This window comes from Podarcis tiliguerta, assembly GCF_965153285.1.
Source record: "Podarcis tiliguerta genome assembly, chromosome: 16".
Classification (NCBI taxonomy): Eukaryota; Metazoa; Chordata; class Lepidosauria; order Squamata; family Lacertidae; genus Podarcis; species Podarcis tiliguerta.
Genome location: NC_139549.1, coordinates 2,661,887 through 2,805,355, shown reverse-complemented (window position 1 = coordinate 2,805,355; position 143,469 = coordinate 2,661,887). Strand labels below are relative to the sequence as shown.

At 48.2% G+C, this 143,469-nt stretch overlaps 2 protein-coding genes across 5 annotated transcripts; both read right to left on the bottom strand.

Annotated features, from left to right (window-relative positions):
- Positions 1-4,585: 4,585 nt before the first annotated feature.
- LINGO4 (leucine rich repeat and Ig domain containing 4) lies at positions 4,586-23,108 on the bottom strand. Its single transcript, XM_083416603.1, has 4 exons — positions 23,023-23,108; positions 21,331-21,501; positions 10,570-10,677; positions 4,586-7,113 (listed from the first exon to the last, which is right to left on the bottom strand). Coding segments are annotated over exons 3-4 (1,803 nt in total). The 5' UTR covers positions 10,572-10,677; positions 21,331-21,501; positions 23,023-23,108; the 3' UTR covers positions 4,586-5,312.
- A 3,455-nt stretch (positions 23,109-26,563) lies between these two features.
- Positions 26,564-121,054, bottom strand: RORC (RAR related orphan receptor C). Of its 4 annotated transcripts, none has more exons than XM_083416645.1 (11): positions 121,000-121,054; positions 78,995-79,024; positions 44,094-44,179; positions 41,490-41,631; positions 39,569-40,084; positions 37,357-37,478; positions 34,505-34,637; positions 31,260-31,367; positions 30,019-30,129; positions 28,844-28,953; positions 26,564-28,435 (listed from the first exon to the last, which is right to left on the bottom strand). In XM_083416645.1, exons 2-11 carry the CDS (start codon positions 79,011-79,013, stop codon positions 28,271-28,273), a joined length of 1,512 nt encoding a protein of 503 aa, XP_083272771.1. In that variant the 5' UTR covers positions 79,014-79,024; positions 121,000-121,054; the 3' UTR covers positions 26,564-28,270. The 4 variants fall into 4 exon arrangements, with proteins under 4 accessions (XP_083272771.1, XP_083272769.1, XP_083272770.1 ...); XM_083416643.1 differs by lacking the exon at positions 121,000-121,054 and adding an exon at positions 119,609-119,816; XM_083416644.1 differs by lacking the exon at positions 121,000-121,054 and adding an exon at positions 119,609-119,806 and having other exon boundaries at positions 78,995-79,018.
- Positions 121,055-143,469: the final 22,415 nt, after the last annotated feature.

Below are 143,469 nucleotides of genomic sequence, written 5' to 3'. Positions count from 1 at the left end.
ATTTTCCAGGCACAGGTATGTTTGACTTCTGAGCCCCTCCGAGCCAAAGGCAGAAAGCCCAGCCAGCAGCCGAATGAAGCCTCAAGCAGTGGTTCCCACAGCGCAGCAACCCGGCAAAGGGGATGCAGCAAAGGAAACCACCGTCACCTCTCCGCAGGGAAGTGCTGAGCAAAGGCGAGTCCCCAGGCAACGCGGCCGATTTGATCGGCACAAGGCATGCAAGCTCCACCCCCCAGTCGTTCTTAGACTCCTTACTGGGTGAGCAACGCAGCCAAGCAACACAGTTGGAGCCTCCCTCCTCCCTGGCCGGCAGGGAGGGAGGGAGAGGAGCTGCTTCCTTTGAAACCCGGGAAATTTAAGGGACATCATCAATAAGGGACAGCAGCGGGACATGGCGCTGGGATAAGGGAGTTTCCCGCCAAATAAGGAACGGTTGACAGCTATGGATATAACGCTTGCGACTTCCTGAACCAGGTGTGCCTTCGTCGGTCACCCATGTTGCAATGAGGTTTTCCTTTCAATAAACTTTTGCTACTTTGCCAATTTTGCCCAGAACTTATTTAAAGGATCCTGGGGCTTTTAAGTCTTAGGAACCAGTGGTTTTGTGTTTCTTTGTTTTATCTCTTACAACAACCCAGCAGGGATCATTTCTGTCCAGAGAGAAAAGGCACCAGAGACGGAGAGTTTCATGTGCAAAAAAAAAAAAAAAAGAATCATATTTATTTATAAATGTACAGGCTGATTCGAAATCATTGAGCACCAAGCGTAGGCAGAAAGGATCTCCAGGCAGGGTTCAGATCCCAAGGAGAACATTATTATTATTATCATGCCTCGTCTTCCTCTGCACCTGTCACTGCAGGGAGCTCAGCTGTCAGAATTCGAACCCAGCACTGCTGCTGACATTCGTCTGCGAGGAGCGCTCTAAGAAACTTGCTTATGGAATTGAAGGCAACACCATTGCTGTGTACTGTACTGAAGTCATTTTCCTCGTGGACCCTGTTCTTCGGCACAGCTCCCAAATCTGACGCCGTCCCCTGAGGTGGATTTATGACATCCCGTCTCACTTCCAGGGAGCAGAAGGCGCCGTGTGTGGCAAAGATGATCCCTCAACAAGAAACCCACAGACATGACCTTGAGAGCAACAGCAACTGGGATTCAAAGACATCTCGCCTCCGGCAGCTGATAAACCTATCCGTTGTGGCTCGAAGCCATTGATGGTCGCAAGAAGAATTACCGACGAAAGAAGAATGGAGGATGAAGTTGACGGACTATGCAGAATTAGATAAATTAACAGGAAGGATTCGAAACCTGCGGGACCAGAGATTCTTAGAGGACTGGAGTAAATATATGAACTATCTGAAAAGTAATTGTGATGAACAGATTACGCTAGCAGGACTGCAAGAAGTTGTGTAAGGTGGGTTATCTGAAATGTTACAACAAAGACTATGAAAAGAATTTTTAGTTAAGGATAATTAAATGTAATATAGAAATCAAGAAATGCAGAATAAGTGATAAAGAACGGAAAATCATCAGGGGTGTTGACGGAAGTCTAAAACATGGTATAAGATGAGAAGATATGTTGTATGACTGTTGGAACTGATATGTTAAGAAATCAATAAAAATGTGTATATATATATATATATATATATATGAAGCCATTGATGGTCTTCTCATCTGTGAATTTGTCCAATCCAGGCCAGCCAGGTTGGTGGCGGTCTCCTGTGGCAGGGAGTTCCCCAGTTTAACCCTTCACTCTGGGAATAAATCCTTCCTTTTCTCCGTCCCGAATCTTCCAACGTTCAGATTCCAGTGTTACGAGAGAGGAACAGAGAGCTCTCTCTCTGGTCGCCTCCGGACAACTCTTTTACAGAGCATTCACCCCGATTTGTTTGCAATGAGTCTGATGCTGCTATCGAGCACTTATTCTGAATTTTTGGGTGCCATTCTATCAAGTATCACCTCAGGGCATTTCACCGTCACTTTCCTGAAAGCAAAAAATGGCGATGTTCGTGGCGAAACCAGCGTTAATCGCACAACTTTGAATTTACTGGCATGGAATCGAATCCCACCAGAAAACAGCTTCCTCCACAAAGGTTGCCATAAGTCCAGAATTTCCCGGACGTACCCGGAATACTCTGGTCGAAAGCAGTGTCTGGGCGGAAATAGGCAAGATGTCCGCATTTTCACTTTTGAAAAATATGGCAACCCACCACCCGCTTTGCCCACAGTCGTTGGGGCCCTGATCCATTGGCCCCCAATAAGCCGGCTTCCAATGGATGCGACGAGAGAGTCCATATAGTCCGCCATTTTGCTTCTCTCAGCGGCCAACCAGACGCTTGCGAGGTGAGGGGTGAAGGTGGCGGTCCCTCAGCCACTAACATTCGCCTCCGAAACAGCCCCTGGGCACACGGCGGGGCTTACCCCCAGGGAAACATGCATAGTAGTGCAGAATTACACCCCCCCAGGCGCTCAGGTCCTGGAAGCGACAGAGGAGGAGCCCTTTTTCGTTGTTATCCATTTGCAACCTGGTATAACTCTTACATTATACCAAGTTGGGTATAATGTGGGACGCGGGTGGCTCTGTGGTCTAAACCACAGAGCCTAGGACTTGCCGATCAGAAGGTTGGCGGTTCGAATCCCCGCAACGGGTGAGCTCCCGTTGCTCGGTCCCTGCTCCTGCCAACCTAGCAGATCGAAAGCACATCAAAGTGCAAGTAGATAAATAGGTACCACTCCGGTGGGAAGGTAAACGGCGTTTCCGTGCGCTGCTCTGGTTCGCTAGAAGCAGCTTAGTCCTGCTGGCCACATGACCCAGAAGCTGTACACCGGCTCCCTCGGCCAATAAAGCAAGATGAGCACCGCAACCCCAGAGTCGGACACAACTGGACCTAACGGTCAGGGGTCCCTTTACCTTTACCTATAACTCTTACATCCCTGGGGAGACACCTGAGCCTGGAGAAAACATGGCCTTGTTTGGGGTGGCTCCATTTCACTTCGAAAAAATGAAAGGCACTCGGTTTGGCATTAAAAGTGAGTGGTGGCTGATTCAGGTACAAGAGAAGAAGGAGAGTGGATTTGATTTCGTGGAACCCGTTGCAGCGTTGATCGGGGGCCTTGGCACTGCCCTCTGAGGGACCCCCCCCCCCAACACCGGCAGCCAAACTTTGATGGGAGGTAGCAGCAGATAAAAAGCCCTAGGACACCCCCCTCCCAGGAGAGACCTTATGCATGCAAGGCAGATGCTCAACCACTGAGCTATCGGGTTTGGCGACAGATATAGTCTTTGTTTGCTTTTAATCGGAATATGCAACGTACGGGAATGGGACCGTTTATGGCCAGAGGCTTGAGTCAAATAGGGAGCAAGCCCTCTGCAACCAGGGCCACTTTGATAGGTGAATGCCCACCTGTCAATCACTGGGCACCCTGTGACGTCAGGCACACCACGTGACCCCAAGTGTTTCCTCTCAGGTGAGGGAAAGTTCAAGGCACAGGAGCGAGGGGAGAACCGGAAGCCCGCTCTGAGCCTGAGGGGGGGGGGGGCTCCCAGTTCTTCATTTCCACCTGCTGCTTAAACTTCCCTCTTTGAGGTGCCGTATTCTTATTACTCAGGCCTAATTCACGACCCTTTAGTGTTTGAAGGGCTCTACCTCTCTTTAAAATCAGAACCAGTGAAGGCGGTGAAGGTCCTGTGTGAGTGTCTGGAGGCGGTTGGAGGATGGATGGCAGCTAACAGATTAAGGCTGAATCCTGACAAGACAGAAGTACTGTTTTGGGGGGACAGGGGGCAGGCTGGTGTGGGGATTCCCTGGTCTTGAATGGGGTAACTGTGCCCCTGAAGGACCAGGTGTGCAGCCTGGGAGTCATTTTGGACTCACAGCTATCCATGGAGGCGCAGGTCAAATCTGTGTCCAGGGTAGCTCCATCTGGTACGCAGGATGAGACCCTCCCTGCCTGCAGAATGTCTCGCCAGAGTGGTGCATGCTCTAGTTATCTCCCGCTTGGACTACTGCAATGCGCTCTACGTGGGGCTACCTTTGAAGGTGACTCGGAAACTACAACTAATCCAGAATGCGGCAGCTAGACTGGTGACTGGGAGCGGCCACCGAGACCACATAACACCGGTCTTGAAAGACCTACATTGGCTCCCAATACGTTTCCGAGCACAATTCAAAGTGTTGGTGCTGACCTTGAAAGCCCTAAATGGCCTCAAAGGCCTGAAGGAGCGTCTCCACCCCCATCGTTCAGCCCGGACACTGAGGTTCAGCTCTGAGGGCCTTCTGGAGGTTCCCTCCCTGCGAGAAATGAGGTTACAGGGAACCAGGCAGAGGGCCTTCTCGGTGGTGGCACCCGCCCTGTGGAACGCCCTCCCTTCAGTTGTCAAGGAAATAAACAACTATCTGACGTTTAGAAGACATCTGAAGGCAGCCCTGTGCAGGGAAGTTTTTAATGACTGAGGTTTTATTGTATTTTTACTATTTTGTTGGAAGCCGCCCAGAGTGGCTGGGTAAGTAATAATAATAAAATATTATTATTATTATTATTATTATTATTATTATTATTAGCCCTAAATGCCTTAGGCCCACTGCCTTCCCTACAAAGCCCCTTAGGTGCCAGCTTGCCAGAGGAGGCCCCCTTCGTTTTTACTCCCCCCTCAGAGGTTCAGGGGTGGCAGCCTGGGGGAGGGTCTTCTCTGTGGTGGCCCCTCAGCTATGAAGCTCCGTCCCCACAGAGATGCATGCCTGGTACCTTCACTAGACAGTTTTCGCCGTATGCGGAAGGCTTACCCTCCTTCCCTTTGACACCTGATACATCTGTAGATAATGTTACGACTCACGCTAGCCTCGTGATTATAATTTGTTGTCATTTGTTTCTGATATCGCAGTTCAAATTGTCGCGACCACCCTGGGTTCTTATGGTCATAGGCGGTTAAGAAAAGTAATAATAATTCTCATATGATAATAAGAGCCTCCTGGATCAGACCATTGGCCCATCTAGTCCGGCATCCTATTCTCTCAGGGGCCAACCGGATACCCGGATTCAAACACAAGACCAACTCTCCCCTCCTGTGGTTTCCAGCCACTGGGATTCAGAATTATCACTGCCTCTGACTAAAAAGCACCCATCTTGGTTCTAAAATTATCTGGGAGCAAGGAATCGACACCTTCCTTTGGCAAACTTTACACTGCCTGGGGCCCAAGAAGCAGGAGAAATTCTGTGTAAACTATGAAAATCAAAATGGCTTCCTTTGGTTCGTAAAGCACTGGCATTCCAAGAGAACCAACATGGTGTCCTTCAGACGTTGAGCTGGTATCTCATCTAGGTTTCTGGGCCACCCTTTTGTGCCTGTTCGTTACGGCCTTGTAGCCCCGGGAATATCGGGGTACGGCGTTGATGATGTGGTGCTTGGCGGTCCCCCTGCCCTTGTTCCACAGGGAGATGAAGACGAAGCAGACGGCCACTGAGCAGAGGAAGGGAACGATCCCAATGGCCAGGATCCCCGCCAAGGTGCCGACGTCAAGGAGGAATGGGAGGGCAGCGCTCGAGGCGTTGAGCGCGCTGGCGTTGACCCTGACGGAGAAGTTGCTGAAGACGCGGAGGTGGGCCCACATGGTGTCGTTCCCGGCGGCATTGCGGGCCACGCAGAGGTAGGCCCCGCCATCTTGAGGGAAGGCATGGTGGATCCTCAGCGTGCCGTTGGGAAGGACGGCGAGCCGGCCTCTGCGGCTGGCGTCCAGGGAGACGTTGTGAGGAGACACCCAGGAGATGGTGGGGGGCGGGTCGCCGTCGCCTTTGCAGGTCAGCATCGCCCGGCCGCCCTCTTCCACGCTCAGTCTCTGAGGAGGGGTCTCCTTCTCGATGGTGGGCTTCCTGCAGGTGATGTGCCCGGGAAGGATGTCGGAGAATTTGCGGAAGACCTTCCCCTCGCCCGTCGAGTTGGTGGAGCAGACGGGTTGCCGGGCCTCGAAGTTCAGCCTCCGCTGCCTGCGAATAATCCAGAGGAGGCGGCAATCGCAAGCCAGGGGGTTTTCGTCCAGCCGTAGGACCTCTAGGTTCCCCACCGAGTGGAAGGCGCCCTCCTCGAGCGTCCGCAAGCCGTTGCCCGAGAGGTTGAGGACGCGGAAGTGGACGAGGCCGTGGAAGGCGTGGGCCTGGACGGTGGCCAACCGCCCGTCCGTGAGGTGGAACTCCTGAAGGCGGGAGAGTTCGGCCAGCTTCTTCCCGCGGAGGACCAAGATCGGGTTGTGTGAGAGGTCGAGGAACCGGAGATGGACCAAGTGATGGATAGCTTTGTAAGGCACCTCGCGGAGACTGCACCGGGTGATGGACAAGGCGGTGAGGTTCAGGCCCGCGAGGCTGTGAGGCCTCAGCGCTGTCAAGGAAGGCCACCGGTGGATCTCAAGGACCTTGAGACGATGCAGTTTTTGGAAGGCGTTTTCCGGGACGGAGCCGATGCTCAGGACCTTGAGCCGCAGCTCCACAAGATGGCGGAGATGCGAGAGGGCTTCTGTCGGGACGCCGGTCAAGTTGCACTTCTCCAGAGTGAGTTGCCGCAAGCTCTGGAGGCCGCTGAAGGCCTGGGATGAGACGAAGATCAAGTGGTTGTCTCCGGCCTCCAGCTTCCGTAGGCTAGAGAGGTCCTTGAAGCTGTGGTCTTGGAAGAGGACTATCTCGTTCTCGCTGATGTCCAGGACAGCGAGGCTGGGAAGCCCCGTGAAGACGCCAGAGGGGACCATCTTCAGCTTGTTGCCCGTCAGACGGAGGGTCATCAGCCTCTTCAGGCTGTTGAAAGCGCCCGGCTCGATGTTGGAGAGGGCATTGTAGCTCAGGTCCAGCTCTTTCAGAGCCTGCAAGCGGGAGAACATGCCTTGCTGAAGGGTGCGGAGGGCGTTCTGGCTCAGGTCCAGGAGCTCAGAATCCGGAGGGATCCGGCCCGGTACCGCCGTCAGGTTGCGGCCGTTGCAGAAGACAACCTTGTCCTGGGACAAGCACCTGCACCGCGAAGGGCAGGTGTGCCTGGATCCCGTCAAGAAGGTGGCTGGGATGGCGGCGAGGAGCAGCAGCAGCAGGGGCCGCCATTTTGTCCCGGGGGAAGCCTCCATCTTGCTTGTTTTCCTGAAGATAGTAATGACAGCAAGAGAGCCTTGCGGTTAGAGGGAGAGGGTTGGAAAGAGAGAAAGCACAGCTCCCTGATCATGTGGAGACATGTCCTCCTCCAAGGGCCTTCTGGCAGTTCCCTCACTGCGAAAAGTGAGGTTACAGGGAACCAGGCAGAGGGCCTTGTCAGTGGTGGCACCTGCCCTGTGGAACACCCTCCCATCACATGTTAAGGAAATAAAGAACTACACAATTTTTAGAAGACATCTGCAGGCAGCCCTGTATCTGGAAGATTTTTTAAAAAGAAATTTAATGTGATATTATGTAGTTATATATGTTGGTAGCTGTTGGCAACCCAGCCAGATGGGTGAGGTATAATAATACAGTGGTACCTCGGATTAAGTACTTAATTTGTTCCGGAGGTCTGTTCTTAACCTGAAACTGTTCTTAACCTGAAGCACCACTTTAGCTAATGGGGCCTCCTGCTGCTGCCGGGCCGCCAGAGCACGATTTCGGTTCTCATCCTGAAGCAAAGTTCTTAACCTGAAGCATTATTTCTGGGTTAGCGGAGTTTGTAACCTGAAGCGTATGTAACCCGAGGTACCACTGTAATAATAATAATAATAATTTGAGGTGTGTGTGTGAAACAGGGAGAACATGTGAGAGAAGCTCTGTGTTATGTGTGACACAGAAAGAAAAAAGTGTGTGTGTGTGTGTGTGTGTGTGTGTGTGTGAGGGGGGGGATTTTCCTGCATTGGAGGGGGCTGGACTAGATGACTAGATCTGAAAACTCCCTCCTGAAGAGCCTTGTGGTGGTGCCATGCAGTGGCGTAGCGTGGCTTGTCAGGACCCGGGGCAAGGCAAGTAATTTGCGCCCCCCCCCCCGCTGCACTGTCCCTCCCCCAGACAGTCCCTCGCTCTCTCTCCGCACTGCACCGCACGCCTGGCACCCTCCCCTCCACAGTGGGCGGCGACCCGGCGGCTCGGATTGGATTCGCACAGCCAGCACTGCATTGAGAGAGAGTGAGTGAGCCAGGTAGGGGCAGAGAGCTGCGAGTGCGAGCGCCCCCCCCAGATGTTGCGGCCGGTGCGGCCGGCCCCCCCTGCACCCCCCACGCTACGCCACTGGTGCCATGCTTGCAAAGTCGGACTTAAGACTAGGCAGATTTGATTTCAAATCCCCTCCTGGCCTCAAAACTCTCCCTGGGTGACTTTGGTCTCTCAGCCTAACTTTCCTGGCAGGATTGCTGTGAAAACTAGACCAGGACGGGGGAAAGATAGAGCGCTGCCTTGCGCCACTCCTGGAGCTTTGCGCAAAGAGCAAAATGCAAATGTTAAGTACTTTCTCTTCCCCCCTCTTTTTTTTTTTAATTGCAAGAAAAGCAAAAAGAGAAAACACACATACCAAATTTCACACAGGCATAACCATAGACCCATAATTTTCTTAACAAACGATAAAACATAACTTGGTCTTCACACTAAAGACCCAACTTCCCGTCAATTTCATATAACACTGCCAGTACACACTTTATCATCATTAAACTTTTCCTTAATATATCTTAATTCTTATATCTGCCTTTCAACTACTACTGAAGTTCCTAGAATGCCGCAACCAAATTTAAACTACAATATTTATATTTCAAATATCCTTTGAAAACCTCCCATTTTGAAACAAATTCCTGTTTTGATTTATTCTTTATTTTTTCTGATGGACCGTCTAATTCTGCATATTCTGTCGGCTTTGGGATCCAATCTTCTATATGAGAAGAGAGCAAATGTTAAGTACTTTCAGGTACAGTGGTACCTCGGGTTAAGACCTTAATTCGTTCCGGAGGTCCGTTCTTAACCTGAAACTGTTCTTAACCTGAAGCACCACTTTAGCTAATGGGGCCTCCTGCTGCCACCGCACGATTTCTGTTCTCATCCTGAAGCAAAGCTCTTAACCTGAAGCACTATTTCTGGGTTAGTGGAGTCTGTAACCTGAAGCGTCTGTAACCTGAAGCGTCTGTAACCCAAGGTACCACTGTACATCTTGGGTCTCACAACCGAAGAAAGATATTACATGAATAGAGGAAAATAAATGAAATGGTTTGGTGTCTGGAGTCCTGGCAGAGGGAGGGTTTGCCTTCCCTTCTCCACCACCCTGCAGATCAGGGACCGACTTCTCAATTTTCCCCAGTCTTCACCTCCATTCACCACATTTCCACGTCAGTTTGTGTGCTTAAAACGAACAACTTCAAACTTGCACAGTGGCGCATCTAGTCCACCATTCTGTTCTCGCAGTGGGCAGCTAGGGAAACCCACAAACAGAAGAGCCCACCCATTTGTTGTTTTTTTGGAAATTTTATTTACAACATAACATAACCCCCCCCCCCAATACAGAAATCCACCCTCACATACACCCTAACATACACTAAGCATAACATACAACAATACAAACAACCAAATAAAATACTTCCTTTATCCTCTATCTGGCCTCCTTATTTACTTCTTATAAGCTGTTTCCTTTAGGAATAATTATTAAGATTTTTCTAATTATCACTTAAATATCCACAAAGTCTCCTGCAGATATAGTTCCTGTGGCAACAGAGCGACTTCTTTGGATATGTTAAATCGTGGCACTTAACTAGCCGGAAAAAGCCGGAACTACTCAAAGGAACTACTTCGGCTGGCTTCCTCTTATAGATCCTACCTGACGCACATCGGATCACAGGTTTGGAAGGGGAACCAGGGGATCATCCAAACGGACCACCAAACGCTTAACTATGTACAGTCATACCTCTGGTTGCGTTCGCTTCCTGTTGCAGATTTTCAGGTTGCGAACGCGCTTTGCACATGCACAGTAGCGACGCTCTACTTAGGGACTTTTCAGGGTGTGAACTGTACCCCAAAACGGATCACGTTTGTAAGTAGAGGTACCACTGTGTGTGTTTGTGTGTGTGTCTGTGTGTGTGTATACAGTGGTACCTCGGGTTACATACGCTTCAGGTTACAGACTCTGCTAACCCAGAAATAGCACCTCGGGTTAAGAACTTTGCTTCAGGATGAGAACAGAAATCGTGCTCTGGTGGCGCGGTGGCAGCAGGAGGCCCCATTAGCTAAAGTGGTGCCTCAGGTTAAGAAGTTTCAGGTTAAGAACGGACCTCTGGAACGAATTAAGTACTTAAGCCGAGGTACCACTGTGTGTGTGTATATATATATATATATATATATGTATATATATATGCATTTTAATGCACACTAACCCTTAAAATGTGTATTGTTGCACACCTATTTTCACTGAAGAACTGCCCTGGTGTGAGTTTCAAAGGATATCGGTTTCTCAGATTATCTCAGGAACGGCGTACGAGGAAAGGTTTGCGTTAAAATGCGAACTGCATAGAATTTCTTTCTCTCCCCTCCCCCCAGCCCTAAACCATACTCACGCCCACTTTGCAATCTCTTTTTATAAAGAATCTGTGCGATTTTACTTACATATAGTTGTGCGAGGAAGAACTGTCCTCCAAAGGCACCCGACTCTTTTCTTAAGTTCCCCCGAATGCGCCCGATTTCCGTTTATATGCTTTTTATCTGCGCCCGCCCCTTTTGGAAACAAACAGAAAAAGTACTGTACTGCAGGCGGAACCTAATTTGAGGTGAATCATCGTTTCATATAGTTAGATCCTCATTAAACGTGGCATTTAGCTCAAAGGACTCGCATAACCCGCCGAGGCCGAAATTAGCCACGGCCCGCAGTTGCAAATTCCCCTGTGCCTTTCGAAAAAGACAACAAATCTTTGAAGCTGGCGATGAGGAACATGTGCCGCTACAGATGTGGAGAAAATTGATGGGGAATAAGATCCTTCCTCCCATTTCTCGCTGTGACACATGAACTCACGTTTAGCTGCCTCTGGAGACAGTTCAGAAACTTCAGCCAGAGGCACACCAACAACAAACGTGTTTACATTAGGGGATTTCCTGAAGTAGAGGACCTTATGCATTATATCTTGCGCTGCCCCTTATATAATGAAGCAAGAATTATGGAAAGAAGGTTTAAAATTTACTGCATGTAATGCGCTAAAAGAAAATGTGATGAAAATGATGTATAGATGGTACATTACACCAGTAAAGTTAGCAAAGATGTATAAAGTAAGTAACAAATGTTGGAAATGTAAGGAAAAAGAGGGAACATTATATCACATGTGGTGGGAATGTAAAAAGGTGAAAAGCTTCTGGGAGATGATATATAATGAATTGAAAAAAATGTTGAAATATACATTGATAAAGAAACCAGAAGCATTTCTCTTGGGTATTGTTGGAAACAATATAAATAAAAAGGAATGTAAGCTTTTTCTATATGCAGTAACAGCAGCAAGAATACTATTGGCCCAAAAATGGAAGCAAGAAGAATTAGCAACGATGGAAGAATGGAGGATGAAATTAATGGAATATGCGGAACTTGATAAACTAACGGGAAGGATCCGAAACCAGCGGGACCAGAAGTTTTCCAAGGACTGGAGTAAATTTACGGATTATTTGAAAAGTATTTGCGATGACCAGACAACGTTTGTAGGTTTGCAAGAAGCTCTGTGAGGAATAATATTAGAAATATTGCAAAAATGAAGGAGATGGGATATGTTAAAAATGGAAAGGCAATATTAAGTTAGGAAATGCGTAAGAAGTGAATAAGACGGAGGATTATCAGAGGTGCTGATGGAAGTCCAATAAGAATGTATTTGTGATAATTCATGTGGTATGTTTTATAATTTTGTATTTTAAAATCTATATCTATCTTTATATATATAATGAAGCAAGAGAAAGATTTTTAGCACCTAGGTCCCCTGGCCAGAACCCCTCTGACATGATTTTATATCTCCTTGCAGACACAGATAAGTATGTGACCTGGCGGGTAGCACTTTTTGCAACTGCTGCTAGGAAAATTAGAGCAAATTATATAGCCAAGGTAGCCACCAACTGTAAAGGAGATGAATTTATTTGACCCTACCTGCATCAAACTATATTCTATCTTTATCACCAAACTCTGAATATAATTGCACATTGCCTGAATTAACATTTTTTAAATATATTAGTGGCCATGTGATAATTTTAGCTTATAAGTTTTATTGTTTAATGTCTTAATTTGTATATTAAAGGTACTTTTATAGCTCTGTTTGGAGTAGGTAATGTCTTGATAATATAAATGTTTAAGTTTTTTGGATCAATCCAGTATATTTTCTTTTAATTGTTGAATGATTTTGTGTGCAGTGGTACCCCGAAAGACGAATGCCTCGGAAGACGAAAAACTCGCTAGACGAAAGGGTTTTTCGTTTTCTGAGGTGCTTCGCAAGACGGATTTTCCTAAGGGCTTGCTTCGCTAGACGAAACGGCCCTGCCTCTCCTGTCATGGTGACGGTCACTGCACGCACGCACGCTCGCTTCCCCGCTTCTCTGGCTCCCTCCCACCTTCCGGCTGCCGACTCCTCTGGCTCCCTCCCACCTTCCGGCTGATGGCCGACCTTCCGGCTGCCTCGCGCCGCTGCCCACCGCCCTCGCGCGCTCCTCTGAGAGAGCCGTTGCCGCCAGCAGCCAGCGTTGCAGCCGGAGTCGCGCTCCTGAGCCCCGCCGCCCTCCAGCAGCTGCGTCGCGCGGTGGCCACAACGCGCGGGTGAGTCTGAGGTACCAGCTGCAGCAGCTGCCCTGCTTCTCCCCCCCCTCCCCGCTGTTGTTAGTGTTTAACTGCAGTGGTGCTTCGCAAGATGAAAAAACTCACGGAACGAATTAATTTCGTCTTGCGAGGCACCACTGTACATTGCGGCAGCCTTTGGCTATGTGCAAGAAAAGTGACTGACCAGAAACTTCAGCTGGTGCAGAATTCAATGGCCAGGTTGCTCAGTGGGGCAAGATGGTTTGAGCATATGACACCAATCCTGGTCTGACCGCACCGGCTGCCAAACAGTTTCCGGGCCCAATTGAAAGCGCTGGTTTCGAAGCCTTAAATGGCCCAGAACCACAACTCCTCAAGGACGGCCTCTCTCCATATGAACCTTACCCGGACCCTGAGATCACCATCTAAGTCCCTTTTTCATGTGCCCCCCCAAGAGAGGTCCAGGGTGTGGCAACACTCAGGTCCTGCGTTCGGGCTTCCCCATTGACCACGGAGGATGAGTCCGTGGCCTGATTCAGCAAGGTCGCTGTCAGGGAACTGCCATCAGTCTCCGAGGGAGAGAGCAAGCTCCAAAGGGATCCCAGAGAGCGTCCCGGGAGTGGGAGAGGCAGCCCATCTTCTGGGGGAGAGAATCAGCGTAGCTCCAGTGGAGAAGGGGGGCAGATGGCGGAATTGGCGAGGCGGTCCCATGATTCCTTGCCGGGGACCAGCGGGGAGAGGAAGGGTCCTCCGCTGCCTACGCCCTCCTTGCGCAGAAGGCTTTCGCGCAGGGAGAGTAGGCGAAGACTTGGCGTCAAAGAGCTTCTTTGCTGGAAGAAGTTTAAGAAACACCCACTGATGGATTCTGCCAGCGATTGAGACAGTCACGGGCGAGTGGCTGCCCGGACAGGAAAGGTTCACTCAGGCAACCCAACCAGAGGTTGGGACAAGCTTACATACGAGCAACCCCTAGAACCATTACAGTCGCCTTACGTCCTTAGGACAGGGCCGCCGCTCCCAGAATGCCCTGGGGCACGGGCAAATCCGATCTACTGTATTTTTTGCTCTATAGGACGCACCTGACCATAGGATGCACCTTGTTTTAGAGGGGGAGAACAAGAAAAAAAAATTCTCACCCTCTCTGCTCAGTGCCCCTTCAGCGAAGCAGCAGGAGAAATGGAGTCCCTTCCATTTCTCCTGCCACTTCGCTGAAGGGGCGCTGCGCAGAGAGGGGAAGATTCCCCCCCCTTGTTCTCCCCCTCTAAAACAAGATGCGTTCAGTGAAGGCAACCCGAAGCCTCTGGGGTGCAGTGAGAGTTCCTGCTGCGCTCCGGAGGCTTCAGGCGGCTACCTTGGAAGCACCGAATCCTCTTGCTCCCCAGGCTTCAGTGAAGGCAACCCGAAGCCTCAGGAGCGTGGCGGGAGTTCCCGCTGCGCTCCGGAGGCTTCGGGTTCCTTTTGCTGAAGCCAGGAGAGTCTTGCTTTCCCGGCTTCAGCAAAAGGAACCTGAAGCCTCCGGAACGCGGCAGGAACTCACACTGGGCTCCGAAGGCTTCAGGCGGCTATCCCTGAACCCTGGAGCACGACAGGGGTTGGTATGCACCGACCCCTCTCGCTCTCCAGGCTTCAGCGAAAGCAACGCGAAGCCTCCAGAGCGCGGAGGGAGCGCTCCCTCTGCGCTTTGGAGGCTTCGTGTTGCTTTCGCTGAAGCCAAGGAGCCTGCATTTGCTCCATAGGACGCACACACATTCCCCCTTAATTTTTAGAGGGGAAAAAGTGCATCCTATAGAGCGAAGACAGCATCTTAAAAAGTAGAGACATCACCTTGCCAACAAAGGTCCGTATAGTAAAAGCTATGGTTTTCCCAGTAGTGATGTATGGAAGTGAGAGCTGGACCATCAAGAAGGCTGATCGCCAGAGAATGGATGCTTTTGAATTCTGGTGCTGGAGGAAACTCTTGAGAGTCCCAAGGACTGCAAGAAGATCCAACCTCTCCATTCTTAAGGAAATCAGCCCTGTGTGCTCACTGGAAGGACAGATCCTGAAGCTGAGGCTCCAAGACTTTGGCCACCTCATGAGAAGAGAAGACTCCCTGGAAAAGACCCTGATGTTGGGAAAGATGGAGGGCACAAGGAGAAGGGGACGTCAGAGGACGGGATGGTGGGACAGGGTTCTCGAAGCTACCAGCATGAGTTTGACCAAACTGTGAGAGGCCGTGGAAGACAGGAGTACCTGGCGTGCTCTGGTCCATGGAGTCATGAAGAGGCGGACACGACTAAACAACTAAACAACAACAATAGAGCGAAAAATACTGTAAATCTCTATTGTTAATGGGATCCACAGAGCATCTTGCAGCCATCCCTTCTTCACTCTGGAAGGCCTTCCACGTCCCTGACTGGCGGAGCACAACACAGCCTCGCCGTCTCTGCCAGGGAACCAGAACTCAATTTATTCTAAGTGTCCCCTTGGCACGACTCCAGAAGATGCATTAAAAGGGAGGGATCAAAGATGATTTATAAGCAAAAAAAAAGGCCGAGAGAGAGAAAGGCATAAGGTGCAGGCCGAGGTGGGTTTGGAAAAGGACGCGGACATTTTGGGACAGGCGACAGCGCTTCCTGCAAGGCTGCTCAAAATCCTGTCCTTCCCCTCTGAGACCAGAGGATGGCGGAAGGCGAAATCATCTCCTGTTTTCTTCAGCCTGTGGCTATAAGGTTTGAGTCGGTTCAGGGCGATTGGCGAAAATTTGTGGAATGCTGTATCTGAATAAAAAAAATTGTACACAGTATTTTTGTAGTATTTTTGTACTGTGTACAATTTTTTTTTTAATTCAAATACAGTATTCCACAAATTTTGGAAGATCCTAAGGGATCTAAAGGGCTGGAAGTGAAGAACAGAGATAAAGGAGAATTAAATAACAAAAGAAGTGTGGTTTAGGCGGTGGAAGTCTTTTAAGATATTTTAATTAAGATTTTTATTTTATAATGTATGTAAGTGTAATTCTGGAATTACTGTTTATGGAAAACAGCATTTTCCTTTTTTTCTTCTCCCCCCCCCCCCCGTTTTTTCTTCTTTTCTATCTTCTTTATGTTTGGCAAATATGTAAATAATTGTGTTTTTGCAGATATATCTGGAAATTTGTATTATTCAATAAAGTTATATTTTTTTAAAAAAATGTACACAATTAGGTTCGTTAGCAGGATTAAGGTAAAAACCAGGGGAGTAACTAATAAATGGAATAATGTATGGAATGCAGTGTTAAAAATTAGCATTAGAAGAAACCTCAAAGGGGGTGAATGGAATGGCCTCTTTCTCTCTGTGTATATATGTGTGTGTTTATTGGGAAGTTATTCGATTTGTATGTCTGTAAAAAAAAAAATCTAAAACTGGGAAAAAAATGTATAGAGATGAATGAATGAATGAATGAATGAGTAAAATGAAACCTTTGTCTTTCTCCTGGGGGGGGGGGGGGAACCCGTCAGAACTTGCAGGCATCTCAGGAAGCTGAAAGTTGGAAGAGTCAGGACAGGTGGGGGGGAAACAGGTTTCAGCATGCAGCTCAGAGTTAAAGACTGTGGAACTCCTTCCCACAAGACGCAGTGATGACCAACAAGCTGGATGGCTTTAAAGGACAAATTCACGGAGAGGGAAAGGGCTATTCATGGCTACCATTCATATGTGGTGGGATTGTCCGTTAGTTAATGAATTTTGGAAACAGATTGGTATAGAAATATCGGGAATTGTGGGTAGGAAGATAGAAATATCTCAATTAATGGTTTTTATTCGCCCGAGTAGCACTGAGTTAAAAACAAAAGAGGAATGTAAATGGGTAAAACTGATGGTAATTGCAGCCAGACAGGTTATAGCGAGTAACTGGAAAAATGCTGAAGAACCCCAATGGAGGGCTGAACCAATGGAGGGGAAAACTGGAAAATATTATAGTTTTAGAATATCTAACTGTGAAGATACACAGAATGAAAGGGTTTAAGGTCAGTGAGAAAGAGGAGGATTGGCTTGAGAAGATGTTGAATTATTTGGGTAGGGTTGAACAATTTGGGGCAATTAAAATGTTAAAAGTTAAATAATTGAGGAGCGAGGAGTGTTAATGTATATGGAATTGTACATACGGTCGATTTGAATATGTTATTATTGATTATGTATACTCAATGTATCAAGTGCCTTGGGGGTTTCACTGTTGGGTTTTGGTTGTTAGTAAAAAATAATGAATAATAATAATAATAATAATAATAATAATAATAATAATAATATGACTACCATTCGTGATGGCTGTGCTCTAGCTCCACAGTTTCTGCATCCTGGTTGCTAGAAACTGCAGGAGAGGAGAGTTGATCTTGAGTTCGAATCCTGATTGCGGGTTTCCCTGAGGGCATCTGGTTGGGCCCCTGGGAGAACAGCAGGTTATTCCCACGTTTTTAGGAAAGAACGAGAAACCTCTGGGGCAGATCCTGAACCCCAAAGGATACGTCGGCCCCAGATGAGCCGCTTCCAGCCCCTCTCCTTGTTTGCTGCTTAAAATGTAGGAAAAGCTCTGCCGGATCAGGCCAAAGGGCGGCGTCCGACTCTCCCAGTGGCCAACCAGATGGCTGTTGAAAGCACCCAACGCAGGAGCTGAGTTGACCAGGCTCCTCTCCCCACTTGGGTTTCTGAGCAATTGGTATCCAGTATCACCTTGCCAAGAAAGGTCCGTATAGTTAAAGCTCTGGTTTTCCCAGTAGTGATGTATGGAAGTGAGAGCTGGACCATAAAGTAGGCTGATCGCCGAAGAATGGATGCTTTTGAATTCTGGTGCTGGAGGAGACTCTTGAGAGTCCCATGGACTGCAAGAAGATCAAACCTCTCCATTCTTAAGGAAATCAGCCCTGAGTGCTCCCTGGAAGGCCAGATCCTGAAGCTGAGGCTCCAAAACTTTGGCCACCTCAGGAGAAGAGAAGACTCCCTGGAAAAGACCCTGATGTTGGGAAAGATGGAGGGCACAAGGAGAAGGGGACGACAGAGGACGAGATGGTGGGACAGTGTTCTCGAAGCTACCAGCATAAGTTTGACCAAACTGCGGGAGGCAGTGGAAGACAGGAGTGCCTGGCATGCTCTGGTCCAGGGGGTCACGAAGAGGCCAACACGACTAAACAACTAAACAACAACAACAACAACGTCTTCTTGCTCCTGATCCTGAAGGCAGGAGACAGCGCTGATGGCTAGCAGCCATAGAAAGTCACCCACTCCACGAATTTCTCTAACCCTTTCTAAGGTTGTTCAGGCTGCTGAGCATCAATTTTGGGAGTGGATCCCATGGTTTAACTCATGGGTAGGCAAACTAAGGCCCGGCGCCCGGATCCGGCCCAATCGCCTTCTAAATCTGGCCCATGGACGGTCTGGGAATCAGCGTGTTTTTACATGAGTAGAATGTGTCCTTTTATTTAAAATGCATCTCTGGATTATTTGTGGGGCATAGGAATTCGCTCATTTATTTTCAAAATATAGTCTGGCCCCCCACAAGGTCTGATGGACAGTGGACCGGCCCCCTGCTGAAAAAGTTTGCTGACCTCTGGTTTAACTGTTCCCCCAGTACTTCATTTTGCCTGTCCCGAATCTCCCAAACATTTCGCTTCATTAGATTTGCAAAAACGGCACTTTGCAGCAGTGGCTGTCAAACTTCTTTTCTCTTTCAGAACAAAAGTTTGCTGGCGCCAAATTGATTTTTTAATTATTATTATTATTATTATTGATAAGAAAAACCTTGGAAAACAAAAAGAAACAACTCGCAACATGGCTTGATTTATAACGCAGAACACAACAACTTAATAATATGATCGTGGGGCATGCAGAAAGTATAAAACAGCACAGCTACATAAAAGCATGAATCATTTGCAAAACGTAGTTATAAATGAGCCTCTTCAGCATGTATTGCAAGCTCAATGAGAGGTGTGAGCTTGCTTTGGCCGAGTAATCTCATTTGCATGAGGTCTAATTTGAGAGAGAAACTCTCATCTCCTCGTCAACACAAAGAAGCCTTTGTCTTTTCTGACCTTTTGTATTTGTCAGAGTTGAAAATCCCTGCTCACAACAATATGTCGTGGAGAACTCTAGGAGAATAGCCAATGCTTTTGAATATCCAGTGCTTTTTTTGGGAGGACAGGACACACGTTGTTGTTGTTTAGTCATGTCCGCCTCTTGGTGACCCCATGGACCAGAGCACGCCAGGCCCTCCTGTCTTCCACTGCCTCCCGCAGTTTGGTCAAACTCATGCTGGTAGCCTCAAGAACACTGTCCCACCATCTCGTCTTCCGTCGTCCCCTTCTCCTTGTGCCCTCCATCTTTCCCAACATCAGGGTCTCTTCCAGGGAGTCTTCTCTTCTCATGAGGTGGCCAAAGTCTTGGAGCCTCAGCTTCAGGATCTGTCCTTCCAGTGAGCACTCAGGGCTGGTTTCCTTCAGAATGGAGAGGTTTGATCTTCTTGCAGTCCATGGGACTCTCAAGAGTCTCCTCCAGCACCAGAATTCAAAAGCAGCTACCAGCATGAGTTTGACTGAACTGCGGGAGGCAGTGGAAGACAGGAGTGCCTGGCGTGCTCTGGTCCAGGGGGTCATGAAGAGGTGGACACGACTAAATGACTAAATAACAACAACAGCGCCGTGCTGTGAACGGACGCAAGAGAGGCAAAGCGGTTGTGCAAAGGGCCTCGTTCCCTGAATGGCAGGAGGCGGGGGAAATAACCTATCTGACGGCGACGAATAGCTGCCAGCAAGTGTCCTCAGCCTAGCGGAGAAACTTAATCAGGCTAATGCGATCACATACAGGCCAGAGACTGAAGGAACAAGGTGTCTGGAGCTTCGCGCGGGGGAAATATGAGATGCTTTCTGCCAAAACCAATCTCCTGATGGCCCCACTTTGGCCAGGGTCCCTGCCCTCTCCCAGCAAAGCAGAGAGAGCCTGCAAAAGTGCGAGACTTAAATGGGACTGAGGAGAGATGCACAGATCTGCATTGAGCCCACCAAAGTAATAGGACGGCTTCTGAAATTCTCCTCATCTGAAGCTCTCTCCAGATTTGGGGCTTCCAAATTCCTTGGTCTCCTTTCCAAAACAGAATCTGGAATGTTTGGGTTCTAGGCTTCCAGGCCTCATTGAGGAAAAAGGGGATTTTAAAGCTGTCTCAAGTTGAGCAAGAGCTTGCAAGGTTCTAGACCTCATGGAGGAAAAAGAGTTTTCAACTGTGCTGAGCTGAAGCCCAGCTTCTCAGAGCTAATTCTTCGCCGGCCTTGCATCGAGCATGGGAATTTCCGCATGTTTCCAGGTGCCAAGGTTCCCTTTGGCTGCGAGTGTTTTCCATTGCTCTGTATCGTTTAAGAAATCTCCCTCATTCTGTGGTGCCAGTGGCGTAGCGTGGGTTGTCAGCACCCGGGGCAAGGCAAGTAATTTGCGCCCCCTAACCTGGGGCAAGGCAAGTAATTTGCGCCCCACCCCCGCTGCACTGTCCCTCCCCCAGATAGTCCCTCGCTCTCTCTCCGCACTGCACCGCACGCCTGGCACCCTCCCCTCCACAGTGGGCTGCTCGGATCGGATTCGCACAGCCAGCACTGCAGTGAGAGAGAGTGAGTGAGCCAGGTAGGGGCAGAGAGCTGCGAGCGCGAGCGCGCCCCCCCAGATGTTGCGCCCGGTGCGGCCAGCCCCCCCTGCACCCCCCACACTACGCCACTGTGTGCTGCCCATTGCCCATTGCAGACCAGTAGCAGGGGTTTGTCACGATGACCCTGGAGTCTTCCTGGACTACAACTCCCATCACCTGTGACCCTTGGGCCACGCCTGTCAGCTGGGACTGCTGGGAGTTGTAGTCCAACATAATCTGGAGGTTGGAGAAGGCTGGAGTGTACCAGTGTAGAGAGGCAGCGGTGGTGTAGTGGTTAGAGTGTCGCACTAAGACCTGGGAGACCAGGCTCTGAATCCCCCACTCAGCTACGAAGCTTGCTGGGTGACCTTGGGCCAGTCTCTGGGAATTAACTGAGGAGGCACAGAACCACATGCCCCACTTTGAGCTCCTGGGAGCAATAAAAATATTTATTTGCAAATAGTCCAAAAGGACATGGGGATCTGAGGCTGAACAACATTGCCACAGAGTTGGGTAGGCAAAGTGGGGATTTGAGCCCAAGACTCCCAGGGCTCTAACCACTACACCACACTGCCTCTCCAGAAGGATGGAGTCTCTCTCCCACCAGTAGCCATTGCTTCTCGAGTCTGGGCCCAGGAGACCCCAATGGCTGGCCCGCCAACGCGATTTGAGACTGAGAAGCGGTGGGCGGCGAAGGGTCAAGCCTCCCTCCCCGCAGAGCTTTCCCATTCCAGATCCTCCTCCCCAAAGCTGCTTTTGCTACTCATTACGCATGTGACACCTCATCCCACCCGCTAAGCTCAGCCTATTCCGACGAGGGGGCGGATGAATTCCCCAAATGTGTGCAAGCCTCCCTTCCGAAGTCATCGTTTATTTCTCCGATCTGGCAGGAAACATCCATTTAAGTACGCGGGAGTTTGCGCGGGGGGTTTTGCGTGTGTGTGTGTTTCTGCAGGGAGAGGGGCGTGGGGTGGTGAAGTCGGAGTTAACTTACCATTGTCTGCTGTGGGTCTCGCCGTGCTTTTAAAAAAAGCCGGTTAGCATTTGCAGCTGAAGCGCAAACTCACCCCCTCTTCTCCCAAATGTCGCGAAAAGCTTCCCACGAAGACTGGAAGCCACCTGGATCTTGGCAGACGGAGCCGGCAGCATCATATTAGCTGTCCGCCTTTTAAAAATAAAAATGAATGAATGAACAACTGGGGAAACGGAAGAGAACTGTGGTGCTTTCAGGCTGGAAAATCCCTTCAGACGTGCGGGTCTGGGGAGCCATATTCCGGCAATGGAGTCTGGTCCATGGGGGCAAACGGGGCACAGACTCACTAGCCCCCCCCATGGCCAGCCCCCTTACAACCAGTCCAAGGGGTGCCCCTCCCTGCCAGTTAACCTCCTCTTTTTCCTTCGTCTCAGTGGTGCCCCTTGCAAAAGGATGGGGACAAAGCTAAAATCATTTGGCTCCGCCTCTTGTCGGCTCTGGCTCCGCCTACTGTTTTGGGCCCCCTTTGCCAGCCCCACAGCTGCACCGAAAGAGATTTAGTGGATCTCTGCCGTAAGCCAACAGCTGCAGGGACCCGGAGCCACAATCGTGTTTATAATGAAAATAATGATCGCTTCTAAACTCTGCTCAGAGCAGACCCAGCGAAATTCAGAAATCGAGGTGAGCCGCGCCCATTAACTTCAACAAGTCTACTCTGAGTAGGGCCGGCACTGGGTACAACCCAAAGCATCCCGCCTCCTAATTTTCCAAAAAATCAACCCAGCTAATCTTTATATCTGCAACACAGATTCTTTCACAGCTGTAAATGACGAGGTATGTATAAATGAAAGGCAGCAAAAAGCAAAAGTGAGTTGTAACTGAAACAGGAGTGTGTGTAAATAAATGCAGATCTCCCCACCCCCCCGCTCAAATTTATCTCTTTCCTCTGGAGTCTCTGTTGTGTTGACTTTCTGATTGGAAGCTCTTTGCGGGCAGGGGCCTTTCAAGTTGGAGCAGAGCTGGTTTGTTTCAAAGCACCCCCATTCCCAAACCTCACGCGGACGGATGTTGCCGGCAAGTAAGCCTGGGATTTCCGCAGCACATAGAAACCTAGAGCTGGAAGAGACCCCAAGGATCATCTAGTCCAGCCCCTGAAGTGCAGGAATCATGACACGCTTTCATCCTGAATTTAGGAACCCTGCCTTTATACTGGAGCAGACCATTGGTCCATCCAGCCCAAGATGCTCGACTTGGACTGGCAGCAGCTGTTCGCCACGATTCCTTCCTTCCCTCGCCACGGACGGAGGCAGCAAGGACTCGCCAGTGGAGACCAGAGTCCTGCTGTTGCGCTCCTCCCACGGGGCATTTGAGAAACCATGACTCCGGACCAGATGGATCCAGAAGGGCTCATACGCCCAGGTCACCTTCTGCCCCCAATCCTGCCCCCCCCCCCAAACCGGTTCCAAACCGGGAATCCCAGGACAGGACCGTGAGAGCGCTCTTCGCGCAAAGGAGATGCGCAAACCAGGTTCATGGTTTTGCAAACCTCTCTCACCCTCTTCCTTCCTCCTTGAGCTTTCCGAAAGGTCCAAAAAGCACACAAGGCGCTTTCTCCCGTGGCAAAAAGGACCGAGCCGCTTGCTGATATCCCCACCCCACCCCTTTTAAAAATCTGCTCCGGTCTCTCCAAAGGGAGCGAGCCGGGCGGCTTACCTGGAACGTGCTTCGGGGAGACACAACAAGGAGGCTTCTCTCTGCCCAATGATGTCTCATGTGTGTCTCTTTCCCTGCCTGTCTCTCTCTCTCTCCCGCCCCCCCCCGCTTCGCCACCTCCCTCTCTCCCCCCCCCTCCCTCCGCCAGCCACGTGGATGTCATTTTGCCAAGGGAATGTTCCATCCCAGAGTTTCTTCTCTGTGCTGAACAACTCAGCGCAGACGGCGGCGTCGAAACAGCCAAAGCCACCATCGTTCCAAGACAAGGTGGCCTGACAAAAGAGGAGAAGGGAAAGAGAGTTAATTGCTGGCACCCATCTGTCTCGGGAGACAATGCAGAAGGGCGCCTTGGGGGGCGAAATCAGACTGTTGGAGAGTTACAGCGCCTGCTGTGGCCGTAGAGAACAATAGGGTAGGGAGATGTTTTGTTGCAGCTGGAGTAGGTGAAGGCATCTGGCACCTGTTAACTGCTGCAGGTGCCCCATGGCGTTTCTTCTCTCTGCCCTCCTCCCAGCGGTCATTCCTCCTGTGGTCACTGCTATGGATGCACAACCTGACTGTCTGTCTCCAGGCACTGCGGTCGGTCATCTGCAAGGGATTCCCACACGGTGGGGTTTATGTTGCTGCAGTGGCGTAGCATGGGTTGTCAGCACCCGGGGCAAGGCAAGTAATTTGCGCCTCCTAACCCGGGGCAAGGCAAGTAATTTGCGCCCCCCCGCTGCACTGTCCCTCCCCCAGATAGTCCCTCGCTCTCTCTCCGCAGCGCACCACACCGCACGCCCGGCACCCTCCCCTCCACAGTGGGCGGCGACCCGGAGGCTCGGATCGGATTCGCACAGCCAGCACTGCAGTGAGAGAGAGTGAGTGAGCCAGGTAGGGCAGAGAGCTGCAAGTGCGAGCGCCCCCCCAGATGTTGCGCCCGGTGCGGCCGGCCCCCCCCTGCACCCCCCACGCTACACCACTGTGTTGCTGAAGTCTTTGTAGGGCAGATTTGGTCCGACAACCAGTCTGGTGCCTGAAGCCAGCTCCCAGTAGAGCACGTCAATTATTATTATTATTATTATTATTATTATTATTATTATTATTATTATTATTATTTATACCCCGCCCATCTGGCTGAGTTTCCCCAGCCACTCTGGGCGGCTTGCAATTGAGTGTTAAAAACAATACAGCATTAAATACTAAAAACCTCCCTAAACAGGGCTGCCTTCAGATGTCTTTTAAAGAGAAGATAGCTGCTTATTTCCTTCACATCTGAAGGGAGGGCGTTCCACAGGGTGGGTGCCACTACCGAGAAGGCCCTCTGTCTGGTTCCCTGTAACCTCACTTCTCGCAATTAGATAAATAGATACTGCTTTGGCGGGAAGGTAAATGGCGTTTCCATGTGCTGCTCTGGTTCGCCAAAAGCGGCTTAGTCCTGCTGGCCACATGGCCCGGAAGCTGTACGCCGGCTCCCTCGGCCAATGAAGTGAGATGAGCACCGCAACCCCAGAGTCGGCCACGACTGGACCTAATGGTCAGGGGTCCCTTTACCTTTACCTTTAAGGGGAAAATACCAGAACAGTTATTATAGAGGCTTTAGCGAGCCTGAGCAAACACATCCACTGTGAGTTTAAAAAGGGGAATGTCACTGCTAAATTGTGAACTTGTTCACACAAGTTGGAAAGGCTATAATCAAACAATATATCCTCTCCTGGATCCTTGAACATTCCCACAGACATCGCTGAGACAGCAGTGTGAACGTGTTGGGGATGTGGGCATGACAGAGAGCATCTTTCTTTGAGACTCTGTCCTGCCGTGGGATGCCCAAAATCTTCCTGACACAGTGAATGTGGAAGCTGTTGAAGTGTTGCTCTTGGAGGGTTCAAGTTCGCCATGTCTCATGACCACAAAGCAGCGTGCTCAACATGCAAGCCTGCTAGACCTTCACCTTGGTATGGGCCGCTAAGTATCACATTCTACCAGACCCTTTCGGAGAGGCGAGCCATTGCTGTATCTGCCTTGCCAATACACCTGTCCAGCTCAGCATCGATGGAGAGGTTGCTGGTTATGGTGGAACCCAGGTAGACAAAACCACCTACGTGCATGGTCACCCATTCTGAGTGCATTGCCATTCACATGATGTGTGTATGCGCCATGTCAGGGGTGCGTGGCAGGGCTTACCTGGTCCCTCCCCCTGGTGTTTTATTTTATTCAAGTTGGTGGCCCTCTGGAAAGCCATACAGATGTTTCCCCATTATGGTTGCCAGGCCAGGTACACCCCACTCGCTGAGACTTCAGGACCCAAACCTGAGACCTAGGCGATGTGCCCCTCTCAGCACTGAGCTCAGGAGACGGAGGTTAATTGGGAAAGTGGAGGCGGTGGTTGTGGTGGAGGGCACACCCCGCAGAAAGCAATGCAATGATTTGCAGAGATGGAGGTTAATTGGGAGCAGAGGAGGGCTGACCCCCCCCCCCCCAGACAGTCTTATGCAATAATTTTCATTCGGCTCCTGCCAGCCTGAAGCTTAGAATCATGGTGAAATAAATAAACTCCATCGGGTTCTGGGGGACTTAGGCCACAACCCCACTTTAAAAAGCCATGGTGTCCCCCAAAGAACCCTGCGGGCTGTAGGGTTTTTTTTAAGGGCGCTGAGAGTTGCGAGGTAAAAGGTAAAGGTACCCCTGCCCGTACGGGCCAGTCGTGTCCGACTCTAGGGTTGCGCGCTCATGTTGCTCAAGAGGCCGGGAGCCAGCGCTGTCCGGAGACACTTCCGGGTCACGTAGCCAGCGTGACATCGCTGCTCTGGCAAGCCAGAGCCGCACACGGAAACGCCATTTACCTTCCCGCTATAAAGCGGTCCCTATTTATCTACTTGCACCCGGGGGTGCTTTCAAACTGCTAGGTGGGCAGGAGCTGGGACCGAACGACGGGAGCTCACCCCGCCGTGGGGATTCGAACCGCCGACCATGCGATCGGCAAGCCCTAGGCGCTGAGGCTTTTACCCACAGCGCCACCCGCGACCTGAGAGTTGCGAGGAGACTCCCTTATTCCCGACAGAGAGGTACAATATCCATTTTACAGGGGACTCTGGGAAATGTAGCGCTAGCACCTCTCGGCACCCTGAACAAACTACAGCTCCCAGAATTCTTTAGGGGAAGCCGCTTCAAATGTGTGGTGTAAATGTGACCCTTCTCACTCTCTTGCACATTCTGAATTTATTATTATTCATGTTTAATACTGTATTTTATGCTGTTTTTTGTTGCATCAATTAAGTGTTTTAAATTTGTTGTTAGCCTCCCTGAGCCCGGTTTTTTGAACTGAGAAGGGCGGGATATAAATAAAAATAATTTATTATTATTATTGTATGGAAATACACCCTTTTCAGAAATAAGCCTTAGCATCCCTGTGATGTTTGTCACCAGCAGAACTTTTTAAAAATAAAATTCAGAGAGGTTTTGGGACACCCCCCCCAAGAGTCCAACAACATTTGGAGGGCCGTAGATCAGATGAAGGGAACGCATCAAACAAGGGAACATGAGGCCAAAAAAGGGAGGCTGGTGCTTTCATTTTGCTTTTATTTTTGCTTTCTGACCTCTCACATAATTCATAGGCGGATTTAATCCGCCGATCCAAACCCATACAACAAACTGACTAAGCGTACTTTAACTGAGAGACAGTCCTAACAAAAGATACAAGGAAAAGGTAGGTTTGCATCACCCAGTGGTAACAGTCTCCCCCTTCTCAACCCCGTTCCGGAAGAAGAGACAAGGAATTTTCCACACGCCCACCCCCACCCCCCATTTCTGTGCAAATTACAATTCCCAGAATTTGTTCCGTGCAAATTACAATTCCCAGAATTTGTTGAGGCAAATGTTAAACTGGTACAAGACTGATAAAAGTTTTTAAGTGCAGATGTGGTTTGGGGTGAAGGAAAGCTGTGAGGGCTGGCTAAGCAAGACTGGAAGTTGCTGGCGGGGGTGGGGGGTGGGGGTGGAAGCTACAGAAAAATGTGACTTGGTTAATTCAAGTCAAGTTTTGCAGCTATTCCCCTCCTTCCTGGGCTATCCAGTCCCGATCCAGCCTCAGTTTCCATTTATGTTGCTATCCTACAAACACGACGACCCCTTCTGTGCTTAAGCCACACGGGAGGTTTCTCCCCAGCCAGCCTGACCTCCTCACTTCCCTCACAGAAACCGCACAACCTGTCAACATCCTTCCGTCAACCGTTTTGTGCCCAATCTTGTTTTAAGCACAGAAGGAGCGTGGCAGAAGGCGGCATGGGCTCCGCGAGACATTTGACGTGAGGTAACCCCAGGCAACTACTCCGGTTCATCGGGAAACCGCTTGGGCAAAAGTTACCCCAAAGCATTTGGGTTTGGTGCATATGTGCCAATATTTCCACCCCTCCCGTTTTAAAAGAAAGCGAAAGCAGCAGGATATGAGGTTTGCGGGGGGTTGTTGGTTTTTGGAAGTTGCTGGTGAGTTAGAATCTAAACCGAGAGGTCAGTCTGTGTGTGAGAGAGACACACACACACACACAGTGAGAGAAAAAGACAAGAGACTCTTTCGTTATCAAATACAGAAGCGGACAGACACTGAAAAATAGAGATCTATCTTATAGAACCACATTTGTCCACAATATATATATATTATATTATTTCTTAAAAACTTGGTTTCAAGAAAAAACACAAACAGAACAGCTTGGTTGAGTCTTGTGCCATTAGGCAGCAAAAATGAGGTATTTCTTGGCTACCTAAGTTGGCCATTTTGGCCACGGCGTTACAACGTGGGCAGCTAATTGGACTTTGCCCCTCCAGGGAGACTTCGTCACGGCGAGAGCTTCCTCACGCTAGGAGTGCTGCTTGTCCACAAGACCCTCCCCTTACTTAATACTTTTAAGCTTCCACAGCGGTAGGCTTCCGAATGCTTTCCAAAGCGGTTCGCACACACGTTGCCTAGTCCCTCAGCCCCGCGGTGTCCTGCGAGGGGTTAGTGTGGGCTCGCTCCGTGCTTATCCAGGGACGAAGAGATGCGGTCAAGGTTGCGTACCAAAGCTGATGTCAGAAGTGGGGATCTTTCGAACACAAAACCCAGGCATTCCACTCCAGCTGCTCCGCTCCGCTTTGGGCAGGCAAACATGGCAGCGGGATTGTTTTGGTCTTGGTTATCATCTCCTGCCCCTTCCCGCTCTGGTGCCGGTTGCAGAGGAGAAGCTGGAGAAAGGCAGAGAGAGAGAGGGTCCTCGCCCTGCTGGGAGCGGGGGGATTATTCCCCTGCTGTTCCCTGTAGAGGGTCGCAGTCTGCGCTGAAGAGCTCTTTGTACAGGGGCGGGAAGACGGCGTGGACAATGATGGGGTACATCTGGCGGAAGGAACGCAGCTTCTCCACATGCTGGCAGCAGAGGCTTCGAAGCTTCCCTTTGGGGGGCAACTGTCGGAAGCGAGAAGAGAGAGAGATTACATATATCTTCCTATATACATAACAATGTAAGGCTGTCGTCATGCTGCAGTCTGCGCAGCTGGCAAAAGGTGGCCACATCAACTCCAGCATGACGACAGAATGGCAGGCAGGCAGGCAAGCGGACAAGGAGGGAGAGGTTGATATATCTTCCTATAGACATAAAAACGTAAGGTTGCCGTCATGCTGCAGTCTGTGCAGCTGCCAATAGGTGGCAGCATCAACTCCAGCGTGATAATAGAATAGCCGGCAAGCAGGCAGGCAAGCAGTACAGGTAGCCGGTGATTTAGGTGAGGTGTTTAATGGAGGGAGGGGAGGTGCTTAAGACAGGGGGAGGGTCTCTCTCACTTGCACCCAGCAAAGTCCCCAGCAGATACGCACCTTGGCCAGGATGCCTTCCCGGTGGTTTTTCCGCAACATGTGCCTGAAGGCCAACTCCAGATTGTTCTGCAGACGCTCCACCTTGCTCTTCTCTTGCAACCAGGGACGATCTGCAAGGAAGGACAAAAACTTGGAAAGAGTCCGTTGCGGCTGTTGGGAAAGTTGGCCGGCTTACAATTCGCCTGGGGTGAGCAGTGAACCGTCTGCAAGCGACACCTGACCTCTTTTGAACATGCAGATCAACCAGCTCTTCAAAGTAAACATCAACATTTGTGGTGAGGAACTTCAGTCCTGGAGGTTGGATGAGGCCCTTCAGGGCTCTTTACCCGGCCCTCAGGACTCTCCCAGACCACCCCCACCACTGGATTTTCTCAGTGCCCCTCTCCATTGTAGATAAGTATAATCACTGGGTTGAGATCAAACCACTTGGTCTGACCTCTCTGGTGTATTTAAGGGGGGGGGGCAAGTTTCTTCGCTCTGCTGGAAGCCTAGGATCCCCACTCTTCTGTGGGGGGTTTCTCGGGGGTGCGCCGAGCCCTGGAGACACCCTCAAGCCCTACTTTGCTGGGACCGTCACTGCGGTTCCCTCACTGTGAGAGGCCAAGTTACAGGGAACCAGGCAGATGGCCTTCTCAGTAGTGGCGCCTGCCCTGTGGAACACCCTCCCATCAGATGTCAAAGCGATAAACAACTACCTGACATTCAGAAGACATCTGAAGGCAGCCCTGTTCAGGGAAGTTTTTAATATGTGACATTTTAGTGTATTTTTCATCTTTGTTGGAAGCCGCCCAGAGTGGGCGGGGTACAAATAATAAATTATTATTATTATTATTATTATTATTATTATTATTATTATTATCTTTTAAACGGACGACACGTAGCTCGCCGCCATTAGCCTCCCGCAGCAGACCGGAAGTGACCTCTCTGGTATATTTAAGGCAGCTACGTAGAGCAGTCTAGGAAGGATTGTAAGTAAACTACAACCCCCAGAATTCTCTGGGGGCAAAGTAGGGGAAGAAAGTGCAAGTGTAGCAAAAAGATGATAGCACAGACTTCTCCACCGGGGCATGATGGGAGCTGAAGTCAGGTGGCCCCTCCCAGCCACAAGGACCCTGCCCTCTGCCACCTCCAGCGACTTCCTCAAACAGGCGCAAGATGAATCGGTAGCCTCTTACTTGAGTTAATAAGCACCAGCGCCGTGAAGAGGGCCATTTCGTTCTCGGAGAAGTGCAGAGCGCAGAGACTGTGAGCGAAGTCGAAGATGGAGTTGATCAACTCGTTGCATCCTGGAGGTAGAGGAAGGGGAAACATGGGTCAGTGACAACAGCAAAAAGGTAATCAACCTATTTATTAGTGAGTTCCTATCTCTATTTCTAGGGATGCGGGTGGCACTGTGGGTTAAACCACAGAGCCTAGGACTTGCCGATCAGAAGGTTGGCGGTTCGAATCCCTGCAACGGAGTGAGCTCCCGTTGCTCGGTCCCTGCTCCTGCCAACCTAGCAGTTCAAAAGCACGTCAAAGTGCAAGTAGATAAATAGGTACCACTCTGGCGGGAAGGTAAACGGCGTTTCCGTGTGCTGCTCTGGTTCGCCAGAAGCGGCTTAGTCATGCTGGCCACATGACCCGGAAGCTGTATGCCGGCTCCCTCGGCCAGTAAAGCGAGATGAGCGCTGCAACCCCAGAGTCAGCCACGACTGGACCTAAAGGTCAGGGGTACTTTTACCTTTACTTTATCTCTATTTATTTGGGTTCCAAAGCTTTAATAAAGCAGAACTTTCTTCAAAACAGACTTACAACAATAGCGATACATTCAAATAGTTGCCCCAAATCATGTGCTTGTCCGAGCACAGGCACATCTTCATAGAAATGTAAAATTACTCCAAACAGAACTGAAACCAAAGTTCTTTCTCTCCATGCAGCCTGCATCTCCACAGAGAGAAGGATCAGGGCAAGGTGGCTTGAGAACAAAGACAACTCCCGCAAAATGGAGATTTGCAGCTGAATACCCTCCCATGTAATCTAAGTTAAACACCACATGAGAGAGCAGCAGAGATACATTCTCAGTTAATTATCGGCCTGTTTGGTGCTCAGAAAGCTTCACTTAGCTTTAATGGACATTTCCTTTTCTAAAATTATTTTTTTGGGAGGGGGCGTTCATATCTCACCTTTTCCTGCCTGGAGCTCAAGGTGGCAAATATGTGGGTCAGCCCACTCCCTCATTAAATCCCCGCAACAAACCTGCAAGGTAGGCCAAGCTGAGAGCTCAAAGCCTCCTCTACCCTGGCAGCCCTCGCCTCCAAAGACTTATCTCCCTCTCCCCAACTTCTTTTCGATGGCCCAACTATCGGACTTGGGAGCCATTGTGGGCTCGTTCTTTTTTTAGTCCATCGTCCTGAGATGATGGTCGCCGTCATACCGAGGGATTTGAAGAGCTCTGGGCCGGCGTATTTCCCTTCAAAGAAGACCGTCCGGTTCTCGGAATTGAAGGCACGACACATCCTCACCAGAACTACTTCCATGGCACCTGGCGGGGCGGAAGCAAAACGAAAATGAAGACTTAAAAGGCAAGGATGAAGCAAAAATAGGAAGGTGCAGACTTTTCTCTCAAAACCTGCCTCACCTTTGGAAGGAGGTGGGAATGTGGGGGGCAGCCAAGCTGGGCACCCCTTTTCAGGGTGGGTGGGGAGATAGTGGGGACTCCAACACCTCATTCTCAGGACTAGACTGGGAAGAGACCCCCCCCCAAAGCAAGTATCATCTAAGGGTGGCCCTAGCGGACACCCAGTTTTTCATTCCTCCAAACTCGTTCACCAGTTTGAGATTTTAAAAAATATATTCACTGAATCAGCTTCCCTAAGCTGTAAAAAAGCTATTGCAGATTGTGATTCTTCCCGTAGTCTTTCTAAATCTGTAATTTGATCATTTTCAATCTCTAATGCCCCCTTTTTTTGCAAACCTCCAACTTCTGTTTTAACCTCTCGGAGGTCTTTGAGCAAAATTCCAAAGTCTTTTTTAAATTCCTGGAGACAGTGCTCTGACCTCAATTGCAAGACTCTGCAAACCTTGCTTATTATCTTTCATAAATTCCAAAATTTGCTCTTGGAAAGTCTGATCTTTGGAGGCTTTTCTAGTCTGTAGTTTAAGATTTAAAAAAATATCTTCACCGAATCAGGTCAGCATATTAATGTTTGCCTTTCTCATGGCCCAACATAATATGTTTTCAAGCAATTTAATACTACAATACACTGCACTGTATTATTTTTGCAAATATACCCATTTTTAATCCAAACTTCCCCCCCGATACACTGGGTTTGCACCCACCGCTTGTCGTCTTCAGAGGGGGCTCGTTGAACGTGGTTCCAATCATTTCGGTGGGTCTACTCTCGAGTAAAACTGTGCTGTAGACCACCAATTTGCAGGGCATGCAGATGTGTGTTGTTTAACTACGCTGCAAAATTCAGAGAGCTGTGAATTTCCGAGAGCGGCTGTAAAAGTGCTATTTTCTTGGGAGTTGGGTAGGAATGAATGGAATATTTCTCCCACCCTGGGTCCCAGCAGTTAAAAAGGCAGATAAGAGAAGCCTGGAGAAGAGGAGGTTAAGGGGTGATATGATAGCCATGTTCAAATATATAAAAGGATGTCACATAGAGGAGGGAGAAAGGTTGTTTTCTGCTGCTCCAGAGAAGCGGACACGGAGCAACGGATCCAAACTACAAGAAAGAAGATTCCACCTAAACATTGGGAAGAACTTCCTGACAGTAAGAGCTGTTTGACAGTGGAATTTGCTGCCAAGGAGTGTGGTGGAGTCTCCTTCTTTGGAGGTCTTTAAGCAGAGGCTTGACAACCATATGTCAGGAATGCTCTGATGGTGTTTCCTGCTTGGCAGGGGGTTGGACTCGATGGCCCTGGTGGTCTCTTCCAACTCTATGATTCTATGATTCTATAAAGAGAGTTGGGAAAGTGGAGACTTGGAAGAAGCACAAATGCCACCTCCTTAGCCCTCAGACGTGAGCTGGGATGTCTCAGTCAGTACAGCAGGAGACTCTTAATCTTAGGGTTGCGGATTCAAATCCCAGGTTGGGAAAAAGATTCCTGCATTGCTCGGGGTTGGACTAGATGACCCTCGTGGTCCCTTCCTAATCTACAATTCTAGGATTCTATGACCATTGCCATAGCAGGAACTCAAAACTCATCTCAGACTTGGGCCTAAATCCTCAGCTCTCTCCCCAAACGAAAACAAATTTTCCCTGCCTCTCGCTGCTTCCTTCTCGTTTCCCAAAGGTCTGTCTCCGGGTTTTAGCCAGAAGGCAGAAATATAACCAAAAAGGAGCCAGTCTAGATTCTCTTGGGAGGGAAAAGCTTCTGGGAAATGATTTACAATGAGATGAAAAAAAAGTTGAAATATACATTTATTAAGAAACCAGAAGCATTTTTACTTGGCATTGTAGGAGATGATATATATAGAGAGGATTGGAAGTTGTTCTTATATGCAAAGCCTGCAGCGAGAATACTATTGGCACAAAATAGGAAGAAAGAAGAATTGGAGGATGAAAATGACGGACTATGCAGAATTAGATAAACTAACAGGAAGGATTCAAAACCTGCGGGACCAGAGATTCTCATAAGACTGGAGTAAATTTACGGACTATTTGAAAAGTAATTGTGATGAACAGATTATGCTAGTAGGTTTGCAAGAAGTTTTGTAAGGTGAATTATTAGAAATATTGCAAAAAAAAAAAAAAAGACAACGAGGAGAATTATTAGTTAAAGATATTTAAAGGTAATATGAAATTAAGAAATGCATAGTAAGTACGTAAAATCATCAGAGGTGTTGACAGAAGTCCAAAAAATATTGTATAAGATGAGAAGTTCTGTTGTATGAATGTTAATTAATATTTTAAAAATGAAAAAAAATGTATTAAAAAATAAAGATTCTCTTGGAAGGGGATTCCACAATCTGGGAGCAGCCACAGAAAAGGCTCTCTCTCCTGTGTCAGCCTGTGATATTGATGGGAACGAGAGATGAGGATTTTAAGTTCCTGGGCAGGTATGTATCAGGAGGTGCGACCTTGCAGATAGCCTGGGCCAAAGCCACATCCACTCTCCTCTTTCTTTCTCAGCTGATTTTGCTCCATAAAATGTCCGGCAACTACAGAAGCCTAACTGCGACCCGCCCAAAGGAGGGCAACCAAAATGGTCAAAGGCCTGGAAACAATGCCTTATGAGGAACAGCTAAGGGAGCTGGGCATGTTTAGCCTGGAGAAGAGGAGGTTAAGGGGTGATATGATAGCCATGTTCAAATATATAAAAGGATGTCACATAGAGGAGGGAGAAAGGTTGTTTTCTGCTGCTCCAGAGAAGCGGACACGGAGCAATGGATCCAAACTACAAGAAAGAAGATTCCACCTAAACATTAGGAAGAACTTCCTGACAGTAAGAGCTGTTCGACTGTGGAATTTGCTGCCAAGGAGTGTGGTGGAGTCTCCTTCTTTGGAGGTCTTTAAGCAGAGGCTTGACAACCATATGTCAGGAGTGGTCTAATGGTGGTTCCTGCTTGGCAGGGGGTTGGACTCCATGGCCCTTGTGGTCTCTTCCAACTCTTCCAATGATTCTATGATTCTATTCTATGATTCTATGATTCAAAGAAGCTCCGTTCCTCACCCGCTTTGAGGAGCACGATCTGGTCGTTTTGGCACAGGTCCATGAAGCTGTCCATGCGCTTGGCGAACTCCACCACGTACTGGATGGCCTCGGTGATGCGGCAGGCGCAGCGCTCCCACATCTCTTCCATGGACTGGAAGGAGAGAGAGAGAGAGAGAGAGATTGGGATGGGAGGGAAAACCCACTATAGGGACAGGAACGAGCCAGCAGTAAATCACAGTGAGCAAGCAAAAGAGAGGGATTCATCGCAAGGCTCTCTGAGGCTGGCGCTGAGAGGTGACTTTGCCCGCCTCCCTGGCCCATCTGCCAGGCTGAGTCACTGGTTCAGTCATCCAAGGCATACACAGAGCAAAGGATCACTCCTTACTCAACGGGAGCGGCTGAAATCAAAGGGAGCTTTCTCGCTCGCCCCAAACCGCCCCATTCCGCACCGGCTTAGGCATTCCACCAAATTAAGCTTACGCACAGTGGCGTTGGCAGCGAGGGAGAGGATTCGCGCCAAGTCTGGGGTGTTACCATTAGTATATAAATAATAGCCCTTAAGGGCTTGGGACTAGTTCACCTGTGAGATCGCCTCGTCCCCCAATTTGCCCACTCGGCTGGTTCAATTTGCAGAACTGGCACAGTCACAGAAGCCTTGATTTAATTCTGCAAACCGCCCTGAGACCCCCCCAAGTATGTTGTTGTTGTTGTTTAGTCGTTCAGTCGTGTCCGACTCTTCGTGACCCCATGGACCAGAGCACGCCAGGCACTCCTGTCTTCCACTGCCACCCGCAGTTTGGCCAGATTCATGTTTGTAGCTTCGAGAACACTGTCTAACCATCTCGTCCTCTGTCGTCCCCTTCTCCTTGTGCCCTCCATCTTTCCCAACATCAGGGTCTTTTCCAGTGAGTCTTCTCTTCTCATGAGGTGGCCAAAGTATTGGAGCCTCAATTTCACGATCTGTCCTTCCAATGAGCACTCAGGGCTGATTTCCTTAAGAATGGATGCGTTTGATCTTCTTGCAGTCCATGGGACTCTCAAGAGTCTCCTCCAGCACCATAATTCAAAAGCGTCAATTCTTCGGCGATCGGCCTTCTTTATGGTCCAGCTCTCACTATCATACATCACTAAATTCAATAGAGCCACTTCCGAGCTGGGGAGGAGATGGGGTTGCGGGCCCACCCCCTCCCCAAGCATGCGGGGGCTGGCTCACAGCCCCGCGAGAGTAGGGGAATCCTCGGGCACCTCACCGCCCCAGCCAGCCAATCAACAGGCCGGGGAGGCATGGCCTAACACATTTAAGGCTGGCGCGCCCGTGGACTGCCCTCTTTTCCCCGTTCCAGCTGCTGCGGCTTCCCATCCCACCCTCCCTTACGTTTAGCCAGCGTTGACCTTGCTATGGACTCCGGTTGGTCGCCGCAAGGGGCCTGGTAGGAATTTTTCCACGTGGCAAATTTCCAGCCTACCTCGTAGCAAACGGCACAACTTTCCCGGTATTGGTGGTTAGGCATTGGCAGGGGTAATTGTTATGCAAATGAAGGGGGAAAGGAAGCGCCATCACCTTCCCCCAAGGCGAAGGGTAGTCCGGTAGAGGACTCCGGGGGGCGTTGCCCTGTCCGAAGCCTATGGAGGTGTGGGCCTAAGGCACGCCCCCGAGCGGTGACACCTGGGGGATCCTAGTTGGTGTTCTTCAGCAGGACTCTCCCAGCTGGTGGTTAACCCTTCCCAGTCTCCATGCCGGGTAGTCGATAGGAACCAATGCCTAAGGCCAATACCTCTCAATTCCTGTAATCAATAAAGTTGTGGCCTTTTACGGCCATTAACCTTAAATAATGTCTCCTGTGTCTTCATTTCATAAGGGGGGAGGGGACTCGCCACGCAACAGGCTTGCCGGCTGAGTTTATGTTGGCAGAGACCACACCCTGCTAGGACTCAATGAGATTTCCGTAAGCTTATTAATCTGTTGATAAATTGTTAATCATAACTGGTCTTAACTGCAGTTTGTGAATTCCATCTCTTCTCAGCTGCAATTGCGATCTCAGGTGTCCATTTTTTTCTGCGCAATGCTGGATCATTTGTTTATCTATTTCCTCGTGTTCTACCTAAGAGCGCTGAATTGAGTTTTGGCCAGTAGTGGAGATGATTAGAGGTAGGTGGTCCCTTTCAGTCCTAATATCGATGTTGAATTTTTTAATTGATTCGAAAGCCTCGAAGAGCGTGCAACCCCAAAGTCATCCGTGACTGGACCGAATGGTCAGGGGTACCTTTACCATTAACGGAAACTGTGGAATTTACGCCATGTGCTCTCGATCTGTGTTTGCACTGGATATGGTGGGATATAAGCTGAAACAAGAATGATACTCTTGGATTCCAGATGCAAAGTGATCCCCAGTGCTAGCTGCTCGAAAACTGAGCGCTCAGTAGTAGTAGTAGTAGAAGAAGAAGAAGAAGAAGAAGAAGAAGAGTTTGGATTTGATATCCCGCTTTATCACTACCCGAAGGAGTCTCAAAGCGGCTAACAATCTCCTTTCCCTTCCTCCCCCACAACAAACACTCTGTGAGGTGAGTGAGGCTGAGAGACCTCAAAGAAGTGTGACTGGCCCAAGGTCACCCAGCAGCTGCATGTGGAGGAGCGGGGAAGCGAACCCAGTTCACCAGATTACGAGTCTACCGCTCTTAACCACTACACCACACTTGTGACACCAATTGAGTGGAAACCAGAGTTACTAGGTCGCCCCTCGGTCGTCCCCTTCCACCGTAATAAAGATTGATTGATAAATTCAATAAATAATAAGAAGAAGGCAGCTTACAGACAATACCCCACACGGTAAAGAGGCGGAGCCTTTCGGCACTGAGCAGAGCCCCCTCACCTTTTTCTGGTAGCTCCCCACTTCCTCCCGGGTAAAGGTCTCCCATCTCAGCAGCTGGAGGTCCTCTAGGCGCAGCTGGCACGTCTCTCGGTAGGACTTGATGACGTTCTGTGTGAGGTGCTCTGGGGAACGGCGGGGAAGAGGTGAACAGGTCAGGGTTCGCGCGGACTCACCTAGCCACTCCCCCTCCTCCTCTGGCTCCTCCCCCTGCCCCACTGGAAAAGAGGGGAAGTGGCGGGTGTCTCTGTGTGTGCTTCCGACCCAAATCACAGCCTGCGCATTCCCTGTTCTTCCATCCACCCACCAATTCTCTCCGTTTCCCGTTTTCTTCCATGCTCCGCGGTTCGGTTTTTGGAACGGTTGGAAGATTCGGGGCAGATAAAAGAGGGCGACTTATTTGCGCTGTGAACTCTCTCTCTCTCTCTCTCTCTCTCTCTCTCTCTCTCTCGCAGTGAATGGGCACCAGAACTTTGGATGGCTCTCCAAAGAAGACTGGGCACGCTGAGAAATGTTGGAGGGTATGTAGATAGAAGGATTTGAACAGAAACGTCATGGAAGTCAGGGTGGAAGTAAGTCAAAACGCTAAGGGAATTTTGCAAGGAAACGGAATTTAATTTGTTAAATTGTACAGTGGTCCAATTTAACAAATTTAAGTGGTACAGTGGTACAGTGGGACGCAGGTGGCGCTGTGGGTTAAAGCCTCAGCACCTAGGGCTTGCCGATCGAAAGGTCGGTGGTTCGAATCCCCGTGGTGGGGTGCGCTCCCGTTGTTCGGTCCCAGCGTCTGCCAACCTAGCAGTTCGAAAGCACTCTCAGGTGCAAGTAGATAAATAGGGACCGCTTACTAGCAGGAAGGTAAACGGCGTTTCCGTGTGCGGCTCTGGCTCGCCAGAGCAGCGATGTCACGCTGGCCACGTGACCCGGAAGTGTCTGCAGACAGCGCTGGCTCCCGGCCTCTTTGAGTGAGATGGGCGCACAACCCTAGAGTCTGTCAAGACTGGCAGGGGTACCTTTACCTTTACCTTTTACCTCTGGTTGCGAACGGGATCCGTTCCAGAGCCCCGTTCGCAAACTGAGAGGACGCAACCTGAAAAGACGTAACCTGAACCGAACGTAGCAAGAAGTATGACTGTATGGAAAGAAAGATGTATGAGCTTTGGAGTATATGAAGAACCTCTCCTTCCTGCTACAGAGAGACCCCAGGAGCCTATTCTCAGTGGCCAACTCGCCTCCTTTCCCTATGACTGGCACCGATCAGCCCCAAAGGGTGAGAGGAAGCTCCCCTCGCTTGCTGGCCAGGGGGCTCCATGTGTCAGGAGTGCGCGCAGGAGCCAGGCCCTGTGACCAGTAGGGCTTCGCAGGACTGGGGCCTTCCTGAGTTTGGCCTGGAGAGGCAAGGCACGGCCGCACAGGTGAGGCCGCTTGGTAACTGGTGGCAAGAGCTGGGAAGGGATATAAGGTCAGCATTTTCCCTTCGGCTCTTTGCCACAGTAACACGTTCCCTGCCTTGCTGTGTTTGGCTTCTTGCTTCCTGATCCTTGAACCTAGGCTTCTTGACTCCTTGCTCCTCAACCCTCAGACCCTTGACTTTGTGACTCCTTGCTTCTTGACCCTCAAACCCCTGTCTTCTTGACTCCTTGCTTCTTGATCCTCGGACCCCTGACTTCGTGACTCCTTGCTTCCTGACCCTCGGACCCTTGACTTCGTGACTCCCTGCTTCTTGACCCTTGGATCCCTGTCTTCTTGACTCCTTGCTTCTTGATCCTCAGACCCCTGACTTCGTGACTCCTTGCTTCCTGACCCTTGGACCCCTGAATTCTTGACTCCCTGCTTCTTGACCCTTGGATCCCTGTCTTCTTGACTCCTTGCTTCTTGATCCTCGGACCCCTGACTTTGTGACCCCTTGCTTCCTGACCCTCAGACCCTTGGCTTCTTGACTCCCGGCTCTCTGACCCTCGGACTCCTGGCTTCTGGATCCCTGTCCCTGCTCCCACCCCGCCATCTTGCCCTCGGTCCTGACGTCCCCTGCCAGGACTTCGATCGCCCGTGAACCGGACCGTGACACCATGGCGTTGGAGAAAGGGACCTTGTTGCCGAACCAGCAACAAGCCTTTGACCTGCCTGGCCACCACAACGCCATACTGCTTCACCCCTCGGTGCCGTGGCTCAAAATTGCCGAGCTAGAAAAGCCCACCCTCTTCCTTCCACTCACCAATCTCCGTCAGGGACGAGTTTGGGGACTCCAAGAGGCTGGTGAAGCTGGGGGCGGTGTAGAAGTCGAGGCTCTCCCCCTCGCTGCATACCGGCCGCTTCGCCCCGTGGGCGTCCGGGTGCGAGAGCTCCGGTGATGCCTGCGTCCCCAGGGCGTAATAGACGCTGCCCCGGCTCTCCATCTTGATGCGCTCAGGGCTGTACTCCTTGGTGAAGGGCGCACGGAGGTCCTCTCCCAGAATGCTCTGGGCCTTGGCAAGTCCGTTGGAGTAAGCCAAGGCGGCCGTCTCGTCCGGGCACTGGCTGAGGCGCGCCTGGCCGTTCAGGAGGGCGGTGGTGGAGCAGGCCGAGGCCTCCAGGAGGTCCGGCGGGGGAGCCAACTTCAGCTGCCCGTTGGCGACACCCAGGGAGTAAGGCGAAGCCTCTCCGTCCTGCTGCTGCTGCTGCTGCAGCTGCTTCTGGACTTCAGCGTGGAGGCTGTCCCGCTGCTTCTTGGACATCCGGCCAAATTTGACGGCTGGGGAGGAAAAATGAGATTTGTTATTCGTCGGTCGGATGTGCCTACCTGAACCAGGTAGAGGGCCTTCTCGGTGGTGGCTCCCATCTTGCGGAACGCCCTCCCATCAGATGTCAAGGGGATAAACAACTACAGTGGACGCTTGGGTTGCAAACGTGATCCTTGCGGGATGCACGTTCGCAACCTGCAGCGTTCGCAACCCGCAACAGTGTGTCTGTACACTTGCGGGTTACGATTCGGTGCTTCTGCGCATGCATGACCCCAAAACCCGGAAGTAACCCGTTCCGGTACTTCCAGGTTTTGGCGGGTCCGTTCCGTAACCTGAAAAAACATAACCTGAAGCATCTGTAACCCGAGGTATGACTGTATCTGACTTTCAGAACATGTTAGAACACCTGTTTAGGGAAGTTTTTAATGTTTGATGTTTTATCGTGTTTTTAATATTCTGTTGGGAGCTGCCCAGAGTGGCTGGAGAAACCCAGACAGATGGGTGGGGTATAAATATTTTTTATTATTACAGTGGTACCTTGGGGTACATATGCTTCAGGTTACAGAAATAGTACCTCAGGTTAAGAATTTTGCTTCAGGATGAGAACAGAAATCGTGCTCTGGTGGTGTGGCGGCAGAAGGAGCCATTAGCTAAAGTGGGGCTTCAGGTTAAGAACAGTTTCAGGTTAAGAACGGATCTCTGGAACGAATTAAGTACTTAACTCAAGGTACCACTGTATTATTATTATTATTGATATGATATTATTGATATGATTAAGGCCACATTCACACCAGTCAGTAAGACTTTATTTATTTATTATTATTTTTTTTACAGAAATACTCATTCTTGCTGGTACAATCTTAAGTTTTTACAACCAGATGAAGGTTTCATTTTTGGAATAATAAATTTCCAGAGTAGTTTTTACAGTTATATCAAAAACCACTGATTTTGTTTTACTATTAGAAATACATTGGCAGATAATCATGAAATAATTGTGTGGTTTAATAGTTAACTGTTTATGTTTGGACAGCTTTTCTGCTGTACTTTATTGGGAGGAGAAAAATAATCATTTCCTTAATAAAAATTTAAGCAATTTATTTAACTAAAGCAGTAACATTATAGCATATGTATCCACGTTTGTTAACTGATGCGGTTAAACGGTTTGTTTGTTTTTAAACACCTTAGACTGAGTTTTAGCACACATGAAAAACTTAAAACTTAAAAGAAATCCTTAAAACTTAAAAGAAATCCTTAAAACTTAAAAGAAATCCTTATTTCCTGATGAATAGCCTTTGGAAATAGAAAACTATCCTTAGAAAGATTTTTCCTCCAAAAGCATTTTATTTTAAAAATCTAATTTAAATTTTTTAAAAAATCATTGATTTTTATCCACCCTGCCACCACCCCGTCTCTTACCGTCCCGAGACATGCCGAGGCTGAGACATTTCTGCAAGCGGCAGTGCTGGCACCGGTTTCGGCTGGTGCGGTCGATTTGGCAGTTCTGCTGTCGGGTGCAAGAGTAGGTTACATTCCCTTGCTGGCTCCGCCGGAAGAAACCCTGAGAGCAGAAGGCCGAAAAAGAGAGAGAGAGAGAGAGAGAGAGAGAGAGAGAGAGTTGGACTGTTAAGTTGTGGATGAACATATCAGACGACACAGCGATTCTTCAAACAGCTCTTGTTTATTCACAGGCCAGAACAGAACTGAACTGAAGGGCTCAGCCAGCCTGTTTATATAGAGCTCCAGTACAACGCAACTGTAATAACTTTCTGTAACTATCCAATCACTGAACGCCACTTTCAATCCCTTATTTGCATATGTGGACCTGAGTGAAAACTATCTACAGTATCCCCCTGCTGGCCCAGGGTGAGAACTTCAGTACATAACATGGACCCCCTCAGAATACGGGCATCATCCGCACTACTCATTTAAAGCACTATCACCCCACATTAAACCATTGCGGCATCCTCCAAAGCAGCCTTTCTCAACCTGTGGGTCCCCAGATGTTGTTGGACTACAACTCCCATCACCCCTACCTAGCAAGGCCAGAGCTCAGGGATGATGGGAGTTATAGTCCAACAACATCTGGGGACCCACAGGTTGAGAGCCGCTGATCCAAAGAATCTCGGAAACTGCACTTTGTTACGGATCAGGGCCAGATTTAGGTTTGATGAGGCCCTGAGCTACTGAAGGTAATGAGGCCCTTTATAGGTCCAGCTGTCCTTAAAAAGGTAAAGGTAAAGGGACCCCTGACCATTAGGTCCAGTCGTGGCCGACTCTGGGGTTGTGGCGCTCATTTCACTTTACTGGCCGAGGGAGGCGGCGTACAGCTTCCGGGTCATGTGGCCAGCATGATTAAGCCGCTTCTAGCGAACCAGAGCAGCGCATGGAAACGCCGTTTACCTTCCCGCTGGAGCGGTACCTATTTATCTACTTGCACTTTGACGTGCTTTCGAACTGCTAGGTTGGCAGGAGCAGGGACCGAGCAACGGGAGCTCACCCCGTCGCGGGGATTTGAACCGCTGACCTTCTGACTGGCAAGTCCTAGGCTCTGTGGTTTAACCCACAGCGCCACCCACGTCCCTTCAGCTGTCCTTAGGCAATATCAAATTGTCACTGGTTTTTTGTTGTTGAATATATGCTATATGCTAATTTATGTACCTAATAAGTATCTCAAGCCATTTTTACATGTGGCCCTTCAACCAGTCCATGCAGAATATAGGCACCCGATATATAGAAAGGAGCAAACCAGGGATATTTTAGGGAGCAGGCTAGCAGGTGGGGCCCATGACTTACATCCTAGGAGCCTACACAACACAAAACACTGTTGCTGTATGTAGGTTTTATTTTATTTGTTCTTTATCTTATATTTTGGAAATGTACATCCAGTTGCTTTTTCCCTTTACATTTTATTGGGGTGCCCAAGAGAGTGAAGCCCTAAACTATAGCTTATTTAATTTGTAAGTAAATCTGGCACTGTTAAAAATGCTGAGGGATGTTTCCTTCTTGGAGCGACAATCCCCAGAGTTCCCCTGGGAAGAGGGATCGATTGTTAAACCACCCTGGGGAAATTGCTGCTCTCTGAAAGAGGAACTCCTAACAACACTAACAAATAGAATTAAGAATATTGTATTGAACGTAACATTCCATAATACATAACACTATCCCCCCCCCCTTTATAGCAGTCATGGTTTTCTTTCATAACCTACAATCAAAAACAACACCCACAATTAAATCCACATTTCAGTTTTCATAATTTGCCCCAAACTCCTATTTTCCCTTAAGAAGACCAAAAAATGTTTTATACGGAGCTGGAACGGGACTACAAGACTCCTAGTTTATTTATAAAATCAAATGTTTTGGGGCCACAACTCCCACTGAATTGTTGTAGTTCGGCCTTTGCAGGATGACACCTTAGCTGATTTGGGTTTCTATGGCACCGATGAGCTCCATGGAACCCATAGCCATAGCTGTCAACTTACAGATTTGAAAATAAGGGACCAGCAGCCTCGAAAATAAAAGACCAGCAGCCAAAATAAGGGATTTTCCGGGCACAGGTATGTTCGACTTCTTAGCCCTTCCGAGCCAAAGGCAGAAAGCCCAGCCAGCAGCCGAACGAAGCCTCAAGCGATGGTTCCCACAGCGCAGCAACCCAGCAAAGGGGATGCAGCAAGGGAAACCACCATCACCTCTCCACTGGGAAGCGCTGAGCAAAGGCGAGTCCCCAGGCAAGGCGGCCGATTTGATCGGCACGAGGCATGCAAGCTCCACCCCCCAGCCGTTCTCAGACTCCTTATTGGGTGAGCAACGCAGCCAAGCAACACAGCTGGAGCCTCCCTCCTCCCTGACCGGCAGGGAGGGAGGGAGAGGAGCTGCTTCCTTTGAAACCCGTGAAATTTAAGGGACATCATCAATAAGGGACAGCAGCGGGACACAGCACTGGGATAAGGGAGTTTCCTGCCAAATAAGGGACAGTTGACAGCTATGCCCATAGCAGGATTGTGGCTGCCTTTTCTGACTCACTTTGCACCCTTCACAAGTGATGACACCGTAGTGGATCCCGGAGGACTTGTCTCCACAGATCTTGCAGGGGATCACCTCGATCTGGGCTGTAGTAAGGGAGGAGGGAGAAACAAAGAAGGCAAAATCTGGTTAAAATAAAGAGGGCATTTCCATTTTAGGCTTGGGTTCATTAGGATTGTTTCTGTAATTGCAACTGATTTGTTAATCGCTTTCCAAACCAGCGCCTCAAGCCCAATCACATGTGGTGGGAATGTAAGAAAGCGAAAAACCTTTGGGAAATGATATATAATAAGATGAAAAAGATGTTGAAATATACATTTACTAAGAAACCAGAAGCATTTTTACTTGGTATTGTTGGGGAGGATATTAACAGACAGGATTGTAAGTTGTTTTTATACGCAACAATGGCAGCAAGAATATTATTGCCACAAAAATGGAAACAAGAAGACTTACCAATGAAAGAAGAATGGCAAATGAAATTAATGGACTATGAAGAATTAGATAAATTAACAGGAAGGATTCAAAACCTGCGCGATCAGAGATTCTTAGAGGACTGGAGTAAATATTTGAATTACCGTATTTTTTGCTCTATAAGACTCACTTTTTCCCTCCTAAAAAGTAAGGAGAAATGTGTGCGCGTCTTATGGAGCGAATGCAGGCTGCACAGCTATCCCAGAGGCCAGAACAGCAAGAGGCATTGCTGCTTTCACCTCTTGCTGTTCTGGCTTCTGAGATTTAGAATATTTTTTTTCTTGTTTTCCTCCTCCAAAACTAGGTGCGTCTTGTGGTCTGGTGCATCATATAGAGTGAAAAATACGGTATTTGAAAAGCAATTGTAATAAACAGATTACGCTAGTAGGATTGCAATAAGTTATGTAAGGAGGATTATGGGAAATATTGCAAGGAAGACTTTGAAAAGAATGATTAAAACGTAAAGGTAAAGGTACCCCTGCCCGTACGGGCCAGTCTTGACAGACTCTAGGGTTGTGCGCCCATCTCACTCAAGAGGCCGAGGGCCAGCGCTGTCCGCAGACACTTCCGGGTCACGTGGCCAGCATGACAAAGCTGCATCTGGCGAGCCAGAGCCGCACACAGAAACGTTGTTTACCTTCCCGCTAGTAAGCGGTCCCTATTTATCTACTTGCACCCGAGAGTGCTTTCGAACTGCTAGGTTGGCAGGCGCTGGGACCGAACAACGGGAGCGCACCCCGCCACGGGGATTCGAACCGCCGACCTTTCGATCGGCAAGCCCTAGGCGCTGAGGCTTTTACCCACAGCGCCACCTGCGTCCCGAAAAGAATGATTAGTTAATGATAATTAAAAGTAATAGAGAAATCAAGAAATGCAGAGCAAGTGATAAAGAACAGAAAATCTTAAGAGGTTGTTGATGGAAGTCTAAAATATTGTATAACATAAGAAGTTATGTTAAATGACTGTTGGAAATGATATGTTAAAAAATTAACAAATATACGTATATAAAATAAAAAGAAAGATGCTACCCGGCTTTTGCTACTGCCAGGAAATAAGGCAAAAAAGTTAGAGAGGAAATGGACGTCTCTGGAGCCCAACATCCCAGTGAGTGACATTATGGCACTTGTCAGGAAAGAGTTATTCTTCTGTTGTTCTCCAGGCTGTTTAGGAAAGATAGGTGCATTTTGTCCCCTTTTGGCAAAATAACACCAGATGCAATACAGATCTTGGTCCACTAGGGGGCACGCTTGCACTACATTCTTCATCGCTGACTTTCAGAACACCACCCAGCAAGAGAGCCTCTGAGCATATGAGAAGTGTCCGTCCCTTTCTGCTTTCAAAATCCTTACCAGCTCACATGTTTCCGGTAGGGGTTTGAGGTGGTAAGGGAAAGGGCTTCCTGCTCATACTTTCTAGGAACCAAACGAAACCTCCCCACCTTTCACAGGGACCTGAGTTCGAATCCTGCCTGAACCAGTCACCACGGAGAAGTCATTACCTCTCAGTTTTGCAGGAAAGTGGGCCTAGGTCCCCAGAGCTGCTGTTAGGACCAATGAAATAGCTCATTGCTCTTGCAAACTGAAAAGGATGGCGTGAAGACAGATTTTTAGCAGAGCCCTTAGTCTTGGGCTGCCTGCCTGCCTTACGTAAGTTACACAATGCCGCTGCCTGGATATTTCCCAAAAAATCCCCTACACAGGTTTGGGGCAGAGCTAAAAGGATCTGTGTTGTGTGTGAGAATATAAAAGGAATACACCCAATATCTCCAAATCTCACCCCCTGGGAACCAAAATGTTGGTTCCTCTCTTGTTGCTTTCAACCCTTCCCCAAGTCTCTCAACCGCAGAACCTTCTTTTTCAAAGCCACCGCGCAGCCCCGGGAACACGAGCCGCGAGCTGCAAATCGTCGTCGACAACAGTGCCCCAAGGCACGTGCAGAGACCATTTCCCTGCCGACCCCCCTGAATAACCGCAGCTCAGCTGTGTCGAGCGATGGCAGTGGGAGCAACGCGGCAGCTGCTTCGAGACAGAACGACCCCCTCGCTTCTCGCACCAGAAATGTTTAACCACCCTGGGGTGGCACCAGGGAGACCCCACCGTGCGAAGGCAGAGATGTCGGCGCAGCAAACCACATGAAAGGGGGGGGCTGCATCATACCTCTGCAGGTGGCTGTGGGAAGGGGAGACGAAAGACCCTCGAGATGTGAAACAGAAGCACAAGAAAATCTATTTTCCCACCCTTTGTCACGGCATTTTATACGATGTTAAGAAGAGCTTGGCTGCTGGATCGGACCCCGAGGACCCGTCTGGTCCAGCATCCTGCACTCTTTCACACGACCCCTTGCCCATGTGCAGAGAGGCGGCTTGCACCCGTGTCCAGAGTAATGTGAGCACAAGCCTTGCCTCTCAGCTCAAGCGTGTGGGTAGAAATTAGATGTGGAGTGGGTGTGTTTTGCTGCAGGGCTAAGTCTTACGAGCTGCACCTCATCTCAATCCTACTCAAACAGATCCACTGAAATTAATAATAATAATAATAATAATAATAATAATAATAATTTATTTATACTCTACCCATCTGGCTGGGTTTCCCCAGCCACTCTGGGCGGCTACCAACAGAACACTAAAATACAATAACCTATTAAACATTAAAAGCTTCCCTAAACAGGGCTGCCTTTAGATGTCTTCTAAAAGTTTGGTAGTTATTTTTCTCTTTGACATCTGGTGGGAGGGCAGCAGGTGCCACCACCGAGAAGGCCCTCTGCCTGGTTCCCTGTAGCTTTGCTTCTCGCAGCAAGGGAACCACCAGAAGGCCCTCGGAGCTGGACCTCAGTATCCAGGTAGAACGATGGAGGTGGAGACACTCCTTCAGGTATACTGGACCGAGGCCGTTTAGGGCTTTACAGGTTAGCACCAACACTTTGAATTGTGTTCAGAAACGTACTGGGAGCCAATGTAGGTCTTTCAGGAGTGGTGTTATGTGGTCTCGGCGGCCGCTCCCAGTCACCAGTCTAGCTGCTCCATTATGGATTAGTTGCAGTTTGTGGGTCACCTTCAACGGTAGCCCCACGTAGAGCACATTGCAGTAGTCCAAGCGAGAGATAACCAGAGCATGCACCACATGGCACACGCTCATTAATTTCAACGGGTCTACGCTGAGTAGGGAATTATACTGCTGGCTACAAACCTAAGTCGTTTGCGCCTGACTCAAGTTGCCATCCTGTGGAAGTCTAGTTTAAAAAATAATAATGAAGTCAATCTGGAAAAGTTTACATCTGTCCATTCCTGCCTTACTCCATCTTTCAGCGCTGTCGCAAGGAGACCCTCAGGGCACTCTCTCTGCTTTGTGAGAGTCCCTGGGTCTTTACAGGCAGGGAAAACGACACTGTTTTTTTTGCATTGCATCACCTGCAGCTACCTAAGTGTAATGTCATATTAATAATAGAAAGGGGAGGAAAATTAAACCACGGAGGCCAGTGGTTTCTTCCCTGAACCACAAGAAGCCGCGTGAGTCAGCCCCTAAATTAGTCAGCCCGTCCACCTTGAAGATTCTGCCAGTAAAGAACAACTCTCACTTTTATACAGAGATTGATGCCAGTAAATCCATCCTCCTGACGTGAGGTCAACAGAGCTCTGGGTGCACACGATTGGGTCGATTGCAAAATGAAGAGGAGAGCAAAAACACACAAACCAAATAAGCAAAAAATAAAATAAAAAATCATACATGTATCTGTATTTTATATACGTGCTGATGCGGTTCGGAAACGGGGAGTTAATTCCCGTCTAGGCTCCGCGTCAGAGCTTCCATTGCCTCATCGGAAACGGCGCTTGCGTCAGCAGAAAAAGGAAGAAGGGCGGACCCCGTCTGCTCCGGCGAGGAGCTGTGCTAAAAATCCGCTCTTTCAAGACAAACGGAGCCCCCTCCCCAATTCTCTGTTGTCCTTCAGGATGGGGAAGAGATTCGGTTCAGTTTGCAGCGAAAAGCAATTTTCACTTCAGCTGCGTTCGCATTTAAAGCACTATAATACCATTTTAAATGATCATGGCTCCCCCCACAAAGGATTCTGGGAGCTGTGGTTGGTTAAGGGCGCTGAGAGCTGTCAGGTGGTGCCTCAATTTCTCCCACAGAGCTAAAATTCCCCGAGAAGAGGGACTGATTGTTAAACTACTCTGAGAATTGCAGCTCTGTCGGGCTGTCCTAACGACTCCCAGCACCCTTAACAAATTTAAGAATTCTGGGGGCAGCCATGGCTGTTTAAAACGGTATAACAGGGCTTTAAAAGTATGGGGTGAATGTGGCTCTAATCTGCACTTTTAGAGAAGTATCCTTTGAAATTTGCACTGCTCTGAATTTTGCAATCTAATTCTCAAGTCCAGTAATGTACACAAAAATACTATACTAGTGTAAAGCGTGCGTTGAAATGCATGCTTTTCACTGAAAATAACACACTTAAAATGCACCGGGGAAACCGTTTTGCAAAGAAATGTGCGCATTAAAAAAACTGCATATGGAAATGTGTGCAACAGGGGAAATTTTGGACCAAAACGTCGATGAATTTTCACGAAAAATACATATCACAAATTGATGAGGAAACACGGAGGACTGAACTCAAACTGAAAGAATGAGAAACCAAAGTGGGCACGTTCGCCCATCCCTAGTTGCCACCATCTTGAACGTAATGCCAGTGGGAATCAAAGAGCAGGGTGGAGAGAAAACAACAAACAGATTTTTTGGGTGCCAAATGGTGTTACAGAAATGAGAAAGGATGACAAATGTCGCTGGGTTGGACTCCAGGCTCAGAAACTGCAGGAAAACTCCCTGCCCTCTTGTGAAACTGCCGACTATCAAGAACGCAAGGCAAATTGGAGAAGATGGCAACCCCAGGCTGCGTTACTATAGCAACCAGACAGGGCCCGACACCATCTTGCCTTCGTTTCTTAAGAACACCACACTAGGGTGCCTTTGAAAGGCCTAGCATGGGCTCCCTTGGGCATGAGTGAATTGTGTATGTGTCGGGTGTCATCTGAACCGACAAACACAACAAGGACACAATCTGGGCATCACATGGAGTCACAGCAGGTTCTTTGTTCGTGTGGCGTCCTCCCAATGTGTTCACGCACTCTCGTGCATCAGGAAAAGCAAAGCATAGGAACAAACAATGCAACCTATGAGGGCACTGAGATCATTCTCTCTTTCTATTTTTGGCCACATTTCTTATCCCTTTCCATTTGCAAATCCATGACCCAAGGGGTGGAGTTCATGGCCTGATGCATCAAAGCGTGCCGGACGCATAGCTCTCTGGAGAAAACGGGGAAATCGAAATGAGGTTGCAGCAGAAGATTTCTAGATCGGCATCACTCCAGGAGCAACTCTCTTAAGGAGGAAAGGTTTTCATGTTTGGGAGTTTTTAGTGCAGAGAAAAAGGAAAAGGTGATGTGATAGAAGTCTGTAAGATTATGCCTGGCCGAGAGAAAATGGGTGGAACTTGTGGACATTCAGTGAAAGCCGAATGTTGGAAGATTCAAAACAGAGAAAAGAAAGTCCTCCTTCATGCAGAACAGAAACTGTAGACTGTGATTCCATAGCATGGCCACCAACTACGATAACTTCAAAAAGAGAATTAGACAAATTCATGGAGCAGAGGAGCATCGACGGCTACAATGCTTCTGAAAAGCATTTGCAGGAGGGGAGAGTTGCTCTTGAGCTCAGTGTCAGGAGTGTGTGCAGGAGCCAGGTCCTGTGACCAGTAAGGCTTCGCAGGACTGGGGCCGTCCTAAGTTTCTTCTGGAGAGGCAAGGTGCGGCCGCACAGGTGAGGCCGCTTGGTAACTCACAGCACCTGGTGGCAAGAGCCGGGAGGGGATATAAGGGCAGCATTTCCCTTCGGCTCTTTGCCACAGCAACGCATTCCCTGCCTTGCTGCGTTTGGCTCCTTGCTTCCTGATCCTCGGACCTCAGCTCATTGCTTCTTGATCCTCGGACCCCTGACTTTGTGACTCGTTTCTCGACCCTCGAACCCTTGACTTTGTGACTCCTTGCTTCTCAAACCTCGGACCCTCGACTTTGTGACTCCTTGCTTCTTGATCCTCGGACCCTTGACTTCATGACTCCCTGCTCCTCGACCCTCGGACCCTTGACTTCATGACCTTGCTCCTCGACCCTCGGACCCCTGACTTCGTGACTCCTTGCTTCTCGACCCTCGGACCCTTGACTTCATGACTCCCTGCTCCTTGACCCTCGGACCCCTGATTTTGTGACTCCTTGCTTCCTGATCCTCGGACCCTTGACTTTGTGGCTCCTTGCTTCTCGAACCTCGGACCCCTGATTTTGTGACTCCTTGCTTCCTGATCCTCGGACCCTTGACTTTGTGGCTCCTTGCTTCTCGAACCTCGGACCCCTGATTTCGTGACTCCTTGCTTCCTGACCCTCGGACCCCTGACTTCCTGACTCCCTGCTCCCTGATCTCGGACCCCTGGCTTCTTGACTCTCGTTCCTGCTCCCACCCCGCCATCTTGCCCCGGTCCCGACGTCCCCAGCCAGGACTTCGATTGCCCGTAGACCGGACCATGACACTCAGATCCTGCTTGCAACTTTCCCACAGGCAACTTGGTTGGCCATTGTGAGACCAGGATGCTGCCCCCGGTGGGCTCCTTTGGCCTGACTCAGCAGGGTCTCCTTTTGTTATTAAAAGGGGGAAAGTAACCCTGGTTTTTTCCAAATCCCGAAGGGACCTGGTTTGGGGAGGCAGCCAAATGAGCATTCCTAGCTGCACATGGGAGAAGAGGACGGTTGTCTGCTGGCTAGCGCATGCGCCACAATGCTCTGCGCCAAGGAACGCATCAGCAGCCACCCTAAGGGCTTGGGCGCGGGGCTCAAAGCAAACCATTGCTTGCAACTCTCCCCGCACAGCGTTTCCCAAACCGGTCGAGATTACAATCTGTTTGTAAACTCTTTCCCCCCTCCCTGATTGGGGTCGTGGGGAAGAGGCGCTGAGGGGTATGCGAACTAGGCAAGAGGGGCGGCAGCGGGTGAGTGGGGCAGAAAGTGCCTGGTGGCTTTTCAGAGACCCAGGCTGGGGTGTGTGTGGGTTTGGTTTCCAGGAAACCCTAAACCTTCTATTTCTTTCTTTTGGTGTGTTTTCTAAGGGGGGCTGAAGATGTCAGTAGACCCAGGAGTGGTATAGCTGTTTGTGAACTGCCAAGGGTCCTGATAACATCAGAGGATGCCGTGGCGAGGAGAACGTAATCGGTAAGGGGGCTCATTTCTCATTTCTACTCCCAGCTGTGGTATTTGGGGTCACAAAGGCACAGGCATCAGCTGTGACAGACTGTGGGTAGGAGATTATAAAAAAGAAAACTCACCTAGTTCTTCTATACAAAACAGAGAGAGCTGAATAAACCATCAGGCACCCAACACGCTACAGAGCGCCACTCTGGACCAATCTGAGCCCCCTGCTGCCCTCATTTCCCGAGGCATCCAGAACAGCCCTGAGCTTGGGGTCCCTGGGAAACCATCCTTTTCCTGATTTTCCCTTTGGGGGCAAGTGTTTTTTTTTTTTAATGTTCATGTGTAGAGTTGAATAATAAGTGGCATTCTGACGTTCCACAACTCTAGCCTGGACTTTTGAAAATGTAATCACTTGAATCTGTGACGGCCCATCTGCGTGTGCAAGATGTTCCTTGCAGTTTAGAACCATCCAGCGGCTCGCCTGAATGTGAGGATGTTAACGGCACTTTCCGTTCTCTGACACTCTGATCCTAAAAGGTACAGGGAACCCTGACCATTAGGTCCAGTCGTGACCAACTCTGGGGTTGTGGTGCTCATCTCACTTTACTGGCCGAGGGAGCCGGCGTACAGCTTCCGGGTCATGTGGCCAGCATGACTAAGCCGCTTCTGGCGAACCAGAGCAGCGCACGGAAACGCCGTTTACCTTCCTGCCGGAGTGGTACCTATTTATCTACTTGCACTTTGACATGCTTTCGAACTGCTAGGTGGGCAGGAGCAGGGACAGAGCAACGGGAGCTCACCCCGTCGTGGGGATTCGAACCACCGACCTTCTGATCAGCAAGTCCTAGGCTCTGTGGTTTAACCCACAGCGCCACCCGCTCTGATCCTAGACACCTATACTTGCAAGCAGCCAAATTGTTTCGGGAAAAACAATGGACATGTGTTCCCGAACTACGGCACCATTACCCTTGACTGTTGCTCGTGTTCGTGGCAGCTGATGGGAGTCTGAGTCCTAGCACCTGGAAAACATCACCGATGCTCCCCGCCCCTGTGTTAAACTCTTACTGATGGTGGGGTTATGGTCATGGCTGAGTCACTGGCTCCCACTGGGTTCGCCCCTTCCCGCTCAGAGCCCTCCCTTTCCCAGAGAGGGGATCCCACTTCTGACACCACTTCCTGACCTCCCGGGAAGATGAAGAGCACACCTTTCCAACCACAGCCTGCCTTCCCGTCCCTGCTGCTCCCCTTGGTATCTGGGAAGTCCACAACATGCCAGGAAAGTGTTTTGAACCTGGCCAGCTCTAGGTCTGAAAGGCTACCACCAGCACGTTCGACACGGCATCGAAATCTGCTCTCGCTCAAAAATTGCACCTGTTACAAAAGAGAGAGCAAAACAAAGCCCAGCCACAACGCAGGATGAAAGGCATTCGAGATGACTGTGTGTTTATTGCTGCCGATTCATGGCCCCCCTCCCCTTCCTTCCCCCTCTCGCAGCGTAGGGGCAGCCGCAGCAGCAGCAGCGTGGAGGAGGGCTGAGTCGTTGACACCCTCGCCACATGAATCAAAGCAGGAAAGACGCACAACACAGCAGGCGCCCCCGGGAGAGATGGAAACCCAACTCCCACCCGCTCTGCGTGTCTTACTCAGTTCGCCCGGGCGCCCTGGCAAGAGCGAAGGTGCAAGGGAAACAACCCCAAACTCCCTTTGCCGTGGCCGAGAGCGGCACGACCCCAGGGGTCCCGGGACGCAAAGAGCCCTGCGAGGCTTGGGGACGGAGATCCTCAAGGGGAGCCAGGGTGGCGTAGCGGGTCGAGTGCGGACCTTGGGGAGACCACGGTTCAAATCATTCCCCTAGGAAGTGGATTTCCACGGGTCAATCCCTGCCTCTCAGCCTAACCTACCTCACAGGGCTGTTGCAGGGATTAAATGGGGGGGGGACCATGTACAGTGGTACCTCGGGTTAAGTACTTAATTTGTTCCGGAGGTCCGTACTTAACCCGAAACTGTTCTTAACCTGAAGCACCACTTTAGCTAATGGGGCCTCCCACTGCTGTTGCGCTGCCGGAGCACGGTTTTTGTTCTCATCCTGCAACAAAGTTTTTAACCTGAAGCAATATTTCTGGGTTAGCAGAGTCTGTAACCTGAAGCATTTTTAACCTGAAGCGTATGTAACCTGAAGTACCACTGTATGTGGTCTCTCTCGCCCTGATCTGGCCACTGTGATCCATGCGACGGTCACCTCCAGACTGGATTATTGTAACTCACTCCCTGCCCTTGAGACTGACCCAGAAACTCCAGCGGGTGCAGAATGCCGCAGCGAGACTCCTTACGGGGTCTTCGCCGTGGGATCACATTCACCCGGTGCTATACCAGCTGCACTGGCTCCCGGTGGAGTACAGGGTCAGGTTTAAGGTGCTGGTTTTAACCTTGAAAGCCCTATACGGCCTAGGACCCTCGTATCTATGGGACCGCCTCTCCTGGTATGCCCCACGGAGGACCTTACAGTCTTCAAATAAAAACATATTGGAAATCCTGGGCCACAGGGAGGTTAGACTGGCCTCAACCAGAGCCAGGGCTTTTTCGATTGACTGGACCTAATGGTCAGGGGTCCCTTTACCCTTTACTATTAGATCGCAGTCTCTTGGGAGCTGGACATGTCTCGTGTAGGCCATACTGAGGTAGACGGATCGAGGGTTTGGTTCACTGTGGTTTCAGATAGTACATGGGTAAAGGTAAAGGTAAAGGGACCCCTGACCATTGGGTCCAGTCGTGGCCGACTCTGGGGTTGCGGCGCTCATCTCGCTTTATTGGCCGAGGGAGCTGGCATTTGTCCGCAGACAGCTTCCGGGTCATATGGCCAGCATGACTAAGCCGCTTCTGGCGAAGCAGAGCAGCGCACGAAAACGCCGTTTACCGTCCCGCTGGAAAGTATCTACTTGCACTTTTGACGTGCTTTCAAACTGCTTGGTAGGCAGGAGCAGGGACCGAGCAACGGGAGCTCACCCCATCGCGGGGATTCGAACCGCCAACCTTCTGATCGGCAAGTCCTAGGCTCTGTGGTTTAAGCCACAGTGCCACCCGCATCCCTTGACTCAGAGTAGACCCACTGAAATTGCCTCCTCCTTATTGCCCCATTGATGACCGTGCCCCACTGAGCCAAGGATGTGTACACCAACTGCCCGAAACTTCAGCCGCTCTCGTAAAGAGCAGGGTTGCTATCACAGCAGAACATCACCTGCAGGGCAAAGCTCACCTGCCTCTGCTCCCACTGCCAGAGAAAGGATGCTTCTGGGTACCAGTTGCTGGGAACTTCAGGTTGACAACGGAGAAACTTTCCCATTTCTCACAATTTCTCCTGTTTTCCACCCAAGTTTGCAATTTTATCTTAAACTTCTCACAAAAACAATATTTCACACACCATTTTTCCTAAAATACACTTTGGGGGGGGGGTGTGATTGTTGCATAAAACATTTTTAGAAATATTATTTTTTATTAGATTTTTTCAAAGGTTTTTAACAGGTTTACCTCAAATACAATATATCATTCACTTATATTTCCCTTTTTGACTTCCCACCTCTCCTGCCGTGGTGTTTTTATTCTTATTTTATCTTTATTCTAATCTTATTAATTGCTGCATTATACTTATTGCTCACCCCCCCAACACTCCATCTTGTCATTTTTAAAAAATGTGATTTTCACCAACATTCCCCTCATAATAGAGGAAATGAAGATCATTGGAAGAGCTGTGCTGGATGAGCCCAAAGCAGTCCTCATTGAGCCCAGAACCCTGTTCTCATAATTTATTTGGCAGGGGGGGGAAACAAGAATTACGGTAAGTATAAGCTGCTTATGGACATAAAAGAAAGAGGAGGTTTTTCCCTGCCTGATTTGAAGATATATTTTGAAGCAGCGGCCTTCTGCTGGATTAAAGACTGGATTAAATTAGAAAATGAGGATATTTTGGACTTGGAGGTACTGGATAATAGGTTTGGATGGCATTCATATCTTTGGTATGATAAAGTAAAGGCCCACAGTGGTTTTAAGAACCATATAATCAGGAAGGCGCTTTATAATGTATGGATCAGATATCAGGATCTTTTGGTAAGAAAAACACCCAAATGGATTTCACCAATGGAAGCTCAGGCACAAAAAAAGTTAAATATGGAGAATAAGCGGTTGAGATATTCTGACTTACTGATGGGTGATGCTGAGAACCCTGTTTTCACAGTGGCCAAATGCCCTAAGAACCTAAGAATCGAGATAGACTATTCTGGACCAGGAGGTTCCATAAGGACCGAAGAAGACCCCAGTTGAATCAGCCTGTTCTCACAGTGGCCACCCAGATGGGAAACCCGAAAACTGAAGATGAACCCGATTTGAACACAGGCTTCAAAAAGGCAGGGGGGATTATTTTGGAAAATATGTGTGTCTTCATATTTCCTTGCTTCTCGCCTCGCAACCTGTCTCTGACCCGAGACTGTCTTCCCACAGCTCTATGATTCAGCCTCGCTGCCTCGCCCCTTACCGACGGCGATTTGCCCCCAAGTTCCTCTGCCGTCAGTCGTTTATCCCTTTGATCGTGACTCACAAAACAGGAACATGACTGCAGTGATCTCGGCACCCAAAGTGGCCACGGTTGCAGCAACCAAGTCTAGATCAGCCCTTCGCCCACCTGTGGAAGCCCAGCCAACATGGCGACCAGACACGGATGGCCTTTGAATTTATCAAATACTACTACTACTAATAAAATAATAATAAAATTTTATTTATATCCCCTCCCCCAGCCGAAGCCGGGCTCAGAGCGGCTAACATCAATAAAAGCAACACAGTTTACATAAAATCACAATCAATTAATCCTCTTTTAAAGACGCCCGTGCTGGTTTGAGGATGTAAGATTAAGGTTCATTTATAGAAAGTTGCTTTGTGAGGTGTCATATGTCGGATTGGACGAAGCGAATTTTGTTTCTGCATAGCGGATGGAGGAAGAATCGGAAGTTCTTTAGTTTCTGAATCTTATTTTTCTACCTTTCTCTTTCTTTCTTTCTTTCTTTCTTTCTTTCTTTCTTTCTTTCTTTCTCCTTCTCTATTTCTTTCTCCCCATCCTGCCCCTTTCTGTTTTTATTGCACCTAGATAAAAGTCTTGGTTCGGTTTGGCAAGAGATTTTACGTTTTGCATTTCCCCTCTGCAGACCTTAATAAAATTTATTAAAAGATAAATACAGTCACCCAAGATGGCGGCCATCTCTGCCTGCTGTGGGAGGGAGTTCCGCAGTTTAACCATGTACTGGATTAAGGACTCCCCCCCCCCATCTCTCCTGAATCTCCCAACACTCAGCTTCCTTGGAAGTCAACAAGTTCTAGTGTTGCGACAGGGAGGAAAACATTTTCTTTATCCACTTTCACAGAATCATAGAATTGGAAGGGACCCAATGGTCATCTAGTCCAACCCCCTGGAATGCAGGAATCTCAGCCAAAGCATCCATGAGAGATGACCATCCAACCTCGGCTTAAACACCTCCAAGGAAGGAGAGCCCACCACTTCTAGTGGGTGTCTGTTCCACTGTCGAACAGCTCTTACCGTCAGAAAGTTCCTCCCAAATGTTTAGTGGGAATCTCCTTACTTGTAACATGAAGCCACGGGTTCGAGTCTTACCCTTAAGAGAAACATCATTTCATAATCCTCTATCAAGTTACTTCCTTCTTGACTTTTCTCTAAACCAAGAAGTCCCAAACGCTGCCCCCTTATCTTACAGATGAGTTGCTCCACCCCTTTGATCATTTTGGCTGCCCCTCCTTTCCCCCCCACACTAAAGGGGTCTGAACAGAAGGCCTTAGGGCCATAGCACATAATACAACAACAACAACAACAACAACAATTTGTTATTTATATCCCGCCCATCTGGCTGGGTTTCCCCAGCCACTCTGGGCAGCTTCCAAAAGAACACTAAAATACAATAAGAGGGCTGCCTTCAGATGTCTTCTGAAAGTCTGGTAGTTGTTGGGGAAACCCAGCCAGATGGGTGGGGTATAAATAATAAATTATTATTATTATAAGAACACCAGAAGAGATCAGTTTGTTAGAGGGTGGTCCTGATAACGCCGAGGTTGCAGGTTCAATTCCTGTATGGGACACCTGCATATTCCTGCATTGCAGAGGGTTGGGACTAGATGATCTGCAGGGTCCCTTCCAATTCTATACTTCCATGGTTCTATAGCTCTGTAGCTGGATCAGGCCCAACGCCCTTCAAAGTCCACCATCCTGTTTTCACCGGGGCCAACCAGGTAAGATGACGACATCAAACTCCCAAACTCCATTAGATCAGCATTTTTGAATTGATTTGTTTCGGACTCAATCAAAAGCTCAGTCCTCTCCCACACAACTACAGGTATTAATTCGGCAGAGTAGGAAGTTAGGAAGTTAGCATCATTACCAAACGCTAGAAAGGTCATGGTTTTCTTTGTGTGTGTGTATCTGCGATATCTGCTGTCGTTATTTTTCTCGTTCTTCATTTGCTGTGTTTTGACGGCTGTCTTTTTAAAGTATCCGTTTCCTCGAATTTCGGTGCATTGCTTTAATTCCCTGTGCTTTTTAACGGAGAAATTGCTTTGAGGTATTTCACCGGAGGCGATTCGTAAATGGAATCGAATCAAACACGCAAAACGATATAGTGGTATTAAATTGCAAGCAGCCAACCTGAAATTATTCAAGGCAGAGGACATCTCTATAGAAATCTTATTCGGCGGCATTTCTAGCCAGTGAATGGGGACACAGGCTTTAGAAACACATTTGAAGAAAAGTAAAAAAGAGACCACAAGACAGAAGGTTATAAAATTAGGTGTGGCACGGAAAAGGTGGATGGAGAAAGTGGATGGAGAATAGCTTTCCTCTCTTTCTATCTTAACACTAGAATTTGTGGACGGCCAATGAAGCCGAATTTTGGAAGATTCAGGACAGAGAAAACAAAGTATTTCTTTAGTTAAACTATGGATCTCCCTCCTGCAGGGGCCAGAGTGGTTTAACAGCCAACCCCTCTTCTCAGGGGAACTCTGGGAATTGCAGTTCTCAGAGAGAAATCGTGGCTCTCGGCCCCCGTCACAAACTACAGCTCCCAGAATCCTCCGGGGAAAGCTGCTTAAAGTGGCACCATAGTGCTTTACATGGAGGAATGTGGCCTGTGTTTGTGTGTGTGGAAACTAGAGTACCGTACAAAGGAGAAAATGCATGTGTCACCCCACTCACTTAAACCTCTGGCCCTGTCCATCACAGGCATGCAGCTCCCAGGAAGCCTGCCAAGAAGGGAGTGTGGCCCTCGGTCTCAATAATAATAATAATAATCCACATACACACATCTGACCGGGCTGCCCCAGCCACTCTGGGCAGCTCTCAACAGAATATTAAAACACAAAGAATATCAAATATTAAAACCCTCCCTGAATAGGACTGCAATCGGAAGTCTTCCAAAAGTCAGATCCTTGACATCTGATGGGATGGCCTTCCCCAGGGGAAGTGCCACCACCAAGAAGGCCCTCTGCCTGGTTCCCTGTAACCTCACTTGTCGCAATGAGGGAACCGCCAGAAGGTTCTTGGAGCTGGACCTCCGTGTCCAGGCTGGACGATGGGGGCCAAAGACATTTAGGGTTGAAGCTTCCTGCCCCCTGATCTATCTGCTTAACATTTCTCAAGGGGAATAAATAATAAAAAATAATAATATAATATTTCTACCCTGCCCATCTGGCTGGGTTTCCCCAGTGACTCTGGGCGGCTTCCAACAGAAGGTTAAAAATACATTAAAACATCAGTCATTATTAGCCAAAAACTGGAAATCGCAAGAAATACCAACAATAGAAGAATGGCAGATGAAGATGTTGGAATTTTTGGAGCTGGCCGACCTGACTGGAAGAATCTGCGACCAGAAAGAAGAGGATACACAAGAGGACTGGAATAATATTTAGCTAAATATTGTAAAATAAGATAAACAGAAAATCCTTGGAAGTAACAAATAGGCCTGGGGTAGAATAAGGATATGTGGTAGTAAACATTAAGGATTGGAATATTAATAAAGGAGAAGAGATTAGTAAATGAAAGGAGTTAATATTAGAGAGGATTCGAGGAAGTCAGTTAGCAATGTTAAGAGAATTAGGTATTAGAAGAAATAATTCCTTTTTGCGTTTAATTTTATTGTGTTGTAGTGTGTTTTTCTTTGTTGTGTGTTTCGTCATGTCATTTTGTGATAAATGTGGAAAACCAATAATTTTTTTTGAAACCCCCCCCCCCCAAAAAAAACCAGTTGTTAAAAACTTCCCTAAACAGGGCTGCCTGCAAAACCTACAGAGGTGCTTGTGGCCACGACAAACCCACCGGACTCTAGAGGTGCTGCAAAACTCTCCGCAGGCAGGTGCGTGCTTTAAAAGGGGGGTGCCGGCGGCAACTTGAGGGGGTCTCCGACGGGTGCTACAAGCGGCGGCAGTGCAGTGCAGTGGGGGGCAAAACTGCCAAGAGGAACGAAGGAGTAGGGTTTGCACGCGAAGCTTAAGCCACAGAGCTGTCGCTTCAAAGAGGAGCTCGCTGGTTCCTCCGGCAGGCCTTGAAAACAAGCCTCCCCCCTCAATTTCCTCCGGCTGCTCTAACATTTCGGTCTGCTGGCGCATGGCGTCAACCCACATCCGAGTTCCATCAACCCCCTCAAGGCTTTTTCCCCACATCCCTTCTTTTCAGCCCCCTGAGGACGGGAAAAACCTTCTCTGAATGGAGCCCATGGGCTGCTCCCGGACCGGTTCCGGGTGCAACCCCCAGGGCAGGTTATTCCATCTCCCCAACATTTCCCTAACCAGTGGTTTCTGCATTATATTTGAGCTTCCACACTGCACAGAAACTAATGCTAGGAAACTAATGGACTACAACACATGCCTAAACATCAGGGGGGAATTTCTGACAGTAAGGGCTGTTCGACTGTGGAATGGACTCCCTTGGGAAGTTGTGGTCTCTCCTTCCTTGGAGGTTTTTAAGCAGAGGTTGGGTGGCCATCTGTCATGGATGCTTCCAGTTGAGATGGCTGCATTGGGGGGGTTGCACTAGATGACCCTGGGGTCCCTTATGACTCTACTATTATACGATTCAGTTTTTTCGACTCCAGAAAGAATGTGTTTCCCTGTTTTAATTCTGCATGATATTTGAGCTTTCACATGCCACAAAAGCCACTTCCACAAACGTAATGGAATATAACGTAGGTTTAGCACTTACTCGCATGTTATCTGATTCGGGGGGGGGGAGTTTGCAGCCCCCGGAACCTGGAAAACTGCAGGCATAAAGTGACAAACTTTGGGGCGCTATACAGTGGTACCTCTGGTTGCGAACGGGATGCGTTCTGGAGGCCCGTTCACAACATGAAAAGAGCGCAACCCACAGTGGCGCATCTGTGCGCCTGCGCGGGTTGCGATCCGCTGCTTCTGCGCATGCGTGTGATGTCATTTTGTGCCTCTGTGCATGCGGTGAAACCCAGAAGTAACCCTTTCCGTGAGACGTAACCTGAAAGAAGCGGACGTAACATGAGGTATGACTGTATCAGCAAAACATTCTCTCCTGCCAACTTTATGGGGGAATTTGCAGGTGAACCGAAGACAGCATGCGCAGAAAAGATGCGGGAAGAGCCACATTGTTTGATGATGTCTGTTGTTGCCCCAACCACACCCATTGCCACAAATGAAATTTAGTGTGACGTGTGGATCTATCGGCCGAAAAGCCACAGTTCCATAGCACAACAGGTGCCGCCGTTGTGAGAAAGGAGTGTTTTTAAACGGCGCAGAAGCTCTGGGCATTCTAACGGGGAAAATTAACACAATATAAACCCAGAATCCAGCCTCAGTTTTTCCTTGAGAGATGCAGTCAGACCAAGCAGCCCCCAAAACATTTATCCAACCAGGTGTGTGTTGTGGCTATCAATCTCAATCCAGAATCGGGGAGATTCCCAATTGAACCTGAAACTTTCTGTATGCCCCGCAGTGGACCTTAAGGTCCACAAATGACAACACTTTGGAGGTCCCGAGCCTCAAGGAGGTTAGATTGGTCTCAACTAGGGCCAGGGCCTTTTCAGTACTGGCCCCGACTTTGTGGAACGCTCTATCACAAGAGACCAGGGCCCTGCGGGACTTGACATCTTTCCGCAGGGCCTGCAAGACAGAGCTGTTCCGCCCGGCCTTTGGTTTCGACTCAGTCTGACCCTTATGTCTTCCTTCTCCTTTTGGTCTTGATTTATCAGCTACTTTAAAATGAGGCTGTATTTTAACCTGTATTTATTTTAAATTGCCCCCCCCCTTTTTCGCTTATTATGTTTTGACTGTGATTTTATTGGTGTTAGCCGCCCTGAGCCTGGCTCTGGCTAGGGAGGGCGGGGTATAAATAAAATTTTTATTATTATTATCATTACGTGCTGCAAGTGCTCTGCTCTCTGAGCTACCTGCCCTTTCCCCCCATTAAGATTCCAGTCCTCATGGCTCTGAATGGAAGACAGATTTAAACAGGGGCATAAGAAAGCTGCCCTACTGAACCGGAAGCATCCAGGTTCCCACGCACCCACGGAAGACCTTCTCCCTTGCCCATAGCTGTCAACTTACAGATTTGAAAATAAGGGACCAGCCGCCTCGAAAATAAAGGATCAGCAGCCCAAATAAGGGATTTTAGTCAACCACCTGAAATACAAAGTTAAAAGGGACCAGATAATTTTGGAGAGCAGCACCGGTTTTTAGCCCTTCGTTTCCAGAGGTTGCTGCTCAAGCTGATGAAACATTGCAATTAAATAACTACAATCAGCAACCACGATTCGTGCAAAACGAAGTCCAAGCTACAAAGACGCTACCCCAAGCAGAGATGCTCAGTTCGGCGGCAGCAAGGAGGATGGCGGCGGAAGGGCCTGAGGCTCCCACCAGTCCCGGTGGGGAGGGGCTCCCGGGGGCCGAGGCTGGTGAGAGGAGGTCGGAGGGGGTGGGCCGGGCAGCCAAGCAACACAGTTGGAGCTTCCCTCCTCCCTGGGCGGCAGGGAGGGAGTAGGAGGAGGTGCTTCCTTTGAAACCCGGGAAATTTAAGGAACATCATCAATAAGGGACAGCAGCGGGACACGGCACTGGGATAAGAGAGTTTCCTGCCAAATAAGGGACAGTTGACAGCTATGCCCTCGCCCCTGCCTCGTCCAAATGCAAAGCGGAAGATCCTGGGATCAGGGCCACCCGTTGTGAAGAACCTTTCGGCCACCAGGGGTCACTGTGCTCTCACCAGTCCCAGCTAGCAATTGTAAATTGCGCAGGAAGGTAAAGGGAATAACGAAGGGAACAACTAATTTTATATTGCAATCAGCAATATAAAATTAAAACCACACACACTGAAATTAAATTTGGCCATGACCTTTTGCAAACCTTGGGATCCCCTACCTCCCATCAGATAGACTGTGACAGATCAGCCTAGCAGATTTTTATCTGACACAGACGAAAGGCATATATTTCTCAGAACAGAGAGTGGGAAGGAAGGTGTGGGTAGGGGAGGGGGTGAGAAGGAAAGCAAGAGGAGGGGGAGCCTTAAAAAAACCGGTGCCCATTTCACCACACGCAGAAAAACGGAAGGTGGCAACTAATTTTGTAGTCTTCACACCCTTTTCAAAACCCCGGAGAGAGGCGTTTTGCGCAAGGAAAAGATTTTAAGCAGAGCGAGCAGTGATCTCCCTTCGGGGAGATTGCCAGAGGAACGGCTTTTCTGGCTTCTGGGCGCCTGCCGAAAATTTAAGTTGTGGGGAGCGGGAAAGAAGCTGTTAAGTCGAGCGCAAAGTGTTTCCTTGAGAAACCTCTGGGGCAAGTTGAGTGCGGAAGGGACCCTCTTTGTTGCTTAAACTGACAGGGTTAAAAAAAAGCGCAACAAACATGCGGACAAGGCAAGAGAAAGAGGGTACCGCTGAGTCGAAGCGAAGGTTTTGGAAGTCCCAGCGGAGATTTAAATGTGGGCTTAGACAAGTGTTGGTGGGGACAGATGTTGTTGGACTCTAAGACCCATCAGCCAGGGATTATGAAAGCTTAGCAATGTATCGATTCCTCATCCATGGCCTAGGTGAATTTCTATGACGTACAATGATGCAATCTTCTGTATCATCATCATCATACACAAATTTATCAGTGTTGTGTCCAACTGCTCAGCATATAACTACTGAAATTAACGAACCTACAGTAGTTGTGCTCATTAACTCTCAGTAAAAGGTAAAGGTAAAGGGACCCCTGACCATTAGGTCCAGTCGTGACCGACTCTGGGGTTGCGGCGCTCATCTCGCTTTACTGGCCGGGGGAGCCGGCGTACAGCTTCCAGGTCGTGTGGCCAGCATGAATAAGCTGCTTCTGGCGAACCAGAGCAGCGCACGGAAACGCCGTTTACCTTCCCACTGGAGCAGTACCTATTTATCTACTTGCACTCTGGCGTGCTTTCAAACTGCTAGGTTGGCAGGAGCTGGGACTGAGCAACAGGAGCTCATTCCGTCGCAGGGATTCGAACTGCCGACCTTCTGATCGGCAAGTCCTAGGCTCTGTGGTTTAATCACAGCGCCACCCGCATCCCTTAGCAATGTATAGAGACCCCCAGATTCTTCATCCCTGGCCTAGGTGAATTCCTATGGCGTACAATGATGCAATTTTTGGTAGCATCATCATCATTATACACAAATTTATCAGTGTTGTGTCCAATTGCTCAGCATTTAACTTCTGAAATTAACGAACCTACGGTATGTGCGCTCATTAAGTCTCGGTAGGACCCCCATTTAATGCAACCCTGCACCGCTAAATCCCGAAAGCAAAACACTCTCAAAGAGGTGTCTGCAAGAGCAAAGGTAGGAATAATATAAAAAGGCAAAGATCAGAATGACGTAAAACTTGGGTCATGTTGTATGTAGGAGCGAGGGGAGAAATGCAATCTATTTCACGCCTAAAAGTGGACCGGCCTATGCTGAACTTTGCAAAATGATGCAGAAATTGAAAATAAATCCATCCTTCAAAATCCGCCCTTCTCAGAATTTTGTAAAGCAGATCTTTTTGTATACAAAAAGGAAGTTGCCAGAATAAAATGTGCATAGATAGCCATATGAATGTGAAAGTGCCACACAAATTTGTGGATATTAGAAAAAACTTTCGCAAAAACGCTGATGAATATTCAGTGGGACCTTTTCTTTTTGAAAAATAACGATCACAGACTGATGTGGGAATGTGCAGAACTGAACTTTGCAGTGGAAAAATGAAGAAGGAAAAAAAGAGAAACTGAAATTGACACTTTTGCCCAACCACAGTCGCCCCAGCAACAAAAAAAATTAGAAGCTGCTTTTAAAGCAGAGGCCATAATGGGCTGCCCATATTCATGCTTGTGATATTAAGGGACTTATCCTTCCAGATGTTATATATGGGAAAGTTAGCAATGCTTCCCTAACAGATCTCAAAGAACCTGGAGGAATTTGTGGAGAAAGATAGTTCTTCAGGCGGGGGAGGAAACATACACTCCCATTCTGTTTTTCCAAATCTCTGTGTTTTTTAAAAAATAATGCAACCCAAAATGTTGCAGCAAAAATAAAAACAACCATAATCAACACCCAATAATATTCTCCCGCTGACCCAATTTATTTTTATTTATTTAATGCATTTATATCCTGCTTTCCCCCCAAACTATTTGGGTTATTGTTCTCTTTTTGCAATGTCCCTGGACTTTGATTCGCTTTTTAGCCTCCTAAGCAAAGGAAGTTTTCAGACTTCCGTCAATGGATTAAAGAGAGATAGAAAATATTCTCCTCTCTCCAGATGTGTTGGGAAATCATGGTTTCAAGACGGGGCCCAATACTCTCAGCCTGTGAAAGTTAGAAAACTTACAATCTGCAGCATCACTGAAGCCGAGGAATCCCTGAATTATGGGATCAGTAGAGCTTCATAGTGGCATACATTAACCGCCTCCAAAACACAGGAGTGCGCCTGTGCTCACTCGTCACAATGCGCTGCCTTCTGAAATTGATAATTTAAGGGTTGTAGTTGAGTGAACATCTGCTCTGCACGCAGAAGTTTCCCACTTCAGTCCCTAGCATCTTCTGGTAGGGCTGGGAGAAATCTCCTGCCTGAAATCTTGGGAGAGTCGTTGCCAGTCAGTGTAGACAATACTGAGGTAGATAGACCAGTGGTCTAACCCAGTGTTCCCCAACCTTGGGCCTCCAGCTGTTTTTGGACTACAATTCCCATCATCCTTGACCACTGGTCTTGCTAGCGAGGGATGATGGGAGTTGTAGTCCAAAAACAGCTGGTTGGGGAACACTGGTCTAACCCACTAGAACACAGCTTCCTGTATAAATGGACGATTTGAGAAGACCCGAGTTAAGAGATGCTTTTGTCTGAGTGGAGCTGGAGCAATAAGCTGCCGATCAAGTCCTTTTGCATCATAACTTGTATAGGGAGTGCAGAGAGAGAGGTTGATTCTCCCTCTATTTAAGGCAGGCACCCCCAAACTCGTCCCTCCAGATGTTTTGGGACTACAGTTCCCATCATCCCTGACCACTGGTCCTGCTAGCTAGGGATGATGGGAGTTGTAGTCCCAAAACATCTGGAGGGCCGAGTTTGGGGATGCCTGATTTAAGAGCTCCTTTCTATAGATTAGGTATATTTTTTTGGTTAAAGGACACTTCTTCCCGTATTACTGAGACGGCTGCAAAATACATTCAGTGATGATCCGGACAATTTTTGGGGTCAGTTCCTAGTGGGGTGGAATGTAGAGGTGGTATTTGATGCTAGTCCTACGCTGAGTAGACCCACTGAAGTTCATATACACGACTAAGTTAGGCTTCTTAATTTCAATGGGTGCAACTGTGAGTGGGACTTCGCTGGATGAAACCATCGTTATTTTGCTGAAACGCGGTTCCTGGTGCTGCTGATTTGGGAAGATTCACAATGCTGATTTGTGTGATTTCATGTTTAAAAACAACATTGCTCATTTTTAAGGCTGAAATAGGTGCTGAGGACTACCTCATTTTTTTTTTTTTTTGTCTTGAGTTCAGTTCCCAACACTTATGCATCAGTTAGGGATTGTTTTCTTTTCTCTTCTTTCCCCGAGTCCTCATGAAGATACATCACCATTATATTTGCGTCTTGTTCTAACCAGCTGCATACTTTAATTGTGTATTCACTTCTATCGCTCAGCGACCACAACAAATAACCCATTCATTCAAGTGTATCAGAGCTCCTTACTGACTGCTATTACTAAGTATGACAAACTGAAACAACCCAGCTTTCTTCTGAATAATTTGTCACTTCTCAATGAGGACTAGCGGCAACCAGTTTCAAGATTCAAGTTTCAGTTCCTGTCTGCAGATACTTGCCTGGACATTTGCTAAACACCACAAAATCATCCAGACCGCTTTATATTGAATCTGAGCCCCCCCCCCCCGCTAAAACACCTTGAGGACTAGCGCCAAATATTTTAATTTTAGATTTTTTTTTTAATTGCCTAAACATAGAACTGTTTCATAAGAGCCCTTTTGAAGAGGCCAACAATAATAAAAATAGTTTAAGAATGACTTTCAGAGCGCAGAGAAACACGTCGAATTAGTAGTTAATTCAAACAATTAGCTTTAAAGATGACACATTTTTTTAAAAAAAAACAACAACACAGAAATATTTGCGGTCCAGATGCTGGAAGATTAAAGCATGTGGGAGTGTGGCAGAGCTAAGAAAATATGAATAGCTTCAGTTACATAAGACAGTGCTGGATATCAGAAATACATCTTCTACTGAAATTCAGAAAAGTGAGGCTACAAATTAAGTGGATGGGCACGATCCTGACCTTTGGGAAAGACGTTATATACTGATTTTAAGAGTATTGCAAGCTCTGCATGGATCGAACAACAATTTTGTAAGGTAGGGGAGTTCTTACGAAGACATACTCAAAACTGGGGATGAGCAAATCTGTCCATTTTGGCTCCTCTCGGTTTCTCATTTCCCCCCAGTCTCAAGTTCATTTTCCTGCATTTCCATATCAGTTTGACAATTTTTGAAAGAAGCCCTCAATTAAAGCCGTCTGCAGATTTCGCCTCGTATACACCGTTGCAATTTTGTCCAATATGCAAATGCTTGCAAAGCGATTTCCCCTAATTTTAATGCGTTTTTGTACGCTGCTGTCGCAGAAGTGCATTTTTGCACACTCGTAACCCCAGTTATGTGCATCTTTGGAGACATTACTTGGAAGGAAGACTGCACTGCAAAATTCAGAGAAAAGCAAATGGCAAAGGACGGCCAAGTTTCAGTTTGCCTACCGTTTTCGAAAGGGCAAATTATAACGGCAGGCGCCCTCCTATTGACCCTAACCTTAAGTCCATGTTAATCAGACACAGAAGCTTGTTCTGTTCACCTTTGCCTCTTTCTGCCGTCTCCCTGGTCTCCATTTTTTACAGGTCCTTGGAGGGCAGAGGACCTCGTCCCTCCTTTCTCCTTTGTCAAGTGCAGATCAATGGTAGTCCATTAATAGCATTAAAACCACGATTCTACCCAACAAGAGTTTCACACCTGACCGACTTTGGGTTCTCCATTTAACCCTGAAAAATTCAGGTTGTCTTTGTGAAAGGAGGAGATCTGGGGAGAGGCTGACTCAAGAGACTTCTAAATGGCCAGGCGATGGAGAAAGAAAAATATATTTGCCCCCCAACCCAGGAAAATCAACATGTTGTAACACGACTCAGCAACCCCCCCACCCAGAAAGAACAGAATATGCATGAGCCTGATTTGAATTAAATATACCTGGATTTAATAAGGGTGAGAATATTTTAACTGGGGTGTGTAGAGAAACAACCCGTGGTTCATTACCAGAAGGAAACAGTTTTAAATTCCCCCTGTCATTCTCGATTGTGTCGAATGCCGAGTACCAGCAAGAAACAGGCAAATTCTCATTGCAAATCTTGACGCAGCACAGATACGTGAAGAGGTCGTGAATTAAACTACCGCTGTTTCCTTTCATCCGTAAAATGGAGAGAATAAGAGCAAACTTGCACTGACTTTCAGTGACTGTATGACCAAGATACATCGAAAGTATACCGAAGACTAAAAAAAAGTGATGATCACTTATAGTATTTGCTTTTGCTTTTTAAATAACGGCAGTGCAAGAGAAGGGGTTAGGTCCTCCCTGATGGTTGGCTGCCCATCTGGAAGAGCTCTGGTGAGAGAGAGAGTTCACCACAACCCTTTTGGAAACTGCTGAATTGCTCTGAACTGCTGAGAACTTTCAGCCAAAATCTCTCCCTCCCTCCATAACTTAAGCCCATTACAGTCTCACCTTCTTGCAAAGCCAAGAAAAACTCTACGGCCCCATCCCTGCGATAGACAGGGATGTGAGGTGGCATTTTATTCATTCATTGGAAGGATCTATAATCTGCACCCATAAATTCCAGAGCTAAAATTACAACCAAGATGTTTAACCAAGGACCATGAAATCCATCAATCTAGGATGTAAAATAAAATGAAATGTCCTCATGAAAATTCACTAGCCTTCTTGTGCAAATTTCTCCTAACAGACACACGGGCAAATATTTCTCCCAATGCACATTTTTGCAAAGCCGTTTCCCCGTATTCCCTAAAATGACACTTTTGGGGGGTGCATATCTCATTTTTACCAATGTGCATATGCCTTTTTTTTTCTTTTTGAGGCGCTGCTTGGCCGGAGAACCAGACTGCAAAATTCGCAGGTGTGCAAATTTCAAAGGACGGTGAAGTTTCAACTAGGGAAGTACAAATTTGGGCCGGATCACCTTTCAGTGTGAACCAGTTCAAATTCGAGCTGATTAACAAGGCAACCAAACACAGGTTGCAGCCAAACAGGACCAGACAAATGTAAAACACGCATACGATTTATATATAAGCTATACATACAATTCAAATTTCTCGCCAAATCCCTACTCTACAGACTCCAGGAACGTAGGCAAGGCAAGAAATTCAGCATTGCACACCATAATCAGCTCACCAACAATATTAGCATTGTTATTGTTTTGAAGGGGGTTCCTTGAGCAACACAGCCCTTAAATTAGGAAAGCCACAACTTTGGCCCTGCTCAGGGATTGGGCCTTTTGGGGTCCCGTCAAAAAACACGATTGTTCCATGTGGTGGATATGTACACAACCAAAAAGTTTTGAGGAAAACTTAATGAACTATAATGAAGAATATGTTTAAATGAGCTATTTCCAAAAGACCAGACCTTTTCCTTACATGTATAATAGGGACAGCTGTCCCAAAGAAGGTGACCAAACTATTTATGTCTGTGACAATGGCAGCTAGAATATTATATGCACAGAAATGGGAAGAAGAGAAAGTTCCAACAAAGGGGGAGTGGATTTGAAAGCAATGGACTATACAGAAACAGCGAAATTTAGAGATAAAAATGACCAACTCTCCATAGAGGACTTTTGTGGAATATATATATATATATATATATATATATATCACTGAAGAATGGATGCTTTTAAAATCTGGTGCTGGAGGAGACTCTTGAGAGTCCCATGGACTGCAAGAAGATCAAACGCATCCATTCTTAAGGAAATCAGCCCTGAGTGCTCCCTGGAAGGACAGATCCTGAAGCTGAGGCTCCAAGACTTTTGCCACCTTATGAGAAGAGAAGACTCCCTGGAAAAGACCCTGATGTTGGGAAAGATGGAGGGCGCAAGGAGAAGGGGACGACAGAGGACGAGATGGTGGGACAGTGTTCTCGAAGCGACCAGCATGAGTTTGACCAAACTGCGGGAGGCAGTGGAAGACAGGAGGGCCTGGCGTGCTCTGGTCCAGGGGCTCATGGAGAGTCGGACACAACTAAATAACTATATATATATATTTGTGTGTGTGTGTGTGTGTGTATGTGTATATATATATATATATTTGCTTTCGTAGATTTTCACGGGTACAGGAATGCAGGTTTTGGTGTCCTCGGGTGTCTTCCCGTGTAAAAGTTGGGGTGTCTAGGCGACGTTTCGACGAGGTCTCACTCGTCATCTTCAGGCTGGTGCTTTCGGCTTCTTGTTACTGGAACAGAGCAGGATCTCAGTGTTTGAGTTCCTATAAATACTGTTGAGGAGGTGTGGTGTATAGCCTCCAATGTTCTGGGCAGAGAGGAGGTTCCCAGGCTAGTGTGCCTTTTCTTCTTTTGTTCCTTAATTACTTGAGGGATATCTTGAGTGATTTCTTGAGTGATTTCCTGAATCCCACTAGGTGGGTCATTAGGTGTGGATTAGTTGCTAAAGCCTTCGTGTCTTGAACTCTTGAACTTTGTGAAGAGTTTTTCTGAGAAGATGGCTGTACTGCACTTGGTTGTGCTCTGGCTTGGCTTCGTGTATAGGGGCGAGCTGTGGTTTTGTGGCCTGTGCCAGCCAGATCTGTGTAGGGATTGCAGGGGGGTGCAGCATCCGGAGGTGCCACCCTGGTTTGGCTACTGGATGGTGTCTGTAATTTATCTGTGGAGAGGGTCTGGGTTTGGGTCTGGTGTGGTTGATTGGTGATGGCGTTCTGTGTGCCTCTGGATCTGGTGTCAGATTTTGTGGGGAGGGCTAATTTCCAGATGTCTGGCAAGCGGGATGTGTCGTCACGCTTGTTCATGTTGTGAGGGTGTTTCTCTATCTCGATGGCTTCCATGATTATTCTCTTGTGGTGATGTTCCATGTTAAAGAGCAATTTGGAATCTGCAAAATTAATTTCGTGTCCTGTTTCTTTCATGTGTTGGAAAAGAGAGGAAGTTTTTTCTTCTTTTTTGACGGCATTCTTGTGTTCTGCGATCCGTGCATTTATTCGTCTGTTTGTTTGTCCAATGTACGTGGCTGGGCAGAAATACCCTGCAAAGTCTGAAAGAAACAGGACACGAAATTAATTTTGCAGATTCCAAATTGCTCTTTAACATGGAACATCACCACAAGAGAATAATCATGGAAGCCATCGAGATAGAGAAACACCCTCACAACATGAACAAGCGTGACGACACATCCCGCTTGCCAGACATCTGGAAATTAGCCCTCCCCACAAAATCTGACACCAGATCCAGAGGCACACAGAACGCCATCACCAATCAACCACACCAGACCCAAACCCAGACCCTCTCCACAGATAAATTACAGACACCATCCAGTAGCCAAACCAGGGTGGCACCTCCGGATGCTGCACCCCCCTGCAATCCCTACACAGATCTGGCTGGCACAGGCCACAAAACCACAGCTCGCCCCTATACACGAAGCCAAGCCAGAGCACAACCAAGTGCAGTACAGCCATCTTCTCAGAAAAACTCTTCACAAAGTTCAAGAGTTCAAGACACGAAGGCTTTAGCAACTAATCCACACCTAATGACCCACCTAGTGGGATTCAGGAAATCACTCAAGAAATCACTCAAGATATCCCTCAAGTAATTAAGGAACAAAAGAAGAAAAGGCACACTAGCCTGGGAACCTCCTCTCTGCCCAGAACATTGGAGGCTATACACCACACCTCCTCAACAGTATTTATAGGAACTCAAACACTGAGATCCTGCTCTGTTCCAGTAACAAGAAGCCGAAAGCACCAGCCTGAAGATGACGAGTGAGACCTCGTCGAAACGTCGCCTAGACACCCCAACTTTTACACGGGAAGACACCCGAGGACACCAAAACCTGCATATATATATATATATATACACACACACACACACATATACAGAGTCAAATCGCGGGCAGTATTTGACATAAAAGCAGGGGAAGAAAAATGATAAAGTAACTTCAATAGAGAAACTTTTTGTGCTAGACAAAGATATAATGCAGTAGAAAAGGTGTGAGGAAAAACACCGCGGAGGTGAAGGTGAGAAAGTCAACTTAGGAAGCAATGCATTTGATTTGAAGGTTACCGTGAAAACGTTTGAAAAATTCAGTGCAAATACACAGACACACACACACACACACACAGCCCAATTGTTCTGGGCTCTGGAGCTGGCTTTAAAGCCACAGGTGGCATCCTGCAGCCCTGGCTCCGTTCAGTTATGGGTTTTCTGGAGGTCCCATCAAACACCCCATTGCTCTGGCGCCGGCTGCAAGCCAACAGGTGGCCCCAAGCAGTCGCTTCGCCTCCCCCAACCTCTCCCCCTCTCCCCACATACCTCGCATGGTGGAGACGGCTTGTGGGGAAGGGGACTGTCAGCGGTTTGATTCTGCAACACCTGTTGGTCTCTGGGCATGAGCTGCAACGAGCGAGAAGCGCTTTTGGGGAGTGTGTGTGTGCGGAGTCAATTTCCTTTTTTAAAAAAGGCAGCATCATCAGCAGACTGACAGGTGACGCAGCACCCCACAGACTGGAACTCCCAACGGCCAATCAGAAACTCCGGTTGTAATTTTTTTTGGGGGGGGGGATAAGAGAGACAGAGACAGCAGTGAGTTGGAAAGTTCCAAACCCACAGAAGGCCAAAGAGAAAGGCGGAGAGAAGATGAAAAAGCCACAAGAAAAGTTTCCGGTGGGGGGGGGGAACGTGGATGGATGAGAGGGCCTGAGGCGGGAGACGGCGAGCACAGAAAACTCTGAGGCTGGAATGTGGCTTTCTGTTTCAAGGGGAAAGTCACGTCAAGGGTTGGTCGCGATGGCAACGTCGTCCCTGGGATGGCCAAAGGTACCACACTCCGGATCAGGATTTTTAAGGGTTAAAAATCAGCGCCCAGATTTGGTCCTGGAAACAAGTAAGCAACTGGCGAAATCGGAGCCGAATTGGCGTGATATGGCCCAAAATGCCTGGTTCCAAAGGCTGGATCAGGCCAGAGATGCTTTGCTCCAGCACCTCGTTCCCACAGTGACTTAACAAGGTGGCCCCCAAAGAGAAGCTTGCAAGCAGGACTCAAGCGCAACGGCTGAACTCTCCTCGCTCCTGCAGTTTCGAGCAAGAGGTCTTCAGACCTCGGACCCCTTCAGACATCTCTGACAGCGTGCGCACAGTTGATGTGGCTAAAACCAAACGTTCCGGATGCGCAGCGTACGGCCGTTTCTGGAGTGTCAAGAAAGGACTCCAAATATGGAAGTAAAGAAGGAGAAGGAGAAGAAGGAGAAAGGAAGTGTGGTGGCTGCCCATTTAGGGAGATTTCTCCCCACAAATAGCACCCCAATTGTGCACCTGTCCAGCACTCAGATCAGAAAGGAGAACGTTACTGGTGGTGCCAGTTTTTCCCCCTCCCTCATGACACTCATGAACACGCAATGGATCACAGGTGGTCCCTGGCGCCAGAAAGGCCGGCAAAAATGAATAAAACATATAATAATAAGTGCTGGAGATGTAAGAAACAAAAAGGAACCTTCTACCATATGTGGTGGACATGCCCCGAAATTGGGAAATTTTGGAGCATGATCCACGAGGAAATAAAGAAAATACTAAGAATATCATATAGTAAAAGGCCAGAGGCATTCCTTTTAGGAATTTTAAATGATTATATTCCAAAAGACAAAACTAAATTTTTCTTATACGCAACGTCTGCAGCAAGAATCCTGCTGGCTAAGTATTGGAAAGGAATCAGTTACCCACTAGGGGAGAATGGTTATGTAAGCTTTCAGAATATTTAGAATTAGCCAAATTGACAGATATAATAAGACAAAAACCAAAAAGTGAAATGAAAAAGTAATGGTAGTGTCTAAATGAATACCCTAAAAGCCAAGGTTTGAGGACAGAAATCTGGCTGAGTCTGAAATAACCTTGTGAAGTGAAAGGATAAGAAAGAGGGATTTACATCTAGATGCTAAGATAGAGATGATCGGGAAAACAGGAAGACACAATGAGAGATAAAGGAGGTGCAGTGGGATTGGTGGAAATCAATGTTTGTTTTTCTTTTTAGTGTTTATATTATTAACTTGTAAGGTATGGATTTGGGTTTTTTTGTATGCTGGTTTTTGTCTTTTGTGTATTGTTATTTTTCAATATTTTTCGTGTTGTTGTTGTGTGGAAAATACTAATAAAATTTACTATTAAAAAAGGGGGGGGGAAAGAACACGCAATGGAAGTTGCGAGATTAAGGGATGCTGGACTAGATGGGTCCCCTCTGGCCTGCAGGATCTTCTGAGGTTCTTATGGAACCTCCAGGTCCAGAGACAGCTTATCTCAAGTCCTTGGTTCTTTGGGGCACCTGAACATATGGAGAGCCCTGCTGGATCAAGCGGGTGGCCCGTCTAGTCCAGCGTCCTGTGCTCACAGTGGCCAACCAGATGCCCATTATGCAAAACCTGCACCGGGATTTGAGTACAAGAGGTCCTCTCCCCTCCTGCAGTTTCCAGAAGCATGACTGCCTCCAACAGTGAGGGCAGAACATAGAAATCGTGGCTAATAGCCATCGGTGAGGGTGAAAGAGGAGAGCGCAAAGTATGGTCTGAAGCTCAACATCAAAAAAACAAAGATCATGGCCACTGGTCCCATGACCTCCTGGCAAATAGAAGGGGAAGAAATGGAGGCAATGAGAGATTTTACTTTCTTGGGCTCCATGATCACTGCAGATGGTGACCGCAGCCACAAAATTAAAAGACGCCTGCTTCTTGGGAGAAAAGCAATGACAAACCTAGACAGCATCTTAAAAAATAGAGACATCACCTTGCCAACAAAGGTCCGTATAGCTATGGTTTTCCCAGGCAGGAGTGATGTATGGAAGTGAGAGCTGGACCATAAAGAAGGCTTATCGCCGAAGAATGGATGCTTTTGAATTCTGGTGTTGAAGGGGACTCTTGAGAGTCCCATGGACTGCAAGAAGATCAAACCTCTCCATTCTGAAGGAAATCAGCCCTGAGTGCTCACTGGAAGGACAGATCCTGAAGCTGAGGCTCCAAGACTTTGGCCACCTCATGAGAAGAGAAGACTTCCTGGAAAAGACCCTGATGTTGGGAAAGATGGAGGGCACAAGGAGAAGGGGACAGCAGAGGACGAGATGGTGGGACAGTGTTCTCGAAGAGACCAGCATGAGTTTGACCAAAATGCGGGAGGCAGTGGAAGACAGGGGGGCCTGGCATGCTCTGGTCCAGGGGGACATGAAGAGTCGGACACGACTAAATGACTAAACAACAACAAAGCCCTCTCCTCCACAAGTTTGTCCATCCGCCCAACATGGCAGCCATGGCTACATTTGGCCATGGTGAGAACAAGAGCCTAGACAAGGTGGGCCTCCAAACTCAAGGCCTGCACCTTTGTTTTGACACATCTGAGGTGGCCGACCCACCTCGCCCTCCCTGTTTATCGAGGTCAAACACCCCCCTCCCACCGCAAAGCACGACGTCAGGCAGGGACGCCCTCTGTTTCCCGAGATGGAGCCCCGCTCAGCGCTTGGGCGAGCCCAACCGCATCCCGTCGTGCAGAGAACCGTGGTGCTGATCTGCGTCCCACAGCAACAGGAAGGGGCCCACCACACAGATCTTGTTCCAGGCACCAAATAAGAGGGGGAAATACGCCAGTGTCCCCATTTCTCTCCCCTACCAGCCCCAACCCACAGAGGCACCGGAGGTGGAAAGAAAAGTAGGTCCTGGGGCGTCAAGAGAAAAGCAACTGAGCACAAGGCGCCGCAATAGAACGAGGTACGACAAGGTCCCATTGGCACGACCGTGTTGAAGGTGGCTGGACTCTGGCTCCTGGCAACCAGCAGGACCAGTGGTCTGAATAGACAGTTCCAAGCTAGACGAGCCAATGGACTCCAATTCCCATCATCCTTGACCTTTGGCCATGTTCATAGGTGCCAACTCCCTGGGGCCCTGCGTGCCCGAGTGTCAGGGAACTGCCATCAGGTCAGAGGCGAGGGACAGAAGGGCAGTTGTGTCACAGGGACCCTCCGAAAATCTTGCGAAGCAGTTCCTCTTCCGGGGAGGAGGAAAGCCCCAGCTCCAGTGCCAAGACTTTGACTCGCTTTTTCCATGCAAAGGGTGGCAACCATATACCATCAGCCCTAGAAGTCTTCCAAGCTAAACCCCCAGCACAGCTACTATATGGGGCTCAGATTTGGACTGGTAACCATCTTAGCACTTTGGAAGCTGTTCAATCAAAGTTCCTAAGGCAGATTTTTTTCTGTACTGCCATGCATCCCAAACACATCATTGAGACTGGAGGCAAGTCTCCCTTCAGTAGAAGTAAGGACTTGGTAAAGATCTCTTAACTTCTGGCCCTGCCTAAACTCAAATCCCCCTTGTTTACTATCCCTACTACTTCAAGACTCCCATAAAAGTGCCTGGCTTAAAACCGTCTAACAAAAACTTCACTCTTGTGGCCTATCCCCACAACACCTACTCACTATGGGCCCCACTAAAGCAAACAGTCTAATTGTTCAATGTCTAAAAGATATTGAGCATCAGAACAACCTGGCCGCTATAAGGAAATTCTGCCCTTGGTATCTTTATTTTCCACCTCTCCATTTTGATTCTCTGGCCCCGTATCTGCACAAACTTATCATCCCAAAATACAGACGTGCTTTTACACTTGCAAGACTGGATGTTTTGCCATCTGCAGTACTTGAGGGCCAATTCCAAAAGATCTCGCCTGAGAAACGTTTTTGCCCCTGTGGAGATGTTAGCACCGAAACGGCGGCACACGCCCTCCTGTCTTGCACTCTCTACAAAGACCTGAGGAACGAGATCATCACCCCACTCGTACTAACCATCCCAGGGCGCTCAACCGCTGCCACAGTGTGCTTCCTTCTATCAGATCAAAACGAGCAGAAAACAGCAAAGGTTGCCAGGTTCATAGCAGGGGCAATCAGAATAAGGGCCACTAACTGACTGCTGATTCAGGACTTTAAATTGTGCTCTTTTATCAAATTTCCTTTATACTGTAATGTTTTACTGTTGCTATGGCCATTGGCTAATGCGAATAAAGTTTTATCAACTCAACTCGGTGCCAGGTTCACAGTACCCATGGCCCTGGGCACCCACAGTCGTGGGGCCAAGTTAGTACTCCTGGTCATGTTGGCTAGGGCTGATGGGAACTGGAGTCCAAGAACATTGGCGGTCCAACCATCCCTGCTGGCCAATTTTGCAGGGGCTGATGGGAGTTGGAGTCAAAGAACCCCATTGGACTACATCTCCTGTCAGCTTCAGTCGGCGTGGCCAACAGGCAGGGATGATGGGCGTTGTAGTTCTATGATGTTTGTGGACTCCAACTCCCATCAGCCCCAGCCATCCCGGCCAACTCTCAAGGATATTGGGAGCTACAGCTCAGCAATAGCCAGAGGACCATAGGCTGGGGAAGGCTGCACCCTAACCTATTTGACAAATACACAGAGGAACGGGCCAAGCCACAACTGCTGAATGGAGCCTCCATGTGTGGTGACACTTTACCTGCAAATGCCAGTTACTGAAGGCTGATCCCTGGCACTTCCAGGTAGGGGGCACCCTGGTCTGAAATACTGGAGAGCCTCTGCCTGTCAGTGTAGGGAGTTCTGATCTAGATGGGACAATGGCCTCGGCTTGGTGTGAGACATCTCTCTGTGTCACTAATGGATTTCGAGACCTGCTTGCGAGATCCTTTAAAGGTGCTGACCTTTAAAGCCCTAAACGGCCTCGGTCCAGTAGACCTGAAGGAGCGTCTCCACCCCCATCGTTCTGCCCTGACACTGAGGTCCAGCGCCGAGGGCCTTCTGGCGTTTCCCTCGCTGCGAGAAGCCAAGTTACAGGGAACCAGGCAGAGGGCCTTCTCGGTGGTGGTGCCTGCCCTATGGAACGCCCTCCCACCAGATGTCAAGGAGAACAACAACTAACAGACTTTTAGAAGACATCTGAAGGCAGCCATGTTTAGGGAAGCTTTTAATGTTTAATAGGTTATTGTATGTTTTGTTGGAAGCCGCCCAGAGTGGCTGGGAAAACCCAGCCAGATGGGCGGAGGTATAAATTATCATCATCATCATCATCATCCCAGGATGCTGTTCTTTGTAAAGCATTTGAGCATTGCGTTTGTGGCTGCCGATCGTTAACTCGCAAAGGAGCCTAACAGTTGTTGCAAAGTGCTTAGCAGCTGCCAGGAAGATACAGGGGGGCAACTTTCTAAGTGCTTACATCCTCCGCTGTGGTTAACCTGTTGTTGAATAGTGGGTAGTCTGCACATGCTCAGAGATGGGGGTGAGCTGAGGAGCGAGGGCAGGAAAAATCTGGTAATTTCATGGATTTGCAATACCTTTCCTTTTTTCAAAAAAGCTACTGTCCTCCTAACAAACCCAACAAATAATGAAATCCTACTCACACGTGTGCGTCTTCTTCATTGCTGCTGACCCTGCGAATCAAGAAGAGGGCGAGTTAAGATAGGTTCGTTCGTTTTCAAGAAATAAATAAATGAGACCAAACACAAACCAATGGTCCAAAGCAGTGTAAGCTGCCTGCCTGCCTGCCTGCCTGCCTGGTGAAATATCTTCGCCCACAGCCCCGGCCTGCTATTGGCCAAGGTGCTGTGATGTCATGGAATGTTAGGCAAGCCATGAAAAGGTTGGCTGCGGAATTAAAGCAAACACTCCACCTGCTCAGAGCGACTGGGAAAGTTTGGCTGGAAAGAACTTTGCTGAAGGGAAAGGAGACGGGGTGGTGGGAAGGAGGGAGAGAGGGGCAGGCAGTGTGGGGCGTGGTCAGGCGAGGTCCGGTGCCCAGATATTAAGGAGGAAGCAGAGCTAGGGGATAGTAGCAAAGAGGCAAAGTGGCCGAGAAACCAAGAGGTAAGGACGGAAAAGGGCAGAGGTCTGTGGAAGAGAGAAGTCAAGAATTTGGTATTTGACATACCAAAATTGCTTTTTCAGGGAGCAGAAAATACCATTTTTTAGGCTCCATATTAGGGACGCGGGTGGCGCTGTGGGTGAAACCACAGAGCCTAGGACTTGCCGATCAGAAGGTCGCGATTCGAATCCCCATGACGGGGTAAGCTCCCGTTGCTCGGTGCCTGCTCCTGCCAACCTAGCAGTTCAAAAGCACCTCAAAGTGCAAGTAGATAAATAGGTACCACTCCAGCGGGAAGGTAAACGGCGTTTCCGTGCACTGCTCTGGTTCGCCAGAAGCGGCTTAGTCATGCTGGCCACATGACCTGGAAGCTGTACGCCAGCTCCCACGGCCAGTAAAGCGAGATGAGCGCCGCAACCCCAGAGTCGGCCACGACTGGACCTAATGGTCAGGGGTCCCTTTACCGTAGGCTCCATATTGCCACTAGTTTGCAAGATGGGAGCAGCCTCTTCTGAACTAAGGGCAGATGGGAAAGTTAGGATGGTATAATTCGGAGTGGGTTCAAGTGCTTTGTTGTCTAAGCACAACAACTCCCTTTTAGGGCATAGCCCCAAAAAGTGTGAGGTGGGAGACCAGTTAACAGAAAGTTGGGATGGTAGGATTTGTCTGTTTCAGTTGTCGCAGTTTCTTAAATTCGCTTCTCCACATTCCCAAATCAGTTTGTGACTTCTTCTTTTTAAAAAATCCTAATGAAAACTCTTCAGCATTTTAGTGCGAATCTCTCCCCAATTCACAGAATGTTACACACTGTCTTGACAAACGGACACATTTTTGTAAGCGATTTCCCCTAATACAATGCATTCCCCTGTTATTTCCACAGATGTATTCGTTTTATGCACTTTCCCCTAATACAAGGCATTTTTAAAATGTTATCCTCACAGATATATTCATTTCACACACACCCATGCGTGCATTTTTGCAAACTCTGGCTGAAGAACTCCATCGCAAAATTCAGATTAGCACGAATTTCAGCAAATGTCTGCTTCGAGGTTCTCCTACTGTTTCTGAAATTTGCAAATTTCATAAATTTGATGTTAAATGCAGACTGAATCAATTTTTCCTCCCATCCCTAATGGGAAGCTGTCTAACACCCTGCAAGCAAATCAGGAAGAATTCCCAGCAAACATCTGGATTTCTATTTGAGAGTAAACGTTCTCAAGAAGTGTTGCAGTTTTGCACTTTGGCCACAAGAGGGAGCGCCCAAACAACCTGGTAGTGAAGAGAGTTAAAATAACTTCTTCGATCAAGAGAATCAAACCGATCAATTGCTTTTCGATAAAACCCTGGAGTTTCGCTGCAGCACGCTTTGTCCTTCGCATTGGAGCAAAGGTTCTCAAACGCTCCCCCACCCCCCGGCACAGACAAATTGAAAATAGTTGAGAGTTTTGCCGGATCAGTTAAATAATTTTCCTGCCAGTGCAGGAATTTTAACACTGTGTGCTAGACGCTGTGTGATTTTTCAATTGCATTCCTTATTGCTCCTTTTATTTATTATATTGCATTACAATTTGAATTCCAGTTGTTTTTTTGTTGTTGTTGTTTAGTTGTGTCCGCCTCTTCGTGACCCCCTGGACCACAGCACGCCAGGCCCTCCCGTCTTCCACTGCCTCCTGCAGTTTGGTCAAACTCATGCTGGTAGCTTTGAGAACACTGTCCCACCATCTCGTCCTCCGTCGTCCCCTTCTCCTTGTGCCCTCCATCTTTCCCAGCATCAGGGTCTTTTCCAGGGAGTCTTCTCTTCTCATGAGGTGGCCAAAGTCTTGGAGCCTCAGCTTCAGGATCTGTCCTTCCAGTGAGCACTCAGGGCTGATTTCCTTCAGAATGGAGAGGTTTGATCTTCTTGCAGTCCATGGGACTCTCAAGAGTCTCCTCCAGCACCAGAATTCAAAAGCATCCATTCTTCGGCAATCTGCCTTCTTTATGGTCCAGCTCTGGAGGAGGAACCGGCAAGCCACTCCAGTATCCCTGCCAAGAAAACACCATTGACAAAGACAACAGGCGTTCCAGTTTTAAGATTTACTATTCAGAGAATCACAGAATTGCAGAGCTGGAAGGGTATGGATTATTAATTATTTTTGCTACTTCCACGACATTTGCACCCCAACTTTTCCTCCAAGGAGCTCAGGGTGGCGTACAGAGGTCTCCCCCTTTTCCGCCGCATCCTAAGAACCATCCTGTGAGGTAGGCCAGGCTGCGAGAGCGAGACCGGCCCCAGGTCATCCGCAGACTCCAGACTGCAATGCAATGAACTATAATGTATGAAATGGGCACAGAACATGAGACTCTCAATCTTGGGATTGTGGGTTCGAGACCCATTTTGGGCAAAAGATTCCCCTGTGAACCCCTCCCAACTTTACGATTCTATGATTCTAAATATAAGAAGTACCGTATTTTTCCATATATGAGACGCCCCCTACTTTTGGGAACCCCAAATTTAGAAAATGGGCACATGCGCTATCCGCCTTTAAGGCACCCCCAGATTTTCAACCTTATCTTAAAGTAAAAAAACAACAACCCTAGTCTTATACACGGAAAAGTATGGTAATTGAAATGGAATCGAAAAAACCAATATATTTGAAGCTCACACGCTGCAGACCACCTGATGAACCACAACTTGGGAACCTCTGAATTAAGGGCAGGCTGCCTAATCCTGCCTAACCCCACAAATCATTGGAACGCATTACAGACATGGTCAATGGGCAAGGATCCTGCTCGCTGTGCTTGCGACTGAACCATGGGTGTAGCAGAGGCAGCCACTTAAGAACGGAAGAAGGGCCATAGCTGGACCAGGCGAAAAGTCCATGTAGTCCAGCTCCTGGCTCTCGGAATCTAGATAGACTGCCCCTGGACCTGGAGGTTCAGTAGAATTTCAGAAGGGAAGCTCACAAGCAGAACCTGAGGGGAGCAGCAACGCTCCTTATTGCGACTCCCAACAACTGGTAGTATAGAATCATAGAATCATAGAATCATACAGTTGGAAGAGACCACAAGGGCCATCGAGTCCAACCCCCTGCCAAGCAGGAAACACCATCAGAGCACTCCTGACATATGGTTGTCAAGCCTCTGCTTAAAGACCTCCAAAGAAGGAGACTCCACCACACCCCTTGGCAGCAAATTCCACTGTCGAACAGCTCTTACTGTCAGGAAGTTCTTCCTAATGTTTAGGTGGAATCTTCTTTCTTGTAGTTTGTATCCATTGCTCCGTGTCCGCTTCTCTGGAGCAGCAGAAAACAACCTTTCTCCCTCCTCTATGTGACATCCTTTTATAAATTTGAACATGGCTATCATATCACCCCTTAACCTCCTCTTCTCCAGGCTAAACATGCCCAGCTCCCTTAGCCGTTCCTCATAAGGCGTCGTTTCCAGGCCTTTGACCATTTTGGTTGCCCTCCTCTGGATTTTGAGTCGCACTGCCTCCGACCGTGGAAACATAGGCATAGTAGCCACTCTCCGCTTCTGACCAAGGGCGGTACAGAAATCTAACAAATAATCCTCTTTCAAAGCCATCCAGGCAGCAGCAGGGAGTTCCGCAGATTACCATATTTTTCGCTCCATAAGACGCACCTGACCATAAGGCGCACCTAGTTTTTAGAGGGGGAATGCAAGAAAAAAAATATTCTTTAAAGGGAGCGCTGAGCAGAGCCTGTATGCATCCCAGGCTCTGCTCAGCGCTCCCTTTCACGAGCCGCGTGGAGCGTGTGTGCGGCGCTTGCAGGCTTTTCCTTGAGGAGCGAGAAGGGCAGCCCGTCACTGACAGGCTGTCCTTCTCCCTCCTGGGGAAAAGCCCCCAAGAGCCGCACACACGCTCCACACGGCTCGTGAAAGGGAGTGCGGCTCTTGGGGGCTTTTCCGGGAGGTGGGGTAAGGGACTGAGGGGCTGCCCTCTGTCCCTTCCCCCACCTCCCACAAAAACATGCAAGAGCCGCACACTCTTTAAAGGGTGCACGGCTCTTGGGGGCTTTTCCCGCCTGCACTCGCTCCATAAGACACACACACATTTCCCCTTACTTTTTAGGCAGGAAAAAGTGTGTCTTATGGAGCGAAAAATACGGTATCTGTTATGCCACGCTCTGAAAAAGTCTGCCCTTGCTATTCTTGCTATCGCTTTGTGTGGTTTTTACACCTCTTCCACATTACTCACCTTTTCTCAACTCCATCGGATGGGAACACCTGTGGACTGCCAGAGGCTGCCGGACTCCAACTCCCATCAGGCTTGCAGATCGCCACGGCCAACAAACAAGGACGATGGGAGTTGGGAGTCCTGCAGCAACTGGGGGCGGGGACAAAGGTGCCCCACGACTAAGCTGCCCCGAAGGTTGTCGCTACTCCCCATAGGTTGCTGGCTGCAACCCCTCGATCATTTCGGCCGCCCTTTCCTTCAAAGCCGTGCTGCGTACGTGTGGCAGTGAAATCCCTGTACCGTTGATGAGCTAATTGGAAGATCCTCTGCGGCAGCTAAGCCACGTCTAAGCCGCTTTACCCTTTCTGTTCTTCATCTTCACTCCTTTATCTCTGGGTCTATTTATAATTGGGCCAGGGTGCACTCTGCACATTGCAAAACAGGAGCACCGCTCTCCCACCCCACTCCGCCTCCGAGAAACTCAGCTCTCCCGCTTTATTTTACTTTTTTGAGCAAGTCGCTAGTCCATAAGGGCGCAGAGCTATTCCGCAAACAGAATAAAAAACTGGGGGAGCAGGGCATCACGCACCCGCAATCTGGCACAGAACTAGCCTTCCTGAGAAACTTAGCCAGGTTTCATTTTCAGAAAAGAAACAGAGACCTCCATGGTTCTAGTCCTCATGACCGCTTTGCAAGGGCAGCACCCGCCGAAGTCTCAGGGGTGTTTTGCAGCGGTGGCTGGGTAGGTGTGGAGAGAGAGGCAGGACTGACAGGGGTGGGAATGAAATTCCTGCACCCTTCAGGCCTTTTCCTTTGTATTTATTTAGCCCAATTTTCTGCCTGTTGGGCAGCAGTTTAAAAAGATTTGAAAAACAACAGCACAGTTGCACAAAAATCCAAACTGTTTAAAGACACCCCTTCCTCTCCTCTAGTCAACAAATCAATCAATCCCTTAATTACGGTCAATAACCATAAAACGAGTCACAAGTCTAGAATGGTTAGCGAGCCAGTCCTCTGGTCCTAACCATGAGAACGGGAAACTCGCTTTTCAAACCTTAGGGTCACTGCAAACTGGAGTTGGTCTTCTGCCAGTGTATTCTGTAAGATCTCATCGCCACAATCTCAGCGCATTAGTGGTACAGCCGTACCTTGGTTTTCGAACAGCTTAGTTCCCGAACGTTTTGGCTCCCGAACTGTTCCAGTTTGCGAACTATTTTCGGAAGCCGAACGTCCGGCGTGGCTTCCGATGGGCTGCAGGATCAGAAGCCATGCTTTGGTTTCTGAATGTTTTGGAAGTTGAACGGACTCCCAGAACGGACTCCATTCGACTTCCAAGGTACAACTGTACACAGAAAATGGACTGTCCACACATCTTTCTAATTTCTTAGCTGTTCTGAGGCGCTTTACCAACAGCAACACATTTTTGTTGTCCAAAAGGGGCACTTGCACTCTAGCGCAAAAGATTTAAATTGGAAGATTTGTGATATAAAAAGTTACAGGATTTCAGCAGGTTACAGGCCAGGAAACCACTGGAAATGAAGCAGGATACGCCCCCCAAAAAACATTCTCCAAGGAGTTCCAGGCAGTGTACAGACTTATCCTCCTCCCCCTTTTATCCTCATGATAACCCTGTGAGGTAGGTTACGCTGAGCATGAGTAGCCAGTTCAAGGTCACACACCCAGCGGAATTTGAACCCGCGTCTCTCCCAGGGTTCTCTGAACACTACAACTCCGCTGGCTGCTTTGAACTGGGGTTTCTTTCGCCAATACAGTCGTACCTCGGAAGCAGAGCGGAATTCGTTCCGGAGGTCCGTTCGACTTCCAAAACGTTCGGAAACCAAAGCGCGGCTTCCGATTGGCTGCAACCGATTGGCGGCGTTCGGGAGCTGAAACGTTAGACTCCCAAGGCGATCGGCTTCCAAGGTACGACTGTAATTTAACCACGTTATTCTTTCCATCAACCGCTTCGAAGTTTTATCACTACATCTCGTAAGATAAAGAAATTAAACACATCTGGCGTGTTCTAGCATTCTGTTTCTCCCCATCTGAACTTTTTATTTTTCATAAGAAAAACGGCAAAGGTTTGTTTGCCTTTCATTTCTGTTTGCTTTCTTTGCCCCTGAACTTCGATTTCTCTGAAGAAACTGCAAAATCCATCAGTTTTTGGGTGGAGAAGAGTCCTAGCAGCCAGCTTTCATAATCACTAAAACGCTGCCAGAACGTAGAAGGTCCTTCTCTGAGAAAGTGGTACCACGAAGTATAGCAAACACAGCCCTTGTGGAAACATTTAAATAAAAAAAAAAAAGGGATTGGCACAAGGCCGAAGCACGAAGACTCTTTTGCAACCGAATGGCAGAGCTTTATAAAGCACATGATTAAAAAGGAAAAAAAAATGAAAATAAAGGACAACCTCTCAAGTTATAAAACGGCTACAGATTTGCCTTCCCTACGAAGAGCAGCCTGCGACAAGAACTTGCTGTGTTATTTTGCACGTATTGCCTAAATGTCCAGGCTAGGGTGGGCTATTCCATTATTTATACGTATGCTGTTGCGATACGTTGAAATAATTTTATAAAGAGGGAGGGTGGGGAGAAAAATCAAACCAGAAGGAGATGGGAAGAAGAAGAAGAGGAGGAGGAAAAAAGGAACTCTACAGATCCGAGGGCGAAGATGGTCATTTTGCAAGCGCTGCCTAAACACCCAACTTCTGGGTTTAAGCATTGATCCGCACGTGTTGTTGTCATATGTTGAAATAATTTAATAGAAAGAAACGGAGGAAGGAAAATCAAAAAGGAGACGGGAAGAATATGCACACTGCCTAAACACCCAACTTCTGGGTTTAAGCATTGATCCGCACGGTGTTGTTGTCATATGTTGCAATAATTTAATAGAAAGAAACGGAGGAAAATCAAAGCAGAAAGAGAGGAGGGGAGGGAGGGGAAAAGAGGAACCGCACAGATCCGAGAGCGAAAAGCGAGTCCCCGTTCCTTCCCCTCCGCCAAATCCCTCTCCCTCTCTTTCCACGGATGAGGTTTAAATAAGGAAGTGAGCCGGTCGCTAGGGGAGCCTGCAGCCAGATGAGAGAGCTGTCCTCACGCGAACCCGGCCGTTACATAACTCAGCTACCAAGCCTTGGCAAGCGGCCAGGCCCCAGCGGGTGGAAGCTTCTCCAGCAAGCCGAGCTGAGCCAAGGCCAGCTGGGGAGTGCCTCTCGCCTTCTCCACCCCGCTTGCAGCCCTGCACAGGCCAGGAAGGGGAGAGGGAGAAGGGGGAGGCTGTCGAGAAACGGCTGCAAAAAGAGGCGGCAAGGATAAGGGACCTGGCCCCTGTGATCCGTGCAACAGCATAGCGGTCAACTTTCAGATTTGAAAAGAAGGGATCAGCAGCCTCACCTGTCCCAGGGACAGTCTATCTAACAATCCGGGATAGCAGCGGGAAGAAGCGCTGGAATAAGGGAATTTCCCGCAAAAAAGGGACGGTTGACAGCTATGTGCAACAGTCACCTCCCGACTCAGTTATTGTAACTCGCTCTACGTGGGGCTGCCCTTGAAGCTGACCCAGAAACTCCAGCAGGTGCAGAATGCCGCGGTGAGTCTCCTTACGGGGTCCTCGCCGCGGGATCACATTCACCCGGTGCTATACCAGTTGCACTGGCTCCCGGTGGAGTACAGGATCAGGTTCAAGGTGCTGGTTTTGACCTTTAAAGCCCTATACGGCCTAGGACCCTCAGACCTACGGGACCGCCTCTCCTGGTATGCCTCGTGGAGGACCTTACGGTCTTCAAACAAAAACATCCTGAAGGTCCCAGGCCACAGAGAGGTTAGGCTGGCCTCAACCAGAGCCAGGGCTTTTTTGGCTGTGGCCCCGATCTGGTGGAATGCTCTGTCCCAAGAGACTAGGGCCCTGCGGGACTTGACATCTTTCCACAGGGCCTGCAAGACAGAGCTCTTCCACCAGGCCTTTGGCCAAGGCACAGTCTGACCCCATCCTTTGGCAATCCTCACAGAACTCTAGCCCAATGGTTGCCATTAATCTGACTCTGAATTGATTTTAGAATGAATTGATTTTAGAATGCATTTCAATTAATTGAGTGTGATTTTATGTAAACTGTGTTATTTTTACTGTTGTTAGCCGCTATGAGCCCAGCTTCGGCTGGGGAGGACGGGATATAAATCAAATGTCATTATTATTCTTATTAAAATCACGCACAGAAAAACAACGACCACACTCTCCCTGCCGCCTCTCCAAATCTCTCTCTCCCCTCCCCAGAAGGCTCTCACAGTGCAGCGCTCTGAACACCCAGCTCTCAAGCGTGGCAACAGACGCCACTGACTCAGACCCCGAAGCGGGGCAGGTGGGGGCAAACGGGAATCGATCGCCTGGCACGGGGCTGCAGCCGGTTCTGGGGTGGAGCAGCCCACCAGCCAGTTTCCATTTATACATTTGGAAGCGAGGAGGGATGGGAGATATAAGCACCCGTAAATCCGCGCTAAATTTGGGAGAGTCGGCAGAGGGGAATAATAATAATTAAAATATATGTTTTTTAATTTATACCCCGCCCTTCCCGGTTCAAAAACTGGGCTCAGGGCAGCTAACACCAAATTTAAAACACTTAATTGTAAAAGCAGCATAAAATACAGTCTAAAAACATGAATAAAATTCAAAATTAAAAAATCAATTAGATAATCCCCAGGGTTAGCTGGCTGAATTGATCCTACTTGGGCCAGTGAGGAGGCCAGGGGAGAATTAGCTGTGGGGTCTCAGATCTTCATAAAAGGGGAGGGGAAGGCAGAGCCCTGGTCTCATGGGACAGAGAATTCTGCCAGGACAGTTGATACAGTAGACCCTTGAGTTACATACCCCTCTGGATACGTAACTTTCAGGTTGTGAACGCAGCAAACCCGGAAGTGTATACAGTCATAGGTAAAGGATAAAGGGACCCCTGACCGTTAGGTCCAGTCATGGCCGACTCTGGGGTTGTGACGCTCATCTCGCTTTATTGGCCGAGGGAGCCGGCGTACAGCTTCCGGGTCATGTGGCCAGCATGACTAAGCCGCTTTTGGCGAACCAGAGCAGCGCACGGAAACGCCGTTTACCTTCCCGCCGGAGCGGTGCCTATTTACAGTCATACCTTGGGTTAAATATACTTCAGGTTGAGCGTTTTCAGCTTACGCTCCACAATGACCCAGAAGTAACGGAACGGGTTACTTCCGTGTTTTGCCGCTCGCGCATGCGCAGAGGCTCAAAATAATGTCACGCATGCGTGGAAGCAGCGAAACGGCGCATGCGCAGAAGCATTACATTCTACTCAGGATGCGAACGGGGCTCCGGAATGGATCCCGTTCACATCCAGCGGTACAACTGTACTTCTGGGTTTCGCCACGCATGCATGCACAGAAGTGCTCTATCATGCCGCGCATGTGCGCAGAAGCGGCACCTCCAGTTACGGACTTTTCAGGTTAAGTACGGACCCCTGGAAGGAATTTAATTCATATCCAGAGGGTCCACTGTACAGTCCTACCTCGGGTTGAATATGCTTAATGTTGAGCACGTTCAAGTTGCGCTCCGTGGCAACAGAGCGCCTTACTTCCGGGTCTTGCAGCTCGCGCATGCGCAGACGCTCAAAATGACGTCACCTGCATGTGCAGAAGCAGCAAAAAGCAACGTGTGCATGCGCAGATGTGCCGTCTCTATTTACATTTGCTTCTGGATGCGAACAGGGCTCCGGAACGGATCCCGTTCGAATCCTGAGATACCACTGTAATTGTAGGAGGAAAAGCAGCTTGGGGTGATCTAGACTAGAGAAGCAGCAGGGAGAAGCCTGCTTAACCCTCTCCCCGCCTCTCGCTTTTCCGTTGCAACCCTCCCCTGAGCTCCTCTTCACGCTCTTTTTTGAGCCCCATTGTCTGTTCCAGGTTCGGGAATCTCTTGAGCAAGCCCCCCACCCGCAAGCCCCCTTCCCTAGATGAGTGTCCCTGCTTCCTGCCACCATCACCAGCTCCTCCTCTTGGCTATGTACCCATTTTCTTGGAAGGCAAGCAGCCGCTGAAGAAAGAGACATGGCACCTACTACTCCATCTTCCTCTCCCCCACCACCACTGTTTGGGCCAGAGCGAGAGGCGGGTGAGGAAGCAAGCAGGTCGCCATGTTGGAGAGGAGGGGCAGGTCCAGGGAGACGGGAGATGTGGGCCCATGACCGATGCCCGGCTGGGTTGACTCGCATGGCGCCAGTCCTGCCTGCAAGGGAGAAAGGAGCTTGGGGAGTAGAGTTGCAAAGGGGCTGGACAGGACGGGACACAACTGGGTGGGCGACCCTCTCCAGTCAGACTTCCCCATCAGAAATCCCTCAGCCCTCTTTGCCACTTGCCGAAGGGAGAAACGAAGGAGGCTGGGATAAGTTTGCAGCAGAAAACCACTCGGCAGGGGAAGGGTTAAGCTCCCATAGAAAACATCGGAAAGCAGTTTTTTATGTCTAATGTTTTTGTATCTGCTGGAAGCCACTCAGAGTGGCTGTGGCAACTCAGCCAGGTGGGTAGGGCACATTGCTACTTTGCTCTTACAAATTGCCAAAAAAAATTCTTTTTAGAAGAGGATTTTCTTTGTCTCCAAGGTTCAGCCATCTAGTTAATTTCCAGGGGTGTCATACTTTCCTTCTAATGTGTTCCGCTTTTGCTCCTGGATTATGCTGTCCTCTCCTGGTGGGGGCAGCACTCTGCACATGGCCTTGAGCACTCCGCACACAGCCCCAAACCCTTTCCCAAAGCCTGGGGGGACTCTGCTCTCCCTCTGCATCGTATTCCCCCTCTTTTCCAAAGCAAACCGTGGCGTAAGAGACACCTCCTCGGCCCTAAGGAAGTCAGACTACCCTCCACCAGGGCCAGGGCCTTCTCAGTGGTGGCTCCGACCTGGTGGAACGCTCTGTCCCATGAGACCAGGACCCTGCGGGATTTAACCTCCTTCTGCCAGGCCTGTAAGACAGAACTATTCCGCCTGGCCTTTAATTTGAATTCAGCCTGATCTTTTATTCCCCTTCCTTCCCTCCCCCTCCCCTTTTTATGAAGATTACCCGCTCTGAGACCCCACAGCTAATTCTCCCCTGGTTTCCTCGCTGGCCCAAATAGAACTAATTTACCCAGCTGGCCCTGGTGATCATCTAATGTTTATTGGGTGGATTTCCCCCCTCTAAATTGATTTTTGAATTCTGAATTTATTATTCACGTTTTATACTGTATTTATGCTGGGTTTTTTTGTTGCATCAATTAAGTGTTTTAAATTTGTTGTTAGCCGCCCTGAGCCCGGTTTTCTGAACCGGGAAGGGCAGGGTATAAATAAAAATTTATTATTATGATGTTCTGAATACATCCAGAAACAAAGCAGGACATTTTGTGGAATTTATTGAGGCGAGGGCGGGCAGGAATCGGGAATATTCCTAGTATTCCCCCCCCCTCGCCCCGAAGCGATACAGAGATTCCCAAACAGATGCAACCACCCCACCCATCTCCCCGTTCCCAGGTTTGGAGTTTCCTGGAGTTACCACATCAGGATTTTGTGGGGCCACAGAAATCATTCCATGGGGTTTTCCCCTTCCTCTCCCCCTAATTCCCGTTTTATTTCCCCTCCTCTTCTAAAAGTTTCCACTTCCTTCAACGCTCCTTCCTTCCAGAGACTTTATTGGCGGTTCTCCCTCCACGTAAAAATAAGTACAGGGGTGCCTCGGTTCTCAAACGCCTTGGTACTCAAACAACTTGGAACCCGAAAACACTGCAAACCCGGAAGTACAGTCATACCTTGGGTTACAGCCGCTTCAGGTTGCGCGTTTTCGGGTTATGGATGCGCTGAAACCTGGAAGTACCGGAACAGGTTACTTCTGGGTTTCGGAGCTCGCACATGCACAGAAGCACTAAATTGCGCTTTGCGCATGCGCAGAAGCGCCGAATTGTGACCTGCGCGTGTGCAGACGCGGCGCTGCGGGTTGCGAACTTGCATGTTCAGATCATGGGTACATAGCCCAGAACACGCACAGATCATGTTCGCGACCGAGCATCCACTGTAAGCGTTCCGGATTGCGAACTTTTTCCGGAAGTCGAATGTGCTCCGTTTTGAGTGCCGCACTTCCGTTCTGAGTCTTACGCTGAGGTCTGTCTGTTTTCACGATTTATTTTGCGTTTTTGCGGCTCTTTTTTTTTTTTTGGGTGACTGCGTGGAACCCACTTCAGCTACTGATCGATCGATTGATTGTGTGACTGCAGTACATTGTTTATTGCTTTCATTTTATGGACCAATATTCTCGTTAGATAGTAAAATTCATGTTAAATTGCCGTTTTGGGGGTTGTTTTTAAAAGTCTGGAATGGATTAATCCATTTTGCATGACTTTCTTTGGGAAAGCGGGTCTTGGTTTTGGAATGCTTTGGTTTTGGAATGGACTTCCGGAAAGGATTAAGTTTGAGAACCAAGGTACCACTGTAAAAATCAGTGGCTCGGAGACCTATAGATGCTCCTTTGATAGGCAGAGAAACATCACCCCATTGGCCTTGAAACTCTTCCAGCTAAGGCCTAAGGGAACCTGCTGGAAGCTTCTGTTCCCTCCCTCCCATTGGCTGAGCTGATGTGACCTCATGGAATGTTTCACAAGCATTCTGACCAACCAGCAGTCAGTATGGAAATGGGTGGTTGGACTCCAACTCCCATCAGGCCCTGCCAGCATGGCCAATGGTCAAGGATGATGGGAATTGTAGTCCAGCAACATCAAACCTGAATCTTCCTGACTCTTCCAACATCCAGATTCGCTGGATCTGGTGCAACTGAATATTCTGCCTTCTGTGGCTGGTGTGTGTGTGTTATTTCTTTATTGAATTTATATATCACTTTTCCTAGAAGAAAGGCACTCAAGGGGGGGGGCACATGGTTCCTCCAACTCCCCCTTTTATCCTCACAGCAACCCTGTGAGGTAGGTTAAGCCAAGAAGCAATGACTGGCGCAAGTTAACACCCAGTGCGCTGCATGTGGATGAGCAAGGATTCGAACCCTGGACTGTCAGGTTGCAGTCCAATGCTCTTACCTTATTTTTATTATATATATTTATACACTGCTAGGGACGCGGGTGAGGGACGTGGGTGAGAGGGCGTTCCACAGGGCGGGTGCCACCACCGAGAAGGCCCTCTGCCTGGTTCCCTGTAACCTCACTTCTCACAGGGAGGGAACTGCCAGAAGGCCCTCGGAGCTGGACCTCAGTGTCAGGCCTGGACGATGGGGGTGGAGACACTCCTTCATGTCTACTGGACTGAGGCCATTTAGGGCTTTAAAGGTCAGTTTTGCAAGTGTTTATATACACTGAGAGGGGACGCGGGTGGCGCTGTAGGTAAAACCTCAGCGCCTAGGGCTTGCCGATCGCATGGTCGGCGGTTCGAATCCCCGCGGCGGGGTGAGCTCCCGTCGTTCGGTCCCTGCTCCTGCCCACCTAGCAGTTCGAAAGCACCCTTAAGTGCAAGTAGATAAATAGGTACCGCTTTATAGCGGGAAGGTAAACGGCGTTTCCTTGTGCTGCGCTGGTGCCGGCTCGCCAGAGCAGCGATGTCACGCTGGCCACGTGACCCGGAAGTGTCTCCGGACAGCGCTGGTCCCCAGCCTCTTAAGTGAGATGGGCGCACAACCCTAGAGTCGGACACAACTGGCCCGTACGGGCAGGGGTACCTTTACCCCATACATTGCTAGTTTGGAGAAAGGGAAACCCCTCAAAGAGAGATAAAATTATCACCAAGGAAAACAATTTAAGATGTCGGAAAGGTTAAAGCAATAACAGACCGAACACAGATTTAAACTCTTGCCAATTTCAAGACACATATTACAATCCTTTGAAACAGGCAGCCCCAAACTCGTCCCTCCAGATATTTTGGGACTACAACTCCCAACATCCCTAGCTAATAGGACCAGTGGTCAGGGATGATGGGAATTGTAGTCCCGAAACATCTGGAGGGCTACGTTTGGGGCTGCCTGCTTTAAAACATACAAAAAAATCAACATACTGCAGCAGATTAAAATTCCCACCAGCATTTCCAAGCCTCTGGGTAGGCTTGCCTAAACGAGGATGTTTTTAGCAGGCGCTGAAAGGAATACAACAAAAACAACTGCTTGGTATCAAGTGGCAGGGAGCTCCAAAGTGCAGCCACGTTAAAAGATCCATTTCTTTCAAATATGGATCAGCCATTACGTGACACCTGAGGGCATGCCAATTCAAGTGATTGAAGGAGTCGAGTGGGTGTTTATGGGGTGAGGCAATCTCGTAGGTCCCAAGCTGTCGAGGGCTTTATAGTCTAATACAGGCTTCCTCAACCTCGGCCCGCCAGATGTTTTTGGCCTACAACTCCCATGATCGCTAGCTAGCAGGACTAGGGGTCAGGGATGATGGGAATTGTAGTCTCAAAACATCTGGAGGGCCGGATAATTAGAAGGTGCTTGAAAGTATCAAATAGGCCTAGGATTAGAATAAGAATGTTGTATAGTAATATGGCTAGACAGCATCTTAAAAAGCAGAGACATCACCTTGCCAACAAAGATCCGTATAGTTACAGCTCTGGTTTTCCCAGTAGTGATGTATGGAAGTGAGAGCTGGACCATCAAGAAGGCTGATCGCCGAAGAATTGATGCTTCTGAATTCTGGTGCTGGAGGAGACTCTTGAGAGTCCCATGGACTGCAAGAAGATCCAACCTCTCCATTCTGAAGGAAATCAGCCCTGAGTGCTCACTGGAAGGACAGATCCTGAAGCTGAGGCTCCAAGACTTTGGCCACCTCATGAGAAGAGAAGACTCCCTGGAAAAGACCCTGATGTTGGGAAAGATGGAGGGCACAAGGAGAAGGGGACGACAGAGGACGGGATGGTTGGACAGTGTTCTCAAAGCTCCCAGCATGAGTTTGACCAAACTGCGGGAGGCAGTGGAAGACAGAAATGCCTGGTGTGCTCTGGTCCAGGGGGTCATGAAGAGTCGGACAACAACAACAACGTAATATGGATTTAAACTAGTAAGAAAAGAGATGAAGATTGTAAATGGAAAGAGTTAATCGTATTAGACAGATGATCTTGGAGAACTGTCACAAAGGTGTCACAATGAAATTCAGTTAGGGGAGAATTGAGGAAGTCAGATAACAATGAAAGTTAATTTGGATTTTAGAAGTAATAAGTGTTTTTGTTTTTTATTTTTAGTATTGTAATGTGTTCTGTTTTGTGTCTTTTATATGTTATATTTGATATAAAGGTAAAGGGACCCCTGACCATTAGGTCCAGTCGTGGCCGACTCAGGTGTTGCGGCCCTCATCTCGCTTTATTGGCTGACGGAGCCGGCGTCCAGCTTCCGGGTCATGTGACCAGCATGACTAGGCCACTTCTGGTGAACCAGAGCAGCGCACGGAAACTCCGTTTACCTTCCCGCTGGAGCGGTACCTATTTATCTACTTGCACGTTGACGTGCTTTCGAACTGCTAGGTTGGCAGGAGCAGGGACTGAGCAACGGGAGCTCACCCCCTCGCGGAGATTCAAACCGCCGATCTTCTGATTGGCAAGTCCTACGCTCTGTGGTTTAACCCACAGCGCCACCCACGTCCCTATATTTGTTAGAAATGTGGAAAATTAATAAACTTTTTTGAAAAACAAATAAACATATGGAGGGCTGTGTTTGAAGAAGCTTGGTCTAAGGGTACCTGGCCCAGTAACAAACTGGGAACCAGCACAAACCTCAGAGCGCAGGTGAGATATGCAAACCCGGCCTCACTCCCGCCAGGAATTGCGCTGCAGCATTCTGTGCCAGCTGCAGCTTCTCAGATCGGGCGCGGGGGAAGCCCCACGTAGAGAGCATTGCGGCAATCTATCGTCCCACCCACAGCTCAGAACAAGGGCATTACACACACACAAACACATTCCATCCGTGGAGACGGTTTGGGCTTTGGCACGGACGCGCCCAGGTGTGCCAACGCCAGGCGGCACGCCCTCCCCTGTGCAAGGAGATTATGTAACGCCCCGATGCGAGGCATGCGCCTCCGCCCAAGTCACGCACCCTGCCAGATCTGCTTACTTCATCCTGGCTCCGGCCCCCGGGCACTCAGCAGGGCGACAATTAGGTGAGCCGCCCTCGGGTGCTCGGCCAGCTGTTGTCGGAGAGGCCGTCGCCCAAGTAGGCGCCCGGGCACGTGGACCCGGTGGCGCTTCCGGGAATTTCCGGGGCGCGCTTCTGTGCACAACATGGGGCAAGGAGTTCTAGAGGCAGCCGGCAGCTCAAGCCGGTCCCAAAGGTGGACTCTGGGTTGTGAAGACAACTCACAACGCCATGTTACCGTCAGAAGAGCTGGGTTGTTGGTTGAGGCCAAAGGTGGCCCATCTAGGGCTGCCATATGCCTGGAACTGAAAACAGTGTCCAGGGAAAATCCCCGCTTATATGTCGGGGGAAATCCGGACGTATGGCAACCCATGTTGGATGTGTAGGTTTTGTCGGACTACCTGAAAGAATAGCTCAAAAACATCTCTTTTTGGGGAGATTTTGCCCCCCTCCAAATCTGAACAACTAGGCCAAAGCTCAACAACTTTTGTGTCTGGATTTTCACTGTTTGAAATATGGAAGCTTAGGCCACTCTAGTCCAGAGTAAGACTGACTTCCATAAACATGGTTTTAACACTGAGTCCGTGACTGTGGAGGCCAATTCTGGATCCACACGTCCTTCCGCAGTGGGGACATTGGTATGGCTTGTTTGGAAGATTTGCCAGGAGAAAGCCTTGCCTCTCCAAAAAGAACATGGCAGCATGGCTTAGGTTTGCAAAGTTGCATCTGAACAAACCACAAGACTTCTGGAACCATGTCCTTTGGACAGCTGAGAACCAAGTCCACAGCTGTCAACGTTTCCCTTTTTTTGCAAGGAATCCTATTCGGAATAAGGGAATTTCCCTTAAAAAATGGGGAAACGTTGACAGCTACGCCCAAGTCTTCTTCTTTGGCAATCCCTCGTAGGCAAGTAAGATTGTCTTCCATAAACACGGTTTTAACAATGAGTCCATAAGTGACTGTGGAGGCCAATTCTGGATCCACACGTCCTTCCATAGGGGGCACATTGGTTTCTGGGTGGGAATTGATCACGATGTGGATTTGCCAGGCGTGCCCTCCTCTTAGCATGTTTCTCCCTTGAGTCCTGAGTTCGAGTTTCTTCAAAGCCCATGGCACCTTTGGTAAAAGCTGTTCTCCAACTGGAGTGCTCACTGGCCAGTGTTTATCAGTTGTCAGTGTTTATACTACATTTTTTTAGATTTGCCTTGAGACAGTCTTTAAACCTCTTTTGTGGACCATCAGCATTACGCTTTCCATTTTTAAGTTCGGAATAGTTGCTTTGGAAGACGATCATCAGGCATCCGCATAACATGACCAGTCCAACGAAGTTGATGTTGAAGAATCATTGCTTCGACACTGGACACTTTGCTTCTTCCAGGACACTGGCAGTAGTTTGCCTGTTTTCACTATTTGAAATATGGCAACCCTAGGCCCATTGAGTCCAGCATCTCATTCTCGCAGGGGCCCAATGACCCTAAGCTTATGGATAGACCGCCTTTGAACATGGAGGCTCCATAAGGACACCAGAAGAGCCCTATAGCTCTACCACCCTGTCCTCACATCCCAACTTTTTTGCATAACTCTGTCCCCTTACTTCCTTTTTTTTTGGCTGCAGAACGTTGGCAACTTTAAGGAGCTGCTAGTTAAGCCCCGCCCTCTTTGGAGGGGGTGTGGCTTCAGCTCAAGGGGCGGGGACTCTGCCTGTGAGGGGAGGGGCTTCTGCACAATACATTAACTCAGCCCCTGAAAAGCCTAAACGCAGAAGCATATCCTGGGAGCAAAACCTTGCAAGACGGCTTCGTCCTTACTTAAAAACTCAAACGAAAACCCTGCCTGACGCACGTCAACAGAAAATCTAAATCTCTCACCTGAGGGAACATTTCTGGGGAGTGCGTTTATCTCCTCTCTCTCCCCTCCCCACCTCAAATCCGAATAAACTCCTTTCTCTGAGCTAATTTCTTTCCCGCAAAGCCAGAGAGTCGAAAGTGGGGAAAGGGGGCTCTGTTAAGACGCAGCAAATCGGCTCTCGGCTAATAATCCGCCTTTATAAATAGCTGTGCTTTCTCCACAGGCCTCAGGAAAGGCCAGTTAAGGGCGCTGGGAAGGGACCTTACAATGCCTAAATCCCATGAAGACAAGCCGTTCATTAAAAAAAACAGACACCTTTGAATTTTGCGGTTATTTTCTTCTTAAAGTTCTGTATCTATCAAGGAAAGCTCAATTCTAACTAATTGGGCATCTAAAACCTGTTCCACAGTTGTAAGAACTCTAGTCTTTTGGTGTGGCAGCACCTGAACTTTGGAACTCCCTGCCACTTGAAAATCCGGCAGGTGCCTTCTCTGTGCTCTTTTTGGAGCCTGATGAAAACATTCTTATTTAGACAAGCCTACCCAGATGTTTAGAAAGCTGATGTGAGTTTTTATCAGTTTTTAGTCTCTTGATATTTTAACTTTGGAAAGTCTTCTATTATTGTTAGTCTTTCTTATGGATAATTTTATTGTTTCAACTTCTTTTGTAAGCTTCTTTCAAGTAGTTGTTTCTTTGCTTTCTTTTACAATCGAGCAGAGCATAAGTTTTAGAAAATTAATAATAATAATAATAATAATAATTTATTTACACCCCACCAATCTGACAAGACACAAGCAGTTCAGATCAAAGCAGACTGCTGATACCCAAGGCAGCTCAATGCTAGCAAAACAAGATTGGATCAGAACCACCCAGGTCTGAGTATAAATCCATCACGGTGAGGTTTATTAAACCTGGAAGTCGGCTCCCGCTTAAAAATCCAAAAGCAATCTACAAGAAAGCTATTAAAAACGCAAAATTAAACAACCACCGAGCTGCTTGGGGTTTTTTTTATGGCGGAAAATCACGTTCAAAGGAAGGACATTTCGGAATATATTGTCAAGGAGAGGTTTCTAAAATACAACACAGGCGGCATCTTCAGAAACACTTCTAAGCACACACACACACAACAGAAAAAGCCCTCCCCAAACCCATCACAATCACAGATCCTGAAGAGACCTAAAGAGTTATCTAGTCCACCCCCTGCAAAATGTCTTCTTTGCAAATTCTCTCTCTGAAATGTCCCACGAGAGCGGATACTCTTGGAGGTATTCTGGGTTTCCAGAACCCGCTTCTGAAATCTGTGAGTGGCTGGGGAAACTCAGCCAGATGGGTGGGGTATAAATAATAAATTATTATTATTATTATATCTGGAAGATCAGATCCGAAAGGATGGAAAGGCGAGAGCGATAAAACCCCTTCCTTTTCTTCCAACCTACGTCTCCCAAAAGCGGAAGGAAGATCCAGCTGTGTTTTGCCCAAAGGGAAACAGGGCGGTCCCTGAAATCTGGGATGTTATAGCAGGGACTTACCGTTCCAGGGTTCAGACATGAAGAGGACATTTGCCTCAGGGGAGATCAAGGTGGCCGGGGAGAGAAACTCCCCTTGAAAGCAGGGGAAACCCTTTGGGTGAAATCTTTAGGGACCCAGTGGGACAAGAGAGGCAGAAATTGGCGGAGCAACGCACAGATCGCTCAACATTTTGTACAGCAGTCGAGCTTCTGCAGGGGGGTCTCCCCCTCCCAGGAATGAAAGAGGCGTTGCCTACGTTCAGGGGCAAATTCCAGCCAGGCAAAAGCACCTGTGGAGGTGGTGGGGGGTGGCGTGGAGCCCCGAGGGCCAGGTAGAGAGTCCTGGGGGCCGCCTTCTTATAGCGGCCAACCATGCGCCTCCAAAAAACCTCCCTTTGCATGGTTCCTGGCACCTGCCAGATGCATGGCTGTGTCTAGGTAGCTACAGAGCATCTGCTTTGCACACAAACGGTCCCAGGTTTGAATCCCGGCCTCTGCAGGTAGGCTCCCCTGCCTTAAACCCTGGAGAGTAACTGCCTGTTAGAGTAGGAAACCATAAGCTGGAGAGGCTGATGGGAGGACTGGGTATACAAGGCAGTTTTCTGAGTTCCTGGCTTGCTGATCAGAAGGTCGGCGGTTCGAATCCCTGTGATGGGGTGAGCTCCCATTGCTCAGTCCCTGCTCCTACCAACCTAGCAGTTGGAAAGCACGTCAAAAGTGCAAGTAGATGAATAGATCCCACTTCGGCAGGAAGGTAAACGGCGTTTCTGTGCGCTGCTCTGGTTCGCCAGAAGCGGCTTAGTCATGCTGGCCACATGACAGCAGTGGAAGACAGGAGTGCCCATGGGGTCACGAAGAGTCGGACACAACTAAACGACTAAACAACAACAACAACATATATATATATATATATATATATATATATATATATGTATAGGATTTTACACCAGGACATATACTGCCACAGGGACCGGATTAAATCAATCAAAGGCGGATTTTGGACGTGCCTGAACTAGATGATTCTCAAGGCCCCTTCTAACTCTGCAAGTTGTCTAAGAAACCCCGGCAACTCCATCTCAGGGCTGCAGGCGAAATATCTCCCCTTTGGAGAGCTGTTGCCAGTCAGTGCCAGAAATACTGCTCTAGGTGGACTCGGTGCAAAGGCAGCTGTTGACGTCTCTGCCTTCCAGCTGCCGGAATATAAGGGGAGCGGGGAGGAATGTCCCCAAAGCTTTTCGCCCAGGCCTCCGGAAGCAAGGAAGGTTCGAAAGCCAAGATTTCCGTGGCACCTTCCTAGAATTCCTCAGCGCTGAGCTGGCTGATCCGATCTCTCTCTCTCTCTCTGAAACGCACACATACGTGAAGACACACACACACATATAGCCTGTTCTCCCTGATCTGCTCCAAGAGCTTCGCCCAAAGAGACGCACCCCTCCCAAATTCTGCACTCCTTCTCCTTCTGTTGTTCCAGCTCCTTTTTCTCTCCCGAGTGCCTGAATTACCCATCGCTCCACCCCAGAATCAGGCGCATTTTGCCACTGGGAGAAGCAGGGAGCTCCGAAAGGCGGCCGACTCCCCAGGACCAAAGGGCAAATGAAAACGTGCCGGTTTCTCTCCCTCTTGTTAAAAAATAATTCGGTTCTCCAGACTGATGCGTCAAGTTCCCACCCCTTCCCCCTTCCCCAAAAAGTCCGCATAGCGTGGCTCAATAATGTTCCTGTCTTGCAGGGGGGTTGACTAGAGGTCGCCCCCCTTCCAACCCTTAAGGTTCTTTGTAGTCTCCATATATCTGACAGGTCATATTTGTCTACCATATCAAAAAACAATTTTGGAAGTCTGCCTGCACTTTGCACTTTCTGCTCTTGTGATTTATCCATAAATGTGGAGACTACTCCATTCAAATCTCCCATTCATATTATTTTATATTCCAGATAGTCATTTAGTTTAGAATCCAAATTTCTGAAAAATTCTACTTTTCCATCACTTGGTGCATAAATTCCCAATAAAAGATATTTATCGCCTTGTGCTGTAATTTCCACGGCAATGTATCGTCCTTCCTCATCCTTAAACAACAACTTAGGGTTCCATTTTTCTTTGACATAAAAATACCACTCCCCTTTTTTTAACTTTGTCTGATCCCCCTTCCAACTCTTAAGGTTCTGTGATTTAAAGTCCGGGATCAACTGTCAGCATAGCTGCCAACTTTTCCCTTTTCTTGCAAGGAATCCTATTCAGAATAAGGGGATTTCCCTTAAAAAAGGAAAATGTTGACAGCTGTTATAACCGTCAGAACACCTGGCAAGGCTGGAACTCACATCCCAGTAATAACTCAGGGCTCCCCATCCGATTTGAAACCATACTGGACCCTGCCTAAAGCTCTGGTTTATTTCCATCAGTTGCTATCCAACTGTCCCCTCTGCCTTATACATACAGAATGCAGAACAAAATGAAATTTAAAAATATATCTTCACCATCAAAAATAAAACAGGACAACCGTCTGGTATATAACTGTGCTTGAATGTCTTACAGGACACAGACGGACGAGGTTAAGCTAGCTTTTCCACTCAAACTGAATTGAATCATCCCCCCCAAAGGACAATGGGGGCTTTATAATTATTATTATTAATAATAATTTATTATTTATATCCTGTCCATCTGGCTGAGTTTCCCCAGCCACTCTGGGCGGCTCCCAATCGAGTGTTAAAAACAATACAGCTTTAGGATTTAGGCCCAGATTTATACCAAGATCACAGCACAGGTTGAAAGCATCAGACATCAAGGAAATAAACAACTCTCTGACTTTTAGAAGACATCTGAAGGCAGCCCTGTTCAGGGGATTTTTAAATGTTTTATTCTGTTTTTAATATTCTGTTGGGAGCTGCCCAGAGTGGCTGGGGAAACCCAGCCGGATGTATAAATATTATTATTATTATTATTAAGCACCATGAAAACACTTTAAACACTCCTGGTTTCCCCCAAAGAATCCTGGGAGTTGCAGTTTGTTATGAGAGTCGCTGGGAGATTCCCTTCCCAGAGGTATATTCTCCAGAGTGGCTTAGCAATCAAATCCTCTTCCCAAGCAGCTACAAAAGCAGGATAAAGTGCGGACAGTCTGGTATCAACCAATCACTGGTGCATTTGTTGTTGTTTAATCATTTAGTCGTGTCGGCCTCTTCGTGACCCCCTGGACCAGAGCACGCCAGGCCCTCCTGTCTTCCACTTCCACTTGGTCAAACTCATTTTTGTAGCTTCGAGAACACTGTTCCACCATCTCGTCCTCTGTCGTCCCCTTCTCCTTGTGCCCTCCATCTTTCCCAACATCAGGGTCTTTCCCAGGGAGTCTTCTCTTCTCATGAGGTGGCCAGAGTACTGGAGCCTCAGCTTCAGGATCTGTCCTTCCAGTGAGCACTCAGGGCTGATTTCCTTCAGAATTGAGAGTTTTGATGTTCTTGCAGTCCATGGGACTCTCAAGAGTCTCCTCCAGCAGCATAATTCAAAAGCATCCATTCTTCGGCGATCAGCCTTCTTTATGGTCCAGCTCTCACTGGTGAATTATCATTGTGCAAATCACAACCCCCCACCCCCCAAAAACCCCCAGTCTGGAGGGGCTCTTCAGTATGACTAGTGATGCAACCTTCTCCATGACAATGGCTGAACCCCAGGCCACCCTCCTGAGGAAGGCACCCGTTGCATTCTAGGAAATAATAATGATAACGATAATGATAATATTAACCCGCCTTCTTTCCTGACGGACACTCAAGGTAGGTTACAGGTGAAATGAGTCCAGCTAAAAACACGGGCGGGCGAAAGCAATAATTAAAACAACAACAAAGCATTAAGAGAATTAAAACTACACGCACACGTGCACACACACACACAAATCTATTAAAACCATACCGATAATTATAATAAAAACATCACAGCAACAGCCCTTTCATTAAAAGCAGTCAGGTCTCAGATGTTCTGTTGGAACAAGAAAGTTTCTGCCAGCAAGGCTGGAGCCCGGCTGGCTTCTCCAGGGAGCGAGTTCGAGAGTCTGGGGGCAGAAAGGTTGAAAGAAAGCTGCCTTCTGCAGAGCCAGTAGTTTGGGATCGCCAGCACTGACTGGCAGCAGCAGTGGCCCTCTGGGGATTCAGAGAGGGGACGGAATCGGGGACCTTCTGCATGCAAGGCACATGCTACAACCCTCCCCAAATGTCTCGATCCGCCTTCTCAAAGTCAGCTCAAACCTTCCCTTCCAAGAAGGGCTCTGCCCCACCGACAGCTGCCGCTCTCAACGGCCTTAACTTTCAATCTGCCGAATTTCTGCTGTGGTTGCCACGTTTCCTTTCGAAACTTCAATTTCAGTCTTTTCGTACTCGGTTATTTTGATAAGCCGCACCTCGAGCGGTTGTCGCTGCTGCCGTTTCAATAAAGAGAAGCTTTCCAGAAAGAAACCCTACACGGCAACGTAATTTTATTACGTAGATTTGTGATTCTTAGTTGCTGGGCTTTATATTTTCATCACCTTATTATACAACTACCTATTTTTTTAAAGTGACAATTTTGGGCTCCTTTGATGCCCTATAGGGTCATGCCATAACTAGTCCTTACAGCGGCCAACCAAATGCCCGACTGGAAACCCCAAAATGAGACCCAAACGCAAGAGCAATTCTGTCCCCTCCTGCGGTTTCCAGCAGCTCGTATTCAGAAGAATTGCTTGCTGATTGTAAGGTCGGCGGTTCGAATCCCTGCGACGGGGTGAGCTCCCGTTGCTCGGTCCCTGCTCCTGCCAACCTAGCAGTTCGAAAGCACGTCAAAGTGCAAGTAGATAAATAGGTACCACTCCAGCGGGAAGGTAAACGGCGTTTCCGTGCGCTGCTCTGGTTCGCCAGAAGCGGCTTAGTCCTGCTGGCCACATGACCCGGAAGCTGTACGCCGGTTCCCTTGACCAGTAAAGCAAGATGAGCGCCGCAACCCCAGAGTCAGCCATGACTGGACCTAATGGTCAGGGGTGCCTTTACCTTTACCTATGGATTTAATTAAGGGACACGGGTGGCGCTGTGGTCTAAACCACAGAGCCTAGGACTTGCCGATCAGAAGGTCGGCAGTTCGAATCCCTGCGACGGGGTGAGCTCCTGTTGCCCGGTCTCTGCTCCTGCCAACCTAGCAGTTCAAAAGCACGTCAAAATGCAAGTAGATAAGGTAGACGGCGTTTCCGTGTGCTGCTCTGGTTTGCCAGAAGCGGCTTAGTCCTGCTGGCCACATGACCCGGAAGCTCCACGCCGGCTCCCTCAGCCAGTAAAGTGAGATGAGCGCAGCAACCCCAGAGTTGGACACGACTGGACCTAATGGTTAGGGGTCCCTTTAGCTTTAAGCTGGGGGCCATCCCGCTCTCTTGTGGCAAGGAGTTCCACAGTTTAACTGCACTGCACAAAGGACTTTCTTCCATCTGTCCCAAATCTCCCAAACCTCATACTCCCTTGGAAGTCCACAAGTCCCTGTGTTATGAGACAGAAAGAAAAACCACTTCCCCCCTCTATCCACTTTCTTTATCATTCCATAGTAGATCACTTCCTATTTGACTTTTCTCTAAACTAAGAAGTCCCAAATGCCACCACCTTTTCTCACAGAGTTGCGTCACCCCGTTCATCATTTTGGCTGCCCTTGTTTTACACTTTTTCAGCAGGTCCACTGTCCCTCAGTCCTTGTGGGGGGCTGGACTATATTTTGAAGAAAATATATGAACGAATTCCTATGCCCCACAAATAACCCAGAGATGCATTTTAAATAAAAGGACACATTCTACTCATGTAAAAACATGACAATTCCCGGACCGTCCGCGGGACGGATTTAGAAGGCAATTGGCCTTAGTTTGCCTACCCGTTTGGGACGCAGGTGGCGCTGTGGGTAAAACCTCAGCGCCTAGGACTTGCCGATCACATGGTCGGCAGTTCGAATCCCCGTGGCGGGGTGCGCTCCCGTCTTTCGGTCCCAGTGCCTGCCAACCTAGCAGTTCGAAAGCACCCCGGGTGCAAGTAGATAAATAGGGACCGCTTACCAGCGGGAAGGGAAACGGTGTTCCGTGTGCAGCGCTGGCTCGCCAGATGCAGCTTGTCACGCTGGCCACGTGACCCGGAAGTGTCTCCGGACAGCGCTGGCCCCCGGCCTATAGAGTGAGATGAGCGCACAACCCTAGAGTCTGGCAAGACTGGCCCATACGGGCAGGGGTACCTTTACCTTTACCTGCCTACCCGTATTTTACACTAATGGCATCTGAACAGAAGGGCTTGGGGTCGTGGCACATAAAACAAAATGCTGAACCACAACGAAGGAAGAGTGGCAGATGAAGACAGTGGACTTTGCAGAACTGGCGAAGCTGATGGGAAAAATCCGAAACCAGCACAACCAAGTATTCCAAAAAGACTGGAGTATATTTACACAATATTTAAAAGATCGTTGTAAGCTACTAACAACACTAGTTATCCGAAGACTAGTAATGAGAATTCCCCCCCCCTTTCTATATTTATTTATATTATGAGGTATTTTGTAACGAGTTATATTAGAATAAAATGCTGTGATTACTTTTGAAAGCCAAGGGGTTGGGAGGGAGGGAAGTTGACAGGCTCTAAAGAACCAAGGAAGGAAAGTAAATAATAACGATGTTACTACATACGTTTAAATGGAAAATCAATTAAAAAAACTATATATATATATATATATATATATATATATATATATAAAACAAAAACAACAGAATGCTGAACCAATGTATGGCAGCTGTAAAAAAAAAAAGATCCCAGCGATCGTTAGGAAAGGACTTGGAAGCAAAACTGCCAAGATCCTAATGGCGTTATAAAAATCTATGGTGCACAGTGGCGTAGCGTGGGGGGTGCAGGGGGGGCCGGGCGCACCGGGCGCAACATCTGGGGGGGCTCGCACTCGCAGCTCTCTGCCCCTACCTGGCTCACTCACTCTCTCTCACTGCAGTGTTGGCTGTGCGAATCCGATCCGAGCCGCCGGGTCGCCGCCCACTGTGGAGGGGAGGGTGCCAGGCGTGCGGTGCAGAGAGAGAGCGAGGGACTATCTGGGGGAGGGACGGTGCAGCGCGGGGGGGTGCAAATTACTTGCCTTGCCCCGGGTGCTGACAACCCACGCTACGCCACTGATGGTGCAGCCACACTTGGAATATAGATTTATAAACTTCTGTTGTGTCAGCTGTTAGTCAGGTCAAGAGAAAGCCGTATCAGTTTCACCAGTGACTCAGTTTCTCATTGATGATGCTTTAATTGATGGGATGTGCCCCCATACACACCTTTAGAAACTGGGGGTGGGAGGGGGAGGAAGGAAAGCAGAAACAGCTTTCTGGGAAATTGGCCTCATTCCCACAACACTCACTTAAAGCACCTGAATTGTAGGTTGTTGGAGGTGCTGGGAAGCATAGCACGGCAAGGGGGTAAACTATGGTTCTTGTGATTCTACGTGGGCATTAAATGGGCATGTGGGTGTGACCGTCGGCACGACTCCTGCCATTTCAATGGACATGGCTCCCCCCCAAAGAATCTTGGGAACTGTAGAGTTAAAGGTGCCGGGAGCTGTAGAGCTCCTGCTCTTTCACCGGAGACCAAAGGATGCCCCTATTGGGCAGGTGCCCCCTGAGTATATTATATAGAAAACCAGTCTGAAAGATGCCCTCTGTATTTCAGGCTCAAACTGCAGCCTGGGCCACCCTCTCTCAAACACCACATTTCAGACCGGGAACGTCTCTCCTATGTTATATTTTTGCAAGCGTCACACTGTAGTTTGCATGGCCGCCAACAGGGGGCCAGGCTAACTTTGTGGCTTAGGGCCCTCGTATTTATGGGACCGCCTCTCCTGGTCTGCCCCGCAGAGGACCTTAAGGTCCATGAATAACCATAGTTTAGAGGTCCCGGGCCCTAAGGAAGCCAGACTATCCTCCACCAGGGCCTTTTTAGTGATGGCTCCAACCTGGAGGAATGCTCTGTCCCATGAGACCAGAGCCCTTCAGGATTTAACCTCCTTCCACAGGGCCTGTAAGACAGAGCTATTCCGCCTGGCCTTTAATTTGAATTCAGCCTGATCTTTTATTTCCCTTCTCTTCCCTCCCCCTCCCCTTTTATGAAGATCACCCGCTCTGAGACCCCCCAGCAAATTCTCCCCTGGTCTCCTCGCTGGCCCAAGTAGGACCAATTCAGCCAGCTAGCCCTCATGACTATCTAATGCTTATTAGATGGATTTCCCCTAAATTGATTTCTGAACTTTGAATTTTATTGTTATTCATGATTTTAAGACTGTATTTTATGCTGCTTTTACAATTAAGTGTTTTAAATTTGTTGTTAGCTGCCCTGAGCCTGGTTTTTGAACCGGGAAGGGCGGGGTATAAATAAAAAAATATTATTATTATTATAACTGCAGCCTGACAAGGGAAGAGGAGGAAGGCAGGGATGCAGCGCTTAAAGGCAGGTGGGCAACCGCCACAGATTTGCTTGGGTAAATCCCTTTCTGAGGCAAGAACACCGTCTGCTAAGCATCGCTGGAGCCGTCCGGTGTACCGGAAGGTGTGGTAGCAAACTCTGCTTTGATTGGCAGGACTGGCGCTACACACAGCCGCCACGTGACACCCGCATTCATAAGAACGCCACCGTTTACTGTGGCAGCACCTTAGGAACTACCCGCCTATTGAGACCAAGGCAGGGGGCCTTTCCTTTTCAGTCCCTGCCGCTAGGAGCAATCAGACCAGTCTACCCAGATGCTCAGAAACACGATGGGCAAATTTAATCTTGTTTTAACATTTTAACTTCCTGCGCGTGTTTTAACGTAAACGTTTCCCCTTGGTTTTAACGCTTTCGCCTTTTTGCAAACCGCTTTGAGGGTTTTTTAAGCAAACAAACAAACAAGCGTTGTGCAAATTTTATGAAACGAATAATCAATAAATAAAGGGATGGTGCATTGGTCAATGGAATCAGCAGAGGCAGGAAATGAAGACCCACAAATGATACGCTTCTAAGGTACCCCTGCATTGGCCCGTTTACAGAATTATGAAACTGAATGAGACAGTCAGACCTGCCTGCCCTAGACTGTCAAACTGTTCCCACTACCCATATTTTTCTCCTAATGTTGAACGGAAATGTGCCTTTCTTAACATTTTATCCCATGTGGTGGGAATGTAAGACAGTAAAAAACTTCTGGGAAATGATATATAATGAGATTAAAAAGATGTTGAAATATACATTTCTAAAAAAAAACAGAAGCATTTTTACCGGGCGTTATAGGTGAGGATATTAATAGACAGGATGCAAAATTGTTTTTATATGCAACAACAGCGGCAAGTGTATTGTTAGCTCAGAAATGGAAGCAAGAAGAAATACCAACGAAAGAAAAATGACAGACAAAATTAATGGACGACGCAGAATTGGATAAAATGACAGGAAGGATTCGAAACCTGCTGCACCAGAGATTTACAGAAGATTGGAAGAAATATACGAACTATTTGAAGAGCAACTGTAATCAACAAATTACGCTAGCAGGACTACAATAAGTTTTGTAAGGAGAAATATATGAAATATTGCAAAGAAGAGAAAGAAAAGAGATATTAGCTATGAGATTTAAAAGTGAAAGCTCCGATGTGGTGGAACGCTCTGTCCCAAGAGACTAGGGCCCTGCGGGACTTGACATCTTTCCGCAGGGCCTGCAAGACAGAGCTGTTCCGCTTGGCCTTTGGCCAAGGCACAGCCTGACTCCCTCCCTCGGCAATCTTCACAGAACTCTAGCCCAATGGTTGCCATCAATTTGATTTGAATTAATTTTATAATTAAATGATTTTAGAATGTTGTATTATTTTATTGTTGTTAGCCGCCCTGAGCCCGGCTTCGACTGGGGAGGGCGGGATATAAAACTATTATTATTATTATTATTATTATTATTATTATTATTAATAATAATAATAATAATAAAAGAAACGTAAATTAAGTGAATAGATTGAAAAATTTTCAGATGTGATTGATGGAAGTCAAAAAATTGTATATGATGTAAAAGTACATTTAATTATTGTTGAAAATGATATGTTGAAAAACTAATACAAATTTATATATATATAAAAAAGGAAATGTGCCTTTCTTTTGTCGCTTTTGCCCTCTGGAGCGGCCGAAAGCGCTAGCAGAACCCAACCAAATCCAATGCAGAACAGAACCACGGAAATTAATGGAATAGAGAAATCGCAGCTACCGAACCACTGATTCTCTGAGCCCATTGATTTTTCTGCGTCTGAGTAGGGATGGAGGAGGAGTAGACAATCAAAAACAAAGTCGTTTCATTTGAAATGCACACTTCTCCAGATGTTGCAATGCAAAATTCCCCAGTTCAGTAACGTGTCGCCAAAAAATGCACATACCAGGGTATTTATTTGTTACATTCGCACCCGCCTCTTCCTCCCCAAAAGGAGCCCAGGACAGAACAGACACAAAACATTTAAAAACAAGAGTGCAAAGCGTTCTCACGTTTAGTGCAAAAGGTAAATATTTGAGTGAAAATAGCGGGAACCGCATTGTTAAAAATGGGTGCCTTAGGCAAAAATGCAAACAGACACAGGTATATTAGGAGGGATTTGCACTTGAACGCTGAAGGACTTAAAAAGACAAGCTGATGTGGAAATATGGAGAACTGAGTTTGATACTGGAAAAACTGAAACTGGACATATCTGCCCATCCCTAAGTCTGAAACGGACTTAGTTGAATGCATCAGATCTTTGACCTCTTCTCATTTTACGGCCTGGAGCTGGAAGAGTTCATCCAGGAAGATGGAAAAGGGATTGTAAGGGTCTTGGGATGCCGGTGGCGCTGTGGGTTAAACCACAGAGCCTAGGACTTGCCAATCGGAAGGTTGGCGGTTCGAATCCCCGCAACGGGGTGAGCTCCCGTTGCTCAGTCCCTGCTCCTGCCAACCCAGCAGTTCGAAAGCACGTCAAAGTGCAAGTAGATAAATAGGTACCACTCCGGCGGGAAGGTAAACGGCATTTCCGTGCGCTGCTCTGGTTCGCCAGAAGCGGTTTAGTCCTGCTGGCCACATGACCCGGAAGCTGTACGCCAGCTCCCTCGGCCAATAAAGCGAGATGAGTGCCGCCACCCCAGAGTCGGCCACGACTGGAATTAACGGTCAGGGGTCCTTTAACTTTACCTATGGTTTTCTCTGTGAAATACCTTTAACCAACAAGGAAAAAAACAACATCCTCTTTCCTGACAAATCAACCCAGGACAAATGTTAGCTGGGTGAATGGATTAAGGAACTGCAAGTCCTTGGAAATGTGTGGCGGGCTCACAAGACAGGTGAACAAGGGGGTCCCTATTGGTTCAAGGTTGACACCCCTACACAAAGTGCTAGCTGATGTTCTGAATTCTTTTTCCGTGTGGTTTTTACTGTTTATAACAAGCACACGAGGAAAAAACCCCTGAAAGGTCAGTCCAATGGTCTGTCACAGCCCAGCGTCCTGTTCGTACAGTGGTCAAACGCCCTCGGGGACCCAGAAATTCTAGATAGACTGTGTCTGGACCTGGAGGCTCCATAAGAAGAGCCCCGTCAAGGATCAATGGTCTCGTAAGATAGCAAAATCCATGTTAAATTGCTATTTTAGGGGTTGTTTTTAAAAGTCTGGAATGGATTAATCCATTTTGCATTCCCTTCTATGGGAAAGCGCACCTTGGTTTTGGAACGCTTTGGTTTCGGAATGGGCTTCTGGACCGGATTAAGTTTGAGAACCAAGGTACCCCTGTACTTTATAAAACAGGCAGATTGAGAGACGGGTTCCAAAGCCTTTACGTTCAATAGCCCCTTTCCGGTCGGAGAGGCTCGCGGCTTAAAGCGCCGCCGAACATCCCTCCCATTTCACAGATGGGGAAACCGAGGCGGGAAAGGCAGGGCTGGCCAGCTACTGAACCAAAATCCTGCCCTGGCATTCTCTCTCTGCTAAATTTCGCACCTCCAAAATCAGCATCACCCTTGGGCAGGTGAGAATGAACCGCTGGGTGCGTGGGGGGGGGGGGCTAGCCATCTCCCGGGACTTTGCTCTGTTCTGCTGCTCCCATCACCTCTCTAAGTCTTCACAACCTCCTTAATTGCTGTGAAACTTTCAGCTAGCCCCGAGCCAGGATCCTGGGGGTACTGCTGAGCAGTGGCGTAGCGTGGGGGGTGCAGGGGGGCCCGGGCGCACCGGGCGCAACATCTGGGGGGGGCGCTCGCACTCGCAGCTCTCTGCCCCTACCTGGCTCACTCTCTCTCTCTCACTGCAGTGCTGGCTGTGCGAATCCGATCCGAGCCGCCGGGTCGCCGCCCACTGTGGAGGGGAGGGTGCCAGGCGTGCGGTGTGGTGTGGAGAGAGAGCGAGGGACTATCTGGGGGAGGGACAGTGCAGCGGGGGGGGCGCAAATTACTTGCCTTGCCCCGGGTGCTGACAACCCACGCTACGCCACTGCTGCTGAGTATCTCCCGCTCTGCTAACTCCGGCTCTTGAACTGGCCTGGAGCTTCTCTCCCCCAACTCTCCTTGTGTTCCTTTTCCACCAGAAAGGTGCATTCTCCGGAGAATCTGTGGCCCCTCCAGGAAGTTGCTGGGCTCCCACCTCCCATGGGGAAAGGATACAGCTCAGGGGGGAGAGTGCTGGCTTCACCTTCACCAGATCCCGGGTTCAATCCCTGGGATCCGCCAGCAGGGTTGGGAAAGGCTCCCACAGCTCCGGCAACCCTGTCTTGGTAACGCTGAGCGAGGTGCGACAGCGCTAAAATGCAGCTCGCTACATCCTCCTACCTAGTGCACCGGATGGGTGCATTTGGGGCCCCAATCCTGAGATTCTCCACCCTTTGTCGGTCAGGAGTAAACTGTTTTTTTAAATGCTTTTGCAGCGGTACCTTGGTTCTCAAACTTAATCTGTTCTAGAGGTCTGTTCCAAAACCAAAGCGTTCCAAAACCAAGGCACGCTTTCCCATAGAAAGGAATGCAAAACGGATTAATCCGTTCCACACTTATAAAAACAACTCCTAAAATAGCAGTTTAACATGGATTTCACTATCTAACAAGACCATTGATCCATAAAATGAAAGCAATAAACAATGTACTGCAGGCACACAATCAATCGATCGATCAATAGCTGAACTGGGTTCCACACAGTCACAAAAGCAAAACAAAAAGAGCCGCAAAAACAAAAACGCAAAATAAATAGCAAAAACAGACAGGCCTCAGTGTAACACTCAAAACGGAGCACGTTCGGCTTCTGAAAAATGGTTTGCAAACTGGAACACTAACTTCCAGGTTTGCAGTGTTTGGGTTCCAAGGCATTTGAGAACCAAGGTACTACTCTATTCAGCCTCCTTATTCAATGCTAGCCCTGCTCAGGGCAGTTCGCAGTCACAACTAGTTTAGTTCCGTTCATTTCCACAGGTCTACCCTGAGTAGCATTTGAACGCAGCTCCCAGAGGAGCCCTGGGCGGCAAACGCACCTGCTTGCTTGTTTTTTAATTAAAAATAACATTTAAACCACTGTTAGAAACACAGAGAAAACAATTAAGCATAAGAAATCACTTTAAAAGCAAGCAAAACGAAAACCCGCAAATGTAAACCAAATCAGATGTCTGGATATAAGCCGGTTACAGCAGCAATGTTTTCCATGAGGGGTCTAAAAGGGAACAGTGATGACGCCGACTTAATGTCAAGTGGCAGGGAGTTCCGAAGGAGACGTGCTGCCTCACTATGGGGGGGGGGAGATCAGGGGGGGGCACCCCTGACCAGAGGCCCTTCTGGGTGGGGCTGGTGGGTCAAATCCATCCCTTCATGTCCATCACAGGTTCTTCGGAAGGAAGCGGAGCACCCCTGTCGCCAGGCTGCGAAAGATTTCCCCTTTCTGAAACCCAGGAGCGTCGCTGCTGCCAGTCAATGTAAGCAGAGCTAAGCTACATAAGCCAATGGTCTAACTGGGTACAAGGCAGCTTCTGAAATTCCTCATCTCTCTAGAGCCGAGGCCCCAAAGCTCAAACGAAGAGGGTTTTTCTGCTTTACTTTATGCAGCAAAAGTCTCTCCACCTACCCAGGGGAGAAAATGTAAGTTTCTCGCGAGGGAAAGGCGGCCGATTTCTTGAAAGCGCCCTCCCCGCCCTGAAGGATGCAGCAAACCCACCTGACGGCCGGCTTGACCGAAGGGGGCCATGCCAGCACATTTGGGGGGGGGTGATTTCGGAGCTGGGAGGTGGGGGGCAGAGATTACCAGCAGCTTAGGAATCACGTCTGGTGGAGATCAGCTGCTCCCCCAGCAAAGAGCCCTTGCCCGGCGCATTAACATATTAGCTGAAATCCTAAGCGGTTAAAAATAAAAGCAATTGCTTGCAAGAAGGGAGCGGGAACAGAGTTTACCCGGGTCCAACTCCCGGGACGCCAATCAGCCGGGAAAATTGCGAGGTCTCCGGAGGGTCCTTAGATGCCTTTAGTCATTTCCTTTCCAACTACATTCCACTTAGAATAAATTCACTGAAATGTTAGGTATGTTGACCAATTCAGTGAGTCTCCTGGGAATAGCACTAGGGGAGAGGCAGCGGTGGTGTAGTGGTTAGAGTGGCGGACTAGGACCTGGGAGAGACCAGAGTTCGGATCCCCACTCTGCCAGATGAAGCTGGCTTGGGCGACAGTGGTTGGCTCTCAGGTTGTCGTTCCTCACAGGGCTCTTGTGGGGATTAAACGAGGAGAGCCTAATTATTATTATTATTATTATTATTATTATTATTATTATTATTATTATTATTATTTATACCCCACCCATCTGGCTGGGCTTCCCCAGCCACTCTGGGCGGCTTCCAACAAAATATTAAAATACAGTAATGCATCAAACATTAAAAGCTTCCCTAAACACCATTTGGTCCAGCTGCTAGACTGATGCAGCCCTCGTGCTTGAAAAGATTTCCCGCTCTGTACATGCTCAGAGGCACTGTGACCACAGACGAAGGATGCACTGCACATTTGAAGCACGTCGAAAGCATGGTTTTCCATACACACATCCAAAGAAAGAATACTGGGTGCTGGGAACTGTAGCTATGGGTGGAGAATATACTACAGTTCCCAGCATTCTGTTTCGGGTGGGAATGGGCTTTTGATGGGGGCTCCAACTCAGCTCAGGACCAGAGCCCAAAGAATTTGTCTTGAAGAATTTGTCTTGGGAGCATCTAATAAGAATGGAGAAAGTGCCTCTGAGCAGATGCAGAGTTCACCCGGCTTTTCTTCCAAGCAGACCAAATCATGGGTGGGCAAACTAAGGCTCGGGGCCGGATCCGGCCCAATCGCCTTCTAAATCTGGCCAGTGGACAGTCCGGGAATCAGTGTGTTTTTACACGAGTAGAATGTGTCCTTTTATTTAAAATGCACCTCTGGGTTATTTGTGGGACATAGGAATTCGTTCATTGTTTTTTTTTTCAAAATATAGTCCAGTCCCCCATAAGGTCTGAAGGACGGTGGACCAGCCCCCTGCTGAAAAGGTTTACTGACCCCTGGACCAAATTCAGGATTTTGGCAAAGAGGGGAGTATTAGGGTTCGAACAGGCAGCCCCAAACTCGGCCCTCCAGATGTTTTGGGACTACAACTCCCATCATCCCTAGCTAATAGGACCAGTGGTCAGGGATGAGGGGAATTGTAGTCCCAAAACATCTGGAGGGCCCAGTTTGGGGGTGCCTGGGTTAGAAGATGGGCTCAAGGGACATTGTGATAACACTCTCTACACGCAAACACACATTCACAATCCTGAAGAAGTCAACGAGAGAAACAGATGCGCTGTAGTTAAATGAACAGCATCGCAGCTGCATGAAGCTCTGCCATGCCAGCTACCTGAAGCCATCAGGTGCCTCTTCCACTGTCCCACAATGCACACACTTCCCAGGAATCTAGTCCTCATCCTTTGAGACTTGCAGACTACACACCACATCCTTTCCGGAACTGGCCAAAAAACCTCTGCTCTGACTGTTGGGCATCACTACCTTAACTAGGAATAAAAATCCCAGCAACTTGACGTGCAAGCACTCTCCCCCAATGTTCCTAATCATCATGGTTGTGGAGCCAGGATGGAAAATATGGTAGGATTCTGCTTTCAAACCCCAAACTGACCACCCAGGCAAACAACCCAAGATGATGCTCATCTGCTAGTTCTGCAAGGAAATAAAAAATTGGGGAAGACGCAAGATCCGGATGTAAATATTTGGAAGAAATCAGACTACAGAGGTGCAGGGCTACAATTTAGTAACAATCCGGCTACTTTGTGGAAAATATTTGGGCTAACAGGCTACTATAGTATGGCGTCAAAGTTGCGAATCTATTAGAAATCAGTGGAAAGGGGAAATAACTGATTAACACGGGTCATTCATTTGAAATGGGTCTACTCTGCGCTGGGCGCTCACCGCATCTTCAAAGTGCACAGCTCCCCAGAATTTATGGGAAGCGTAGTTCACAGAGGGTGCTGGGAATTGTAGTTTGACGAGCCAGCAAAACTATACTTCCCAGGATTCTTGTGTTGGGGGAGAAGGTTGCAGGCTTTAAATGGACAGGGTAGAAAACAGCCTGCTATTCAGGAAGCTCTGATATGAGGAACACAACCTCTGGAAGAAAAACCAAATAAATAAAGGAGACAGACATTACTGAGAAGGCCGGCAGGGACGGTCTGCATACTTGTGGCTTTTTTAAGTCTCAAGGGCTTCACCCTGTGAAACAAATGCTTAAACATTTTTTAAATAGAAAAATAGAATCAAAGAATTGTAGGGCCGGAAGGGATCTCAGAAGGTCATGTAGTCCAGCCTGCCGTTTGGTTGGCTGAATATGTTTTGATTCCCACAAACCGCCTCGATTTCTTTTTACGGCACACAAGTGTTTTCATTAAATAAATGAAGTAATTAACCTGCACCCCAATTTGCATATGCTGATTCGCACACAGAGAGATGCAAATTTCAGCCTCTGCCCTGTGGAGAGGGTTCTTCGTGGAGTGCCCGGGAACATTGAAAAGCAAAGTGATACATATTTAAATAATTTTTTTAAAAAGCAGAAAAAGCCCCTCTCCTCTAACAACGCCCCCCCCCAAAAAAACTCCAGGAGACAAAACATGTCAAATTTGCAAAGTGAAAACGGAAGCCAGATGTTGAGCTGAAAACTTTGAAAGTATTTTTGTGGGGAGGTTGAAAAAGAGAGGTTGAAAAAGATTTCGGCGAGATGAGAGCAGCGCCGGTTCTTGGAGGTGACGGCTGGGGAGCAGTTGGGGGGGGGGAGAGGAAGAGGAAGAAGAAGAAGAAGAAGAGGAGGCGGCCGGGTGCACCCTCTGTACCAGGGAATCCTAAGGGTTCTGGGCCACCTCAGTCCCAAGAGAGATGGAGAAAGGGAGTCTCCTCTGGGGTGGCAGGAGATGGCTTTAACAGGAGAGCGAAGGTGTTCATTAGCGAGGCAGAAGACGCTGCAGAACGAAACCTAGCTTCACTCTGAAACTGGCCAAGCCGCGTTCACAACTCATCTCTCTCTCTCTGCCTCGGAGAGAGAGAGAGAGAGATACGATCTCTTTTCCTCTCTCTGCCGGAGAGAGAAAAGGACTCGAGATTGCCGCTGTGCCGTAACCACCATGCAAATGACTTAATTGGGGCGCTCTCTCTCGCTCTCTCTCAGATGGGAGGCGGGTTTTGTCAACAACCCCAAAGGGGACAAAAAAAAAATAAAAATAAAGAGAGAGGGTAAGAAAAAAACCGCAGCGAAGGGGTGGCAATCTGGGCCTTAGAATAATTAATCCTACCAGGATTTCAGCCCAGGCCTCCCTTTGCCTGTGTACACACCATGGATTAAAGCACACACACCCCAATAAAAGGCACCTGGGAACTGTAGTTTAGTCCTCACAGAGCTACAGTTCCCAGCACCCCCAAAAACTACAGTTCCCAGGATTCTTGGGGTGAGGGAAAATGTGCTTCAGATGTATGGCATGCCCCCAGGAAGGTGCCTCAACGGTGATCAGGCTAGAGAGACATAATCCCCAAAGGTTTATGGGGTTGGTGTCAAAATGCGCAGAGAAAATGTCCCATCCTCACCTTTGACCCCAGAATGCTGTGTACCATGTGAAATTGTTAGTCCACCCAGCTCAGCCTCGTCTGAGGCTGAGAGTTTTCCTGGTTTCCAGGCAGGGCACATTCCTGACCTCACCTGGAGATGCCAAGATTTGAACCTGCAACCTTCCACCTGCAAAGCAGATGTCTGGAGGATGAAGTATATGCCTTTATCTTTCTTAACAGCGCAGGGTGTTTGCAAGCACGTTTCGGATACTTTTCCTTTGGGGGCTTATTTGGGGAGAATGTGCCTTTGTGAAGATTCTCTCTCTTGAGAAAGAAACAGGAGATGGCGTCCAAAGAACGAAGGAATGTGGAATCGGTCCCTCAAATCCAGGACTGTCAACCCCGACTGTCTAGGGCCAGTACTCAAGGTCCAGGACTAAGCTTCTAGTCCACCTAAGCTATGCACAAAGGCCTCGTTTAAATGAGAATAAACGAGATGCCTTCATACGGTCAATGCATCCTTTTCATGGATATCAACAAAGTTTTATTTATTGGGGAGGGGGGAGTGTAATCACAGCTAAGGGTCGCTGCAGAGCTGGTTCTATGGTAGCCAGGACAGAGGAAGAACTGGGTGGCTGTCAAAGGTAGCAGAGCGAGCTGACGTTCCGGGTACCAGGAATTTCATTCTGCACATGCCACCCAACTTTGAAACAACTGGGAAACCCCTTCCGCAACCCCAAGAACAGCAATTCCCCAACACACTTAACCCGCTTTAACCCCAGTTCTGTTCCCGCACACTGGTAAAGAGGAGCTTGCACCTGCCCCACAGAGCTGCCTCAGTTTTCCTCTCTGCGAAATGGGCCCCACTCCCAAGAGACTTTTTATGTTCAGAAAACTGAGCATGTCAAAACTGAAATCCCGCAAAAATAAAGGAGGAGGAGGAGGGAGGAAGCAATGAAAGACATTGAGGCATAAACGTGGCTTCTCCTTATTTTGGAGAGGTGGTTCCAATGGCCAATAGGTCATTTTGCAAGGGAAGATGTGGGACAGAATATTATTATTTTTTTTGTAAACAATGCAATCACTCGCGTCTCACAGGGGCGGGGGCTATCAGGGGCTACTGGCCATGACACCTATGATCAGCCTCCCCTATTGGAGCCACATTTGACTCTCAATCCCAGTTTTGAGGAAGCCCAGGAGGGGAATCTGGTGGTTGTCCTCTGAGGCTCAGATGGAACCTCCAGGTCCAGCGGCAGTCTATCCACACTCCTGGGTCCTGAGGGGCATTTTTGCCCACTGTTCGGAACAGGATGCCAGATCACACAGCCCTATCCGATGTCTTTATTGCCTGATACAGAGGGAAGAGGGCAGTGCTATTTTCTTTAAAAGAAGAGGTGCTGGAATTCACCACGAACAATTCCCTCCTTCTTTTGGAGTGGCAATGCCACATACCTGAGAGGGGCCGGAACTGAGTTCCGGTGAGTTCCCCCTGGGGAAAAAAGCGCTGGAAGAGAGAATATAACATTCCCTCCCACCCCAAAAAACCCCACACATTGGGCACAGCCTGATCCCAACAGATTGAGGAAATAATCGGTGGCACTTCTGAGATTCTCTAGGAGGTGAAGGCAAAGAATAACCACCGGCGGTTTGGTTGGGGGGGAATATAACTACAAATCACTCTCACCGAAAAAGCAACAGAACAAATCTGATTTTTGCAAAGCATAGTGGAAAAGCATGGAAAGGCGACATTTTAAGGGGAGTGGTTTTTTTAAAGGGGGGGGGGGCGGACAGCAGCAGAAGAGCACACGCTGGTGCTCAACGATCTCGAAGTGATTGCAAAAGGGTTAGAAACCCCTCTGGCTAGGCCCCCCACCACCATTTTTTGGGAAAGCTGAGTCCCCACAGCGATACTCTCTAAATAGGGTTGCTTAAAAGAGGGTGGGGAAAGAGCCCTACTTTGCGGAGCCCCCCCCCCTTTATTTCTGCCAGATATCGCCGCCCTCACCGGAGCCACTGGTGCCCCCCGCTGAGACGCAACCACCCCTTTCTCCACCCACCCAAATAGCCCCCTCCCTACTTAATTCTCTTTTGATACCCCCCCTCCCCGAAATAACTATGCCTTTGCCCAAATAACCCTCCTGCCTCTGGATCAGGGAGGGTGGGTGTGTCCAACGCCAACCCCCCCCCCTCTCCCTGTGCCACCCACTTTTCCCCACTGGATACCCACTTGCCAAACTTACCTCGCCTCGGAATCCACCTCGCGTTCACCCCGCCTCCCCCCCCCCTCTTTAAGGATCCCCTTTTCACTTGTTGTCCCTCCCATCGGGGAAGGAAACAGCTTTCCTTCTCTCCATCCCAACACCGGGAAAAGCCCCGCGCCCCCTCCCTTTGGGGGTCTTCTCCTCCCCACCGCCTGGATCCCAGCGGGGCAGAGCGCGTCTCCAGGGCGCATCAGGGCGCACAGGGGCGCATTCGCGGGCAGCTTTGCGCGCTTACCTCTGGCGACGGCGGCGGCGGCGGCGGCTTCTCTACCCCGCTTGGCTCCCGCGGGGCTGCCGAGGCTGGCGTTGAAGTCCATGGAGCCGGCGCGGAGTTTGCGCCGCCCTGCGCCTCTCCAGCTGGCTCCGGCCGCGGAAAGAGCGCGCAGCCGCCGGCGCTCCGAGAGGACCTTGCTGGGCTGACTTGGCTAGAGGCAGACGCGGCTCCGGCGGAGCAGGGGAGAGCAGTGGCGCTCCGAACCGGCGGCGGCGCGCTTGCACCGGCCGCGCGCGGCCGCCAGGGGCGCACCGACGCGGCCCGGCTCCTCCCCGCGCGGCCTGCCTGCGCAACAGGCGGCAATTAAACCGGTTCAGCTTCCCCGCCCGGACCGCGGCACTCTCCCGGCTGGAAAATCACGCGACGGGCCCTGCGCTTTCTGCCTCTCTGCCTAACCAAACTCTCGCCAACAAACACCTCCCGCCTGGGCAGCAGGCAGAAGTTCGTCTGGTCAAGCTTACCCGCCCTGATTAATGCTCCCCCTCCCCCACTCGCCAGCGCCGCGTTGGAAAAGATTCGTCACCCGTATATATTTTTTTCTTCTCCCCTGCCTGTGCTTAACTAAACTCTCGTCCCCCGTGCAACAGGCAGCAATTAGACTGGTCAAGCGTCCCCTCTCTGATTAATCTTTTCCTCTCCTCGTTGGAAAAGATTTGTCACCCGTAGACTTTTCGCCTATGCTTAACCAGACACTCGCTCCCTTCACCCCGTGCAACAGGCAGCAATTAAACCGGTCGAGCGTTCCCTCTCTGATTAATGCTCCCCCCTTGGAAAAAAAAATAATCTATTAATTTTCTGCTTGCGTCACTCAAACCGCCGCTTGAAGTTGTTTTTTAATGTTTAACAACTGGAAAACTGGCTGTCGTTAAACTGGTGAAGCTTTCCTAACCACCTTGGGTCGGGGAAACGCACGCACAGCACCTGTTGCATTCCTGTCTGCTTAGTGGCGCTTGTTTTGTGCCAGGTGTTCCATAGTTATTGTTGTTATTCTTAGGGAGAGGGTTATGTTAGCGGCCCCTCTTACAAGGCGTCTGAAGCTTTTAATAACTGCGGCAACAGGTTTTAATTAAACAGGTGAATCAAAAGGTGTCACCAGTTGGATTTTTGTGTGTCCCGCAAACGCTTGCTCTGCCGCAGCTCTAAAGCTTAGAGACTTAAGAACTGCACAATGGGCTGTCATTAAACAGGTGAAGCTTCCTCTTCTCCTTCTCCCAAACTTGAAGAAACCTCACTTGTTGCTCTACCGCCTTTATCGTGGCAAGGATAAAGGATAAAGGTGTCTCATAAGACACCTGTGCCTTTAAGCACTGAACAGTAATCCCACACTAAAAAAATATCTAGGTGGGCATTACCTGTTGAATTTCTGTCTGCCGCATTCCCTATTCTGACCTTTTGCCATTAAACCAACGAAGCTTTTCCCTAAACAACATCACCAGTTGCATTGCTGCTGGCCACGCAACCAGCTCGCCCCACCCTCGGCCCCTCCCTGCCTCGTTATATAAGACTGCCACCCCGCCCCGATGAGGCCTCTATCCCTACCAACATCGCAGCAAGGCCATAATTAAACAGGTGAAGCTTTTCCTGCAACTAGCACCTCACCTACTTGGAAGAAAAGACACTGCCAGCTGTTTTTCTGCCTCTCGGGCGGCCCTACCCCACCTGTTGGATAGCAAAGAGCTTTATCTGCTCGCTCCGCATGCAAACATTAAATAATAGGCCTGCCAGCTGTCCCAGCTAGGCCGGCTCTTTTGCGTTTAACACCCGCGTAATAGCTTGCGCATCAGACAGAAACTCAACAGGTGGTGTGTCCACCTAAAAAACGGAATCAGTGTTTTTAACGTGCATTGGCCAAACTATTTCCTACGCGCTTTGGAGGAAGGCAAAAAATCACCCCCCCCCCTTCCCATAATAGACTCCCCTGCAAATTAACTGGGGTGATGTCTGCAAAATAAATAAATAAATAAAATGATTTCCTATTCGTAAAAGTTTTTATACGGACATTAAATCCCGTATATACAATCTCCCCCTCTATTGGATTGTCTAGGTTGCTATTATATCTAGTTTATAAACAGAACAGCTGCATTTTCATAGGCATTTGTGAAAACAATCTTTTTATAGAATTGCAGCGTATTACATATTGGGGGGCAAAGTTTCGGATAGGGATCATTTTGCGAAGAAATGAAGGAAAGCCACACAGCCCCAGCCCGTATTTTCCCCAAAGTGACCACACTCTCGTCTCCTGCTCACTGAAATGTCCCACGGCAGGCAGAAATCCAACTGGTTCTGTTCTTCGACATCCCTACCCTGAAAACGTACTTTCCACTTGAAATCTGCAACCTTTTATTTATTTATTTTCCTGGTGAGGCTGTGGTGGTTTTAGTTACTGCCGGACAGGCAGAAATACAACTGGTGCAGTTGTCTGGGTATGAAACGCCGCCTGCCCTTGCAGTTTTTTTAATGTGTCCTGCAGACGTCTGCTTCCTTCTTTGACAGGCAGAAGTACAACAAAAGCAGTTTTCTAGGCATACAGATCTCACATCCTCACAAAGAATTGCCCAGCGGTTGCCATTCTCCTCCTCTTGTTTATGCGGAAAAGTTGCACAGCTGGCAGAAATGCAACTGGTACAGCGCCTAACCCCACTATTTCCCCCCAGCTGGTTTTTGGCTGCCTCTCCCACCCCCAATTCCCCATCTTTCTCTCAGGCAGAAATGCAACCGGAGCGCCTCTCCTCCCAACAGTACTTGGGTTATCCCCTCTTCTCCTCAAACCACTCGGTACTTTAACAGGGGCAGGCAGGAATCCAACCGGTATAGCTCCACCACCCCACCCTCCATACCAAAACATTTGCAGGGGGCGCCACGTTTCCCTGCGGAATTTTCCTTTAATTGTTGCATTAACAGGCGAGGGGGAGGGGGGAAGGCAGAGGTTGAATCTGTCAGGGATTCTTCCAGTTGTGATGCCTGCATTCCGGTGGGCTGGAGTAGATGACCTTTGAGGGACCCCGTTCCCATTCTGTTATCCGACCAACGTCCCGTTCTGGCCGCCCGCTCTCCTTCCTCTGACAGCTGCCTCAACAGGCAGTGATACAACCGGTGCAGCTCCCCTGTGAGGCACGGGAACCCTAACCCTACGAAATAACCCCCCTCTTTCTTTTTGCATTTGTGTTTCTCGGCACATCTCATTCCTTGACAGGCAGAAGCACAACCGGTGCAGCTCCCCTGTGAGGCACGGGGACCCTAACCCTACGAAATAACCCCACCCTCTTTTTTTTGCATTTGTGTTCCCTTATCTCGGCACATCTCATTCCTTGACAGGCGGAAACACCGCCGGTGCAGTTCCCCACGAGCACGCAACCCAACTGGCCAATTGTTTCCCAGCGGATGCCACTTGCAATCCCCCTTCGCGGCCAAACTGCCTCCCCCTCTTTAACATCTGCCTTGACAGGCCGAAATCCAACCGGGGCAGCATGCCCAAACCCACGGCTTTTGGCCCTTTTCCACTAAGAAAGAGACACAGAGATAGAGCCCGGCTGGTACCCAGCGGCTCCGACCAGCGGCACTCGATTAGCCGGGGCTGGGCTTTGCTCTGCCACATTACACAACGAGCTCTTGCTCCGTGTCATTCCAGCCCGGGCGCTGGATCGGGGCCAGCAGCGCCTAGCCAAACTCCGCGCGGTAAACACAGCCGCGCAGGCAGCCACGCCGAGGCCGCGTGACTCGACCTGTCCATCATCCCCTCCGCCCCGCCCACCCCTTCCCCACCCGTCACGTGGAGCCGGGCATGGGCGTCCGGAGGCTTGCTTCCTTTTTATTTTATTTTATTTTATTTTATTTTATTTTATTTTATTTTATTTTATTTTATTTTATTTTATTTTATTTTATTTTATTATTTCATTTCAAAACTCCTCCTCCTCTCTCTCTTACAAGCCTCTTAGTTCCTGGAACGTTTTGCATTTCTTATGCAATTGAAAGAATCCCACTCCTTCCATCTTTTAAAAACACTCAAGTTCATATGGTTGCTTTGCATTTAAAGAATCCCCTCTCCCTGTTGTCAAGCGTTTAAAATGTCCCGAATTTATATTTGATTTTTGCATTGAGAAGAATCTCCTCCTCCTGCTGCCCGTTGTTTAAAATCCCCCCCCCCACTTTATATTCCCATTTAAAAGACTTTTCTCCTATCTCTCTTGCAAGAATGGCTCCCTTTTTTTGAGGGAAGACCAATGCTTTTCATCTGTTTTGTTTTCTTTCTTTCTTTTTTGCATTTAGAAAACTCGCCTTTTTCCTGGTCGGGAACAAAGATCCGCAGGAAAAAACCACACCAAGACAGTTGAGAGCTCTGTATTAAATTGGCAGTGGGAGCTGCACCAGTAGTATTTCTGCCTGCCATGGCTTGCTCCCAGGTTAGGACTGCAGCCTTTTTCATGAGGGCCTTACCCTGAACTGGACATTTCTTGCATAAGCTCTACCTACTAGGCCAGCCTTCCCTAAACCTCACCTCCTCTGCATGCTGGTCTGCAAACTTAAAGCAGAATCAGACAGACCTGCTTCAAAAATTATTATTGAATAATTATTCAATTATATTATTATAACACTTTATTTGCTGGTTGGTTATAAAAGCAAGAAACAATTACCAAGCCCTCTAACCAGGCTTCCTCATCCTCGGCCCTCCAGATGTTTTGGGACTACAACTCCCATGATCCCTAGCTAGCAGGACCAGTGGTCAGGGATGCTGGGAATTGTAGTCTCAAAACATCTGGAGGGCCGAGGTTGAGGAAGCTGTTTACAAAAATATAAAATAATAAGGCATTGAGCTTTTCTCTCTCTTGCAGTTAAAGAAGCAAACTCTAAACAGCTGCGCCGCAGGCAGACGTTCAACTGGTGCAGCGCTGAGAAGAAATGTGGAAATTTGCCGCTTGGTTTAAATAGCAAAAGGCTTGGCAAATATATGGAGGAGATTGGTCAGTAGTTGTCAGAGGCTACTTCCACTGTTGGATGGCTACTGGCCAAAATGGTTACGTTTATTTAGTGCAGCTTCTCAGTCCAACCAGATGTTTCTGGCAACTACAGCTCTCTCTTTCTCTCTCTCTCTCCTTCCCTCCTTCCTTCCTTCCTTCCTTCCTTCCTTCCTTAAAAAGTAGAGACATCACCTTGCCAACAAAGGTCCGTAAAGTTAAAGCTATGGTTTTCCCAGGAGTGATGTATGGAAGTGAGAGCTGGACCATAAAGAAGGCTGATCGCCGAAGAATGGATGCTTTTGAATTCTGGTGCTGGAGGAGACTCTGGAGAGTCCCATGGACTGCAAGAAGATCAAACCTCTCCATTCTGAAGGAAATCAGCCCTGAGTGCTCACTGGAAGGACAGATCCTGAAGCTGAGGCTCCAAGACTTTGGCCACCTCATGAGAAGAGAAGACTCCCTGGAAAAGACCCTGATGCTGGGAAAGATGGAGGGCACAAGGAGAAGGGGAGACAGAGGATGAGATGGTTGGATAGTGTTCTCGAAGCTACCAGCATGAGTCTGACCAAACTGCAGGAGGCAGTGGAAGACAGGAGTGCCTGGCAAGCTCTGGTCCAGGGGGGCACGAAGAGTTGGGCACAACTAATCAACTAAACAACAACAACAAAAGCTAAGCAGGTATATAAGATTGAATGTTTAATTATTAAGATACAAAATTACAATCTCAATAATAAAGTTACAAAATAAATAACAAGGTGGAGGGAAGACACAGGGCAAGAAATAAGAAATGGATAAATGTTGGTACATAATGAAATGTGAATTTACGAATATAATGTACATGTATCAATATGTAAAGATTTCGTATATGTATTGCAACATTAATAATAAATAAATAAAGTGCAAAAAAATAATAATTCCTAGGTTCTTATGGAAGCCCAGCCAGATGGGCGGGGTAGAAATAATAAATATATTATTATTATTATTATTATTATTATTATTATTATTATTATTATTATTTGGCCCCTGTGCCAGCAGAATGCCAGACTCTTGGCCACAACCAGCCAGCCAGCCTGTTCCTTATGTTCTTAATGAAATGTTCTTTATGTAATTATTCCTTTGCTGCTTTTAAATACCCATGATTAGAGCGAGGTGTGATCATACGAAGGTGAGGACCTTAAAGCATCTAACCACAACCTCTGTGAACCGAGGAAGTCTACCTGTGAACGCCAAGCGGAAACTCTTGTTATAAAACACCTATTGGAGAGACTGAGATCAGGCACTAGGGAGCAGTATAGAGGCCATCAAATATGTCAGGATTTTTTTGGGGGGATATGCGCCTCTAAATAGCCCCCTGCCCCAACCAGGGAAGGATGGGGAAATTGATGTTCAGTAAGTGCTAATGGGAAAGTGAGCTCCTTTATTTTCTGTCCAAGGGAGAACTCCACTGGTAGAGTATGATTAATGTCAGGGTTGTGGGTTTGAGTTCTGCGCTGGGCAAAAGCTTCCTGCATTGTGGTCCCTTCCAACTCTACAATTCTATTTATTGCATTTGCAGCTTGTAGCCTTGCAAGGCACACCCTCAAGTGCCAGGGTGGTGTAATGGCTAGGACCTAGGAGAGACCAGGGTTCGAATCTTGACTTGGCCACATGAACAGGGCTGCATTAAGCAAAATAAGCCTGGGTTTTTAGGGAAAACCACAGAAATTTCCACTGGCGGATTTTTAACATTAATGGTCCCAAATGGCTCAGCTGAGCATTCATTTTTTTAGTCAAAGTGTATCAAAAATCCCAACTCTCCACAACTCTGCAGCAAGGCCGGCCAGTTGCCGTATCTCTGCTCAGCACAGAAGCCGATGCATTACGTAAGATTCATTTTGAAGATCAGATCGAAGACTTTGCCATCAGAAAAAGCAGGAGGAATGATGGAATTCTTATTTGGGGACTTCCCTGGCTTTTTTTCTGACCCACATAGTCTGGATAGTTAGCCCTGGTAACGTTTTCATCCCCCAAAAAGTTTTTGAGTTTCTGCTGAAACGAGGCTGCATTTTAATGTTGTATTTTAATCTTGTTTTTTAAAGTTGTATTTCAATCAATTTTTTTATATCTGGTGCTAGCTGCCCTGAGCCCAGTTTTGGCTGGGGAGGGCAGGGTATAAATAAAATTTATTATTATTATTATTATTTTCATGCATAAATAAAGTGGAAGTATACAAAACTAAAACACCACTTCCCATCTTACAGTAGGTTTTCTTACATTTCGGGGAAAAACAACAACCAAATTTTATTTTACGTTTTGTTGTTGTTTCTGTTTTGAATTAGATATCTGTGGGGGCACCAACACCTTTTGAGGATCAAGACCCAGCCCTGCGCATGAAACGCATTGGGTGTGTGAGCTCAGGGGCCAGTCAAAATCCCCCTCAGCCTCAACTACCTCACAGGGTCGTTGTGAGAATTAAAAGTTACCTTCAACTCTCCAGAGGTCTTTCTGTTAGGTATTCTAGGAGAGGAGATTAAGAGAAAGGACAGTAAGTTTTTCCAATATGCAGTGACGGCTGCAAGGGTGTTGCTGGCTCAGAAATGGAAACAACAGGAAATACCCACAATAGAAGACTGGAGATTGAAGTTGTTGGACTATGCTGAATTGGATAAGATGACTGGGAAGATTAGATACTTAAGAGACTAAAAGTTTACAGAGGACTGGGGAAAATTTGTTGAATATCTGGAGAATATAAGTGAGGGCCAAATAACGCTAGAGGGTTTCAAAAGAGCACTGTGAAAATGTGAGAGGTATTGTTAAAAGGGAATAGAGGAAAAAGATTCAAGCAATGACAATATAAACAAAGGAAATGCGTAAATTAATAATGACTACGAAAGATTTACGGAAAAGCTGAAGGAAGTTCAAAAAGAAAGATTTGGAAAAATTTGGATGTGAAAACAATGTATGTTTTGTTGTAAATTAATAAAAAATATATATTTTTTAAAAAAAGTTACCTTCAGCTCCTTGGAGGGGAAAAAAAAGAGTTAGGCCATAAATGCATAAATTGGGCGACATCCCTATTAAAAATTCCCAACCCCTTTCTCCTACGGGACACACCCAGTTGCTTGACCCGGGGATAATTACTGTTTACTGGGATGACTTTCGGAGACACATGGCTCCACACCTGGGGCCGCACGTGGACAGTGACGCTCAGTGGCTAGAGCGCAGGGCGCGGCTGGGCTGAGGGGCCCCATCCTGCCCACCGCCCCCGGGCTTCGCCTTCCCCCCGCTGCTTCTGGCTCCCTGACAATGCCAGGTGTTGCTGAGCCTTCGAAAACAACTCGCCTGGGCAGGATGCCACCTTCGCTCCTTCTCATCGCCAGAAGGGCTCTGGCGGTGCTTCTCTCTCCTCACCGACGTTATGCGGACGGGGAGCGCCGCAGTTTCACAGGTGCAGCTTTTACCGGCACAACCGTATCACAGGTGCAGTTTGGCCAACGCCGTATCTGTTAAGGGCTGGCTGACGCAACGTGTGGGGCTGAGAGGCAGGGAAGTTCCCAGATTAGGAAGCCTCTTGGCCCATCTCGTTCAGTGATGTTTGCACGGACAGGCAGCTGCTCTCCAGGGCGCCTTGCCCAGCCCTGCGTGGAGCATAGCTGTCAACTTTCAGATTTGAAAATAAGGGATCAGCAGCCTCACCTGTCCAGGGGACAGTCTACGGGATATCTAACAATCTGGGATAGCAGCGGGAAACGGGGCTGGAATAAGGGAATTTCCGGCAAAAAAAAGGGAAGGTTGACAGTTGTGACATGGAGACCCCTGGAATCAAAGTGGGGAATTTCTGCCTGCAGAGCAGGAACTCAGCCTCTGAAATTGGCCTTTCCCTGAATTGTTCGGAATCGGGCTTATCCTCATTGTGTTCACGTTGGTTCTTTTATGGAAGGACCATAGCTCAGTGCTGGAGGCTCTGCGTTTCATGCAGAAGGTTAAAGGAAACTGCAACTAATCCAGAATGCGGCTGCCAGACTGGTGAGACTGGGAGCGGCCACCAAGACCACATAACACTGGTCCTGAAATACCAACATTGGCTCCCAGTACATTTCCGAGCACAATTCAAAGTGTTGGTGCTGACCTTGAAAGGCCTTAAACCAGGCATAGGCAAACTTGGCCCTCCAGATGTTTCAGGGCTACAACTCCCATCACCCCTAGCTAATAGGACCAGTGGTCAGGGATGATGGGAGTTGTAGTCACAAAATACCTGGAGGGCCGAGTTTGCCTCTGCCTGCCCTAAAGGGCCTCGGCCCAGTAGACCTGAAGGAGCGTCTCCACCCCCATTGTTCTGCCCAGACCCTGACGTCCAGATCCGAGGGCCTTCTGGTGGTTCCCTCCCTGCGAGAAGTGAGGTTACAGGGAACCAGGCAGAGGGCCTTCTTGGTGGTGGCCCCCGCCCTGTGGAATGCCCTCCCATCAGATGTCAAGGAAATAAACAACTATCTGGCTTTTAAAAGACATCTGAAGGCAGCCCTTCAGAACAACAATGCCCACTGGTGGTTTCTGAGATCTTGTGGACTCCCAAGGCTCTCTTGAGGACCGGAAACTTGATTCTCTTTTTAAAGAGGTTTGGAGCGGGGGATGTTGTGCCTGGTTCTGAAACCTTCACAGATGGGGAACTGTTTCAGAATTGGTGCAGCTCTGCCGATTCATTCTTCATTCATTCACAGATACATCTGAGACCGCATGTTCCCTTTCGAAGCGCATTAAGGATCACTGGCGCAGCCCACTGCCCTTCGGTTAATGTGTCTTTCTCGTTACTACCCCGAAATTAATGCCCCCCTTCCCTTAAGATATCACTATGCCCTGTCCGGTTGGCATGAGATTAGTGCTGGCTAGTGACTAGTAAGGTCTTCAAGGGGCCTTGGGACATCCCAAAAGATTGTGTCGCCCTGAATATTAATAGATAAATGTGTAAAACTTGCAGGGGTAAGCAAGGGGGAAAAATAAAAGAATCAATTGAATAATTATTAAACTACAACAATACAACAAGATGGAAGAAGTAAAAAAAAAAAATTAGATCACACATTGGTGAAGGGGAGTGGGGGTATAGGGGAATTTATAAAAATTTCTAATGTAATATTTCTGATTGTGTTGCATTTATATACAGCAAAGGGAAGTCCATAGCAATTAGGTATATTTTAATTTAGTCAACTACGTAATAGGCTTATGTTACAAAACGAATATGGATTTTGAATTTGATGTTTGCAATTCTTTTTCAGTTTTGGAATAAAGTTTAAAAGAGGGAAAAGAAAAGAAAAAGATTGTGTTGCCCTGAAGTTAGGAGAGGTTTGTGATAACCGTTCCCCAAACAGGTCAAAATCTTCGGAAAAGGGATACCTTTGCTCAGGCGGTTGATCCAAGAAGAAAAAGGAATTCTGGGTGTCACCCTGGCACTCCCAGAAAGCCTGTTTATGGGACACTTTCTGAATCCTGTAATATGACTCTTGTTGTCATTGTGCTGTTTCAAGAACAGTCATACCTCTGCTTACGTATCCCTCTGGATACGTAAACTTCAGGTTGCGAATGTGGCAAACCCAGAAGTGTATACTTCCGGGTTTCACCGTGCGCGCATGTGAAGAAGCGCTTAATTGCACCGCGTGCGTGCACAGAAGGGCACCTCCGGTTACAGACTTTTTGGGATACGGCTGGGCCTCTGGAACGGATCTCGTCCGTAACCGGAGGTACCGCTGTATTATTATTTTTAGTTATTTTAATCGTGTTTTATAGATTGCAATTGTTTCACTGACATTTGCTTGCTATTCTGTATGATACATGTTTGTGATGTTCTAATGCAATATTGTCATTGAAATTTTGCAAGCTGCTTTGCAAACCATGCGAATGAAAAGCGGGAGAGAAATATAATCGATCAATCACACCGAGTTCGCAGGTTTGATCCCTGTAAGGGACAGCTGCACATCCCTGCATTGCAGAGGGTTGGACTAGATTATCCTCAGGGTCCCTTTCTACTCCGATCCTTGATTCTATCAATCAATCAATCAATCAATCAATCAATCAATCACCCTTCTCCTGCATCACCCTCCTCCTCGACTTTGGCTCTGGGCCGATCACCCATTCTGGTTTGTTTGTGGGGAGGCTGGATGACGGTGCATCAAAGCAAGCTCTGTTTCCATTGTGTTTCCCCGTCACTTTCCTTACAGCAAAACATCCCTTCTTTTGCGGAAGCAGGTTTCGTGGCGCCACAACTATCCAATCCGCTTTAATTGCACCACCTGGATTTGCCGGCACATGATTGACTCTCATCCGAACATGGCAACAGCCCGGAATCTCCTTCCATAAATCTGCCTTCGCATCTGGGCAATTGGATTTTTTTTGAGGGGAGGGAGAAAAGTCCCAATCTAGTTTTTCTTTTTAAAAAACCCCCCTGCATTTCTGTCTTTCGGGAGGGAGGTGGATCTCACTCGCATTACGCCAAGAAGTTGCCCTCGGGCCAAGATGGGCGTTTGAATATTGCAGGGCTGTGTTGCCACTGAGCGCAGGTCTGCGAAGGTGCTTATCTGCCCTGCGTGCCAATCTGGAGTGACTCCTGTCTCTGAAATCGACACCTTCTCCCACTCCTGCGAGGGAGGCGCCCGGTTTAAAGGCAGGTGATCCCTCTTCCCTCCCTCCGTCCCGCGTTTGAAGTTGTATGTTTCCCAACTCCGGTTGGCTTCCTCCTAAGCAACGCTCTTGGCAATCGGTCAAAATCTTTCCAAGGCGCGAAGAGCTTGTTGTGAAATGTTCCACGTCTGATGATGATCGATTTCGCCCCATGTCTCTTGGTCACGCCTGCCTTCTGGTGCGCTGCCTCCTCCTGACCTCTAGGGGGCTCAGGGAGGTGGGTGACCATGGGACATCAAGAGCCATAACCTTGTTGTGTCGCTGTTGTTGCAACACAGTTTTCTTTTTAATTGCAACAGAAAACCAAAACCAAGGAACCCCGTCTTAAGAGACTAGAAAAATGACGAATTTTAGCTGAGATTTTTGGACTTCTAAACGATGCACCCAGTTCTAAAAACTCTCCATTTGCAGGGCACTATAGAAGGATTGCTGTGGTTGTTGTTTAGTCGTGTCCACCTCTTTGTGACCCCCTGGACCAAAGCATGCCAGGCACTCCTGTCTTCCACTGCCTCCCGCAGTTTGGTCAAACTCATGCTGGTAGTTTCAAGAACACTGTCCCACCATCTCGTCCTCTGTCATCCCCTTCTCCTTGTGCCCTCCATCTTTCCCAGCATCAGGGTCTTTTCCAGGGAGTCTTCTCTTCTCATGAGGTGGCCAAACTCTTGGAGCCTCAGCTTCAGGATCTGTCCTTCCAGTGAGCACTCAGAGCTGATTTCTTTAAGAATGGATAGGTTTGATCTTCTTGCAGTCCATGGGACTCCCAAGAGTCTCCTCCAGCACCAGAATTCAAAAGCATCAATTCTTCGGCAATCAGCCTTCTTTATGGTCCAGCTCTCACTTCCATACATCACGACTGGGAAAACCAGAGCTTGAACTATACGGACCTTTGTTGGCAAGGATAGGCTCACAGAATTGTGGAATTGGAAGGGACCACGAGGGTCATCTAGTCCAACCCCTTGCGACGCAGGAATCTTTTTGCCCAATGTGGGACTCGAACTCGCAACCTTGAGATTAAGAAGCTCATGCTCTCCTGAGCTATCCCAGAGGATAGCTGAAACAGTTTCTAAAAAATATCTAACACGGTTCTATCCTCCGAAAAAGTCCCACGGTCAGCATAGAAGCATTTCGAAACCCAACAAGTAGTCAGCAATCAGCAAAATCCAATATAATGGATTTCATATAATATGGCAGGAATAATATCCACAAAATGTCAGCAAATGATGATGAAACCATGAAGTTCCCTGGGTGCCTAGCCGCCCTTTCTCTCATCCGAAACTTCCTCACGGGGTTGTTGTGAGGCTGAAATGGGAAGCTGTCAGAAATGTCACAATAAACGGAACTCCTTGTCCTTTTTTAATGCATGCGGAAAAGCATTCTTGTTTAGACAAGCCTGCCCAGATGCTTAGAAAGTTGCGGTGAGTTTTAATTTCTTCCTAGTTTACAGTTATGTCAACTTTTGGAAAGTTTTCCATTATTGCTAATTTCCCTTATGGATGATTTTATTGTTCCATCTTTTTTGTAGACTGTTCCAAGGTTTTGTTTTTTAAAATAAAATAAAATAAAAAATAAACAATCTGGCCGTGCATAAATCTTATATATTTTTTTATAAATAAAGATGAACAACTAAGCTCACCTCCTTGTCGATTACGACAGATAAATTTGAAACATTTGAAACGATCCCCGTAGGGGGCATGCATTCCACAGCTTCTGGGTCATGTGGCCAGCATGACTAAGCCGCTTCTGGCAAACCAGAGCAGCGCACGGAAACGCCGTTTACCTTCCCGCCAGAGCGGTACCTATTTATCTACTTGCACTTTGATGTGCTTTCGAACTGCTAGGTTGGCAGGAGCAGGGACAGAGCCATGGGAGCTCGTCGCCGGGATTCGAACTGCTGACCTTCTGATCAGCAAGCCCTAGGCTCTGTGGTTTAATCAGTGCCCGGGCATTAGTTTGCCTACCCATGCCCAAGAAGCTCAGGGGTTTAGACCACAGCACCACCCGCGTCCCTTTACCTTTACCTTTCTGTTCTGTGCACAAGGCTAAGCCAGCATCTCTGAGGCAGGAGTGCAAACACGGAATTGTAGAGTTAGAAGGGGCCACTAGAGAGTCATCTAGTCCAACCCATTGCAATTCAGGAATCTGTTGCTTAATCCGAGTCTCGAACCCACGACCTTCAGGTTAAGAGTCTTATGCTCTTTCGACCGAGCTATCCCAGCTGTGGACGTGGAACTGGGAGAGAACACCTTTGTTTGAGCCTCTGTCCTGCCATGTAGATCGAGAGATACAGATACAGAATTCATAGCTGTTACCCTTTTTTAAAGTGAAATTCCCTTATTCCGAATAGGATTCCTTGCCAGAAAAGGAAACAGTTAACAGCTATGATACTGAAGCTCTGGTTTTCCCCATAGTGATGTATGGAAGTGAGAGCTGGAGCATAAAGAAGGCTGATTGCCGAAGAATTGATGCTTTTGAATTCTGGTGCTGGAGGAGACTCTGGAGAGTCCCATGGACTGCAAGAAGATCAAACGCATCCATTCTTAAGGAAATCAGCCCTGAGTGCTCACTGGAAGGACAGATCCTGAAGCTGAGGCTCCAAGACTTTGGCCACCTCATGAGAAGAGAAGACTCCCTGGGAAAGACCCTGATGTTGGGAAAGATGGAGGGCACAAGGAGAAGGGGACGGCAGAGGACGAGATGGTGGGACAGTGTTCTTGAAGCTACCAGCATGAGGGAGGCAGTGGAAGACAGGAGGGCCTGGCGTGCTCTGGTCCAGGGGGTCACGAAGAGGCGGACATGACCAAACGACTAAACAACAACAACATGATACTGATACAGGCTGATCCCCAGAGCCACGCTGCCCCCTAGTGGAAAGTCGCCCACCTGCATCGCTCAGCGTCATGCCAACAGCCTCAAATCACGTAGGTGCCTCTGCCAGATGGTTATATAACAGGCTGGATGACTCAACATACTTTTGATCATGGAGCTGCCCTTGGGTGGGGCTCTGTTTCTCCTTCTCGTAATTTCGGTTCCCGAAAAAGTTGTGAAGAGCCGTCCCTGAAGGGCTGTAAGGGTGGATGGGGCCCCTTTAGCCCGCAGAGCTTTTGACTGCGGGGTGACGAGGCCTGGGAAAAGGTGCCAGCCAGAGATAGACACTGCAAGGGTGTGTGTGGAGGAGATGGAGAAAGCAGATCTGGAGAGGCTGATTTCCCTCCCTCCTGTTGCCAGCACATCCCAAGTCACACACATGATGTATGCGAAAGTTTCTTGGCTCATCGAGAGCAACTTCCCAATCATAGAATTGTAGAGTCGTCAGGGACCCCCTTAAAAGGGACGCGGGTGGCGCTGTGGGTTAAACCACAGAGCCTAGGACTTGCCGATCAGAAGGTTGGCGGTTCGAATTCCCGCGACGGGGTGAGCTCCCGTTGCTCGGTCACTGCTCCTGCCAACCTAGCAATTCGAAAGCACAAAGTGCAAGTAGATAAATAGGTACCACTCCGGCGGGAAGGTAAACGGTGTTTCCGTGCGCTGTTCTGGTTCGCCAAAAGCGGCTTAGTCATGCTAGCCAGATGACCTGGAAGCTGTACGCCGGCTCCCTCTGCCAATAAAGCGAGATGAGCGCCGCAACCCCAGAGTCGGCCACGACTGGACCTAATGGTCAGGGGTCCCTTTACCTTTACCTTTAAGAAACCCCCTTGCAATGCAGGAATCTCAGCGAAAGCAGCCATGGCAGACGGCCATCCGACCTCTGCTTAAAAACCTGCAAGGAAGGAGAGACCACAATCTCGTGAGGGAGACTGTTCCGCTGTCAAACAGATCTTGCTGCCCAAAAGTTCTTCCTGGTGTTCGATGAACTATGCAGAACTGGTGAAACCCAGAGTTATCTGCGACTGGACCTAATGGTCAGGGGTCCCTTTACCTTTTAGACAATTTTACAATATGCAGAGGATAACATGAGTTGAGAAATCAGAGAGAGGAGCGGGGGGGGGGGGGTTGGTGGGCAGGTGGGGGAAAAGGGGGAGAAATAATGAGGAAGATTTGTTTTGATAATTTGTTATGTTGAAATTGTTAATAAAAATTATATTTAAAAAAAAGTTCTTCCTGATGTTCAGTCGGAATCTCCTTTCTTGCAACTTGAAGCCACGGGTTCGAGTCCTACCCTCCAGAGCAGGAGAAAGCAAGCTTCCTTCATCTTCTGTGTGGAAGCCATTCAGATACTGGAAGATAAGTAAAGGGAGCCCAGTTTGGGGCTTTTTAGGTCAGCGAAAAGGGGAGGAAGAGCTGGAATGAGAGAAGTTTATAAAATTAGGAGAAAGTGGGCAGAGAATTTTTTTTTTATACCTCTCTCGTCACTGTAGCGTAGAACATCTGATGGACATCTGAAGAAGCTGAATGGTGGAAGATTCGAGACAGGTGAAAAGAAGGGCGTCTTCATATGGTACATAGCTAAACTCTGGAACTCCCTGACACAGGAGGCAGTGGTGCAATGTGAACAGCAGCCCTGTATTCAAAGCAAACTTGTTTTTTAAAGGGTTTTTAAAAAAATAACGAGAAAAAAGGACCCTGGATCTCTCTCTAATGATGTCCCTGGTCTAATCTAACACCTACAGTCCAAAGCCACGGCAAAGTATGAACTTCCATTACCTCCGTATGTCACGGTTTGGATGTTGCAAAATAATTTCTGTTCATCAGGAATGCTGATTACCCAATCATTCGTGCAAGCATTATATTCTTAATGCTTCCTTTAATTTATTTAGTTAATGACATTTAAGCCGCTGCTTACTGGTTTGCTCAATCTACGAGTGCATAAGAGCAGCCTTTTCCAAAGGTTTAAATCTCTCAATCGAGCGATCAATTGGGTGTTTGATTAACTTTTTATTAGGTCACCCTGCGCTTCTGAAAAACTGGCCTGTTTTGCATTTAGAGCGGCAATTTTATGGAGAAAATTTTGTGGGGGTGATATAGGTTAAATTCTTCAGGGGAGCAAACTCTTATCTGACAGAATGCATGGTTTTAATAATTTTTTTAACTCTCTAATGCATTTTATTTTGTTTTATGTACATTGTCTTTCATCATGGCTTCAGCCGTGCAAATAAATAATAGCCATAAATGTTTCCATAAACATTTATATAGTGCATGATTGCAAGAAAACCTCCAAGCAGTTTGCAATAACATATAACATATAAAAAATTAAAGATATACAAAATAAAAGATTAAGATTCTCAGTTGTTAGAAACAGGTCTTTAAAAGGTGATTAAAATCAACATTAGCTGAGAGATAAGCACCTGTGACACCCAACTCTATCTGTTGATGGATGGCCATCCTGACCGGGCCCCAGACACACTGACCAGATGTTTGGAAGCTGTGGCTGGATGGTTACGTGGGAGCCGGTTGAAGCTAAATCCTTCGAAGACAGAGGTCCTGTGGCTGGGACGGGACGAAATGGGATTGAGGGGGCAATTCCCATCTCTTGCGGGGCGCAATTAGTGCCAGCACCATCCGTTAAGAGTTTGGGTGTAATCTTTGACACCTCCCTTTCCATGGAGGTGCAGATTGCAGATATAACAAAGGTGGCATTTTTTTTTATCTCCGCCAAGCTAAGCAGTTGGCTCCTTACCTCTCTTGCCCTGACCTAGTCACTGTGATCCATGTGACGGTCACCTCCAGACTGGATTGTTGTGGAAACTGATGGACTATGCAGAATTGACAAAACTGACACGCAAACTACATACAAGGATAACTCTGATTTTAAAGATGAATGGGAACCCATTACAAAGTACTTAAAGAAACAACAAAACAAACTGGACTCCTTGGCAGGCTTTGAATCAACATTCACAAACTTTTTATTGATAACATCTAGATAGATAAATTAAGGATCTGTACAGTTTTGTAACATGCAGAAAATAACATATGTTGATAAACCAGAGAGAGGAGCTGAGGGATGTCTGGGGGGAGGGTGGGCTATATTTTGAGGAGGAGGGAGAGAAAAATGGGGGGGGGGGATTTAAGGAGGATATGTTTTTTGATAAAATGTTATGTTGAAATTGCTAATAAAATAAAAAAAGATGCTCCTCTTGGGGTTCTCGTGCTCTGATGCGAGTGTGCTGGCCCCCGTGAGAGCTTGAGGCGAAAAAAATGGAGCGTCTTGATTTGGGTACCCCAGTTGCTGGAGGGTATGAAACGGGTACCAGTCTAGAGGGTCCCCAAGGCAACATGATCTTTATCTCAGCATTTCCTAGCTCCTTCCTAACACAGGGAGTGTTGTAAACAAAAACTGCCCTTTTCCCTTATGGGGTATCCAAGAGCCCATATAGAGTCCTTACGTAGGTTCCCTATTGGTAGGAGAAAATAACAGAGGCCAAGCAGAGAATATTGAGAAGCAAAGCAGCTCGTAAGCCTGATCTTTATTGATCTGTTGCAACAGGGTGCTCCCCTCAAACGCAGGAAAGGAGGAGGACCCAGAACAATGACGCGCAAGGCCTTATATGGACTTTTGAAATTGCCACCCTGTAGATGAAGACCACCCCCAGAAACATCATACATACATCACAGAAGGGGTGTAACCTAAGACCATACCTCAGATACATCATACCTACATCACAGAAAAGGCGGTCTACAGCAGAAATCTGAGTGCGTTGTTTACCTGTTAATGCTCACTTGATTGGATACCCTGGGGAGCCTGGCCAGTCTTTTGTAATGATAAATACTTAGTTTGTGAGCCAGGTCACAGGCTCACCCTATTCATACACAGACAAACCCTTAAGACAGGATTTGTGAAGGAAAAGACAATGGGGAGCCTTTTCCATTTTCCTTCGACCTTGCAGAGAAAACATTTGGTCAGTTTGGGACAGTTTGGGTATCTAAATGGTTCCAGGTCGGTCTTGGTTGGTACACTTATGAACATTTAACATATATCTAAGACCTCAAATTTCCTATCACAGGAGCACGCAGGTGAAATCAGGGCTGGTTGTCAACATGACATAGCAGGCCCGGCACGTAGTCGATTGGGGGAGCATCTCCTGCCAAGGTCAGCCAAGGATGCTCCCTGGCATTCCCATGGGAGATGGGCACGGATTAGAGGAGGCACAGGCCATGTGGCGGGGGGGGACACAAAATTGGGGAGGTATTTTTTGGAACAGCAGTCCGAATGCTTTCATTTCAGCGGCTCCACGCCTCTCCCCCTCAGCTCCACCACCCCAGGCAGGCCGCTCTATCGCCACATCTGAGGAGGCTTCCAGGAGAGTAAAGGGCGCAGCCCAGGAAGCGGGTGCCAAGAAAGGAGAGCGCAATATCGGATCGGCTTTTTGCAGCGAGGCCCGAGGCCTCGGTGGGGAAGATCTGGAAAGGAGAGATTTCTCATGAGCCCCACGGTGGTGCTGCCAGGATCGGGGGGGGGGGGGCGGAGATTGGCAGGTCCTGATGGAGGAGAAGAAAGAGAGGTAGCAGAAGCGGGGTGGAACGGAACTGTGGGAACCTGCTTTCTTGCATTGCAGGGCTAGAATGACCCTCTTGACCCCCTTCCAGCACTGAAGTCCAGTGCTGAGGGCCTTCTGGCGGTTCCCTCCCTGTGAGAAGTGAGGTTACACAGGGAACCAGGCAGAGGGCCTTCTCGGTGGTGGCGCCTGCCCTGTGGAACGCCCTCCCACCAGATGTCAAGGAAATAAACAACTATCCGACTATTAGAAGACATCTGAAGGCAGCCCTGCTTAGGGAAGTTTCTAATGTTTGATGTTTTATTGTGTTTTTAATATTCTGTTGTGAGCCGCCCAGAGTGGCTGGGGAAACCCAGCTAGATGGGTGTGGTATAAATAGTAAAGGGACCCCTGACCGTTAGGTCCAGTCGTGGCCGACTCTGGGGTTGAGGCGCTCATCTCGCTTTATTGGCCAAGGGAGCCGGCGTACAGCTTCCGGGTCATGTGGCCAGCAGGACTAAGCCGCTTCTGGCGAACCAGAGCAGCGCACGGAAACGCCGTTTACCTTCCCGCCAGAGCGGTACCTATTTATCTACTTGCACTTTGACATGCTTTCGAACTGCTAGGTTGGCAGGAGCAGGGACCAAGCAACGGGAGCTCACCCCGTCACGGGGATTCGAACCGCCAACCTTCTGATCGGCAAGTCCTAGGCTCTGTGGTTTAACCCACAGCGCCACCCATGTCCCCTAATAATAATATTAATAATGTTCTTATGTTCAGGAGGTGGGGTGAGAGGCAAGGATGTCTTCACCCAATTCTCTTTGCCTGATTTATTTCCCTACACGCATGTCCAGTTCTCTGAATTTCTCTGAAAGCCACATTCACACATGAGATGCACATGTCTCAGATCAACCACGGCTTCTGTTTTCAAATCGGACGGAAGATGTTTCGAAGGAAAGTGCACCAAGCAGGTGTCTTTCACAGGAAGCGACAGGGATAACTATGGATCTCAGTGACTATCACGAGCAGTAAAAGTCCACCGGAGCAGAAATAAGCGGCAAGGTGTCTGTTTCCCCCAGGTGAAATAGGCTAAGTGTTATCCCCATTTCAAAAATTAAGTTCTCCAGCCAGTGCCCCTTTGAGATAATAGCTCGGCCGGCTGCCTTAGGTGCCAGCGACCTGCTTTTCCTGACTCCGCATCTGACAATTAAAAGCGGTGCGACTGGTCCTCATGATGGCATTGTTGTGGTCAGAAGAAACCCTGGGATGCCCAGCGCTTTTTACCCCCATTAAAAAACGGGGAGTGGCTGCCTTGCCCGTAATTTGCCAAGTTAAAAGCTGCCAACCATGCCCAGGTACAGGGAGGCAACAGAATTGGCCAGGAATAAACACGAGTCTTTCCTGGAGAATTTACACGTTTCTCGTTGCTGAAATTCTTGGTCCAAGGTTTCCATCTGGTGGTAGAAAATGACATGACAACATTTCCCCCTTCCTAATTCCTGCATTCCTCCCTGGGTGAGTCAGGGCCGCACAGCAGATGTTAAAGATGCATTTAACATGGCAGGTGTTTGTTTTTTTTAATGACTGAGGGATGGAGGCTGAAAATAATCAGATTTGCAACAGGCGTGAAGCTGGGGGTGTGTGTGTGTTAACCCTTTCCTCTCTTGCTGTGGTCCTGTGGGAAATCTTCTTCATCTGAACTACACATTTAAAACTTTACCATTCCATTTTAAAACAGTCGTGGCTTTCCCCAGAGAATCATGGGAGTTGTAGCTCTGTGAATGTGGCTTTCTCCTGATGGAAGTGCAGAGTGTTTGAGGACCGGGACATTCGCAGGGAAACCAAAATGCTTGTTTGCAAAGCTATTGTAGTACCAACCTTACTATATGCTTGTGAAACATAGACCACTTATAAACGCCATCTCCAACTCCTCGAAAGAGTCCATCAACAGTGTCTCCAAATATTTTTACACATCACTTGGGAAGACAGGCGAACTAACGCCAGTGTACTGGAAGAAGCAAAGATCACGAGTGTTGAAGCAATGATTCTTCAAGACCAACTTCGTTGGACTGGTCATGTTGTGTGGATGCCTGATGATCATCATTCAAAGCAACTCCTCTACTTTGAACTTAAAAATGGAAAGTGAGATGCTGGTGGTCAACAAAAGAGGTTTAAAGACTGTCTCAAGGCAAATCTAAAAAAATGTAGTATAAACACTGACAACTGGGAAACACTGGCCAGTGAGCGCTCCAGTTGGAGAACAGCTTTTACCAAAGGTGTCCTGGGCTTTGAAGACACTCGAACTCAGGACGCAAGGGAAAAACGTGCTAAGTGGAAGACACGCTTGGCAAATCCACATCGTGATCAGCTCCCACCCGGAAAACAATGTCCCCACTGTGGAAGGACGTGTGGATCCAGAATTGGCCTCCACAGTCACTTACGGACTAACTGTTAAAACCGTGTTTATGGAAGACAATCTTACTCGGCTACGAGGAATCGCCAAAGAAGAAAAAGAGTTTGTTAAAGGTGCCAAGTTGTTAGGACACCCCCCAAAATTCCATTCACAAGGCTACAATTTCCAGAGTTACCTGGGAAGACGGATTGATAATTAAACTGCTATAAAGTTTCTAGCTCTGTAGGGGGAATAAGGAAGGGCTCCTAAGAACTCCCAACAAATTACCCTCCCTGTGATTCTTTTGAGGAGTGATACTGCTTTAAATGTACAATGCAGAAGGGGCCTAAATCTATTTTTTTTGGGGGGGGGGGTGTTATATGCCCTATTATCATCCTCCCTGCCTGCAGTGCAAATTATGAATTTTAAAAGAAGCCTGTGTCTTGGAATCACAATGGAGACTGACCGGGAACAAAACCTTGAGTTCCTAGCAGTAGCTGTGAAAAAGGAGAATCCCACGCTAAGGATTGTTAGAAAAGGTATTAAAAACCCCACACAAAAACACCTGCCAAATATTGTAATGCTGTACAACTGCACTTGGAAGACTTGGATAGGGTTCTGGTCGCCACACCTGAAAAAGGATATTGCAGAATGACGGGGAGAGTCAGAGAGTACTCAGTGCAGAAGGTGAATAAAGAATGGATAGCATTTAAAGAATATTTGAAAACCTGTTACGATAGCAAAAACCTCCTGGCAGACCTTAAATGATTTTTGGAATGTATAGACAACAAACTGAATAATATTTCTCTGAAGGAAATTAAGAAAACAAAGTATAATAATATGATACTGTGTAAAAATCAACAAATGAGACTTAGTTTTTTGAGAACAATCGGAAGTTTCTTTTATCCTTCTTACTTTCATTTTGTATTTCCTTTTCCTTTTTTGTATTTTTCTTTTTCTTGTGTTCGTGCATAAACTGTAACATGGCAAATAGTTGTGTAAATATGTGTTGAATGTTGAATAAAGATTTATTTTTAAAAATTAAAAATTTTAACAAAGAAAAAGAAAAGAAAAAGGATATTGCAGGATAAGGATAAAGGATAAGACAATGATCAAGAGGCTGGAGACCCCCCCCCCCCCGTTTGGAAAGGTCATAGCAGTTGGAACTTTTTAGTTTAGTTTCCTGCCCTGCAGGGGGGGTGGACTGGATATCCTTTGGGTGCCTCCCAACTCTAAAATTCTAACTTAAAGAGGACTGCCCTCTAGTGCTGGAACCTATTATGTACTCACTTTCTTTTCAAATTTCAGTCAGCATTGCCCAACAGGCTTTCACGCCCATCTTCTCCATCAAATGGACTAGAAACTTGGTACGTTTTTTGTTGTTGTTGTTGTTCAAGCTTCCGTTCTCAGGAATCCGATTTCTGTGGCGCTTCTGGTGACATGAGGAATCTTCCGCTACAAACTTGCCTCTCTAATCAGTTTCCTCACATCTCCGGGTTTCATCCCTCCCTCCCTCCCTCCCTCAATCCATTAAAACATTTTATTTTTACCCACGCAATGGAAACTTGCCTGCTTTGGAAGCCCACCTGACGCAGAATCAATATTGATATAGGTTTATTAGACCATCTGTCTTCGTTTTCAGCGGTGGTGGAATATAGCTTTTCTGCACGCTCCCGCAATTCTGTCAGAGACGGAAGGTGCAAAAAGGCTTCTCTTTCAAGCAAACCGGGAGAACGGATTTCAGGATCACAGGAAGCGGGCTTTGCAGAGTTAGGCCACTGGGAGATGCCAGGATTCGAACCTGGAACTTCTTGCATGCAAAGCACAGAAAACAAAGTGGTACGCACCCATTCTCCTGGTTGCGGGAAAAAGGCTAGATTTTAAAAGGGTTGCAGGAAACTAAACCCCTGGTTCCTCTAGCTCAGTAATCTCGACCCTGCCTGGCAGTGCTTAGGGCATGGGTCAGCAAACTTTTTCAGCAGGGGGCCGGTCCACTGTCCCTCAGACCTTGTGGGGGGCCGGACTATATTTTGAAGAAAAAATATGAATGAATTCCTATGCCCCACAAATAACCCAGAGATGCATTTTAAATAAAAGGACACATTCTATTCCAGTAAAAACACCAGGCAAGATCCACAAATAACCCAGAGATGCATTTTAAATAAAAGGACACATTCTACTCATGTAAAAACATGCTGATTCCCAGACCGTCTGCGGGCTGGATTTAGAAGGTGATTGGGCCGGATCCGGCCCCTGGGCCTTAGTTTGCCTACCCATGTCTTAGGGTTTTAAAGAGGGCCAGCATTTTTTAAGACCAAACTATTCCGCAATGTCAAATGTGTTTTTTCAATCGATTTGTGGCTTTTGAAAAATAAATAAAGATAAACGTAGAAAGCTTCAGATGGAGAGGGGCGATAA

Coding starts and splice junctions, on each gene's coding strand:
- RORC (XM_083416643.1), bottom strand. CDS start 119,690: ATGGACTTCAACGCCAGCCTCGGCAGCCCCGCGGGAGCCAAGCGGGGT. Junction 41,632..44,093: donor TCACTTGTGAAGGGTGCAAA/GTGAGTCAGAAA, acceptor TTCTGCTCTCAG/GGTTTCTTCCGGCGGAGCCA. Junction 28,436..28,843: donor GGGAAGGCATCCTGGCCAAG/GTGCGTATCTGC, acceptor CGCTTCCGACAG/TTGCCCCCCAAAGGGAAGCT.